Raw genomic sequence first — 144,179 nt, forward strand, 5'->3', positions numbered from 1 at the left:
ACATTTGCCTTCCTTTTTATGATATCAAACAACTTTAGATCTTAATAAGACAGTGCTTTGTGTGCTGGTGCATCACATGTAAGTCATCCATCATCTAATGAAGATTGCTTAAATGGGTAAAATTATTATATTTTAATGCATTATCATATACACAAAATACAAAACTTACCTTACAGAAAACAATTGGCTGTAGACTACATTACACACAAACAAGTTATTTTTTTTCCAAATAAAATATCCAACATGAAATAAGTTAGTGATTTTTTCCCTTTGAGTGCCTTAATCAGTTTATATTTTTGTTTAGTTTTCACAGCATAGTGAGCTATTTTATTCAAAAATAAAATGTATCAACTCTTGTGGTGAAATATTCAGACTACAATACATTTCCACATGTATCATGTGCGATTATCTCAAGTTACTGCGAGTGCGTAACTGTGCTGTTCATCTCGTTCATCCATCAATCTATGCTTGTGAAACACTATTGCTTGACAGACAATATCAAAAATACATTCAAAAGGGTTTGGCTTTGCAGGTTTATCACAGTATTCTCTTTCAGTGAATAATGACTGTAATTGATTGTGTGTCCATGTCTGAGATACATCATCTTCCTCTTTATTCCCTGAGATACTGTATAATCCTTAGCATTCAGTCTTCCCTCAAGAAGTCTTTAGTCCTTTCTTTTCCAGTTCCAGCATGTACTAGCTTTTTTTGCTCTCCCTTCACGTCTTCTGTCTATCAAACATCGTCAAAGATTCCCGTCCGAGAAGGTGACAGAGACAAGTAACGTCCTCCTGTGGATCTACAGTGTCAGACACAGAGAGACAGAGGGAGTGGTTAAGGAAGCATGCATGATGGATATTCAGCTCAAATTAAACTTTTGTTTCAAAAAACATACCTTCTGTTTGGTGAATCTTCATCACTGAAATGATCTCGCAGTAAGCCTCTCTGCTGCTCCTCTTCCTCCTCTCCATTTCTTCTGGTGAATGTGATAACTGAAGAAGAGAGATCAAAGTATACACTGTGTGCTGTGATGGATATACACACGTGGACAAAATTGTTGGTACCCTTCCGTTAAAGAAAGAAAAACCCACAATGGTCACTGAAATGACTTGAAACTGACAAAAGTAATAATAAATACAAATTTACTGAAAATTAACTAATGAAAATCAGATATTGTTTTTGAATTGTGGTTCCACAGAATCATTTTAAAAAACAAACTAATGAAACTGGCCTAGACAAAAATGATGGTACCCCTAGAAAAGATTGAAAATAATGTGACCATAGGGACATGTTAAACTAAGGTGTGTCCTGTAATTAGCATCACAGGTATCTTCAAACTTGTAATCAGTCAGTCTGCCTATTTAAAGGGTGAAAAGTAGTCACTGTGCTGTTTGGTGTCATGGTGTGTACCACACTGAACATGGACCACAGAAAGCTAAGGAGAGAGTTGTCTCGGGAGATTAGAAAGAACATTATAGACCTTCATGTTAAAGGTAAAGGCTATAAGACCATCTCCAAGCAGCTTGACGTTCCTGTGACTACAGCTGCACATATTATTCAGAAGTTTAAGGTCCATGGGACTGTAGCCTACCTCCCTGGACGTGGCCGCAACGGGAAAATTGATGACAAATTGAAGAGACGGATAATACGAATGGTAACCAAAGAGCCCAGAACAACTTCCAAAGAGATTAGAGGTGAACTCCAAGGTCAAGGTACATCAGTGTCCGATCGCACCATCCGTCACTGTTTGAGCCAAAGTGGACTTAATGGAAGACGACCCAGTAGGACACCAAATCATAAAAAAGCGAGACTGGAATTTTCCAAAATGCATATTGACAAGCCACAAAGCTTCTGGGAGAATGTCCTTTGGACAGATGAGACAAAACTGGAGCTTTTTGGCAAGTCACATCAGCTCTATGTTCACAGACGAAGAGATGAAGCATCCAAAGAAAAGAACACTGTACCTAATGTGAAACATGGAGGAGGCTCGGTTATGTTATGGGGCTGCTTTGCTGCATCTGGCACAGGGTGTCTTGAATCTGTGCAGGGTGCAATGAAATCTCAAGACTATCAAGGCATTCTGGAGCAAAATGTGCTGCCCAGTGTCAGAAAGCTTGGTCTCAGTTGCAGGTCATGGGTCTTCCAACAGGATAATGACCCAAAACACAGCTAAAAACACCCAAGAATGGCTAAGAACAAAACATTGGACTATTCTGAAGTGGCCTTCTATGAGCCCTGATCTAAATCCTATTGAACATCTGTGGAAGGAGCTGAAACATGCATTCGGAGAAGGCACCCTTCAAACCTGAGACAGCTGGAGCAGTTTGCTCATGAGGAGTGGGCCAAAATACCTGTCGACAGGTGCAGAAGTCTTATTGAGAGTTACAGAAATCACTTGATTGCAGTGATTGCCTCAAAAAGTTGTGCAACAAAATATTAAGTTAAGGGTACCATCATTTTTGTCCAGGCCAGTTTCATTAGTTTGTTTTTTAAAATGATTCTGTTGAACCATAATTCAAAAACAATATCTGATTTGCATTAGTTCATTTTCAGTACATTTTTATTTATTATTACTTTTGTCAGTTTCAAGTTATTTCAGTGACCATTGTGGGTTTTTCTTTCTTTAACGGAAGGGTACCAACAATTTTGTCCACGTCTGTAAGTGACAGTCTTGCGGTAAACTATCCATAAACAAACAAGCATAAAATATGAAATCAAGCTGTCTACTGAGACCAGTGGTGTAATGTAGTAAGTTCATTTACTCAAGTGCTGTACTTAAGTACAAATTTGACATACTTGTACTTTACTTTGGTATTTCCATTTTATGCTACTTCTAATAAAAAAAACATGTAATATGATATGATGCAGTAGCCGACTATACTACTAATCTACCCAGTAGTATACAATGTATATAACATTGGCTCCACATTGACGAACTACAACATTAAAATGCTTTTACATGTATTCGTTAGGGATTAAACAGAATAATATAACATTCTATAATAGTATAACACTGCAGAATGAGTACTTTTACTTTTGATGCTTTAAGTACATTTTGCTGATAATACTTCTGTAGTTTGACTTAAGTCATATTTAGACCACGGTATTTCAGCTTTTACTTTAGTAAAGAATCTGAGTACTTTTTCCACCACTGACCGAGACCCTGTTGGAAACACCTTATCATGTTAGTTTTAGTAGCTGTGTGCAACATGTTTTTTTCCCCCCGATTATAGTAGTTATACTAGATTATTCTTTAATGCCTACCACTATTCTTGATCTCTGTGACAGGGCTGCTCTGGTTATCCTTCAACTCAGTGTAACCAGCTCTGCTCCGCCCAGTTGCCCCCTGGACAGCATACCGCTCCCTCCAGGCCTGAAACAGGAAACAAAACAAGAGACATAAATTCCCCGACACACTTAACACAAACAAGTAGAAGCAGTGAGCCAACAAATTCGGTGGGGTTTTTTTTGGCTTCTTGTAAGATAAATGATTTGATAGAATAAACATTTCTAACCCATCTTCGATTTTCTCCATCCTCAGCTTTCTGTCTTTTTCTTCTTTCTACAAAAGAGCACAATGTGGTGCATATTGTTTAAAAGCAGTGAGCAGTGAACAATTAATGACTTTTAGATATGCAACAACTTAACGTGAACTGAGGTATAAGAAATAAATAATAAAAGTAAAATAATGAACGAGTGAAGTAACCTGCTTGATCTAATAACTAACAATTAAGTTCACTAGAAACAAGAGATAAAAAACAAGAGATAATTAATCTGCAATAATGTGGCTCATTTTTATAAAACTAATAAAAGAGCCAAACAAATACTGCACTTTGGAGCAGATACATCAGAAATAGTGAGTGATTGAATGTAGAGCTGCAACAATTAATTGATTAATTGTCAACTATTAAATCAATCGCCAACTATTTTGATAATCAATTAATCGGTTTGAGTAATTTTTTGAGAAATAAGTCTAAATTCTCTGATTCCAGCTTCTTAAATGTGAATATTTTCTGGTTTCTTTACTTCTCTATGAGAGTAACCTAAATATCTTTGAGTTATGGACAAAACAAGACATTTGAGGACGTCATCTTGGGCTTTGGGAAACATCGATCAACATTTTTCATCATTTTATAGACACCAAACAACTAATCCATTAATCGAGAAAATAATCTACACATTAATCAACAATAAAAATAATCGTTAGTTGCAGCCCTAATTGAATTTGTGATGAAAGTACCTCTTCTGATGAGTTCCCTGCCTTCATCCACCAGGTCAGAGGTCAAGTGATCATCAGTAATGTATTGATGAAAGCCAAAGAGGTTCAAACAGCGAGAGCCCAGGCTAAAAAAACAGACACAAAATTTCAAATACACTGTTAAACATATATTCTTTATGTGTTACATAAACAAGAAGATGTGTTTCTCCGAGCAGATTCCTTCCCCACAGACGTCCTGGGCAGTGTTGATCTGTTACCCACCAAGCTATATGATATCCATCAGTTGATCACATTGATCATATCAGAGGGGGATTACATGGCCAGAATAGGCGAACTGATACATGAGTGGGATTCCACTTGTACCAAAGAGCCGGACCGTGTGCACATCCAACCCCAAGTGTTTACAGAAGCAGGACAAAAAACTGCATAGAAACGGAGAGGAGTGGTTGTCCACACACTCACTGTCAGTGTCCTTTCCCTTTATAATCCTACACATAATGATGGAATAGTGTCACACATTTGCATAAGACTTTACTCAACATAGGCATGAGACTGCATTAAGTTACACCATTGAGACACACAACTAAATTAAGTTATTTCACCATTTATATTATCATAATGAAGCTATTCTCACTCGGCCAGGGCCTACTGCCGGGCCTCAGAGATACATAAAATGGCTACTATGAGGATTAACATCATTACATATGAATACAGTTGGGCTCATTGGATCCACAAGAGTCTCAGCTTTACACTGATACCCAATTAATGCAATTCCAAGACTGTTATGGACCCCAGTATGCAGAAATATTTGAATACACCATTTTAGAATAGGGGAAAATAACACATTTATACTGCATTAAAAAACAGCATGTTTTTGCCCCAAACTGCATGTGATTATCATAAAGTGGGCATGTCTATTAGAGCGACATCTATTGAACTGCTGAGGTACTGCCAAATGGTTAGATTCAATTAAAAAATATATTTTTTGGTAATATACAAAGCAAGTTATTTTTACATCTAAATGTGCTCAAGAACTCACGTAAATAAAAAAAAGTTACGTTTGAATATCACCACACCGATCACGACACATCATCAGGTAGACAGACAGACGTGTGATTAGCTAGATAACGTTCCCTCGGATCCAGTGACACAAAATGGATCTGTTTTTAAAACGAATAAGTGATGTGGGAGACAACCCTGCGCTAGTAAAAGCTCCAAAGCGTGTGGTGAAGAAATATGACCCTGAATACATTAAATTTAAATTCATAAAGGCAGTGATGGGTGAGGGTAAGCAGGATATTTATTGTGGTCATTACAGCTGACAGTGGCATAACACATATTTACAGCACAGTTTTTTTTTTTCTCCTTTTTTTTGTCATGTTATGTTTTTTTCTCATTTATTTGGGAAGGTTGTCCTCAGATATTTTTTTAACAATCCCTGTCATAATGTAAAAGCATTATAGCTCGACTAATACTGGATTTTTGAGGCTGATATACTGATAATGATATCGGAGAGTTGATAAAATCCGATAACGAAATATAGGTAGTACATTTTTGAAACATAAACACACATCATAAAAAAACATTCTTGATATGGGTCTCTGAGATTTGTCTATTTAAAGAATAATTATCTAAAACTTGGCATTTCTGTAGTGTAAATGGTTACTTATCCACCGATACCAATATATCTGCAATAAGCAAATAATATATAACCAAAACTACACTTGAATGTAGTATTTCTATTAAATTAATGAAAACAATGTTTAGTTGTTAGCAGTTATTGGCTTACCTGTAAAAAGTGGCAAAGCAGAGCAGCAACACGAGCATGGGATAATAGATGTAGAACCCATCAGATATGAAATATAGCACATTCATAGAGCCCATGATCTGACAGAGGGAAAGGAAGAGGGACATTGCATCAGAGACTTTTTACATTTCTACACATATTTTTTGTGATCATACACTTAAATGTGCGTGTGCATTATATGTATTTGTTGTCTGTGTTGGTATGTGCATGTTTGTGTGGGACCCACAGACGTGTAGGACGTCTGTATTCTGTCCTGGTGTGAGATGGCCGAGTCCATGTGAATCAGGCCCAGAAAGTTGAGGCATAAAGGAGGGGTCAGACGACAAAACAACCTGAAAGGAAAATAATATATCAATATCATAATACAGGAGTTTAACACAATGTGAGAAGACCAGACTGAACTCTGCTCCTCTATTGAAAAGGTGCTGTATGATGCTGTTCACTGTAAAAGATGATGATGGAGTTTAGGCTGATGTTTTGACCAAACTACCAACTACGATGCCTCTTACACCTGTTATATGAAATAAATATCTTATATTGTGACTTTTATGAGGAACATACATGCCGCTGAACTGCAGGCTGTAAGCATCAGTCTGATGATGTGGCACAAGGTAATAGTAGTTGAAAACTCGTATCCTGAACACTGTGGAGTAGACGCAGACACACAGGAAGAGGATGCTGACAAAGCACACCATCTGGTGGAGAGAAACAAAACAAGTAGAGAGAGGAGGCAGGTTAGTTGGATGGATTAGATGTTGTTAAGAATATACATGTCAGGCTGTGAAAGCTTAGGTTTGTTGGGTGTGTGCCTCATGTGCCCACCTCAATACAAATGTAGTTGTGTTTTTTTTCAGCCATCTGAACGAAGACAGCGAAGAGGGAGAGGACGGGTCGTGTGCTGAAGAAGGTGCACTCGGACCAGACGACTGCTGCTGAGAGGAGACACAGGAGAACCGCCAGCAGCCTGTAGAAACCCTGCCTGAACACACACTCCCAGTACCACTCTGTGACGCACACACACACACACACACACACACACACACAGAAATCAAACGGACATTTCAGTTATACATATGAGTCTACACAAGACACACACTGCAGGTATTGATTTCCAGAAAAACTGGAAACAACAGTATTTCATACTTTACTTCCATGATGTCTTTTCTGTTTTAATACTAAGTACTAAACATCATGCTTTTCTTAAGTACTTTGGGTTTGTACTTAAGCTGCCAATAACTGACATTTGCACGGTGAAGACCTGAACGCAAGTTATATTCACAGAGCCTTCCCTCTCTGCTAAACAGCCTCGTCCTGTATTAGAAAAGTACGCAGTTGAAACAACCAAAGAGCGAATAGAACAATGGCCAAGCGTCTGGGAGAAGAAAACACGGAATTTGTCAAAAAGATGCCTATTAAGTATGTGTGATTGTTAAAAAAATGTAAAAATACATATTACAGACAAAGAATTTTATTAAAATTCCTAAAGTTCCTAAAAAAACAGGAAAACTCATCTCTGATGCAATATTCACAGGAAATAATCCAAACAAAATTCATCCAAATCGCTCGTTTTACACAAACCTCCTGCAGTTGTCTTCACTATTTGGTTTAATTGTATAGTTTATCAGTTGTTCTGTACTGTTATTGTTATGCATTGAATATAATGTGAAATATCCATAAAATGTCTCAATTAGTCAGGGGTCGTCAGTTCACTCAACAATAGAAAAGGGGTCTAATAAGGAAAACGGTTGGGAAACACTGGTTAAGGGCATTTATCTGGCAAACGTCGTCTACATTGATACTTATAAGAGGGCCAGAATGACTGGAATGAAAAAATAGCAGCATTTAGGATAGCAGGAAACCAATGTTGATGAAAGAAATGACCAGTTGTAGGAAATATATTTTTTTAAAAATCAAAGAAACACTGGCAGGCTATTAAAAGTCCAGTAAAGGACAAAGTTTATCTCTGAAATGTAAATTAGGTCTCACAAAATGGAAATACTCAATCAGATGTACCTTCATTTTGTACATAAATTAAGTAGTTGAGTAACTGTCCTTACTTTCCATCTGTAAATTTAAGATGTTGGTCCTGACTGAACTCACCCACAGTAGGAGTGTAGATGAACCGACGGATCCAGCCGAGTTGGTATTCTGAGGGGAAGCTGTGGACGAAGTGTCGTACCGGGCTGCTCTGACTTTTAGCTACATCTTCTAGATGAAAGGCCTCGTCCATCAAGATAGACCACTGAACTTGAGTCTGACCGTGTCTCTGCACAGCAGAGATCACCTGAAACAAAAGATCAAGTCATTATCCACAAATTCATGTGCTGACATATTTTTGCATTGTTTCCTTTAAACCACCACAGTGCAATGTTAAAAAAAATATATTTACTTTCTTATGAAGATTAGTCAGGGCCCTTTTGGTGGGAAGGCCATTCTGCTCACCAGAAGAGCTTTCCCCGTGTCTTCCCATCTCTTCTCGGTACTCAGTGGGACACTGAAATGAGACGACACGCAGATGAACAGTGTAAAAACTGTAAATGCAACATTTGAAAAGGAAAACTTGGTGGATTTAATCTAATGAACAAATGGCCTCATGTTTCTCACCTTTGTAATAATGGTGTCCACACACTTCCTGAGAGAGTGGTTGTACCTGACAGATTCATGGACACCTGCCACCTCCTGATAATACAAAATATTATCGTTCTTTTTAAAGAGAAAAATTCAGATTTTTATACATGCAAAATCTGTTGAAGGATTCCCTAAACACTTTCAGATGTAGCACAGAATCGTATATAAAATCTCACCTCCATAACATCTGCTAGGTTCTCCTCAGCCGATGCCTTCTCAGTAGCCATTTTTGCTGCCTTGAAGTAGGTCTTGGCCAGCAGGTAACCGTGGGAAGATGAGAGCCAATGAGAACGTGGGATCTCCACCAGGCCGTAGCCTAGCAACAGCACCAGGAGGAAGAGGCCCCAGGTGTTGGCCGCTGTAATGCCGATGGTCTGGAGCTCTCTCCTGCACGTGTTTTACAGATAAATCAATGCACTGACATCAAATCAGCTTAGAAAACAAACACAGAACAACTTCAATCATCTAACGTACCCTGAACTGAGGTACACTGGACCTACCATGTGAATCTCCACTTCGGGTGAGCAGCCACGTAGATGAGCAGAGAGATGAAGATCAGGAGGTAGGTGCCATAATAGATAGCATTTTCAATGAGAGCTGTTTTAATTTTTCCGACTCTGGAGAAAGCTCCCGACCGTGCGTAAGACTGCATGAAGGGCAACAGCAGCCTGTATACACACACACACACACAGAAGACAGAGTCAATATAGTAAAACACTATTGTGTTTATAACAAAAGGTGTAATATATGGCATTTAAAGTCGTGGGTGTGTAAGTGAGTATCCTACCAAGTAAGAAACTGGGAAGTCCAGTATACAACTCTCCAGAACACCGGTAGGATGCCAACTGGGATGTAACTCCATGGCTCCTCGCAAACCTTTGTTATACTGTAACATACATACACACAGGAGAATGGGAGTATACATGTATACACACAGTTTTATTAAGTTGCAAGAACACACTTTGAACTGTAGTGATGTGCATAGCTGTCTACCACAGTGTCTTTTTGGATACTAAGACTTAAAGTCCCAGTGTGTAGGATCTTGTGTTATCTAGCGGTGAGGTGAGGAGATTGCAACCAACTGAAGCCTCTCGAGCGTGCCAAGCGTGTTGGAGAACTACGGTGGCTGACGCGAAAACGCAAATGGCCCTCTCTAGGCCCATTTGGAGCAGAGTCATTGCGTAGAGCGTGCATGTACGTCGGAAGTGAGTTGTGAAGCAAGAGAAAGAGAGTGGCGGCGACGGCAGCGAAAAACGTTATCGACACCGGCTCAAGAAGGAAAAGTTAACAGAGTTTGGTTTGTCCGTTCTGGGCAACTGTAGAAACATGTCGGTGCAACATGTCAGACTCCGTGGAGAGGATCCACTCCCTATGTAGATATAAACGACTTATTCTAAGGTAACAAAAACATAACGATTCTTATTATCAGGTGATTATACACTAAAGATAAGACACACTTCTTAATATTTTATTCAATTTCTGCCAATAGATCCCCCAAAATGTTACATACTGTTCCTTTACAGTCACAAAAGTTAAAATCCTACACTTAGTTTCCAAATTACTGAAACCTAGCATCAATAAAAACTGAGTAGACCCAGTTTAAACTGGGCGCTGTTAATAGAAAGACATGTTGTTGCAGAAATTTCTAAATGTAATTTTTGAATCCTGTGAGCACCATAAATGTAATTTCAATCACCTTCATTGGGTGGGGTGAATGTCTTAAAACTTGAATGATACCAATACCATCTGCATGGCGAGATAACACAAAAGATAAGTGAGAAAACATAAACCAGCCCTTAGAGTCAATATTGTATACTGGTTGTCAGAGGCCTATATCCTTGAAATTGTTAACCAACCCAGTGTGTAAACCAAGATTTTAAATGTTTATGGTCTATTAAGTGTCTATGGTCTACGAGACACTTTTATGACCAGACACTCTGCTGCAGAGGACTTGACCACAACTGAATTATTATAATATAACTGAGCAAATAAGGTCTCATAATCACACATGACCTCAATGTATTTCCAAGTGAGCAAACTGTGGCAATAAATCAAACGTTATCTGGTTTACCTGAAGGGTGGATAAACAGAGGAGTTGTCGTCTGTCTGATTAGTGCGTCGTGCTCGAGTTCCAGGAGTAGGATGATTTGCATTGTCAAGAATGCACTGGTTGTAAATGGTCTAAAAGAGGAGCAGAGTATACACAGTCAGGCAAACACACTGCACGATGAAGCCTATTCATCACATCACAATGGTACAGTGGAGGCAGGGTAAATAAACACACAGGGCTCAACCTCACTCAGACTCAGATTGTCCTCACAAACACAAATTAACTCACATCCTGTTTTTATCCTCAGAATATCCAAACAACTACCGTTACCAAGGAGAAAAGACTTCACATTTCAAAGAGCTGCAGTGGTTTCATACCGTGCTGACGTCGAGCGGCAGAATGAAGACGATGAGGAAGCAGAGGTACCAGGACAGCAGCGTCCCTAACAGGACCATCCGCTGCTGTTTCCGCAGATCTCCATAGCGCTGGAGGAGGTAGAGGGCCAAGAGGAAGACTACTACGACCACAACAGCCAGCGCAGCACCACTCATGGCGATGAATGAAGAGACGGACGTCAGGAACTCATGATGACACACTGGAGGGGGAAAAGAGAAAGAAACAAACTGATTGGATATCAGCTCTTATCTGCTGGATAACAGGGAGAAACAGTATGACCTGAACACTCACTACATGATACAGCGATATGAGTTAAGGAGTTGAGGAGGGAGAGAGCAGGAGGACATGAAAGAACAAATGAGGGAAACATTTAAAATTAAAGACAAGACATTAAACGAGACAGATGTAGAAAAATTAAAGGGTATAAATAAAAAAAATTAAAGGACCATACCAGTGGTTTTGTAGGTTTTATCCCATTTACTACAAATCACATGTATTACATCTAATCATTCTTCAAATAATGTTGTTGTGTTTTAGAAACTTGAATATATTTGTTCTATTGTTGCAGACTTTTCATTAATACCTGTAAAATGTGAAAATCTGTTAGCAGACTTTTATGACGTCATAAGGTAATGTGGTGCAAGCTTTTTAAATTTGCATTTGTGTAATTGTAACTGTGACAACAACTGATGCAAACATGATGTACAGTGTGATGAATGACAAAGCTCAAGCAAGATTGTTATTGTTTTTCATGAGAAGAAATGTATGGATATCAAAGGGTGCCTGGAAACTCAATGGCATGCTATTGAAAATGGTACAAAAAAATATAAATTATAAATAACTTGTAGTTATAAAGAGGTCAACTTTGCAAACACACAGGTATATTCCTTTATAATCAAGTAATTTGACGGTCAAACAGTGTTAGAAAATGACAATAATTCAGTAAAAAACAGAGACAGTAATTATGTAAAGAAAAATTTAAGTAATTCAGTAAAAAACAAAAATGACAGTAATTCTGTAAAAAAAAAATGACAGTAATTCTGTAAAAAAAAATGACAGTAATTCTGTAAAAAAAATGACAGTAATTCTGTAAAAAAAATTACAGTAATTCAGTAAAAAACAGAGACAGTAATTATGTAAAGAAAAATTAAAGTAATTCAGTAAAAAACAAAAATGACAGTAATTCTGTAAAAAAAATGACAGTAATTCAGTTATAAAAAAGAGACAGTAATTCAGTTATACAAATGACAGTAATTCTGTAAAAGAATGACAGTAATTCATTAAAAAACAAAAATGACAGTAATTCTGTAAAACAAAGGACAGTAATTCTGTTTAAAAAAACAACTGTATTTTTGTAAAAACAAATTACAGTAATTCTGTAAAAGTCAAAAATTAGTTATTCTGTAAAAGAAAAGGACAGTAATTAAGTAATTCAGTAAAAAATTACAGTGATTCTGTAAAAAAAAAAAAAAAGAAAGAGAGATGTGGTTCAAAACAGTCCTACAAAAATCAGTTCTTTATTATGGTACTTGTAGGCTTGCTATTACTTGCCAGCCTACTAGCCTACAGCAATATTTTCCATTTTTTTTATAGCAACCATCTAAAATATGATGTAATTTATTGTTACTTCCCAGAGTTGAATTGTGGTGACCTCTAAATATCTGAATGATTTCTGTCCAACCACTGCGGTCATGTTTAATTCTTAGAGAGCAGCAACAAAGCAGCACTAAGCTTAGCCTCTGTGTAAACGGGCTAACGGCGTTCTACAGCGGCTCTGTGCTGTCTCATTGATCCGGATCGTCGGTGAATAGATTCAGTCAGTAGACAACAGACAGTCTGTGATTACTTTCATTACAGGAGCTGCTTCTTACCGTCTGAATGTCTTCTCTCAGGCTGCGGCTTGTAAAGCGGTAAACTCAACGTACTGTCACATTGTGTTCTCCAGACGTGGAGGCTGACAAATGTACACAACCTTTGAAACTACATCACGTAACGCAGCAGCAAGGAGTTCTGGGTAATGTAGGCAAGTAATCTCTCAAACAGGAAACCAGGCACTGGGACACTCACTGGCATAGGTCAGGGGTCAGCAACCTTTACTCTCAAAAGAGACATTTTAGGCAACAACAAAAAAAATCTGTCTGGAGCCGCAAAACATTTGATCATTGTGATGAAGGTAACAGTTTATAGTCTATGTATTTAGTATATAAGTCCAATGCAGTGAGGGCCAAAGAGCAAATGTACTACGGAGTATTAGGGCCACATTGAGGGAAAAAACATCTGAGATTTCCAGAATAAAGTCATAATATAAATATTACGAAAATAAAGTCATAACTTTACAAGAGAAAAAATTAAATAACACGTTAAATTACTACTTTATAATATTATGACTTTATTCTCATAATATTACAACTTTTTTTTCTCTTAAACCTATGATTTTATTCTCATAATATTATGACTTTATTCTCATAATATTACAACTTTTTTTTCTCTTAAACCTATGATTTTATTCTCATAATATTATGACTTTATTCTTGAAATCTCAGATTAATTTTTTTCCTCAATGTGGTCCTAATACTCCATCGTACCGTCCTACCGTAGACCTACAACAATGAAACAATGATAAATAAAAATGAAAATGTAAACAAAAAAACAGTTATTCATTTCCACTAATTTTTTAAACAAATCTACAGGGAGCCACTGGAGAGGGGCTAAAGAGCTGCATGTGGCTCCGGAGCCACAGGTTGCTGACCCCTGGCATAGGGCATAGAGCCACGAAACAAGCATATATTGCAAAATATTGTGACACAGTGACCTTCATTATGTACGTGTACTGTGTATGTGTTGAAACATCTATTTCTGTGAAACTGTTTCCCTGTCTTGTGTGGAATCGTTTATTACTGTTGTTGATGTTGTTTTAATTAAGTGTTTGTAATTGCAGTTGGACGGAGTCCAGGAAAAATGTCCCCAAGGGGACAATAAAAGTATATTATATCTTATCTTATCTTCTGCACTCCAATTCAGAGACAAATATTGCACCTTTTATGCTACTTCACTACATTTATTTGATCATTTAAATTACTTTGCAAATTCAGAATGCTAGGAAATATCAATAAATAACCCATCATGTATTATTATATCAATAAGACTTTATTGATCCCCTAGGTGAAATTCAGTAGGCCTAATATACTGTATATGAAAGTTAGTTAGCCACACATTTACTAGCTGCCATATTAAAGCGATGTACATAATAATGATGCTAATACCTTTTTACTTTTACTTTTATGTAACTTGTAACAGAGTATTCCTGCACTGTGATATTGCTACTATTAAGTAGAAGATCTGAGTACTTCTTATTCTTATAATTTGTATAATTTAAAAAGTTGTACATTTTATTCAAAGCAAGACTTTAAGCCCTCTCAGACAAATTTGGCTAAATAAATCAAAATTGACTCGACTTGATTGTTCCAATCACTGAATTTCACCTTTCTTTCAGCAGGACCATAATGAGTTCACAGACATAAATATTGTGTTATATAGAAAAAGCGTCAGTCTAGATCAGCACATGTGTAGGCCTACTGGAAAACTGGTAACGTTAAATGAGAAGGAATTGTCTGTTTCTAATAAACAGTGAGTGGATATCGTCTGTTGATCGTTGAAAGATTAAGATAAAGTTGAAAGGCATGCATGGTGATACAGCGTTCATCAACAGCCATGAAATGAGGATGAAACTTTTGTGGCATGCAGATTTTATCACATTATGACATTTTATTGCAATGAAACAACATATTGTTTAAGTTTCTCATCTCATTCAGATTCACACATGTTAAATTGTTCACTCAGTCTGTGATTGATGGCTGCAGATGTAAATCCACACAATCCAGTCCTTCAATATGAAACATCCATTGAATTAATGTGTCAACATTTAGCAAGAGAGGCGAGCTGTTTCGCTTACATTTTCACTAAAATAAATCAAAAAAGTTTCAGTGTACTGATGCCAGTGCTGTCACATTTCCTGTCCATGTCCATTGCGTGTTAAAGCAGAGCCAACTTGAAAAGGCTACGTGGACACTCTGCACTCCAAAAGATGCATCTGTTGTGATGGAAAGCTTTGGATTTACCTCGTGGTCAAAAATGCTTTCCAGCCGACAAAGATGGAAAAAGAGCACCAAAGGAAGAAAAACATCTTCAATCCATTATTTCAGTAGTGGAGGAGCATCCACACATATGGGTCGTCAGCGTACAGAGGGCCCAGCACGTTGAAGCACACACCTCGGTGCTCAAGTAAAACGTCCATCTGGCTTATCAGGTCCAGACACAGATGTTCTACAAGATTCAGACAAACAGACCAGTCTTCAGCCGCTCTGGACACACCCAGTGCGTCCAACCAGACTGACCCAAAAATGTCCAGAGATTCTGGCCAGTCCTCTAGAATATTGTCCATCAACTCCATCTGGTTCATAAATCTGTTAAAGCTCAATGTAGATCAGCAGTCCATTCCTAGTGACCGTGTTGCTCATATCACATTCCTCCTCTCTGTCTCTCTGTCGCTTTGCCTCCGTCTTGTTTCTGCAGTGCTGAGTTACAGAACAGATAAAACCTGGCTGCATTGGCAGGTGCTTAGTGAGGCCATCTGTCAGCCTACATTCTCACCTTAACCCCTTAGATCTCTCTCTTCCTCTCTCTCAGATTAGTGTAATAAGCCGTGTGACCATTCAGACCATAATGCCCTAATTATATCCTCAGTATTCTCTTCAATAAACATGTGTGAGTGAGATTTAGTCCCTCATTTATTGTAGAATATATATTGAACCTGTTTTTCTTAGATCATTACTCTGCTTCTGCTCTGTATTAAGCCTGGTCTTAATCTCTGTTGATCACACTTAACACTTCTCACACCTAACACACAGACAGACAGGTACATGACAGACTCATGTTCACACATACTGGGAAATACCCATACTACCATACTGTTTAGAATGTCGGAAAAAGATTTAGTATGTCCCAATGCATAGTATGTCAAGTGCAGTATGCCACAATTACCAGGATGTCCTACTGCATGTGGTTGCATTTTGCAGCAAGCCAGCATGCTTTTCTGGCTATTCTGACCCACAATCCTCTGCACAGATATATGTGCAAGAGGGTCAAAGTTCAAGGCGCAATGTTATGATGAAGTAGTATGTCTCCATTGTATGTATACTGCATGCAACAGTACGTATTTTGTCAGGGAAGCTGCAGTACGTACTAAAAATGTGGGATTTAAAACAAAGCCATAATCTCCGTTTACCTGGCTCTGAACGTAGTGAGAAGCATCCTGTTCATCTGATCCAGCACTGTTTTTGTTGCCACTGACATTTCTTCTGTTAAAATTAACTTATCTGTTATCTGCACTGAATATAGTGATACAGTAGTAGACTAGTGTTTCTTTTATTATTATTGTTTTACAGTTTCCACCACTAGATGGAGGTAATGAATTTGTCCTTAAACATCTTCAGCATCACACACCTCAGCAGGGAAAGAAGAATCAGAGGAAGTTTGGGAAAAGATGAAGCAACACCTTCTTAGCAATAATTAAAAAACAAAAAAATCTAATTTTTGTTTTTTAATCATTCCATATTCCATTCCATCTATAAAAATATAGCTGAAATTAAATTTCTCTCAGGGCCAGGATATAAAAATAGATAAATCTGTTGAATTTTTTTCTTTTTTTTTAAGTACAGCCGCCACATGATCCAACTACCTAAAAACAAATTGCATAACCCAATGACACCACCACACTTAGTGCCAGTATGCTGCTGCTGATTATGATTCTGGTTCTCATCATTATGATTATTATGCTCTGGACTGTGTTTGTATAATATGCGTTCATGCAGTCATGCCTCTATCAAGGCATTAGGGAGAAACAATAATCATACTTGAATACAACAAAAAGTGAATAAAAAAACCCTACTGAGCTCAGATCGGAGACTGAAACTGATCTGTGATACAGTGAGATACTACCCATCTCCCCTTCATGCTATTGTTGTTTGTCTTTTGCTATTGTATGTCTCTTTTTTATTCTATTGTCATTAATCATTTTTATCTTTTATTTACAGATTGATGGGCCTCTTTGTCCAGTTGTTTATGATACAAAGAGGAAGGGTGTCATATTTAAATCTTTGAGAGCCTCAAGCACATCTTTAACAAAGACTCGGTCAGGTTTCTGGTCACTCCCCTTGGCAGCAAGGGGCACAGTTAATTTGGGAAACACAAACCCCGTTTATACCAAGGCCTTGTGCTATCTAAGATTCAATGCAACTACGATGGATTAGAGACAACAAACTGCCATCCAGCCTTCAGCAGTGTCACCACTCTGCAATACAAATGCTGTGGTGCCTTCAAATGGGGTCGTGTTTACCGCGTTCACGAGAAGAGTCCATATGAACGACCCCTCTTGTGGTATTCACGACCTCATAAGTGGAACGTTTCTGAAAACTCAGAGCTCACGAGTTGTGACGTGTTTGTTGACGTTGTCAGAAATAGCGGAGGCCATGGAAGTTATTTTTCAGTACAGTATTGTATTTCTCCGTAATTTTATAATATGTCTGAGGAAAATGTTGATATTCCCAACGGCCTCATGTTTTTCCTTTGTCATTATGCCTTTGCATTTCCTGCATTATGTTACCCACTTGCTAGCTTGCTAAATTGTTAGCCTCTGTGGCTTCTAGACACCGACAGTAACGTTAATATTGCTCTTGCTTAGCAGCGGTGTTCTCACGACTTAACCACTTGAACGCCAAGCATATGTGTACACAACTTCCCATGTTGTAAACACAAGCTCACAAGTTTCATTTGAAGGCACCACTACTTACAGTTAGTAGCAAAGACACAGGTGAACCTGATTAAGGTAATTATTAACACTGCACCTGGTAAGGCAATCAGATAGCAACCCTATTAACATCTAGCACTCTAACAGGTACATACTGTATATCCCAGTAATCTAGAGATATATGTACCTGTTTAATTCAGGTTATTGAAATGAAATGGTTACAAGACTATATTGGACTCCTGATAACCATGAATGATGGAGATGTAGGTCTGATGGTACACTGGAGCATGTACAGTATGTACTCCGACTAGCTGTCCTAGCATGCAACACATACCAAACATTCTCATCCGTGTGTTTGAACCCTTGAGATGATTAACCCTTGATTGTGTCTTTTCAAAGGTGTCTCTCTTTGCTATATCATGGTAAATGGTAAATGAACTTGCATTTATATAGTGCCTTTCTAGTCTTCTGACCGCTCAAAGCGCTTTACACTACATGTCAGCATTTCACACACACATACACTGATGGCAGAGGCTGCCATACAAGGTGCCAACCTGTCCATCAGGATCTAATCTAAATACACTACTTGGGGTTAAGTATCTCGCTCGAGGACACTTCACATCAGTGGTGTGGAATAGAGGAGATTCCTTGCTGGTGAGCAGGGGAAGTTTGTTTTTCCTGTGTGGTAAACTCAGTCTGCTATTGTTACTGTGTCTAGACTTCCTCTGTCTCTTCCGCTGCCTTTACTCGTTCTCTATCTCCTCAGAGTTCAACCCGAGCTGTTCTTATCCATGTGTCTATAGCGTCTCCTCTTCTCCACCGCCATCACTCCCCCTCATTCTCCACATCCAGCCACGACGAGCCACTGGGACGACGTCCAGTGTGGCCTTATTCAGATCAGTGAGAAACGGTGTGTGAACAGCCTCGTCTCCCATCGTGCCCATTGAACAACGGCTACGGTCGCGCTGAGACCCCTGGGTTTGAAGTCTGTAACATTTGATCCATGGGAAACCCTCGTGCACAATGATGCCGGTGAACAAAGTGGCCTCAGTTCTGTGTGTCCCCAGAGTGCCACTGTAGACTGCAGATCTTATAACCTGTCCTGGATACATCACTCCCCTGGGATGGGGCCACTCCCATCTGACACCACTAGGCCCGGTAGAGCAGACTCGGCGAGCTGGAGTTGCACACACTCTGTGATGCTGAGATTGTGGGTACGGCCTGTGTGTATTTGTGTATAAAATGTGCGTGTGTGTGTGTGTATGAGAGAGGGAAAGTTTGTGTCTTTAAAAGCCTATAGTAGGATGCCGATTATCATATACTGTAGTTAAAAGCAGTTGATGAGGTGATGAGATTAAAACCATCAGCTTCATTTTCTTCACTTTCCAGCACAAGAAAAGTGCCTAAACATCTCTCTCCAAATGTGTATGTAATTTGATGAGGGATGGCAGCAACAGGCAATCACTATTTCCTTTTTTGAAAGACGCTGAAACAAACAAAAGTACAGAAGTGTTTTAGTAGTAGTTGTAGTATTATATGTCTGTCATGATCTGTTTCTCCCTTTACAGTCAATCCCATTAGAGCATGTGATACCAATAAAGACACATGGCTCCTATAGCCAACAATGAATGAACAGATCGTCACATCAGGATGGAAAAAACAGAAACCCATTTTGTTCCACATTCCTCCATGTAATCTATTTAACAGAACTGAGACCAGCCTTCTAACTGAAGTATTTGAGGCGCTGCGGTCTCTTTAATTCAGATACTTATGCAAGAGCAGAGAAGTGGTTTGATCCATGGTAGGATGGGTTAAGAAGGAAGATGACGCAGTAAAACTTGTGAGAAACTGTTTTATTTCAGAACAGAAAGACAGAAAAACAAACGTGTCACATGTATAATCTTTATGATCTATAACAAAGGCATCAAGGAGGATATTGCATTGATTTACTTTCATTCCTTGGAGACTAACTTTAACCATAACCACATGCCTAACCCTAACCCTAACTCTGCCATAACCAAAAACCAAGTGTTACATTCCCCTCCGTTTAAGATCCAGGGGATGGAGGGAGTAACAAAATAGATTTGTAAACCCAGGAATGGAGCCGCAAAACATTTGAGCATTGTGATGAAGGTAACACAGTCTATAGTCTAAGTATATAGTATATAAGTCTAATGCAGTGAGGGCCAAAGAGCAAATATACTACGGAGTATTAGGGCCACATTGAGGAAAAAAACATCTGAGATTTACAGAATAAAGTCATAATATTACGAGCATAAAGTCATATCTTTACGAGAAAAAAAGAAAATAGCACGTAAAATTACTACTTTATAATATTATGGCTTTATTCTCGTAATACTGCGACTTTCTTTTCTCGTAAACTTCTGACCTTATTATCATATTACGACTTTTTTTCTCGTAAACCTACGACTTTATTCTCGTAATATTATAATTTTATTCTCATAATATTATGACTTTATTATCGTAATATTATGACTTTATTCTCCCAATATTATGACTTTATTCTCGTAATATTATGACTTTATTCTCGTAATATTATGACTTTATTCTCATAATATTATGACTTTATTCACGAAATATTATGACTTTATTCTCTTAATATTATGACTTTATTCTCCTAATATTCCGACTTTATTCTCGTAATATTCTGACTTTGTTCTTGTAATATTCCGACTTTATTCTCGAAATATTACGACTTTATTCTCGTAATATTACGACTTTATTCTTGTAATATTGTGACTTTATTCTCGAAATATTCTCGAAATATTATGACTTTATTCTCAAAATATTATGACTTTATTCTAGTAATATTACGACTTTTTTCTCGTAATATTACGACTTTATTCTCGTAATATTATGACTTTATTCTTGTAATATTATGACTTTATTCTTGTAATATTATGACTTTATTCTCGAAATCTCAGATCTATTTTTTTTCCCTCGATGTGGCCCCAATACTCTGTCGTATCATAGACCTACAACCATGATACATACAAATTAAAATGTAAACAAAACACAGTTATTCATTTCCATTTTTAAAAATCCACAGGGAGCCACTGGAGAGGAGCTAAAGAGCCTCATGTTGTGGTAACGTCCGTGGCTTAGCTTGACAGTAGAACGGCCCTCACCCGCAGACAACGCTACTGTTACCCCGTTAACCAAGGTAACCAGCCGGCTGTCAATCACTCGCGAATTACGACCAAACTAAGCAGTGCTGATCAAATATGAATCAATATTCTGTTACTGTAATACCTATTTCTCTCCTCAAATGTTTTCAGAAACATCTTGTAGTGTACTGTTTCGCTGTAAAATGAGAAACTTTGTGACCCGGCAGCCATGTTGAGATCTGTTGAGGAAATACCAAGCACCGCCCACCAGCCGGAGCTGATGCAGCATTACGGACCTTGTCTCTGGTACTCTTGCCTGTATCTGTTGTAATAGGTATCAGACATTCTACTCTGATACTATCCTTACCACAAATGAAACAGTCTCTCTGTATATTGAAAGATGTTGTATCTTAGTCTTCTTGATGCGACTGGTTTGGACAGGCTTTCCCTTTTGTCAGATGCTGTTCATTGATGTTAGTCTTACTGGAGTAGTTTGCTCTGCATGATACATGATATGACACTTTAATTTTGAAGGAGAGTATGGCCTTTCTATGTGGAAACAGAGTTTTATGGAAATCATCTTAACTTTTAGTGATGGGAATTCAGGCTGTTTTTAGTGAGCCAGATCATTTGGCTCAGCTCATCAAGAAGAGCCGGCTCTTTCGGCTCCCAAACGGCTCTTTGGTTTACTACTTCTGCGTTTTATGATTCAGCCAAATTTAGCGCAGTTTTGACCTATGATTAGTATGTGTGCACATATATCACTTAAATTATTCAATATAATTATACTAAACCTTATAATTTCCAGAATACCATAATTTTACATGCTGCTTCTTTTCCGACTGTCACTCATCTTGTCTGCTATTCGCGCACCGCACTCCTCTCTCTTTCTCTCCTCCTCTCCCTCCTGCTCTGTACCTGGAGACCGTCAGCGCCCCGCCCCTCCCTGCTTGATGGTATGATCCTTGTCTGTCATCGCTTGATTGGTCGCACGGACGTCAATAACACAACATTCAGTCACAGTCAGTGCATGGAGTGCCTGTGGCGTGGAGAAGATCATCCTATCATTCTGCCTTGAATTAATTTTTTAAGCAAGCCTGGCTCTGTCCAAAGGTAATAGTGATGTGTCGGTCGCGAACGAGCCAGCTCAAAGAGCCAGCTCTTTTAAGTGAACGATAGGAACCGGGTTTTTGAGCTGGCTCGTTTGCGACCGACACATCACTATTACCTTTGGACAGAGCCAGGCTTGCTGTTTCCCCCTGTTTCCAGCCTTAGTGCTGAGCTAAGTTAGCTTCATAATCACCGAGTGTAATGTAATGTCACACAATAAGCAAAGCACAGTACTGATTGCAGGGGGACTTTAACCTTGTGGGAACTAACAGCTTGTCCACAAATGGGAGATGGGTACCCATGATGATTAAAATTTTTGTCCCCACAATGTGATTAACAAAAGTATACACAGTCCAGAGGCGACACATTTTCTTCCCAGCATCCTTGGCAATGTGCCCCATTCACCTGCTTCTCTGTTGTTTCTGTGCGTTTTACTGCAGGATGCATGATTCTCTTTTCCTTTCTTCGATTTACAAGTCCTGCTCTTCAGCTGACCCAATCAGCTGATCCCTTGCTTTGCAAAGGGACAGCAGGACAAAGGAGGCTGTTGTCTGTTGTTGCTTGTTGGGATAGCTGTGCGACGGATGCCATGTGGGTCGCTGCGGTGAGGAACGGTGGGGTGCCAATGATTTAAAGCTTTCCAGATGAACTGAGGTTTAGTGATGGGAGAGCCAGGAACTGGCCTATCAGTGTTGTTGTCACACACACACACACACACACACAATGTTCAGGGATGAATTTGCAATATTATTTCTGGAAATGGTCCGGATTTGTTGGAAATGATTATGAAAGAAATGTTGGCCTGAAGGCTGGGGTGAACCATTAACATATTCAACTTCAGTTATTTCAGACAGACAGACCAATGTCCTCTCACCAGAGAATACAGAAAGAGTGAAGTTTCACGTGATTTTTTTTACCGCATCTTACAAAGAATAAAAAAATATATATATATTCTTTACTCTTTACTGAAGAAATAATAACTGACACTGGTGCAGAATAGAGAGCTGTGATGTCAGTAACTAGCCTGTCCACCAGATGCCCTTGGACTTTGTCACCAATTCTGGTCACCTGACTCCCACATCCACCTGCACACCTGTTCTCATTCCCAGATCATGGTTCAATCATTGATTATTCTGCCGCCAGTGTTTTGACCTGTTGCGTGTCTGGCTTCTCAATTGAACATTTCTAAAATGTTTTTTTCCAACCAGTTCTGGCTCAGTGTCTACATTTGGGTCCTCAATGCCAGTACAAACTGGCAGAACGTGGTCCCAGCAGGTCCAGCAGATTTGAAGGCATTCAGGGCCTCAAATCTGCTGCCAAAACACCTCCAGTATCTGTCAGCTGCTATCTGAATTGGCAGAGAACTTTACCAACCAAAGACTTTACCAGAACTTCATCACTGCAGCGTCCCCCTTCGTCCTCCAGATCATGCTCTGCAATCTCACGTGTCTCACATGCTTACCTGAGACGTCCAAGGCCTATTAAAAGAGGCTGGGTTATGCATCAAGAACTCGTCATATCTTTGGGGTACCACACATGCGCAGTAAAATCTGGTCTCCACTCGCCAAGATTGAGCCAATCGCAACGCACGACCGCAGCTTCAGTTACACTGCGCATGTGTTATACCCAACACCTCAAGACCCATATCCGCCCGTGTCCCAGCCTCCTTCAATAGGCCTTGGAGACGTCCAACCACCTCCCTGAAGCAGCCTAGCAGTTGGCCAACTAGCTCTCTGTCTGTTCCCCTGCTGGCTAGGGTTGGGTCTGGAAGTGTCCAGCCTACACTGGAGCTGGCTAGTCTGCCACCTGGCTCTCCTGCCCCTTCCTCCCTCCTGAGATCTCCTTCTTCTCCACTGTTTCCTCCCCAGCAACATGCCTGAGCTGTCTCCATTGTCCAGGCCTCCCATGTCTTTGGTTCCTCCGTCTTTTCTGCCTGATATCTGATACCTGTGTTTTGACCTGCTGGTTCAGTGAAGTCCTTTTTCTTCCACCAGTTCTGCCTCAGTGTCTGTATTTGAGTCCTCAATCGTATTGCCTAGTACACACATCCGTGACATCACCGCTAACTTCAACCTCAATAATAAACACCTCTCTGACAGTGTCAACAAAACCTTGAACATTATAATCTTCCTAAATGTAGAATTTGTGGCAGATCTGTTGCATTGGATTGCATTCAGTTGTACAGCTGTACGTATAAAGTGGCTAGGGAGTGTACATTTTCTTAATCAATATATGAGCTATTTTTAATTTCATGATTTTCCAGATTTCACCACACCAACAGTATTCTTGCTACATGAGCAGCATCAAATATTACATATTTTATTCTCTAATACAGTTTTTTTTCAATTTCTAACACACTAAAAAGACACATGAAGAACAATTATTGAAACTGACACTCAGAGAGCAAAACCTCTGCTCAAAATTATTCATACATTTTTGTACAGTTTAGAATGAGGTGTTTAATTTTGCAAAAGATCTGAGGTGTTTTGCTACTTGGGTGTGTGGTTGTTTCAATTGTGTATAGTGTTTTGGCAAAATGAACTCTGTTTTCAAAATCGTGCTTAAGCAATCGTAAAAAAACCTCTACTGAGATCATCGTAGATCAAATCCAACTCTAATAGTGAGTTGTCAGATTGGGCCAACATAGATGTCCAACCTCTCTTCAGCTAATGTCCTAACAGCAGTGATGTAGTGGGATTTGCAGCCACTGACAATGATAGCCGGTCTAATGAGCCGGTGACTCAGTCCGAACTCCTCAGACTGAAGTGTTGAGAGAAGCTGTTCAGTGTCTGTGAGTCCTTGGGGATGACGGAGGAAGACCGTAGTATCACAATACATATTCTCTCTCCCTGCAATTCAGACGGTAATTGCCCGTTTGTTCAAAGCTAATGATGGTTATCCAAGCTTCTCGACGATTTCACCGACGACTCAGTGCTGTTCTTTGTTGCTCCATTATATTATGAATAATGATTACAGTCTGGAAGTATTTGCTCTCTGATTGCAAACATCTTGATCTGCAGCATGTGTGCGCGCACTTGTTTGCCAGTTAAACTGCTGGTTTAAATTTAACCCCATTATACATTTTAGACCAAAAACTATTTTTAAATCTGACTTTTTTTTCTTTTTTTTTACTTACTTACTCAGTTTCAGTGTAATTTTGCCAAAATGTGGTTCAATCAGCAGTAGGATGCAGTGGACCGTAGCACTGCATCCACTACTGTTAAATTTTAGGCATTGGGTCTGTAGAGATCAAGGTAGCAAAAAACATTTTTTAAATTATTTTTCCAAAGAGACTGGCACATTTACTAACAATAATCCACAGAGCTTTTGAACACTTTCATTAAGAACTTCCTTATATCAAACCAACTACACAAAGGGAAGGGCAGTCCACAACAATATCTGTGGATTATTGTGAGTAACTGTGCCATTATATAAAAGATATTGCTGCTGAATTGAAATATTTGGCGCTTTGAATGACTCAAACCAAATGCCATAGTTCCACTGATCTGCAGCTCTGATCTCCACATGTCAGCAAATCCTGGATGAAATTCTGGACGAGAGGAAAAATGTTTCATTGCCTTTGTGAGTGAACTTTCCTTACACTCGTGCAAATATTCAGACGCATGCCAGAGTCAGAGGTTACATCATTTTACTGAGGTCACATGAAGCAGGATGTTGTGTGTGTGTGTGTGTGTGTGTGTGTGTGTGTGTGTGTGTGCAGACTGACGGATGAAACGTTTCACAACATGTCTGCCAAACATGGATTCCCTTGGTATGAGTCAGAAAGGATGGCTTCAGCTCTACCTCTTTCATTTACTCTCTCCCCCACTTTTTTCCCACAACATTCACCCACATTCACTCACACACACACACACACACACACACACACACACACATATTTTCGAAATTTTCCGTATACACAACCTCAGCGTTCATCACGTCACACATGCCAAACTGTGAATTCCTGATTTTTGCTGCCAAACTAAACTCCATTTCATCAGCCTGCTTGTGTTTGGATCCTCCTCAGTGGAAGTGTTTTGCTTCCTAACCACTGCGGCTCCTATCTCAAATCTTGAGTAGTCATTACGTTTAAATGGCAGCTAACTGTCTAAATACTGTCAGTTTACCTAAAGAAATCCAGATTTAAAACATGCGTCACTGTTTGTACAGATTGTGTGTTTCAAAGCCAGACGTTGCAGAGCACCAGTTGTACCACTGGCACTTGGTAAACATTTACCCGCTCTGTTTAGCTTAGCCAACTAAAAACTCCTCCGCGTTTCAGAGAAAAAAGACGACCTTTGTCTGGTGTAGATGTTTAATGAACCAAAATGCAGAAAAAGAAGACAGATTGACTGATGAGTGTGTCCGTTGGAGATGTGCCAAAATAAATGGCTAATCCACTTCCATATTTTTCTTTTGATGGACGGAGGACTTTTATTTCTCTGTTGACTCCCTCGCCACAGGAATCTCCAATCAGGCTGAACTGATCAAGCGTGAAAAACCATTTGAAAGGACAGCTGAGGGGGACAGAAGAAAACAAGAAGGTCCTTTCTCTTTTTCCTGCTTAGAAAGCTCATTATTCCTCAAGCTCCCCTCTGTCTGTACCCCCCTCCTCCTCTAAATTACTTCACTTTTTTAGTTCCCGCCTCACCTCCCCACAAGCCCACACTGTGTGAGTGACTAACCCTAGTTTTTCTTCTACTATAGCACCGCCTCCATCCGCTCACTGGCTCTTTTATTCTCTCATCCACCGCCTTTCCTTTCTCCTCCTCCCCTCTCCTCTTTTTCTCCTCTTTCTCTTCATTGCTGGTTGCTCACACCAACCAGCTCACAGCCAAAGAGCTCCTCTGTCCCTCCTCTCACACTGACCGGGCTTTAAACCAGAACTATCCCCCTGAAAAAACTGAGATTACCAGAGGAATTTATTGCACAAGTTTAAAGGTACAGAAACAACTTCTATTTTAGCATTTTACCATTTGACCAGTAGCTGTATATGTGTGTGTGTGTGTGTGTGTTTGTTTGTGTGTGAGACTGTGAATCAGTGTCAATATATAACCACATGTCTGTTGTAGTTACTTGAGCGTATGTTTGAGGAAGTCTGCATGCCTTCATAGTTGTGGGTGTGACACGTGTTCATTTCATTGACAGAGGAGTTCAAGTATTTTATGTTTTATGATGCATTTTTTTTGCATTTTTTATAATGCATTTTTGGGGGGTTGCATAATTATTACTTTATCCACTTTGTATGTGCTGTATATTGTATATTGAGGTTTTGAGTGACAGTTCCTATACAGCGTAGCAAAGCAATGATACACAGCACAACTAAAAAAAAAATGGTAAAGTTACAAACCTGTATTATTTGACTGAGCTAAAAGTGTGACTTTGTCTATCTTTCATCACTTGTTTTTTGTGCTCAAATATCTAACGCTAACTCTCACGATATGTCCTTCCCTTTCCATCAGGACACTCGTAAAGCCAAAGGAGAGGTGTGACAGAGAGGAAGAGGAGCAACAGGTTTCATTCGGCAGCACCTTTAAGGTGTCCTCATCACAGTAGAATTGGAGGTCAAGTTCCTACACGTTAATAACAGATCTGAAGACTCCAACGGCAGCTATGACTCAGAGCAACGGGGAGAACCCGCAGAGGACCCGGAGCGGTCTCCAACAGATCCGGGCCGGGATCCAGTCCCGATCACTGCTGGCCAAGAAGAGAGTGGAGAACATCAGAAAGGATGATGTGAAAGGATTCTTCCTCAGAAATGCCTTTGTGATCTTTACCGTTGCTGCTGTCATTATTGGTAAGTGGGAACGTGAGACACTAGTGCACTCTATTGGTGATTCAGTTGATTTAAAAATGGAGATTATTGGGGAAGACTTTGTTTGGTCTTCTCCTCTCTTTACCCCTCCTCTATTCAAGCATGTAGAAGAAGGCAGCAAGTTTTCTACCTTACCCCCAACCATCCATCAATCTGGTGTGACTAACACCGCTGTAGCAGGACGGAAGAAGGAAAAGAATAGAAACAAACTCACCAGATGAGAGAATAGAGGGACCTCAGATGAACTTAGCAGACAGGCCTTTATCTGACCCCGCAGCTGACCCTTGACCTCTTGCCATTAACCTTTGGATCTGCCTCGGTAGGAAGTGAGCCAGGCCCACCCACTGCTGCACATCTGCAGCACTGATTGAATTACACCATGCCATGACAAACACATTTGACCTGAGGATATTGTTCACTTCAGGCTGCTGGGTCAGCCACCTGGGCCCTGTTGGTGGATTAGTGCTGCAGGGGATGAACTGCTGGTTGAGACAATAGACTTCACTGAGATGGAAGAAAACAATTTCTGCAAAACATTTTCACCAGAAAAATTTGTTGGAAAAATGACAGTCAGCAATTACTAATGCTTATTGTGTTCATCATTGCACGATACATAATGATCATGTACTCACATGCTTTGAACAGTGTAGCTCCACCTCTCCTGCGTCATTATTAAATTCGCACTTTTTATTAAAGTCCACTGTATTTTATTTGTGAAAATGTGAGCAAGCAGGTGTTCAGGTGTTATTTTGGCACTCTGAAACTTAAATGCATTATTATGGTATTGATATCCATTCATAAATATGCTACATTTTGCTGTGATATGATCATATCCAGGGCTGCACAGTGATGCAGTGGTTAGCACTGTCGCCTCACAGCAAGAGGGTCGCAGGTTTGAATCTGGCTTGGGGCCCTTCTGTGTGGAGTTTGCATGTTAATGTGGGTTTTCTCTGGGTTATCCGGTTTCTTCCTACAGTCCAAAGACATGCAGGTTAGGTTAATTGTTGACTCTAAATTGCCCGTAGGTGTAAATGGTTGACTGTCTCTATGTGTCAGCCATGCCATGGTCTAGCGGCCTGTCCAGGGTGTACCCCGCCTTCGCCAAATGTCAGCTGAGGTCCGGCTCCAGCCCCCCCGTGACCCAGAATAGGATAAGCAGTTACAGATAATGGATGGATGTATGATAATATCCAACTACAAGTGTCAAATCTGGGACTCTCTTATGGTCTAGTCGTGTAAATGTTGTGAAATGTCCTGATAAAGTCTTGACTTTTCTTCCACATCTGATCCTCATTGCAGGCATCATCCTGGGATTTTCCCTGCGGCCTTACAAGATGTCTTACCGGCAGGTGAAGTTCTTCTCTTTCCCTGGAGAGCTGCTGATGAGGATGCTTCAGATGCTGGTGCTGCCCCTGCTGGTTTCCAGCCTCATCACAGGTACGAACAACATCAGGCCATTTTTGTGCCATCAGGACATTTCCGACCAGAGTACTATTAATTTAATTAGTTAATTTGACCTCTTGCTCTTCTATTCTTTTGTACGGTCACACAGAAAGACTTGACACAGAGATGGTATTCTTGCTTTTTGAATCTGTTTATTTTCAGTTACTGATAAACAAACTGAAATATTTCTCATGCATGTGAATCTGATAGAAATTATTTACTAATTGCATCAATAATGTTGACAAAATAAATGATGCACACACCCAAGGCTTACACAAAAGCATTCCCTTATGGTTGTAACATCATTATACGGTGAAACGCGTTGGCTATTTTTAGTTCAAATGTACCCCAGATATCTAAAATAAGCACACATAACTTCGACAGTTACAGTTCAAGCCTGTGTGACACTGTTTTGTTCTAAATATATATCAAACAACTTAGTCACCACACACAGCTCTCAACTGCATCTTCTAATACCACACAAACCCTGACGTTTTCTTTTATCTGCACATCTGCAACATGTCTGCTCAGCATGGCTCCACGGCTTCAACCACTGTAGAAATAGCCCCTCCACCAGACAAAACCCCATCGCCTTCAACTACTGTGTCCCCTAACACTGTCTCTACTAGCTTGAAGTGAAGCACAACTTCAGTTTGCACATATGGAAAAAGTAGGCCCACACTCCGACTCTGTTTATATGAGATTTTTGTTACATGTTTTGCAGGTAGCATGTGTTTTCTATGTATAGAGTTCATGCCAGTGATATTACTGTTTGTTTGTTTTGTGGCTCTTCTGACGTACATGTATTTCATGAGTGGCAGAGTGAGCCAGCTGTTTGTTCACTCGACGCTGTTTGTTGGTTTTGGGCCCAGTTGGGGACGGGTTAGGATGACCTCATGAGCCAGATAAAGAGAGATAATATTTTGAACTGGTTTCTATCACATGCTTGACCCATATTGTAATGGTCTTAATCTTGATACAACATTACCAAAGCGATCCCAACTTTATTGTGTTTTCATTGAATAAGCAATTCAGAATCTGTGGGCTGGATTACTTTGTGGTTTCAGAACATCTTGTAACTGCTGCAGCTCACTTGTATTTGGGCCGCTGTTGAAAAAAAAACACAAACATATGACAACTTTTCAGTCCTAATCCAGGTATGTAGTGAGTTCATTCGTCACTGTTGACATGGTTCATAAACCCAGTCAGACACACAGGGATGTTTTCTTCCAGAGGCAAAGTCCTGTTGGTTTGAGCAGAGCCTCCACTTGTTGTGGAAACAAAGGTGTAGATAGAGTCGTGTTAACACGTGACTTTCCAAAAACACTGGTCAGCAGCACTGACTGGCGAAGGTAGGCGGGACATACTGAGACCACATGCCCAGTCCTTGAGCAGCGATTGACAGAGCGAGAGGCCCGTCTCCTGAAGGGATGACAGTGACACGCTGTCCGATAATAACCTGCTTTGTGCTGCTGCAGCGGGGCGTGACATCAGCATCCTCTGACATCATGTCACATGACAGCAACTACAACATGTGGAAACCAACAAAGAGTGCTGTTTTGTAGACAAGTCATCCACCACACGGCTCCTTTCTCATGATGTCTGTGTGTGTGTGCACATGTGCACTTATTAGAAGCAATGTTATCTGATTTAAAGTTGTCATTAGAGTAGAAACAGTCAACTATTATAATACTACAAATAACACACTGTACTTTTACTTAGGTTTGGGTCTAGAAAAGCGCTTTACAAATAAATGTAATTTATTATTATTACAAACTGAATGCAAATGAACTCCTACATGATTTATTGCAGCACTATAAATAATTTTACAACTCTCATGGAGATACTATCAGCCAACTGTTGGAAATTTAGTAGATTGAGTTCAGAGGTCACAGCAACAACAGCAACAACAACTGATGCTGTGAAAAGTAACTGTTTCACCAAAACACACACACATACACACACACATACACATAAACATACACACACACACACACACTGCCACTATAATGAAGGAATTTTGATTTTCAAAACAGTAAAACAGGAGAATCAATAGATTATTAGATTATTAGATTTCCTTTACTCACACAGGAAGAAAGTTACTACATTTTTGAACACCTGCAACCCAGCTGTAGATCTCAAGTTTACGAAAACTCCCACCGTTTTTCAGATTTCTGCTGAAACTATGACCTCAGTTGAAAAGTAATATGAGAGGTCTTAGGTTACTTTAGAGGATAACAGCTTCTCTTGATCTTGAAGAGTGTTTTGACCCACTTTAGCTGCATGTTTATCTGTGGTTCTATCTCCATAGCATACTGTAGGCTGGATTCACCAACTTCCCTGTAAGAAACAATGTCCCACAGCATCAATGTAATTAAGTTTTATTTCTAGAGCAGTGATTGCTTTAAATATGACTTGGACGCGACTTTGAGAGTAACATATTTTAGAGAATAAGAACATGCGGAGCTCACCTCCTATGACTTCTGCAAACGCGAGGCTCCTGTGTAAACTGACTGTCACAGCCCTAAAAGGCTGAATTGTGCCTCTATGTGAAATGGTTTGCCTCTGAATTCTGATCCCTTGTAAAAGTACGGTTGAATTGGGACTCAGAGAGTTTGAGTCCAGAGGGGCCCTGCAAGGTAGAAGGTAGTGGACAGACAGGAAGAGAGAAACAATGATCAAGGATTATGAGAGACTTCAAACAAACCACTCAACTTGTGATTGCCACAAAATCCATATTGTCTTCAAGCATTTCATTACCAGAGCTCGGAGTCCACCACAGAGTCTTAATAAAGCCAAGAAGGGGGCTGAACAGGGAGAGAGGGTTTGGGCAGTAAAAAGAGGAAAAAGAGGATGATTACAGAGGAGGTCGCTGGAAGGGGAGTGTGAATGTAGGCGGGGGAGGGAGTCAATGGGAAGACCAGGACAAGAATGGAGAGGATGATGAAGACGGTGTTTAATACCTGGACAGATTCTTTGTGACTTTGTTAAATACAGGCCGCAACATAAAGGTAGAAAATAAATAATGAAGAAGTTATAAAAACTGTCCAATAAATGTCAACTCATGGATTGAAAATTTTACTTAAAGCTTCAGTCGGCTATTCAGTATAGTATCGTATAAGATTTGAAAAAAATTGAGAGGCTGTAACAAATGAAAATCAATTATTAAGTCTATTCAGCTCCATAGACTGACATGTTGAGATATCATCTGACTGCAGGCCTTCAAGTCTTGCTAGAACTGTGGAGTCAGTCTTTACCCAGCACAGCATAAGTGGATGTTAACTGCCCTCTGGTCAGACCTCTTGCAGTCGCTATGTCCTGCGTTTCAACTTCCCCCCGTGGGCCTATACTTTTGTGTTTGATGAACATTCCCCAGAAACAAAGTCATTCTCCCCGCTCTCCTTCAATCTTCTTTTGAAAGGATGGAATTGGTGAGGCTGCGTCCGTTGTTGCCTGGACAACAGGCTGGGGATCATTGTGTGCGTGCGGGCACTGACTAAGTCAACAAGTTTTCCCAGGGCTGTCAGAAAAGGAATAGGAGGAGAGTGGGAGGAAAAGGGTGGCAGTGAAAGGATTGCAGCAATAAGATCAGCGAGCAAGAAAAGGAGAAGAGGCAGGGAGGCAAAGATGGGGGTTGTGGGAGAGGAGGAAGAGCAGGGGAGGGGTGCTAGGGGGCACCCTGAAACAAGAGGTGGGGATGGAGGGGAAGTAGGGAGAGGAGGAGGAGGTGAAGAATTTGGGGAGAAGAGAATAAGGGAGGGAAGGATGAGGAGGGGACGAAGAGGATCAAAAAGAGTTGGATAAAAGGCTAAGTCCTGGGTATGTTGAGACAAGAGGAGCAGAGAGGGGGCAGTAGGTACACACACGCACACACACGCACACACACACACACACACACACACACACACACACACACACAAACAGTGTCAAAGTGCCACATAACACATACATCTCCCATCACACAAAGCCTGCTTTGCCTTGTACAGCTCTGAATGAAGATAATGGCCATTATAGGACCTGACACTTTGAAAATACAACACCATCGTCATCTCTATTGAGGCAGCTTGTCTGTTTTCAAATCCAGTTCTCTGAATATTGAATACTCATTAAATATTTCTGTTTACCACCGTTTCCCTGAAAAATCTGTTTAATGCTATTAGAACTGCGGGGGACAGTTTTAGACTCCAGCCTCTGTGACGCCGTCAAACTACTCTCTGGCTCGTATAAAACTTTAGTTTTTCTTCACTGAGAACCGGCTTTGTGAAAACTATTTCTCATGCAATCTGAAATGGTTTTGTGGCTTTTTAGCAGGCCTGTAAAATAAAACTCTCCACATATTTTAGGTTGTGTATAATTGCTGCCTTCCTTGCAGGAATGATAAACAGGGAGCAAAGTATTTCTGTGTGATTAGGGCTGTCAGGATATCAGATTTTCACTATACGATTATTGTGGCCAAAAGAATTCACAATAACGATATTATCGCGATACCTATAGAAGAATTGAAAAAAAAAAACTTTGTTTACTGTGTGTTTTTTTCTCTTTTTTGGCAAATGACTTACACAAAAAATACAAGTAGAGTGAGTTGGAGAGAGAGTCTGTAACCAAAAGCGTGACTCAAGAGGCGCTGGATTATTTACACAATATTATATGTGTATTATTAACATGATATCAATATTTCATTTTCTAACATCACGTTTAACGCCAGTACCGGTACAGCATATCACGACACCCCTATTTGTAACTCGATCATCAGCTGTTTCTTCTGAATCATGCTGCAACACATTTTTTCTGTATAAAACAGCGCTGTGTTTGTATTTTCAGTCAGACTGTTATCAAATAATTTCTCCCAGCTGCAGCTATATAATTAAAATATATGATCTGTATATGTTGAATATATAGTATGTAAACAGATTTTGTGTATTAGATCTGCCCCTGGGTGCTGTACAGTAGGTGTTGCTTTCCCACCAGTAAAGGTCAGAGTCAGATTGTGTTTCCTGCTGCTCTTTGTTGTCACAGATAGTTAGTCAGATAATCCAGATGGGTGTATTCCACCTATAATTACAGCATCTTTTCCCAGGCTAACTGTATGCTCATAGGGACACAAGTTAGTGACACATCTATGCAAACTGTAAGGTCACGGAGCAGCATGACTAAAGATGATAGAGATGTTTTTTATCATGTATAGAAAGAAACAATAACAAAGATGCAGTACTTTTTATTAACTTGATTTTTAGATTAATGCAATCTATTTGAAAGTCACTCTCTTGATGCAACTATATGTAGGTAACATTTGATTTTTGGTTATTTTATTTAAGTGCTTGTGACTGAAAGCTAGTTGTGTCTAATTGTGAAGCAAGTGAATGAATGAAACTAGAGAAACTCTTTGGAGGATAAACCCTTTTGTACTGATATAGATTGATTTAGATTACTGTTTCCCAACCTGCGGGTCCCAACCCCTACTAGGGGTCGCCAATGCATCATGGGGGGTCGCCAAGCCTTTTTGATTTTAAGGAGTGTAAGACAACTTTTAACAAAAATATACAGATGGCCTATATCTCAGCATTTCAGTCATTTCTGTGAAGAAAACTAAATGAAATTGTTATTTTTAATGTTTGGATTATTGATTAAGATATAAACAGGATAAGAGCACGGTGAAGACCAAACAACCAAAGATCTAATAGAACAATGGCCAAGCGTCAGGGAGAAGAAAACACTGAATTTGTCAGAAAAGAAGACGCCTGTGAAGTATCTATGATTGTTAAGAATGAAAAAAATACATAATACAGACAGAATTGTATTAAAAGTTGCAACAAATAACAGGATTACACATCTCTGATGCAATATTAACAAGAAATAATCTGCTCAATTCATCCAAATTGTTCATTTTACACAAACTTCCTGCAGTTATTGCAATCACTATTTGGGTTAATTGTACAGTTTGTCAGTTGTTCTGTTCTGAATGTGTCACTTAGTCAGGGGTCTTCTATCCAATGAGAGAAAAGGGGTACCCTTAAGGAAAAAGGTTGAGAACCAATGATTTAGAATGATATGTCCTTTTCAGGTATGGCCGCTCTGGACGGTCGTGCTTCTGGTAAAATGGGTATGAGGGCCGTGATCTACTACACCACCACCACCGTCATCGCTGTGTTCATCGGTATCGTCATGGTGCTCGTCATTCACCCTGGAAAAGGATCAAAGGATGAGTTCACCAATAAGCAGCAGATAGAGCAGATCAGCCCCGCTGATGCCTTCCTGGACCTCATCAGGTACTTACACACTCACACATTTATGCACCTTGAACAACCAAACACACTCACCAGAGCACTCCAGTACACTGATTCTGACCCAAATATTTTATATATCATAAGTCTGTTTTTTAGCAATGTGCATTTGTAATTGGTAAGTAATTACCTAACCAAAATGTACCTCTTTTATTGTGTTTTCTAGAAACATGTTTCCTCCTAACCTTGTGGAGGCGTGCACCAAACAGGTAACTCTCCCACCACATCCTCTCTCTTTCTTCATCCTACAGTTACATGACATGTTTTATTCCTCAATTGTCTCATTTTAGCAGATGTGCCTGAGTGAGTGCACATTTTGCGTTGTTTAAAGCCTCTGCAGTACTTTAATTTCGTATGTTCATATTGCCATTTGCATCCCTGTGGACTTTTAACTATTTACTGGGAATTAAATTCCTCAGCAGTTAAAGGGGACCTATTATGTGCTTTTTCCCTTTCCTTTAGTGAGTTATATAGTTTGTGTGCATGTAAAAGGTTCGCAAAGTTACAAAGCCCAAAGTCCAAGCCAAAGGGAGTTACTCTCCCCCACAGGAACACTGCTCCTGAACTGCCTGAAACGCCTTCATTGAAGTCCGGCCTTTTCTTCCATAACGTAGTTTGGAACGCCTTCAAACAAAGCTAGTTAGAGCGGAGCTGGAGCGAAGTCCAAAGAGTTTGGTTCAGATGACCAATCACAACAGTGTGACCAACAGAGGGAGTCAGGGGGGGCAGTGTTTTTTTAACATTAAAGCATGTAAACATGTTCTATTAGAAACCCAAAATACAGGTATGAACCTGAAAATAAGCATAATAGGTCCTCTTTAAATCTAAAATTGCCATCCATATTAAAAACACATCAGATGCCCAGCTGCCAATGTTTACACCTGACACAGCTGAACCCTTGTCTCTGTGCCACTTTCACTTCCTTATTCCAACACATTTTAGGCAGTTGGGATTGTGACATTTTGTGTACCAGTCGGTAATATAGGAAGTTGAAAGCACAAACAAAATAACTGCATTCTGATTCATTTGTTCACTTTAGTGTAAAGAATTGAAATTTAACATGTTACCCTGCAAAATCTTCGAATGTTGTAGGCACATTTTCTTCATATTCAACAAGCTACATCTACTTGCTATATCTTCCATGACCCTGAATCTCAAATATTACTAAATACGTATTTATAAAAGTGTTATTATAAGAAAATGTTTATATGACCCAGGATTTTTTATTTATTTTATTTAACCCGTCTTTTTTCCAGTTCAAGACGCAGTATGCCAAGCGAGTAGTCCATGTGAAGATGACAGTGAATGACACTATATTCACAGTCAACGGTAGCCAGGAGATAACCAGGGAGGAGATGATCCCAGTGCCGGGATCGGTTAATGGAGTCAACGCTCTCGGCCTGGTGATGTTCTCCATCTGCTTCGGCCTAATCATCAGCAGCATGAAGGAACAGGGGCAGCCACTAAAGGACTTCTTCGACTGTCTCAATGAAGCCATCATGAAGCTGGTCGCCATAATCATGTGGTAAGTACCAAAAGGGATGGAGTTAATGTAGAATGAAGTGTTGGATCTGAACTCACAATAACACTCATCGACCCTCAGGTACGCCCCTATCGGTATCCTGTTCCTGATTGCTGGTAAGATCGTGGAGATGGATGACATCACATCCATGGGTGGCCAGCTGGGGATGTACACAGTGACAGTCATTTGTGGCCTGTCCGTCCATGCCTTCTTTGTCCTGCCGACGCTCTACTTCGTCATCACCAGGAAGAACCCCTTTGTTTTCATCGCTGGGCTGTTGCAGGCACTCATCACTGCCCTGGGAACTTCCTCAAGGTATGTGACTGGGTTAAGTGTTATATAATTTAGAGTCCAACTCAAAATCTCACAGACTGATAAGATAGGTCAATGTAGAATGTATTGTCATTCTCTCATACACAATACTCAGTGTACAGGGGGATGAAATGGCATTGCTTCACTGCTAGAAAAACAGTTAAGACACAAAAAAAAGAAACAGGCACAAAAGATAAGTTAGCTAAGCCATGTGAATGGATGCTAAAACCTAATAGTGGGTGTAGCAGGCCCCTATTGACCCACATCTAGGTGCTTATAGGGACCAATAACATCTGTCTAATAGCCTGACAACAGTCTAATCGGCTGGTAAGTCATAGCTGAGTGGTTTTAGACTTTGGTTTACAGTCAGTCTCCATGAATGCTACGGATGATGAGCATTGAGACGCATGATTCAGCAACTTTAACTTCTAATTTCTAACAGACTGGGTTAATTTTTCCTCTGTCTCTGTTTGTTTCACCCTCTCTCTCTCTCTCCCTCCCTCCCTCTATCCCCTCTCAGTTCCGCCACGTTGCCCATCACTTTTAAATGCCTGGAGGAAAACAACAAGGTGGACAAGCGCGTGACCCGCTTCGTGCTACCTGTCGGCGCCACTATAAACATGGATGGCACAGCTCTATATGAAGCCCTGGCTGCTATCTTTATCGCCCAGGTCAATGATTATGACCTTAACTTTGGACAGATTCTCACCATCAGGTATGTGATAATACTTTAAATGTGAAATGTATAGGATTTGGCAGCATCTAGTGGTGTGGTTGCAGATTGCAACTGAGTAACTCTCCCGCTCACTCCTTCCTTTCCAAGACTGCGGTAATGTGAGTGCAAAAACGTGGTAACACTGTTCGCCTCGCTCAGAGGCCATCCTTACTATAATAACACTACTTTAGGAGCAGTGGAAGTCAGACGGCGGCTGGCAGTACCACGGTTTTGCACTCTGTGGCTCACGTTAACGCAGTTTCACAAGCGTGTCGGAGAACTACGGTGACCTTCAGGTAATGTAAAAACGTGAAAGGCTCTCTTTAGACCCAGCGTTTGGTTTGTCCATTCTGGGCTACTGTAGAAACATGGCGGACTCCGTGAAGAGGACCTGCTCCCTCTGTAGATATGAAGGACTCATTCTAAGCTAACGAAAACACAACGATTCTTAGTTTCAGGTGATTATACACTAATGAAAACAGTTATGAATATTATATTCCATTTGTGCTAATAGATCCCCCTGAAATGTTACATACTGTTCCTTTAAACATTCATCAATAATGTCGTTCATTCAGTAATTTAAAATGACCCAGAAGGATTTGATTCAGTAAACCTCGCCTGCTCCGAGAGATGAATCAGTTTTGGATGAAAAATACTCCGTCAAATATTCTGCTTAACCCAAGTGAAACATCTCCAAGCCTCAAAACCACAGGTTGCAGCTTTATAAGTAACTTTCCACCAGTTGCACAGCATTAATGTTTTTTAGACAATTCAAATTTCTCTCCATCTGCCTTTTTCCCCATCAGCATCACAGCCACAGCAGCCAGTATCGGAGCAGCTGGAATCCCTCAGGCAGGACTGGTCACCATGATTATAGTGCTAACGTCTGTAGGCCTGCCCACTGATGACATCTCACTCATCATTGCAGTTGATTGGTTCCTGTAAGTATTGGCTATATGAAATCTTAGGAAACTATTCACTTAAAATGTGAAAGTCAACAAAAAAAAAAAATGATCTAGATATTTCCTCAAGTAGCGCCAGCTCTCAGTAGGACTACAAACTGGAAAATGTTGGATTTGTGGAGGAAGGAAGAGGGTTAAATCATGAGGAAATATAGTTGTAATGTAATAGTAAAAGTATAGTGTGGTAGGAATTCAATTAGGCTCCGCCCAGGGGGATTTAAGGGGTTACAAGGGATCAACTTAGTGTGCTGTACACTCGTGAGTTGACGGCTTCCAGAGACACTCCCTTCACATTCCTTGTCCATCCATCTGGTTTGTATTGAGTCAGCGTCCAATCCCAGTGCAAAGCCCAACTTCCTCCTATGTACTGGCTGTGTTTCATGTGGTTTGAAAATTGCCTGGAGCAAATAAAAGTATGTTTACCAATGATTCTTTTATGTGCACACATTTATAGACACTCCATGTGGATTTAATTTCCAATGTCTTCAATGAAATTGTTTAATATTCATTGTTGTCTTTAGTGTTTTTATGGCGTCTGTTGTTCTGTCTTGTCTTATCCTGTCTTTTTTGTCTTATATTGTTTAGTCTTGTCTTGTCTTGTTTCATCTTGTCATGTCTTGTCTTCTCTCTGCCTCTTGTCCTCACCTGTCCTCTGTCTTTCCTCAGGGACCGATTGCGCACCGTCACCAACGTCCTTGGAGACTCCATTGGTGCAGGTATAGTGGAACACCTGTCTCGCCACGAGTTCCAGAAGAAGGACCCCGAGGTGGGCAACTCAGTGGTGGAGGAGGCGGACAAGAAGCCGTACCAGCTCATCTGCCAGGAGAACGAGTTTGACAACGAGAGGCCTGCTGACAGCGAGACCAAGATGTAGATTTTTCTCCGAGGTTGCGTACATTCTTAGGAAAACCATTGCGCTGCATTGAACCACGTTCTCAAACGAAGCTCTTCTTAATGTGCAAACCTTCCTCTCACAAATTAAATTGATCTACAGCTAGAATATATTTCAGCCAAGATGAGTTCCACTAATGTGTGAGGTCTAGTGTGGGCTTTCCTGACACACTTGAAATGGTTCACTGTTGCATTGTTTTTCTAAGGGTTTGTGCTATGATGCTTTCCAAGAGTACTATGTGTATTTGCCATAGGGTGGCAGCTGTTTACTATTAAGAATGAACTACTCTAGAGCCTGGTGGCCTGCATGCCATATCAAAACTCCTCTCAGAACTGTGATGACTAATCTCCCCCACTAGAGGTCAGCGTTGCTTTGAGTCTTAACACCACAGCAGATTACAGCCCAAACTTGCACAGACTTTTTCTGACTTTAAAGTTGTTGCTTTTGTTTTGTTTGAGCCGTGTTGTATGTGAAAACTGTAAGTGAAATCTCTCTTGAGATTGATGTGAAAAGTGTTGGATATCATGCACATACACTGGGGTGACAGGGCTGACTTCTTTGGGGGAAAAGGGCTGCTAATTTACAAACTTCTGTACAGACACTAGTGGCTTTATTTTCTATAATTTGGTGTACAGACTTCAACAGAGTGAGTGAATGATGTAATTTACCCTAAGGCACACATACCTTTGTCCCGTAAGCGTCCAAACCAGGAAGTCCTAATTGAAGTTGTCAGAATATCTTGTCTTTCCAGCCTTTATGTTACAAACCAATCATTACAATCACTAAGACTAATGAACCAAAATCCCTCAGCCATGTTTTTATCAGTAAATTTGCTGAGAATTTGAAATGTAATCAAATCAGAATTTTTAAGCTATTATATTTCAACCAAAAAAGCACCAAAAATACTTTCCAAAATTCTGTACAGTTTAATTAAATCATACCCAAACAAATCGCTAACACAATAATACAGTAATGATTTTATTTCTGATAAATTCTCATGGTGATTGGGCCCTCTAACATGGACATGGAACTAAAACTGATTTGATTGAAACATTCACATGTCAGTATGAAATATTAGTTTTTTTGTTAAATTAGTAAAATGATAGTCAGTAGGTTGGATATATAATTTTTCAATTGACTATTCTTAATTCAGCTTACTTTAGATAATACAATCGAATGTTTATTTCATTTGATTTAATATGAATGCCTGTCGTTTATTTTAGCTAGCTTTAGCTAATTCAGTATACAGAACAAATGTAACATAGACGTTGCTTTGTATAGAGGATTCTTCTGAATATACTGTATTTGTATAGAGAAATGTAGATAATTGTGTACATTAATTGTAGATTTAAATTGTAAAAGGTTACTTGAGGATTGCGTATGTAAAGATGTTGTAACCATGCTCTCTCTATCAAACCTAATGACCAAACTAACAATCCCTCTAGTTCCTTGTGCAAATGCACAACTGGCTGATTTGAAGGACCAAATGTTTTCCTTTAAACACTTGAGGAAATGGAATAGTTCCTTTGTTTACAGTTGCTGGTGTTTCTCTTGAAATGACTGTTTCTCTCATGAATTCACATGTGACTGAACAATAGCTGTAGTTTTATCTTGCATGAATTTTTTATGAATAAAAAAGATGAAATCAGTGGTTGAGTATTTATCATTTTATCTGAAAGCTCTGTGAATTCTAAGCTAAGCCTCTAAGATAGATGTGTTGATGGGTAGATGTCTTTAAATGTTTTAAATCCTCATTTGACATCCTCCTGCCTCCATATTCTTCATGTTTACATTCTATTTATAATTTGTCATCCTGATTGTCTATACTGTCATTTTTGGTCTATTCTGTACACCAGAACTCTATTGCCTGTCTGCTGGGGTGGATTAATGCACAGGCTGACCTAGGCTGCAGCCTAGGGGCCTCAATGTTTGCAAGGGCCCCAGATTGGCCAGATTATTTTTAATTATTTAAACATACTTCAGAGAAAAAATAATGTTACCCCTACTGGCCCATAGGAAACATTAAAAAAAACTAAGTAGCTGATGGGGTAGAAGTGGCCCACATCTACCCAATCAGACCTTATGAACCTGGCCCCATAATGTGACCATGTTCATAAGGTCAATTTGGTTTTCAAATAATACGTCACTGCTGGACAGAATAGTGGTAAAATGAAAATATGATCACGAAGCACAAAAATTAAAAGCACAACGTCTGAAAGAACACCATGACCAAGATCTACTAAAGAAAATCCCTAAATTGACTAGATATTTGTCTCAAGTTTTGTGTGTATATGCCAGTGCTCCCCGAGTGTGTACATGTAGGCCGTGTAATATCCCTAGCATGCTTTTACACATGGCACTAAATTACTTTTTTCTGTTAACGTTAAAGCATGATGAGTAAGGGTGGGTGGCCTATACAAAGAGTTGCCTAGGGGCCCCTGACCAGGGATCCCTCCTCTGTTTGTCTTCCTGAGTTTCATCTATTTTTTTCCCATTAAATTATTTTTGGAGAGTTTTTCCTTATCCGAATCAAGGGTGTAAGGACAGAGGGTGTCATATGCTGTACAGATCATAAAGCCTCCTGAGGCAAATTTGTGATATTGGGCTTTATAAATAAAATTGACTTGACTTGAACTAGATTGGACATACCTGTTTGTTCCAGGCATTAGGGAGTAGCTGCCTATGAACTACCCATATTTATACCTAAGAGCTGTCTGAGGGAGGTAATGTACAGAAAGTGAACAGCTTAGCGGCTGTAGGTGGAGGCAGTATCTTGCTCAAGGCAACATTAGTGGTTGTTGGTACTGGAGGGGAGAGCAGTTCTCGGGTTCCTCCACCAACCCTGATTGTTGTTGCTGGAACTGATGCTTCAAACCAGGAAGCCCTATCTACTGTAGGCCTATAGCTTCATTCAGGCTATTGCCTCTCTAACAAACGCAGCACTATTTCTCAGAATACCGATCACCATCATATTCAACAAATGCCGATGCTGACACCTTGAGGTCAAACAGTGATTTGATCTCCCTCAAAACACTTTGCTTTGCACTTCCTGAAAAAATCACTTTAAATCTGGCAAATGTACCAAACTTTTATAAATAGAGATTGTTTTCTATCTATCAGACAAGACATTAACATAAGCTATCATCTCAAGGTACAAATATGTAAGGAAAGATAAGGAATACTGGAAAGACAGAAAGAAACAAAATCCAACACAACATCTGATACAGACAGAATACAAATAGGACAGACCACATAATTCCAGGCCAGGTAGACTAATCACATAGTTTAATAATGGGTCACAGGTTTTGTAAAAACTCTTAAGGAAGCCGTTGAGGGTGCATCTGATTTTTTCCAGCTTGATGTTCTGCATCACATCTTTGATCCATTTGTGTGATGGATGGGTTACATCCTTCCATTTAATTAGAATTGAGCGTCTAGCTAATAGAGAGGAAAAGGCAATGACCTTCTGTAAGTAAGCAGAGAGATTTGAGTCATCTACAAATTGCAATTGTAGGAGACGACATAATATTATAGCCATAGGTCTTGGAAACGGTCAAAAAAGGATGACCAGAAAGGCACAGATTTTCAGTTTTGGGTGAGACCACAGCATGTGTAGATGGACACTGTCTGTTAGGGTCTGTTTGCACCTGTCACATAAAGGGCTTAGGTTTGGCAATATTCTTGCAAGTTTAGTTTTTGAAAATTGTAGCCAAACATATGTCATATTTCACACAATTTATATTTTGATAAGGATAATTATATCAGTAATTAATTTATATTCTGTATGACACAGATTAAAGGTAATAATTATAGTTAGAATAATTATAAATAATAATTATTATAGTTAGGCAAATTAAGGAAAATTATAATATTATAATAATATTACCATATATCAAATAGGGATAAATCATGGAATAATAAAAGGTTAATAAACAAGAAACATTTATGAAACTTCTTAGTAAATGTAAATATACTGTAAGCTACCAGAAAAAGTTTATACTTCTTCTCACTCCTTTTCAAATATGTAAATCAAGGCATCAAGTGTTGACAATTTATTTTTCTTATGCTTTTCATTGTATGTAAATACTACTTGTTTCTGACTGTCCACTTGTTGGTATTTTACAAGAAACTGCAAGAGATCTAAAGTGATTTAATTGATTTTTTTTGGTAATTGCATGGCCTGTTTAATCACCAGAAAACAATAATTAATTTACATATGTGTGTGCAATCTGTTTATTTAGATGTTTTTTAGTAAATGTAAATATACTGTAAGCTACCAGAGAAAGGTAATGCTTCTGCTAATGGAGTTTTATGTTGTGGCGTCTGAAACTTTAATGTATGTGTAAATGCTGCTGTCTTGGTCTCTCTTGCAAAAGAGATTCTTAATCTCATTGAGTGCTACCTGGTTAAATAAAGGTTAAATAAATAAAAAGAAAGTATATGTATATATATATATATACACACATATATATATATAAACATATCAAGTTTATATGTTGCTAATAATACACAACTTTTACTTGCAATAGAGTATTTTTATAGCTGTATTACTACTTTATTTAAGTAAAGGATTGGAGTAGGCTACTTCTTCCACCACAGCACAATAAGGGTGGAAGAAGTGTGTAGTGTATAGCCTATATATTATTAAATAATAATGTGTATAATTAAAATATTAGTTAGTGTATGCAAGAAGAAACTGTAAGAGATCTAAAGTGATTTAATGGATTTTTTTGGTAATTACACGACATGTTTAATCACCAGAAAACAACAATTAATTTACATATGTGTGTGTAATCTGTTTATATAGATATTAGTTAGTTACAATATTTTCTGTTATTTGTGCTATATATATATATATATATATATATATATAAAATTCAAGTTTTATATATATATATATATATAAACATATCAAGTTTATATATATATATATATATATATATACAGCACAAATAACAGAAAATATTGTAATATGCGTGTGTAGTGTATAGCCTATATATTATTAAATAATAATGTGTATCATTAAAATATTAGTTAGTTTATGCAAGAAGAAACTGTAAATGATTTAATTGATTTTTTGGGTAATTGCATGGCCTGTTTAATCACCAGAAAACAATAATTAATTTACATATGTGTGTGTAATCTGTTTATTTAGTAAATGTAAATACACTGTAAGCTTACCAATGCTGTCTTTTAGCACCATCTAGCGCCTCAAACACTAAATGTGTGCATGGCATTTTGTTTGGCGCCGATGGAGGGAGTCATCCTGAGATCTCTGGTCAGTCAGACAGACGGCAGAACTTCCGGTCGGCATTTTGTTCTACGAGCGAGAGAGAGAGAGAGAGAGAGAGAGAGAGAGAGAGAGAGAGAGAGAGAGAGAGAGAGAGAGCGAGCGAGCGAGAGAGAGAGAGAGAGCGAGAGAGAGAGAGGCTCTGGATGATCGCAACAATCGTCATATTTCTCATTTTAACTGTGGTAAATTGTGCTGCGTTCATTTGTTTAATGTCGGCGCAGAACCGACAGAAAAACTCCGACGGAGCGGATGTTTCCTGGTGACTGTACGTCGGGATCATTATCAGCCTCTGGTTGGCGGAAAAAAGACCCGAATATCAGCCCGACACGGATTATTGTTGATTAGCTTAGCACGGCTAGCAGCTAACACACAGCTAGCTGCTGTAGCTGGCTCTGTTAGCCAATCAAGAGCGAGAAGAAAGGAGCTAGAGACGCGGAGCTAAAACATCACCTCCCTTCAGAAACACAAGGTAAATATAACCCCGCAGCTCATCTTTCATGCTGATAACTGTGTGATTATTAACAATACGGTGGATAAACGCTGCTGCTTGTAAAGAGCACCAACGGGCGTCGTTGACGGTTGACCGGGAGCTAACGGAAGCTAAGCTAGGCTAGGCTAGGTGTGTTTTTGCTCCGCCGAGGCGCAACGGCCTCAGACTGGATGTCATCTGTCGAGTCCGGGGATTGGGCCGTCGCTGCTACGGGAATTACACTCCCGTTAGCGGTTCACATCTACTCACACCAGCTAACACATCGTAGTTTTCTGGAGCTCATAAGCGGGAATTGACTTCACATCCTCCAACCCGGAGCAGCGCTTCCTTGTGTTATCCTGACTGGTGAGCGGGTATAAGAAGCTAGTTAGAGGCTAATCAACAACAGTTAGAGCTAGTTAGCATCACTGAGCTAGCCTTAGTAAAACACGACTATTGTTGTTAGCTAAATGTTTAGTGGGTTTAGCTGCTATCGGTAGCTCGACAGATCAGAGGCAGTCCAACTTAGTGCAGGTTTGTTTGTTTGGAAGTAGCAACGCTGCTAACTGGCTATTCTGCTAACGCAAACTAAGATAAACAGTTTAATGAATGCTAACGTGAACTATGACCTATGCTAACTAACCTTAATTGTGTTACTTGACTCCTAACGTTGGTTTGCTGGAGTATTTTGCAGGGCTAATGTTGGTTTTTGGTTGCTATCCTGTTTTGAAATGTTTTGAGTGACTTACAGACTGAGCTCAACTATAGTTACTGTAGCTGCCGGAGTTTGTTAAGACATGTTAATGTTGGTATATATTTTGACTTCTTGAGCACAACAAATGCAGTTTGATAGCTTTCAGCCAGTGCTAACGTGAACTGTGACCTGTGCTATTTGGCTGTTTTGAGTGACTTACAGACTGAGCTCAAGCTCATACTGCCTCCACTATAGTTACTTTAACTTTAGTTTGTTAGATATGTTAATGTTGGTATATGTTTTGACTTCTTGAGCACAACAGATGCAGTTTGATAGCTTTCTCTGCAGTTTGCAGAATGTGTACGGTGGTCTCTGTGCTACTGGAGGAGGATGCAGCCTGTCATTTTGTGTTGTTTGACTCCTAATGTTGGTTTTGCTGGAGTATTTTGGCAGAAGCTAATGTTGGTTTTTGGTTGATATCCTATTTTGAATTGTTTTGAGTGACTTACAGACTGAGCTCAACTATAGTTTCTTTAACTATTGGAGTTTGTTAGACATGTTGGTAATGTTGTAGCTCGACAGATCCAAGGCAGTCCAACTTATTGCAGGTTTGTTTGTTGCATGTAAGCGGGGCTGCTAACTGTCTATTCTGCTAATGTAAACTAAGATAAACAGTTTAATGAATGCCAAGGTGAACTATGACCTATGCTAACTAACGTTAATTGTTTAGGTTGTCATCATTTTTGTGTTATTTGACTCCTAACGTTGGTTTTGCTGGAGTATTTAGCAGAAGCTAATGTTTTGAGTGACTTACAGACTGAGCTCAAGCTACGTTGCCTCCACTATAGTTACTGTAACTATCGGGAGTTTGTTAGACAATGTTCATTTTGGTATATATTTTGACTTCTTGAGCACAACAGGTGCAGTTTGATAGCTTTCAGCCAGTGCTAACGTGAACTGTGACCTGTGCTAACTAACGTTAATTGTGTTATTTGACTCCTAACGTTGTGCGTTGGTTTGCTGGAGTATTTGGCTAGTGTTGGTTTTGGTTTGCTATCCTGTTTTGAAATGTTTTGAGTGACTTACAGACTGAGCTCAAGCTGCCTCAACTACCGTTACTATCGGAAGTTTGTTAGACATGTTAATGTTGGTGGATATAGTTTGACTTCTTGAGCACAACAGATGCAGTTTGATAGTTTTCTCTGCAGTTTGCAGGATTTGTTACGGTGGTCTCTGTGCTACTGTAGGAGGATGCAGCCCCCCACTCACTACTGTCATTTTGTGTTATTTTGCCTCCTAATGTTGGTTTGCTGGAGTGTATTTGGCAGAAGCTAATGTTGGTTTTGGTTGTTTTGAAATGTTTTGAGTGACTTACAGTCTGAGCTCAACTATAGTTACTGTAACTATCAGAGATTGTTAAGACATGTTAATGTTGGTGTATATATTTTTACTTCTTGAGCACAGCAAATGCAGTTTGATAGCTTTTTCTGCAGAAATGCGTACGGTGGCTCTGTGCTACTGGCTGTGAGGATGCAGCCCCCCCCACTCACTCACTACTGCTGCTGCCGCCACCATCACAGAGTGCATCTGTTCCTTTGTGCTGCCTCCTGCCTGTCAGTCTCACAGCTGTCAGCCAAGCCCCTGCGTACAGAGGAAGAGCACATTGGACTGAGCATGCTAACATTTACAGCTAGCTCATGTAATGTTTACAATATCCATCTGTTGATCTTCTGTAACAGTTAGGTCCGTGCAGAAGCTGTTGCACGTAGTCGACCTCGACCATCAGCTTGCACTGGTTGCAACATTGTTGTTTACAGATTTTACGTGGCATCAGTATTAAGCAGAAGTTCCTGTGAAAAATGTTGCATTTCTTTAGAAGTCATGGAAACTGATGAGGTCAACAGTGCTGCATACTGTTGCATTCCAGGTTTGAAGATTGTGCAGCAGTAATGATATGGTCATTGCATGTGTGAGAGTCAATATTGTGATGCTGTCTCTGGCATTATTTTGTTAGTTTTTGGGTTAGTTTCTTAGTTTTAACTACTGTAGACACAAGTTCTTATAAAATAAAATGCAGTTTTTTTGTCACTAAGTCTGATGCAGAGCCATGTTCTCTTTCAACAGATTGAAGGAGTAGGACTTTTTTATCTGAAATGTCAGTGAGTCCACCCGAGACTGCACAGAGTTCTTCAAAAAGGTATTATTATAATGTTTTAAGCCATTTATCATTTCATTGACATGCCATTATTAATAATAGTAATGCCTGTTTACTCTGAATTGAGGAGGCAACTGAGAATGTTAACATGTTTTGAGAGGGTTTGAGACTCTTGTAGCCTAAGCAAGGTCTTTCATTTTGATGGTTGCGTCCGAAATTCCATACTAACATGCTATTTAGTACGCTAAAAACAGTATGTGAGATATTTTAGTATGTCCAAAACTTTAGTATGAAACAAATGGTACACAAATTACATACTATTTCCAGTGAAATATTACAGCACACAACGCTGGACACTACGGTGGCATAAATATCCAAAAATGCAATGCGGTATTGACAACAACGTTCATAACAGACATTGGCGGGCAGCTCTGTAACATCAATAATGCTTCGCTTTAACTGTAAGTAAGTAAGTAAGCTTTCACTTTGCTAGGCGTAATATATATTTTAAATTAATTCAGACTTTGATTTTTACAAACCTTCATTTTGGTCACATGAGATTGGCACTGGTTACCATGGTTACACGTCTCCAACCGGAAAAGGGGGCTCTCAGAAAGTGACGACGTAAATTACTGGTCAGTGCTTCCGAAAAGATACATACTACTGTTTATTCACACAAAAGTATGTTGAACGATAGTAAATCTATTGAGTATGTAGTGCATAGTATGTGATTTCAAATGAAGCCGATGTCTGAGTACGCTCATCATTTTGTGTCACAGAGAGTAAATGTAGATAACAAGAGAGCCCTGCGCTGGCCTTCTATCGGCTTGTTGTAGCAACCAGGTTTATCCATGAAGCGTGGGCTGATGTTCTGAAAATTGCAGCTGGCTTTTCCCTCTGCTTTTCCTTGACCTCCGGTGCAGTCTTATTTGAGAGGTCAAGGACACCTAACTAGCAAAGGGATAAGACAAATTAAGTGCGACATAGGGTCCAAATTTCTGCAGATCCATCATTATAAGCTGAGAGGGAAGAGCCCTATGGTTTGACAGTGAAGGGGAATAGACTTCTATGGTAGTAACACAAAAATTTACATCAGATGACTGCTTATTCAGTTTCACAGTACTCAAGTGTAGAAAATAGAGGAACGTTAGTGTACTACACACATGGTATAGTATCCACTGTATTACCAGGGGCAATCAGAATGTCAGGGCTTATTCACTGGAGTACATTTATCACTTGGGCAGTATATTATTCAAAAATATCTATACTGGTGGCAGTATAATACATGACTATGATCATGCTTTTTTTACCCCCCTTGAAGCCCCTTTCTTTTGTTTATCCTAATAAGCCAAACAGTGATGTTAATATTGTGCATGCAGTCATGTTTACAACTGTTTTACAATATATTTTCCATTCAGAGAATGCATTTCCACTTTTCTGGAAACCACCAAGATGTTTGTATATTGCTTATCTGCTATCAAGGGAAATCTAAGTAATCTGACATGACATTTAAATGACTCATAATAAGCATCAGTCAGTATACTGAGGCTGAGCTGGCTTGTTCTACAAGGTTTAACAAGAATCGCAATCATTCAAATATTTTTTTAATCAGTACATTGGACTCTTTGAGTTCATTGTTGATTTGTCTCTGCTTATAGCACGTACCAGTATAATAACATAGCGTGATCGAGCCGCAGGATAGTCTGTTCTCGAGGGCCTAGATTCAGTTCTCTGTGCGTTTGTATCTGTTGAACATTTTTTGAGTGAGACACCTAACCTGCACTCATGCATGACATTCCTGATCCTGTGTCCTTGTAACCCAAGCAGAGAGCACTAAGGACTCCCCTCTTATGGATCAGTAACATATATAAATAATAATATACTAAATATATGAGTGAAAAGGTTGATATCCATTGCAGTTTTTCTTGATTGACAAGATATTGCCAAGTTTATCTTTATTGACCAGATCTAATAAGACACATTTATGTGTCGCTTACAGATGATGCAGCCGTCACTATTTCTCCCTCACAAAACATAATCTCAGCATCAGGGCAGACACAGCAATATATATAGGCTATACAGCAACTATTTCTTCATTCACTGCATTTGATTCCATGTTTTTGATGTATCTGAATAACTCATTTTATGAATTCACACTTTTTCTCCTCTACTTTCTTTCTCTTTCTCTTTGCTTCTCCTGCCCATCACTCATGCTGTTTTTTTTTGTCTTTCTCTTTCCCCGACTAACCTTCCTCTCTCCTAGGAGTCAGGAGATGTGAGGACGGGTGTCGTCCATCGGCCCCCTGATCTACCTGTGTATCTACACACTCCCCCACCCTCACCTTCAGCATGAATGGGGATATGCCTCATGTTCCCATCACCACTCTCGCTGGGATCGCTAGCCTCACAGACTGTGAGTGACACACAGCTGTGATCCAAACACACTATCACAGATTTTGTTGTGTCTCCTCTTTCAGTGTAAAATGCCAAGCTGAAATATTGAACAGATGTAAATTTGCAATTGTGATAGCATATTCTGTCCCTTGCCTTGTCTTTCTTTTTCTCTCTTCTTTTTTATGACCACATGTCCTGTTTTGCTCATGCTTGTTTCTCACCCTCTCTCTTTTCCCTCATCTTTATTTCTTTACCTCTCCACCTCTGTCCTTTCCATCATCTCTCTTTTCTCATCTCAGTGTTGAACCAGCTGCCCCTCCCTTCCCCTCTCCCGGCCACCACCACTAAGAGCCTCCTATACAATGGGAGGATCGCGGAGGAAGTCACCTGCCTACTGGGCTGTCGGGATGAGAATCTGGCCTCCCAGCTAGCCCATGGCCTCAACCAGGTCTCCACAGAGCACATGTGAGTGTACAAGTGAAAGTGTGTATATGAAAAAATTGTCCAGAAAGATACATTTATATATGTATATACATATATTTATATATGTTTATTGATATACATCCACTGGAATATACATTTAAATCAGTGTATGTCATTACACTGTTGCAAAGATTCTGTGAATCCAATTTTTCCATGAAACAGTTCTGCTCATTGATTTGCCACATTGCCCTTAGTACAACCAAATATATTAAAGGGATAGCTACCTTCTCATAGATTACAGTAGATTATTCAATCTCCCAACCCTGAAGTGTAGGCTACATATCCAGTGTTTCCCACTCAGAGACTTTACTTGGGCAGGCCACCCAAGTATATTTGGCGATCAATTTTAGCATTTTTAATTTTATTATCCGTCCGAGAGAACGATGCCATCCACGATCGATGAACTAGTGGATTAGTGGTGGCACGATGGAGCGGATGGAGAGCTCGGCTCTGCTGGTGCAGCCTAGGGCCTCGCAGCCTCAGCCGTCTGGGCAGGACCCACGGTGGGACTGTGGTGGCATGCCTGACATGCCACTCCAGTCTGCTCAACTGAGACTGGATCCCGGTATGGGCGGCAGACTGCTCCCCTTCGCTCACCCCTTGTTGGACTGACAGGCCAGGCTTGTAGTGACACATTACGCACACACGAGGTTCATTCTATAGCCTGTTTTTAAGAAATCCTGTAAGCCATTGTTTTACTGCTTTTCCTCATTAATGGTGTATTATTTCAACTACCCGCAACCCATCCATTATAACCGCATGCCCGCTGTAACCGCGTGTTAGCCAAAAAACAACACAACACCAGAAAGTTAAGGTATAAAGTAAACAAAAGTCCCACTAGCGACCGTACTGCCCCTAGATTTGAGTACCACTGGTTTATTGACTAATGTGGCTACCAGCAGGGACCACCCAAAAATGTTTCCGGTAGGCTGCCGCCACAAGTAGAATCTAATTCTGTGGTAACCACTGTTATCTATAAAATTAATCATATGTACGGTATGTTTAATGCAATGAATATTTGCATTCATACATGTTTAGATTTTGAACATTATTCAATAACTATTTCTACGTATTACTATTAATTATGCAACCCAATTTTTACTCTCTCACTTTATTTTTACTAGTCTTACCCTCACCATTTTATAATGTGACTGAACTTATTTTTTGCGTGTGTTTTCAGAGAGCTGAAGGACAACCTGGGAAGCGATGAGCCAGAGGGAGATGCACCACTGCTGCTGCAGACCATGCTGGCCAGGAACCCTGGCATCTTCAGGGAGAAAAGTATGGAGATAAATACCTGTTGCACATCATGACCCCCTTTACACCTGGCTTTAAAATGTGTTGTGGGTGATCAGACTGCATCATATAGTGCTTGACCACATGAAAGTACAGGTGTAAATGCACCAACAACGCATTAAAGACGAATTGTTATCTGATCGGCTAAACCACCTCTGGACATAATCAACATTGAATATTCAAAGCTTCAGCCGGGTGGAGGGTGCCCGCCATAACCCGAGAGATCACCGCCACAGATCCAACACTGCTCTGTCTGCGCCCAGTGTCTCCTCTCTTCATCCTTCTGTGTCTGCCTGTGTAAACGTACCTCAAAGTCACGTTTGCGGGCCCTCTTCCCCCTAAACGGTGGCGTTTTGAGGCTGATGTTTCCTCACCTTACGCACCCCCTATCTGGCTGCAAGCCTGTGCGTAGTGCAGCCTCCGGAGGCTTCCTCTCAGCCCTTTCAGACAGAGCGATCAGATCTCAATGTGAACACAGGAGACACATATTAATACCAGGTGTAAATATAATAAGGTTAAAGCATATCTAGATGCAATCTGGATACGAGACGCATTTTAATGCAAGGTGTAAAGGGCCTCTATGACATGAAAGCATACAATCATAAAGACCAGCATCATGTTGATATTTGGAAACAAATATACTGTATTTTCATTTCTGAACAGATGTTATGCAGCAGCCAATGGTACCACCATACAAGATCACCCAAAATTCCTTGCATAGCCCTGCACAGCCTGCAAACTTCCAGCCTGACGCAATGTCTCCCAATCCATCAAGGTGAGTGAAAGATACAAAGATATTGTCTTTTAAGTGATATAATGTTATTTATTTTACGGTTAGGCATGCAAATTGCTTCTACTTGCTTGCTCAATGTCTTTCTCCCTGTTCCCCTCTCCACTTTGTCCAGCCGGTTTGTGGCGCCCCAGTCTGGTTCCAGTAGTCGGTACATGAGCCAGAACAGTCCAGTACCCAGCCCCTACACTCCTCAGAGCCCTGCCCCTGGTTACATCCAGCAGTATCCCCACCAACAACCACCCAGCTATAACCAACACCAACAGATACAACAAGGTGAGAGTGTGTTCATGTACTGTACATGCATTGGGGGGTCTGTGTTGAAAAATTACCTTTTTCCTTGCTTGTGTTTGTGTGTGTGTGCACCTGGCTGTTGCACATGACCTGTATGATTCATTGAAAGACATCAGCCCAATTGCAGACTTACATGTGAGGTTAACATGCTAGCAGCAAAGAATTTGACAATTAGATTGAAGTAAACTTTAAAAGTTTGAAGTTTGATGGTGTCTCCTAAAAGGTGTACATAAACAGCCAAAGATACCCATTTAGTAAGGATTTGTGTGAAGACAAGTTTGCAGGAGAGCTGTGCTTTGATATGATTTCCAGTGTTCATTTTATAAACTGGTGAACTCAAGTTTTGGTTTCTGACATGACAACATCTAGATTTTATTAGCTAAACATAAATTGTAATGGAAAGCAGATTAAAATCTGTCAGGTGGCCAGAGTATAAAACTAAATTCTTGACCTTTGTATTCTAAACACACTCTGCTTCCTGGTGCGTTGTTAGTTGCATGTGATTAGCCGCTATGGTTTTGTGGACAAGATTCTGTTCCTTCCTTGTTAAGCCACTTAACACTTCCTTCAGTTCCTTCAGTCAGTGTGGTATATGTTGGCAGATGTGTAAAAAGAAATTGAAGTGCAGCAAATGTTTGATACACTTGCATGTTTATGTATATTTTAACTTAATTTTTCAGACTTTAAGTTGCATATTAAATGATGAAAATGTATATTATACTGTATATATTTGTTTATAATCCAAGTTTATTTATGTACGACAATTTATTTCCCAGTGAATTTCACTGTTTAAAATTTGATACATTTTTTAAAATGATAAAGATTCTATGTAATGGGCGGGGTTTTGACTGGAAAAGTCATGCCCTCCAAACATGAATAGAATGCGCAATTAATTTTACAACAACTGTGACAATTGTGGCTGCTACAATTAAATGTAATTGGTTGAAATGTTGATGCTTTGCATTTAGAGTGCCTGCTCTGTTGTAGTCAATTATGTACTCCCAGTTCACTGGTAAAATATCTGACCAATAACAGGAGGAACAGGTTTGTGTCAACCATGTAGTGATTTACAAACATCTGCTTCCCAAACAAGTTAGCAGCTAAAAGCCAAAATAAGTTTGCAGTTTACTCACAAAATAATTTTCACTGCACCTGTAAATTTAATTACATTTTCTATGTATAGTAGTTGAAATTTTAGTGATTCACTCACCATTTTTCTGGGTCTCATGAAACCTCTCTGACTCCTGGAAGAACTGAAGCCACACAACATTTTTAATAAAATCCACTGTACACTAAGTGCTTATTTACCTTTTTTTAATCAGCAATTTTTGGACACATCTTAAATTTTTAAGAGATGTTTTTTCTGTCACGATCAACAATGTTAAAATGACACCTTTCTTCTTTTCTCTGGCAGTGTCTGTGGCCAGTCCCATGGTTCCAGGTGGCATACGAAATATCCATGACGCCAAAGTATCAGGGCAGATGGCCAACGCTGCCAACCACCACTCAGACAGACACGGCACTGAGGACTACATGAACATTGTACAACGACTGAGCAATGAGGTACGACTGACAAAGTCTAGAATGAATACATTATGAGTTTACTACACAAGGCAGACATTTATGAACAAACAACTAAGTTGGGTTTTGAATAATCCTATTTTTAAACAGGTGAAATTTCTCTGCATGAGGTTTGAAAGATTTGTCATGTGAGCCCAAAAAAGACATTTTCTACAAACTGCATATAGAGGGCATGTATGTGATGTCATTGTACTTGAAAGCCCCCACTATCACTGCTCAGGTAGTAAACAGGTAACAGTGAGCAGATAAATATCTGTTTTGCAATGGACTGCACAAGCAGATTTAGAAAGAATTCAGGCGCAAGATTTTACAAACTGTCTAAGACTAAAGAGAAGACGAGTATTTCTAAAGTTCTTAGGGGCGGTTATGTAATGTTAACCAACCAGACACAAGGGTTTCTGAAGTTGTGTGTGTTTTAGTTCTGTTTAGGTTTTATTAACTTTATCTTAAATGGGCTCAGAGATTCATTTTCTTTTGATGTTTTCAATTAGCAATTTTCTAAATTGATACTGGTTTTGAGGTGGAATCTTGCTAGTTTTTTGGGGGGATCTTTTGAGGGAAGATGCCTTGGAAATTTAGGGAAACATTGGCATAAACATATAACGCTGCTACAATGTTCCCTCCTCGTGAGGGAAGGGTATTTGGCAACAGTTGGACAGAAACTGGACTTGCCGTCAACTGTTTTAAGATATTTTTGGAGCAAAGTTTTGGTTGAAAGTCCAGTGTAAAGATCATACCCGGTAGCTTACATCTGTTTTGTCTGTGTGTTGTCCAGGAGGGTGACTCCGCCATGAGGAATCCTCCTTTTTCTCTGAGGTCTCCACAGTCTGGCTGCTCCCCAGCAGGGAGTGAAGGAACACCTAAACGTAAGGACACTGGAAGAGGAGAGGAGACACTACAGTGCATGCCTTTTTTTCATTTAGGAGCACTATAAAACTACTTATTACAATTTCACAGCAACAGAATGGTTTGAGGCCATTATCACTCAAAGTGATAAAAGGCCACAGTCTTAGTGGTCGTCTTTGTGTATAGCATTGAACATTATTAGAGTGCACTGTCGGTTGTCACAGTGCTGTCTGGTTTTGTGCGCTTTCTTTTGACATGCCGTCGGAGGATAACTTTCTTTTCTATCTGTCGCTTCCTCACAGCGGGTTCTCGTCCCCCGCTGATTCTGCAGTCACCACCTCCCTATGCGCACTCACCGAGGGACGGAGGACCTGACCAGAAACAGCAGCTCCAGCAAAGGAAGAAAGCCCCAGCGGTGAAAGAGGAGAAGGATATGTACGACATTGTAAGCTCTCCAAACAAGGACTCGACAAAACTCACCCTCAAGCTGTCCAGGGTCAAGTCAAATGAGTCCGATACCCCAGGTAAGGAAGAATTTCGATCAGCTTAATCTTAGCTGGTTCCTCATGTTTTTGTTATGCAGTTTCCTACATCTCCAGTTTCAAACTTTCACAGCTTTTTAATCAAATAGCAGTACTAAAAAGAGGTATGCTGAGCTCACATCTTTGAGAACAAGAAATAAATCCTGTCAGTCAGAACCTTTGGAGGGGAAAGTATCAGCCCTTTTAAATACAACCCTGTAAAAGTATTTTTGTTAATATCTCAGGTGATGGTCTGCCGGGAATGGACGAGAACTCTGACAATATGGAGACAGAACTGGGCTTTCAGCAGGTGCCTGTTCTCCAGCAAAATCTAGGAGCTCGGCTGTCACAACAGCAGCTAGCTGGCGTTGCCGGTGGTCTCCAGCCTCCCAGTTCCCCTTACGACGAAGCAGAGCTGGATGCCCTCGCTGAAATTGAAAGGATAGAACGAGAGGCGGCTAGTGAGAAGTGCTCCAAGGAGGTGCAGGATAAAGGTATGTAGAATATCTCTAAATATGACTGTATGGATAAAAACTGAACAAATGTTTGTAAACTTTAGAGGTTTTACAAGTGTGTTTTATCTCTTTTTCTTTACAGACAAGCCACTGAAGAAGAGAAAACAGGACTCATTTCCCCTGGAGCCAGGCGCGGGGGGACCAGGTGGCCCCACAGGTGCCCCAGGCAGTGGATCCACAGGAGGGGGCAATGCTGGCAAACTGACCCCGCAAGAGGCCACCGCAGCTGGGAACGGTGCCAGCCGCCCTCCCCTCATGGTGAGCATCGACCTCCAGCAGGCAGGCCGAGCTGATGGCCAGCTTGAACCCTGTCTGGCCGCCCCTATTCCAGCCCTTGAGGCCCAACGCTGGCCTGAAGAACCAGCTAGTGGGCAGGCTGCAGTGGAAGGTTCTGACACGGCTTTGCGGTTAAAACCAGATGGACGACCGGAAGTCATCAAGAACAGGGTGGATAAGCATGACAGCAGGAGAGATGGTCGGGAGTCATCAAAGCACCGACATGATGAGAAATCCTCAGACAGACGGGGAGATATGCCAAAGCCATCAAACCGTGGGGAACACGGACGAGACAGGGACCGAGATTCTGACAGAGATAGGAGGCATCGGAGCGAGACCGGTGGGCGAGACCGACGCTCACCTGACTCGCGCTGCCGAAGTGACCGAGATAGGTACCGGGCTTCTTCCACTGGAGAGCCTGGTCGGAGCGGCAATAGGCATGATGGTTCCAAACCGGCTTCATCTGCCTCTGGTGCTAAACTTCCAGATTCTTTCCCTGCTCAGCTCCTGGGAGGGCATAGTGGCGCGCTGAAGAACTTCCAGATCCCTAAGGTGATCTGGGCTGACCTAAAGCAAATATCTACCCACCTACCAATCATTCAACTTTCACTGCCTGCAATCTCACAAATCCAAATCACACCACTGCTCACTCTTGTTTACGTTTTTGTTTTCCCATTTGTAAGCCTTTTGTTTATTCCTGGGATTAAATTATGTTAACACATTAACCCACACCTACCATTGCTGGAAGAGTTGATATTAAGTTGTTAGTCTTCTGTGTAAACAGAAGCAAGTACCTTAAAGAAATGCTCAACTACAATTTCACCGATGCTTCATGTGGGTAAACATCTACTTAAAGCATTCACTGTCAGTAATCTGGCCCGAAAAATGGAAATTTTCTCTTTACTATCAAACTTCCATTTGTTTTATCTTTTCTTACATCTATTAATAAATCAGTGTTCAGAGGTGAAGCCCCCAGCCACATGCCACAACACAGTTACATGCCCCCACCACAGTAAAGTGGTGAAGAGCTAATATTAAAACATGTTAGTTTTTGTGTGTTTGCTTACAAAGAAGCAGGTACAGCTTTACATGTATTGCATACAATAGCTTCTTTTGCTCTACTAGAAGGTATCCGCTGAAACAAGGAACAAACAACCGTAGTTGCACTAGCAGCCACTGTATGGTAGCCATATTTAGCACCCAAGCAAACAAGATTACACTGTCAGTCGTTTAATGTTGCAATCAAAGTTGGTAGCTAATTACCCACACAGCATACCAGCAGTGAATGGCAAGTCTACTGAAAATGCGGCGGTTTACTTGGTTTTTAGTTGAAGTTGCCATTGAAACGATTAAGAGTCGTCCTGGCAGGATTAATTCAGCTATGCAGCCTCTGGAGGATGGAAACGTAGCTCAAACTGATTGGTTACAAGGCTACTGGCATAGGTCATGCATGTCAGTCATTGGTCGTGTTTTGGAGTTATGACTTCCCTGTGCTGGAGTTGTTTGAATTAAATCATATTCTGAGAAATGTATCTACAAATGTAAGATTTTCTACACCTAATTGAGAAAGATTCTAAAAATCAAGAGCAGTGCGCTTATATTAGGTGTGGAAAAGACTACTTGATGAATTGGCTTTTACTTCTTTACTTATGAAGTAAAAATACGTTTGCTAATGATTGCTCACCATTAACTAATTAGGAATAATTGCATATTGTTGTACATCACATTTTTAGTCAGAATCTCATTGTGAAAAATGTTTACGAATGGACACATCCACAACCGAGTGGAGGAGTTGCTGCCTTGGCACTGCAGTGTTGACAATGTACCATGTATTGATCACTACTCCTACTATTTAAGACATGGAGACAATGTTGATAAAATAGTGGATTATTCCTTTATGTCTTTGTTATCATAGCTATACTGGAGTGGAAACTAACACAAAATCACTAATCTCATGTCAATCAGTTTGATCCATTGTTTACATTTTATTTTCTTTCATGATTTTCTTTTCTGTAAACAAAGCTCATGTTTTTATGTCCAAATCCTTTAAATTGTGAATTTTGAACTTCAGGCTTGACAAACTCCGAGAGCTCTCCTGACTCCTTTCTGTTTTTTGTTTCTTTTATTCAGATCAAACGTGATAAAGATGGCAGTGGGTCAAATGAAAGTCAAATGTGGGGACAGCCCAAGGTGAAACTGGAGAGGCTTGGTTTGGTGCAGGACTTTGAGAAGAGGCCCAAGCCTGTGGTGGTTCTGAAAAAGCTCTCTGTCGACCAGATTCAGAGGATCATCCGGCACAGCAAGTCTGGGAAGAACAGGATCTCCTCAGGGAGGTCTGGCAGAGGTAAGAACAAGAAGCTGTTGAACTGCAAGCAGATTTGCTCATTTCATTCAAATGTCTTTGCAGCATTTTTTCACTCTCTTTGTAAATTTTTCTTAAACAATTCACTTTAATAAAAAAACAGAATTACCTTTCTGGTAATAACTCAAAACTGTTACTGTCAAATTTTCAGGTGGTATGGACCCGGCAGTTCTGAAGGAGTTACCCCCAGAGCTGCTGGCAGAGATCGAGTCCACCATGCCCCTGTGTGAAAGAGTAAAAGTGAACAAGAGGAAACGAAGCACTGTTAATGAGAAGCCCAAATACGCTGAGGTCAGCTCGGACGAGGACTATGACGCAAATGGAGAGTGTGAGTCAAATTATTCGATTCTCGTCAGTTCTCGCTGCTAGTCTTTGTATAAGGTTTGGCCATTTGTTTATTGTTTTGAAATATTCATAATATTGGTACCAACCATGTCATACTAGCTTGTTGCGAAGAAGGCTAATTAATGCTCCAAACTTACACTCAATTTTGGCGAGGAAAAACTGGCATTGTCATTTTCAAAGGGGTCCCTTGACCTCTGACCTCAAGATATGTGAATGAAAATGGGTTCTATGGGTAACCACGAGTCTCCCCTTTACATGTCCCCTTTATGATAATCACATGCAGTTTGGGGCAAGTCATAGTCAAGTCAGCACACTGACACACTGACAGCTAGTGTTACCTTTTGGGCTTAGGTTTGCCATGTTATGATTTGAGCATAATTGTTAATGCTAAATGCAGTACCTGTGCGGGTTTCTGGTCATTATTCTTTGTTGTTAATTGATTTCCAGTAATAAATTAATACATACATTTGCATAAAACAAGCATATTTGCCCACTCCCATGTTGTTAAAAGTATTAAATATTTGCCAAATCTCCCTTTAAGGTAATGTTTGAACAGATAAAAAAAATGTGTGATTAATTTGCGATTAAATATTTTAATTGATTGACAGCCCTAATTTAAGTGACAATAAACTGTAAAGGGTTAGTGTTACTTTGGTATAACTTTTTTTTAGATTATAGGGCCTCATTTCTTTATGCCTAATCTGTACAGCTGCAAGGAAGCGGCAGCGCCGAGACAAAGACAGGACCTGGGATATGGAAGAAAGGGAACGCCGGGGTTCAGGGGATCATCGGAAAAGCGGGCAACGGGACAGCAGGCGAGGCTCAGGGAGCCGCTACCGAGACTCCTCCGATGAACATTCGCCGCCACCCAGCATGAGTGAAAGTCAGTATTCGAGTCATCTTGTCACAGCATTTCCACATTTTCTTTTTTGTATTACATTAATTTGAACTGCTTTGTTTGGTCTCCACAGTTAATCCCACATTAGATTGGGAAGTAATGTTCTTATGTATATATACAGAAAACTAAATAAATGACATGACCTCACAGATTAGAAAGCATTAAAGGAAATGCATCCATAAGTTACTTGTCAGTGTTCAGGCCTTTACACGTGTGTTTTTTTTGTGCGATTAATTCACATGTCAATATATTTTTTCAAACTGTTGTTTTTGTCATGAGTACTTAAACACAGAACGTGACTATTACGCGCGAAAACCAACCAATCACATTGTGTGGAACGAGTTGAGTTGCACCTATATTTATGAAACAACAACACCGAGGCTCTGCAGTTTGTACCAGGACGGCAAACTTTATTACTCCTTTCAACCTTGACAAAGGCAGTGCAGACCAGATCCACTCCTTCCGTTCTTACATTTCACATTAAAAGCAGTAGACACATAATATTTGCAGGTGAGTATTTCACATTTGTGTCACGCCCCCGCTGTGTAAAGGACTCTAATCCGACAAATTGAAACCTAGAAAACAGTGATAGTTTCTTAAGATAATGAATTTGTAGAAAGAGTGTATGGTATTTGGCACACACAATAAAAACAAAACAAAAATCAAAGAAATTAAGATGAAATTTCTCTCGTTCAGTTGCCAGAAAGATGAAGATGAAGGAGAAGCAGAAGAAACGGAAAGCATATGAACCCAAGTTGACCCAAGAGGAGTTGATGGACTCGTCAACATTCAAGAGGTTCTTAAACTGCATTGACAACATACTGGAGAATCTGGAGGATGTGGATTTCACTGCCATGGGTAAATATCACTGCTGACTGGCTTTTTGAAAATCCAAATGTAGAAACTTCCCTGTACTTTATTGTGGTTTTGTTTTGTGTTTTCCTGCAGCAGATGATGACGGGATACCTGAAGAATTTCTGCTTGGTAAACACCAGTTGAGTGAGCTGGGCAGCGAGTCCGCCAAGATTAAGGCCATGGGCATCTCCAGCAGGGTACTGTATATATAAAATATTAATATAAAGAAAGCTTGACTGTTGTGGTGCTGTTTCAGATGTGGGTCTAACCAACCGTCTCTGTTGTTATAGATCCCATCAGACAAGCTGGTTAAACTGCTGAACATACTGGAGAAGAATATCCTGGATGGGTCCAGGCTCTCCACCATGATGAGCCATGTGAGCTACCTTCCTCCCTCTTTCTGTGTTAAATATTCTTAACTAATATGAGAATGTTGTGATATACTACAGAAATCCATACAGTATTCATGTAGAAAAATCAAAAGCATCCTACTGGCAGCAAAAATATAAAATCAATTGCTAAAATGCTGCAAAAAAATGCTAGAATGAATGAATTAAAACCCTTCAGCCTCCAGATAAGTTTATTTCTGAAAACACATTTTCATTTCTACGCTCAGGACCACGATGAAGATGAGGAGAAACTTTGGAGAGACCTGATAATGGAGAGAGTCACAAAGTCAGCAGACGCCTGTCTGACAGCTCTTAACATCATGACCTCAATGCACATGCCGAAGGCTGTCTACATAGAAGACGTCATAGAGCGGGTGCTACAATACACCAAGTTCCATCTTCAGAACTCACTGTATCCACAGTACGACCCGGTCTACAGGGTGGACCCTCATGGAGGTGAGGAAAAAGAAAAAAAAGCTTTATTTCATTTGATCATTTGATTTGTATATGTGCCTGGGCTGTTGTGATCTGAGTGAAACTAAATTGATGAGTTTTGTCCAAGAAATAAGCCGAGAGATGGACAAACCTGTCACTAGTTGATCCCTGGCGTCTGGAAATTACAGTGTTACAGTAGTTTTCACTGTTAGCACCATTAGCTGACCAGCTTGTCACCAGCTCAGCCGTTGTCATGTTGAGAGCCGTGCGGAGGCAATAGAAATGCTCCCATTCTCGCATTAGTACCTTAAGATATGCGTTTAGAAAGCTGTTAGTTCTTTTATGATATACAACCCTTATTCAAGGGGACATTAATTTAACAGAGTGCCAAAATATTATGTGATATTTCTTTTTTCATAAACAGAAAAGTGTTTGTTAGTATGTAAAATCATGGTTCACGATCAAAAATCTTTGAAAAGTATTTAACAGGGTTACTCTTGTCCATCTAGGTGGCCTGTTAAGCTCCAAGGCAAAGCGTGCAAAATGCTCCACACACAAGCAACGCGTGATCGTCATGTTGTACAACAAAGTGTGCGACATTGTCAGCAACATCTCTGAGCTCTTAGAGATCCAGCTACTTACAGACACCACCATCCTCCAGGTAAAACCAGTAAAATCATGCGTTATCTGTTTATCAACTCAAAAATTGAATTGCAAACCAGATGATGATTCATGCCATTCTCTCTCTTTTTGTCCAGGTTTCTTCTATGGGAATCACTCCGTTCTTTGTGGAGAATGTCAGTGAGCTGCAGCTGTGTGCCATTAAACTAGTTACAGCTGTAAGTCTGTTTTTTCTCTCAAAAATGTATTGAAATTTATTATTTTTCGAAATCACCTTTTTGGGTCACTTTATACGGAATACTACGTTGCAGTTTTTTAAAGTTAAATGTGTCCTTGTGACTTTTGTGTACATCCCTTAAAATACATGTTTTTACTGTTCTGCAAGACTATGAAAGTAGAGACTAACAACCTTTATTATTTTCTGTCTCCAGGTGTTCTCACGCTATGAGAAGCACCGGCAGTTGATATTGGAAGAGATCTTTACCTCTTTGGCCAGACTGCCCACCAGCAAACGCTCCCTCAGGAATTTCAGGTAATTTGTTTTATACCGAATTGACATTGATTTATGGTCATTAGGTGTTGCAGGGACAAGGCTTCAAATGAGAGGCTTTATAATTTTCCGGCCATCAATGTTGCAAAAAATAATAGTTGAGACAGAGGAGAAGATTTCCCAAATGTAAAAGTGTGTTCCCTAACTCACAAAGTCTGTTATTTTCCTGGGTAATACACATAATAGTAACGCATCATGTGTCCTTTCCTCTGGTGTCCTTAGGCTGAACAGCTCAGACCAGGATGGAGAGCCGTTGTACATCCAAATGGTGACAGCTTTGGTGCTGCAGCTGATCCAGTGTGTGGTCCACCTCCCCAACGACAGGGACATGTTCGACGAGTACGAGAGCAAGGTAGGACAGGACACACAAAATCACCACGCAAGCAAGTATACACTTTATACAAATGCAAACACTTATTCAGATATATAATTTGCTCACGAGTCCTTTTTCTTTTCTTTTTTTTAGGTGGATCAAGACGTGTTGATAACCAACTCGTATGAGACGGCAATGAGAACAGCACAAAACTTCCTCTCAGTCTTCCTCAAAAAGTAATTACCATTTCATTCTGTACTGCTTTAAAATAGGTTATGGACTTATCATTACAAAGTTGTAATTGTACTAAAGCTATCACCTTAAGTATTTATTAACATATGTATAGTGCAGACGCGCGGACATGAGCTGATGTGGAATCGTGGCAAGGAAACGTTTAGATCTTCTCTACTCCGTGCGGCTATCTCCTCACAGCAAACTGAAACTCAGAGCTCCTCAAAATTCTCCTTTTCTTCCGCCCGTCTGCGTAATTAGAAAAATTTGGATATACATGGACAGTCAAAAACCTTCCGCACGGCACCCCAGCAAGGGGGCGTGTCTGATGGTGTGATGTCACTTTTGCTGTGCGGACACTGGCGCCCCTCGCGGATGCGGCAAGCATAAATCACGCTTAAGGCTGCATTCACACCAGATCAGACGTTGTGGTGTGGGAGAGTCACTTTAATGGCCCATTGACTGCGACGATTAACGTCTTTTGTTCCCTCATGGCTGGGTTGTACAGCTCTGTATCGCCGGTCACGTGATTGGCCCCTGCAGCGTGACGTCGAGTTGCGTTTCTCCAAAAAGAAAGCTGAAGGAAAAACTACTTTTTTTTTCTTTTTGAGCATTGCTACCTGTCATGTGCATTACTGCCACAGTTTGTCATACCCTCTGTAGTCAGCAGAAATATGTATCAAACACCACCATCCTCATGGTGTGCATGTTCCTCCATGTGCATGCTGGGTACTGCATGAGAGCCAAACAATTTAAGGACCTACATTTCAAAACATTGCTCTAAGCTTGTCAAGTACTCATACACTTCACTGTGTTTGGTGGATTTAGTCTGCTGGCCTTATACATTTTCATTTGTCTTCATTGCTTTATCTTTGTTCCTGTTATACCCGCTTTTCCTCCTCTGTCACTTTTTTCACCCTTCCCCGTCCTCAGGTGTGGCAGTAAGCAGGGAGAAGAAGATTACCGGCCATTGTTTGAGAACTTTGTCCAGGACCTGCTCTCGACAGTAAACAAACCAGAGTGGCCTGCTGCAGAGCTGCTGCTCAGTCTGCTTGGTAGACTACTGGTTAGTATGACAGAGCTCTTTCTTTAAACTGGAAATGCAACTACTAACCAAGAATAGATGATCCAGACAACTTTACCCTGCTTTATCAAAAAGGAACCCTTTTAACACTGAGACATGGACTTGCAACTCATTGTTTGGAAATTACATCTTCCAGTTGTATACACCGATCAGCCATAACATTATGACCACCTGCCTAATATAGAGTAGGTCCCCCTTTTATTGCCAAAACAGCCCTGACCCGTCGAGGAATGGACTCCACTAGACCTCTGAAGGTATGCTGTGGTATCTGGCACCACGCCGTCAGTAGCAGATCCTTTAAGTCCTGTAAGTTGCGAGGTGGGGCCTCCATGGATCGGAACTTGTTTGTCTGGCAGATCCCACAGTTGCTCGATTGGATTGAGATCTGGAGAATTTGGAGGCCAAGTCAACACCTCCAACTCGTTGCCCTCCACATGATGTAAAAGAAAACGTGATTCATCAGACCAGGCCACCTTCTTCAGTCGCTCCGTGGTCCAGTTCTGATGCTCACGTGCCCATTGTAGACGATTTTGGCGGTGGACACGGGTCAGCACGGGCACCCTGACCGGTCTGCGGCTACGCAGCCCCATACGCAACAAACTGCGATGCACTGTGTCTTCTGACACCTTTCTATCGGAACCAGCATTAACCTTTCCAGCAATTTGAGCTACAGTAGCTCTTCTATTGGATCGGACAACACGGGCCAGCCTTCGCTCCCCACGTCGCTCACATCCTTACACTTGCCCATTTTGTCTGCTTCCAACACATCAACTTCAAGGACAAAATGTTCACTTGCTGCCTAATATATCCCTTCCACTGCCAGGTGCCATTGTAACGAGATAATCAATGTTATTCACTTCCCCTGTCAGTGGTCATAATGTTATGGCTGATCAGTGTATATTCTTTGCATTTTTTAATAATGATGTTGTAGTTTCTAAAGACATGTCTATTGCACTACTTTTAGATTTCTGCCATCAATAGAAATACTTTATGATTTGTGGTAGTCAGGTATTTAAACACTTCAGGATGTACTAAAGTAGAAAGTTATTCATCTTAAATGCACTTATGCAATGATAAGATGGGTTCTTTCTTTTTTTTCTTGTAGCGTGCAAGTAAAAGTCAATCTTTTCTCGCTCTGTCTCTGCTCGCATCAGGTTCACCAGTTCAGTAATAAGCAGACAGAGATGGCTCTGAGAGTAGCATCTCTGGACTACCTGGGCACAGTGGCTGCCCGTCTGAGGAAGGACGCCGTCACCAGCAAGATGGACCAGAGATCAATTGATCGAATCCTAAAAAAGGTAGAAGAACAACTTCACATTGAATGACCTCACTGTCTCTTGAATGTATAAGTTGATGTTTATAGTGACAAAAATAAGTATATATATAAGTAAATACAACAGGTAGAAAATGTCTTTTTGTGATCTCTCTCTCTCTCTCTCTCTCTCTGTCTATATAGTCTCAAGGAACGGATGAGACCCAGCAGCTGCAGAAGGCTCTACTGGACTACTTGGAAGACAACGCTGAGACGGACGCCTCACTGGTGGTGGGTTTACATTAGACTGGCTTTGCAAGTGGTGACTTTAAACACTGCGGAGCTTTAGATAGATTAAATCTGTGTGCATGTTCTGAGTGATGTCACGTTGGCTTGTATTTTATTACTTTAAATGAGCCACATATGGAAGCACCTTTCTATAGGCAACTGCCATATGTAAGCACAACTAAAAATTTAATTTGTTAGCCATAAATTCATGCTGTTATCTGCTCAAACTACTCAACTCCACCTTTTTCTTTAGAATTAAATGGCTGCATTAAAGGCACACATGCTGGTTTAAATTAATCACTAACTATTTGTTAATGGAATTATCAATATTGATTTCTTACTCTAAATAAATAATTATATTCTTTGAATCAGATAAGTCTGATACTGAGACCTTCCTTCTCCTCTAGTTTGCTAGAAAGTTCTATGTTGCCCAGTGGTTCCGGGACGCCACCACAGAGGCTGAGAAGTCCATGCGGAACCAGAACCCGAAGGATGACGACTCGTCGGATGGACCACAACATGCCAAGGAGATGGAGACCACGGGTGAAATTCTGCAGCGTGCTGAGAAGCGCAAGAAGTTCCTGCGCAACATCATCAAGACAACGCCGGCTCATTTTGCCACACTGAAGTACGGCTTTGTGAATATCTCAGTGATTCGCTCTATATCACTCATATTACAAACTTATTTGACCTATTTCTCTGTGTCTTTTTTGTTGTCACAGCCACCTGCAAGTTACAGTCTCACTGTCCGTTGTATGACTGTATAATCCTATAACATTCTTCCTCTTTGCCCTTCTCTCCAGAATGAACTCTGACACTGTGGACTACGAGGACTCCTGTCTGATTGTGCGTTATTTGGCCTCCATGAGGCCGTTCGCCCAGAGCTTTGATATTTATTTAACACAGGTAAGATTTTAATATTCATTCTATAACAAGGCTCGAGCTTCAGGACATCCCGTTGTCTTGGGGCCGAGAAAAATAGGATCGGGGAGGATGAAAATAAAATTTGGGATTAGAGTTGAAAGAAAAGTACTCGTTAGAATGAACAGAGATGAAAATGACTGAACGTTGCGTGTAGCGCACCGTTATTATTAGACCGCCTTGACAACATAAACACACGTGCACACACTGTTAGTGCCTGATCCGTCCCGCACTGACACACACACACAGCACATACCACTGCCCTCTGTCCTCACGGCAGTAAACTTGCTAGAATTAACGTTACCAGTTAGCTAACGTTAGACTGTTAATGCTCGCTAAACAGTCAGTAGCCAACGTTTGCATTTTCAGTGAGTGAGCTGATGATAACGTTACATTAACTATTAGGAGTCAAAACTCTGCAACAGCTCAAATCATGTTACTAATCTTAACCACCTATTTACTTACTTAAGTCCTCTTCATCTCCTCTGGGTAATAAGGCTGCAATGAGATCTCTCCATCATATTTTGTCCTTGACAGGAGCGTCTTGTCCAGCAGCTCCTCCAACTTGAAGACGCGCAGCTGACATCAATTTTGATGTTTAATTTATGTTAAAGGATACTTTGAATGATTTACTAAAGATAATGTAGAAAAACAAGGATTTAAAATTCGGGACGGCTTAGGGACCGTTCCGGGAGGATGGTGAAAAAAGTTAGTTAAGAGCCCTGTCATAAGTATCTTTGTCTTTTTAATGAATCACAGCAGCTACCTGAAATCATCTATAAGTTGCCCACACAGTATAAACTGTTGAAATGAAAAATGATCAGTTTGTGTCAACAGGCTAGTGCATTTATTTATTTATTTTTTGTATAGATCTTGCGAGTCCTCGGGGAAAGTGCCATTGCTGTAAGGACTAAAGCCATGAAATGTCTGTCTGAGGTTGTGGCTGTGGACCCCAGCATACTGGCAAGGGTATGTTAGAATCTGTGTTTGCAAAGACAACTTGTCATGCCTGAACTCCATATTAATATCACATACTGTACCCTGATGTAGTCTCTCTTCACTTCTGTTCTTGTCACATTCTTTCTCTGTCAAAACGTACTTTCTTAATCTGTCCTATGCTATTCTGTTGTGTATGCAAGTTATCTTGTCTTTTTTTCCCATGCTATACTGTATACTGACACACTCCTCTCCTCTTCTGCAGTCCGACATGCAGCGTGGCGTCCACGGTCGTTTGATGGACAACTCTACCAGTGTGAGAGAGGCAGCTGTAGAGCTGCTGGGCAAGTTTGTGCTCAGCAGACCCCAACTCACTGAGCAGTACTACGACATGCTCATAGAGAGGATACTGGTAAGCTGCCCAATCAGACTCAAAGTAGACACATTATGGTGTTGTGAGGTCTTAACAATCCCTATATGAACTGTACATGGTAGATGTCCACTTTTCTGTGTCAATTGATGAGCCTTGTTTGAAGTGATGTTATGGTATGATGTGTCATCAAATGTTGATTTATAGGTATGTCAGTTCAGTGGTCTCCATCAACCACACACCCCCCACCAACCTGCACAGTTGTATACATGTTGTTTCCATGCATTTTAGGTCCGTTGTCTCATGCTATTTACAACATGCAACACCCCGTTTATTTATTTATCAGAATGGAAACATTTTCAGGTCATTGTCATTGTCTATTGGTAAATACATACCCTGCTGTTTCTTCATACTGGCAAATACATGACATATTGTGTTGAAATTGTCTTTGCACTCCAATATTGTATTGTGATCTTAACCATCATACTGTGCACTGGCAGTTAATCGTTATGGCCGAAGCCACCTGGCATCTCCATTGTTAATTTATGATAAGAGCCTCCTACATAGCAAGCTTTTTGATGAGGTATCTTTGAGTTGTGGCCCATTTGTTGTACACCTTTTAAGATTGTCACCTGTGGAAAAACAACTTTTCTCCCTGGTACCCATAATATGTTTTAGACTTTAAAACCTAGTGCAAAACTAGTATGGAAATGGAGCTGCTGTAGCAAGGACCTGTTTGATACATCTGCAAATGGGAGGAGCCGCAGAGGTCTGCAGGCCCTTGCTGAGTCGATTCTGGCCGGGCCATTTTTGATTTGGCCACACATAGGCCACTGTATGCAATATTGTTATATTGATTATTATACATACACATACATTTATTCACCGGCATTTACACACATTTTATTCACGTGCATTACACGAAACAGTAGTCTTAGTTGCGTGTGTTTTTGCGTGCATCAGAGAGAGCTTATTGTGATTGGTGTCGGGTTTGGGCTGGGTCCGGGCTAGGGCTGGATTTTTTTCTAATGAGTGGGGTCACTTCTTCTCTACTAGGGCAGGAAGGCCATTTTTTCTGGTCACTGAGTTTACATGGGAAAGCACTGCAGGGATTGAGTTTGAAGAACTTTTGCTTAAAAAGGTTCATTTTGGATGTTTCAAGTTTGCTTTTGCATCATGCATATAATTAAATAAGGAGCCAGTTTAATAGCAGCATGCAGTGTAGGATTATCACAGATCATTGTGATAGCCATGGTAATATAAGCTATCGATATTGAAATGCAGTCCCAAACACAAGCTTTGTACTCATTCTTTTTACTCAGCATCTGGGAAGTGAACACATTGAAATTGTTGTGCCTGTTGTCATGGAAATGCTCAGGAGGGTTCATGAAAAGTTCACTCTTCATTACAGTCTTGTACTGCCACCTATTGGCAGAAACATGCTATCGCACCCCATGCAGATGTTTCTTTTGTATATGATGAAAACGAGTTGTTTTTGATGTCATGCTTGCAGAATGTTGCAAATCCTTTATGAATTTGATTTGTTTTGGTGCACAGGACACTGGTATCAGCGTAAGAAAACGGGTGATCAAGATCCTCAGAGACATCTGTCTGGAGCAGCCAACCTTCAGTAAGGTTACTGAGATGTGTGTGAGGATGATCCGCAGGGTCAATGATGAGGAGGGTATCAAGGTATGGATCAACTGCACCTTTGTTGCTTAACAATTTTAGTACTTCCATTATTTTATCATTATTCTATTTACTTATCCTGCCTCTTTTTAGATAAATCTCTTGGTATTGTGATATATACATCATAGTTCATAGTATAAATCCAAACTAATGGCACGTGAACTTGTGCTTTTTATAGAAACTGGTGAATGAGACATTCCAGAAGTTGTGGTTTACTCCGACTCCAGCCCACGACAAAGAGACCATGACCAGAAAGATCCTCAACATCACTGATGTGGTAAGTTTAACTGCCTGACCATTTGTTGTATCCAGTAATGAAAATAGTAAATCTCAACAATAAGGAAAACTCTTTCATCAACCTTCACCCTGAATCATTTTTTTGTCCAATTGTGAAATTTGGCCAGTCTTTTTAATTCTCATGTCTGATTTCTACCTCAGGTTGCAGCGTGTCGAGACACCGGCTACGACTGGTTTGAGCAGCTTCTTCAGAATGTAAGGATTTGTTTTTAAGTCGGGGTTCACCTGGTGGGGATTTTATAATTTTTTAAAACTCTTTTAAATTTACATTGTCTCTCTTGCTCTAGCTTTTCAAGACTGAAGAGGATGCAACGTATAAGCCAGCCAAAAAGGCCTGTGTAGCGCTAGTTGACAATCTGGTAGAGCACATCCTCAAATACGAGGAGTCTCTTTCAGGTATGCAAGTTTATCATTTGACATCAACTTAATCCCTGCCATAATGCAACTGTTGATTTTTTTTTTTTCTTCTTTTAAACACCATTTATACCTCTAGTTTAATAAATCAATGCTCTATACTAAGTTTGATTTTAATCAGAATTCATTTATTTCCTCTTTCCTCTGTAGAGAACAAAGGTGTAAACTCAACACGGCTAGTGGCGTGTATCACCACCTTGTTCTTATTCAGCAAGATCAGGGCCCAGCTCATGGTCAAACACGCCATGACCATGCAACCCTACCTGACCACAAAGTGTAACGTAAGTTGTGCATACTAAATCCATTTTGTTATTGCATAATTATCAAGAATCCACAGGTTGGATTGAGCAGTGAAAACACAATTTTGCGATGATTTCTCTGATAGGTGAATTTAAGGACCACCAATTTAGTCATTATTGGTGCCTGTTCTATCAGAGCTTCCCCAGTAATTACTGTTCTACTGTTTCTCCTGCAGACTGCCAATGACTTCATGGTCATCTGTAACGTGGCGAAGATCTTGGAGCTCGTGGTACCTCTGATGGAGCACCCCAGTGAAACTTTCCTTGCCACCATCGAAGAGGACCTCATGAAGCTCATCATCAAATACGGCATGACGGTGGGTGGATGTGGCTTTTTACAAAATGCATATCGGGTGCACCATTGTAGAACCAGGTTTGCTCTGTAAAATGTAAATGTAATCAGTCTTGTTGTAGAGATGATGTGATGGTCCTCCTTCCTTTTCTCTAGGTGGTCCAGCACTGTGTGAGCTGTCTGGGAGCGGTTGTCAACAAAGTCACGCACAACTATAAGTTTGTCTGGGCCTGCTTCAACAAATTCTATGGTGAGTTATACAGTTACTATCTTTAATCTTGTATGCACAGCACATTGAAAGACAAGGAAATAGGCTCTGAAATTAACTTTTTTCACTGCCTGCCACTACGACTCAGAAATTGAATCTGCCACTTTTGAAATCTATGCACTTAATGAAAAAATATCATTTTAGATCTGATTCATTCAATGTTCGATATATTTTACACAAAAAACATTATATGCACGGTAAATTACATTGTTAGAATTACACCGCAGCTTCCGGGGTAGCCCTATTTTTCGGGGGAGGAGGGGACTGTACACAGTACTGAACTGTTCTTTGTTATTGTCATCTATAGTGGTTAGTTGCATAAAAACACACAATTCAAATGACTATGATTATTTAAATATTTGCTTTGATTAAAAAAATCTTGGTATGCTGTTAGGAAGTTAAACAGGTCATAATTCCCTCCCTAATTTCTATTTTATATTACTGTGAAAACATCTCCTTCAAACAACTTTATTTATTCAAGTTTCTCATCAAAAACTTAATTTTACGAGATTACATTTGAACACATCATGATAACGTTGTTCTTTACCTTCGCCAAATAGTGACAAACTGAAAAATGATACAGCGTGCGTATGTGTCATTGTGCATGCGTAACTGTCGGAAAGCATCAATAAGAGGAATCGAGAGTCACGAAGGCATGAGATGCCAAGGTATCGGACAACTAAGAACCCGTTCTAAACGGGAACCAGTTCTCTATTCCCATCTCTAGCATTTTCCCTGTCTGCCAGAGTGGCGTATGGCCTGATGATTTTACCCGCCACTTCCAACAATTTACTCGCATTTGGCGGGTTATAATTTCAGACCCTGCAAGGAAATATAACTGAGTTGACTATAGTTCGACCTAGCCGCCACTGCAAAAAAAATAATATGACACACCAATAATCTAGGTCTCCTTAGAAATAACGTTAACTCATCTTTTTTTTCAGGTGCACTTAACAAGCTGAAGGTTCAGCATCAAGAGGATCCCAACATCACGACGTTGGTATCAAACAAGCCTTTCCTGCTGCGATCGCTCTTCACTGTGGGTGCCCTGGCCCGGCACTTTGATTTCGATCTGGAGGAGTTCAAGGGCACCAACAAGGTAGGATTGCAGTCGATGTTTCATAATATTTAAACTTTGAAATTAGGGCTGTCAAAGTTTACGCGTTAACGCAAATCCGTTTTAACACCACTAATTTCTTTAACACAATCAATCTTCTGGAGGTTGTAGCGGGCTCAGTTTTAAAGCTAGAGTGAAGATACTTGCATCATATGAAACTAGAAAACCTAAGGAATCCTATAGGAATGTTATACTAGCTTGTCTGGAAGGAGGTTAAATAACGCTCCAAACTTGCGCTAAATTTTGTCGAGGAAAAACAGGCATGGCCATTTTCAAAGGGGTCTCTTGACCTCCGACCTCAAGATATGTGAATGATAATGGGTTCTATGAGTACCCTCGAGTCTCCCCTTTACAGACATGCCCACTTTATGTTAATCACATGCAGTTTGGGGCAAGTCATAGTCAAGTCAGCACACTGACACACTGACAGCTTTTGTTGCCTGTTGGACTTGAGTTTGCCATGTTATGATTTGAGCATATGTTGTTATGCTAAATGCAGTACCTGTGAGGGTTTCTGGACAATATTTGTCATGGTTTTGTGTTGTGTTGTTAAATATATGAATACATTTGCATAAAGCAAGCATGTTTGCCCACTCCCATGTTGATAAGAGTATTAAATATTTGAGAAATCTCCCTTTAAGGTACATTTTGAACAAATAAAAATGGGTTTGATTTGCAATTAATTGCGTTAATCATGGACAATCGTGATTAATCATGATTAAATCATTTAATCGATTGACAGCCCTTTGAAGTTAAAGCTGTGTAAAGATATGGATTGCAACTGTAAGTCCAGTTATTATTTTTAGGCACAGAAAGAAACAACAACCACTGCTAGTGAAAGTGTTGTAAGTAAAGTAAAGTTAGAGAAATGGCTTCGATGTGAAACCAAAGCCATTCCTATACTGTCTTTTTAATAACAAATAATTAAATGTACGCTATCTAACAACTATGTATCTGTGTGTGTTGTGTACAGGTTGTTATCAAGGAGAAAGTTCTCGAGCTGCTGATATACTTCACCAAACATGAGGACGAGGAGGTCAAGTCCAAAGCCATCATCGGCTTAGGCAAGAACACCATTTTGAAATATTATTAGGTTTGACAAAGATAAAGGTCACCATATTTATTGTGTGCAAAATATGAGTGTTTAGACAGCATGGGATGTTGTTACAGAGTCTCTGACTTACAGTGTTGACTTGCAGGACAGCAGTAGTAAGTCCAGAGATTTGCTAGAAGCAGATTTTCTCGCCCCAGCAGGTGGAGATGAGGTCGATAGAGATGCATTGTTTACTTTTTCTGACATTTCTTTGCTGTTTGTTATTCTCTTCCCTCAGGCTTCCTTGTGATCATGCATCCCAGCCAGATGTTTATGCCTGAGGTGAAGACCTTGTACAACGGCATCCTGGCTGACAGTGCCTCCTCCATCAACCTTAAAATCCAGATCCTCAAAAACCTCCAGACGTACCTTCAGGAGGAGGACACGCGGATGCAGGAAGCAGACAGAGAATGTAAGTGCTTGTTGCTGTAGTTTAACACCTTTTTGCTTCAGCGCTCCAGCGTTACATCCTCTGACGGAATACAGATTTTGTTGGTGGCACTATCAACAATGCACATGTGATTAATGAGTTGTTTATTTTGACATTTTGCCTGGAAAAGTTGGTGCAACATCATATTTTGTGTCCTTGCAGGGAAGAAACTGTCCAAACAGGAGGATCTGAAGGAGATGGGAGACATCTCTTCAGGGATGAGCAGCTCCATCATGCAGCTCTATCTAAAGCAGGTGTTGGAGGCGTTCTTCCACACCCAGTCCAGTGTACGGCACTTTGCTCTCAACGTCATAGCTCTCACACTCAATCAGGGTCTCATCCATCCTGTACAGGTAAGAGCAAGAACTAGATATGGGCGATATTTCAATATCATATAAATATAAAACAGTTAATTTTTCTGTTTGGTCATCCTGTCAAAATTTTTATTCTGATTCTTTGGTATGTGAAAATGTTTGTGTGTAAGCATCTTAAAGCCTAATAATAACTCCTAATGGATGAGCAAGATCTATTATTTAATGTGCTAGTTAAACACTCATTTACTTCAGAACAGAAATATGACCATATGCATGTGAGCGTCACATCTTTTTCTTCCCGTCTGTGCAGTGTGTACCCTACCTCATTGCAATGGGAACAGACCCAGAGCCCAGCATGAGGAACAAATCGGACCAACAGCTGGTGGAGATTGACAAGAAGTACACGGGATTCATCCATGTGAGTCGGTGTTCAGTGTTTTCAAGTTTAAAAATGATGGCTCGTCTTGTTACTCGATGACTTAAGCTAGTTGAGCCTTTTGTACCTGGATGAGGAATTCCAACTTAGCCTTTCAATGCTCCCCTAATAACCTTCAGTACAGAATGATCAACAGACAGCAACATCTTAGCACTGTTGGTAAAAAAAATAACTGAGATCTGAGAGTGTATCCATGTCAGGATCCCCGTGGATCCTTAAAAAAATGTCTTAAATTTAGTTTTTGATATTCAAGGCCTTAAAATGTCTGGAATTATAGGATGGGAGGCTTTAAATCTGGGTCTGGGTCTGCAGGGCTGTATAGAGAGGCGGCCGCTCAGACCACGGCCTTGCTTCCCCTCCCCCTGTTGCTGTGTCAATGCTCTGGGCGGGATTTCCCCTAGGCGTGTGCGGCTGTTGTCCCTTGTCACCTGTTTGTGTCTGCCGACCTCTTCAGAGGCCCGAGAGCGGGGTCCGGGCAGGTCGGAGGCTGCTGCTGTGCTGCAGGCGCCGCCTTTCAACCAAGCCCCTTAGTCTGGGGCTTGGTTGAATGGTATTATTTATTCCTTTTAGAGTTATTAAAAAGGTCTTAAATTGCATTAAACTTGTACTTAAAAATGTGCACATACCCTGATCCATGCCAATATATAATAAAGGCAAAAACAGTTGCAGATCATTTCAATCAGTCATGTTCCATAGCTGTTTTACTGCATGAAATAGTTTGTGATATAACTCTTTTCTGTCACTAATGGCCAGTAGACCAACACTAGGAAGGTGCATGTTAAATGCATTACAGCCAGGTTCTACATACAATATGTTTTCCTTTCACATTGTAAATGGAACTTCTGTAGTGCTGAAGGAATACTGTAACACTAATTTTAGTCTCATTATTTTATTGGCCCATTCTCATGGCAGCAGCTGTCTCAACAGTTGCCTGAAATGCTAAGTTTGTAACACTTTTCTTTCAACATATTCTTCCGCAGATGAAGGCAGTCGCTGGGATGAAGATGTCATACAACTTGCAGCAGGCCATCGAGTCATCTCGGAGGACCATCATTAGAGGTTACAGACAGGAAGAGACGATCTCGGCACTGTGCTCCCACCTCTTCACTATGATCCGGGGGAACCGGCAGCACCGGAGGGCTTTCCTCATCTCACTGCTGAACCTCTTCGATGACAGTTCTGTGAGTAAACCTGCACAAGTTTTGGCACTGTTCAGTGTAAAGTGGTATTTCCTCATTAACATGCCAAGTGAAAATCTACTTAGTGCTTTTTACACATTTGCCAGCAATGTGTCTTGGCAAGAAATGTAATAAAATGAGCAAGTGTTAATTACGGCTGTTATACAGACCATCCCACTGATTTGAAGGCAGTACCTTTTATAATGTAAGCTAAGATAATAAGGTGTTAAATCCCATTATTTTACTGTCTTGCAAATTTACTAAGACAACTTGGGATTTTTAGGTGAAGAAGTACTGGTATCATATGAAACTAGAAAACCCAAGAAATCCATTGGTACCAAACATGTCATACTAGCTTGTCGCGAAGGAGGCTAAATAACGCTCCTAACTTGCGCTAAAGTTTGATGAGGAAAAACTGGCATGGCCATTTCCAAAGGGGTCCCTTAACCTCTGACCTCAAGATATGTGAGGTTCAATGGGTACCCACGAGTCTCCCCTTTACAGACATGCCCACTTTATGATAATCACATGCACTTTGGGGTAAGTCATAGTCAAGTCAGCACACTGACACAGTGACGGCTGTTGTTGCCTGTTGGGCTGCAGTTTGCCATGTTATGATTTGAACATATTTTTATGCTAAATGCAGTACCTGTGAGGGTTTCTGGACTATATTTATCATTGTTTTGTTTTAATTGATTTCCAATAATAAATATATACATACATTAGCATAAAGCAAGCATATTTGTCCACTCCCATGTTGATAAGAATATGAAATACTTGACAAATCTCCCTTTAAGATACATTTTGAACAGATAAAAAATGTGTGATTAATTGCGATTAACTTTGTAAAATCATGCGATTAATCGCGATTCAATATTTTAATCGATTAACAGCCCTAATGAATAGTTAAAATTCTAATAAGCGAACACTGCAATGTGAGTTGGTACCAGGCACTGACTCTCAATCATGCTTTTCTTCTCTTTTCTTTCTCTCTGCAGAGGACGGAAGTAAACATGCTGCTGTTTGTAGCAGACAACCTCGCCTGTTTCCCTTACCAGTGCCAGGAGGAGCCTCTCTTCATTATGCACCACATAGACATCACCCTGTCTGTTTCTGGCAGCAACTTGTTGCAAACCTTCAAAGAGGTAGGATAGCATTTTTGAAAGTAGCTTCCATATATTGGGGGTAAGTATCCCCTCCAATGAGGCTGAAGAAATCTTGAAAAGCATTTTTTTTAATTATAAGTATTTATATGGAGTTTTATTAATTTCTCCAATCCAGCTTCTGCTAAAGGAGCCGAGGCGTAAGGAGAAGAAGGTAAAGGTAAAGGAGTGGAAGAACACGTCAGATGGGGAGGATGAAGAGGAAAGGATGAACTGCGATTCTCACAGTAGCGGTGAGGAACAGAACAGTGAGAATGACGATGTGGTACGGCGGCCTAAAAAGGTCAGAAAACCTGTTGCAGCCGCGGAGAGCTCAGAGTCTGAATCTGATCTGGACGATTTGGATTTGGAGGATGTGGAAAAAGTCATGAGGCTCCTCCCAGACAATCCCACAGGTCTCTTGGACTTTGCTAATGCTGTTCAGGGCATCCTGTTGCTGCTGGTGCTCAAACAGCATCTCAAGAACCAGTATGGATTCTCTGACGGGTAAGATATACATAATCTTTATTTCTATACAGCCTTTATCTAAATAACTATATCTACATTTTGAAGTGCTGATTAGTTTGTTGTTGATTAGTTCCAAACCTTCAGCCACATTGGGAATTCCATGACCTCTGTAACTCATCATTTGTTTGTCCTCCAACAGCAAAATTCAGAAGTACTCTCCAACAGAGTCAGCAAAGGTGTACGACAAGGCAGTGAACAGAAAAAGCAACGCTCCCTTCCACCCACGACAAACCATCGACTTCATCGCCAACAACATTGCTCGCGCCACTCTGTCAAACGATATCAAGAAGCGGATTGTCAGACAGTACCTAGATGTAAGTAATGAAGCTATATCAGACTTTCCATGCCATTGCTTTATGTAGGCCGACATCGCCGATTGCCAGTTACTTACATCAGCATTTAAATACAAAGTGATTTCTAATTATCTGAAGAAAGTTATCAATACACAGTAAAATGTGCCAAAAGTTATTTAGCATTCAAGGAAGTCCAGTATTCATGTTAAATGATGTTTTGAACTATAACTAGGCCCTCATGACGGACACCATTCTCTAACCCTGACCTAACTGACCTTTACGCTGCCTGCCTTTATCTCAAGGCTGGGCAATATGGTTTATAAATACTATCTCGATATTTTTAGGCTATGCAGTGGTATACAATATACAGTATATCTCTGTTTTCATATTTTCTCTAAAATAGCATAACTCTTTGATTTAAAGCTGGGTGAGGCAGTTTATTTTTGGCGTTATTGCCAGAAATAACCTTTCAGCATAGAAGGCTAAACTATAAGAGAGATGGAGAGAAAATGATGCTTTCCCCGAGCTACTGCTGTAGCCACCGTAGCTGGTCTGTCTGTCTTTTTATGGGTTGCTTTGCAGTGTAGGCAGTTTGTTTCCAATGCTGGAATAGCAACTTTTCCTGCAGGATGTTCCCACGCTGAATCAGGCTTTCACTGAAGGGGCGTGAACGCAAATCTGCATCTCTAGAACAGCCAATAGGAACGTCCTCTCTCTGAAATGACCTGTGATTGGCCAAAGTCTCTCGATTTTTTAAAATCCTGAAAACAGAGCCATGAGGAGGTGCAGAAGTTTAATTATCTCTCGGAACACTTTAATTAAATTAAATATGCTGAAAGGTTATTATGGAATTTTTGCCAAATGATGCCAAAAATATACTGCCTAATGCCGCTTTAACCCTTTGATGGTCCGATTGGTCTTTGGAAATGTATTCTTTATTATGAAGTTTAAATAATTATTCACACAAATTCAATTTTTCTCTGAATTACAGTTTGTAGGTGGTAGTTTTTTTTTTAATTCATCATTCATTTTAATTATTACTTAATATTTTTTTTCGTTTTTTATTTATTCATTATTTATTATTGACAGACTGGAAGGTCACTTTTATTTCGAAGCCAGTTCTTACACGCTCTTACCGTAATGCCTAGTATATACACATACCGCAAAACAACGTGGGGGCTAGTTTGACCGTCTTTTTTTAAATGGAGACTGGCATCTTCCATTACCGTTACCAACCTCAACACGTTTAAACTCGCTTTGGCGCTTCCCTTTTTTCGCTCTCTCAAGTCTTTCTCTCTGCTTCCCTCCAGATACAAAAACACACGCCCCTCACAGCCATGCTCATACGCCACACACACTCGCCCAGGAGTGTTGAATTGAATTGAGAGACGCGAGTCACAATTTGTACTTGATGTTTGCAATATAGTCATTTACTTCCTCCCACATAGAACAAGCCACAACACATAGAGTATTATCAATATATATCACCCACCCCAATTTCATCTCCTACCTTCACCCAAGCAAAGAGCATATACTCTGTGGGTTGACCAGGCCTTATCTACATTGTATCTGTTAGGGCTAAAATGCTGTGGCTGGCCCCACTGGATCAATTTTCCCTTCAAATCATTCAATACCCATTAGTTTGTAATGGTTACCTCAACACTGTAGTTCTCGGAGGTCGATGTTTAACTGCTGTGGAATGTGAAATTTGTGTCTCATAGTTAGTTTCTTGCCTTTTCACTCCACACAGTTCAAGGTTCTGATGGAACATCTGGACCCAGACGAGGAGGATGAAGAGGGAGAAGCGTCTGCCAGCGCTAACATCAGAAACAAAGCCATAAGCGCCCTACTGGGAGGCACCGGCCCCATGTCAGGACCCAGTCCGCGCACTCAGGCAGGACCAGAGACGGATGACGACTATAGTGATGGCGACGAAAGGACCCCAGGGGTGAGAGAAATGGATACACACAGACGCTATCTGTAAAATACAATATAAAAGTGTGGGGGAAAATAGTGCAACATTTTTCCTTCTGTCCTCCCTGCAGTCCTCTCGAAGGTCAAGGCGAACAGGTGACTCCATGAGTGACGCAGTGGACGCTATGGATGTGATCGCCCTTTCCTGCCCCAAATACAAGGACCGGCCGCAAATTGCTCGAGTCATCCAGAAGACCGCCAACGGATATAGCATCCACTGGATGGCCGGCTCCTACTCGGGGCCCTGGGCGGAGGCCAAGAAACGCGATGGCCGCAAACTGGTGCCTTGGGTGGACACTATTAAGGAGTCGGACATCATTTACAAGAAGATTGCCTTGACCAGCAACCACAAACTGAGCAACAAAGTAGTACAGACTTTACGCTCACTGTATGCAGCGCGGGAAGGAGGGGCTAGCTAATGGCTCCCGTGTGTTTTTGTTTTTTTTTCTTTTCTTTCTTTTTCGTTTTTTTTGGTCCCCCTTCTCCATTTCTACTTTATCAAAATCCTCCTCTTCCCTGCTCCTACTCCTCCTCCTCAACCTGCCACCTCCAACAACAGCCAAACTTCACTGGATTCCTACCCTCCTCCTCTCCTTCCTCATTTTTGTAAGAAAACACAAGAGGGCAAGAATATTTGACACTACATACTTTTACATGAGTTATTCTTGCAAAAATGACACAAAACATAAGACTTATTATATTAGAGGGACTGCTCACGTTTTGTTTGTGTAAGTGCAGAGGATAGAATCCAGAAGGCATTAAAGGAATAATTCACCCTAATTATCCCTTAAAAAGGCTATCAGAAAAGAGACCTGGAGGGAAATGTTTTGTCAACATTGTTGTGGGAGCTCCTTCGCTGTTGTGCAGCAGATTCTAGTCGCTCATTTCTACTCCCACTGTATCATAGTTTAACACGACAAAAACCTAAAATGTTTATATCTCTGAAGACAAAAAGCTGTAAAAAAAGAATAAAACCTTAAGTGAATGTTGGAAATTAGTCTTTTTGATGTTCTTATTAAAGTGTTTTTGGAGTTTATTATACTACTAGCACCCTGATGGTTTTTTTCCTTTTAGCTTTTAGATATTTGAAGGAAAAAGAAGAAAAAAGAAAAAAATAAGAATTTTTATTTTTGTTCAATTTTATTTGTCCATGCTGTACAATGGCAGAGTCCTCTGAACATAATTTATTCTATTTCGAACTACGCATGCAGTATATGTGGCCTATTGCAGGAGGATATTTTGTAAATGTAGATTTTGTTGTATTAGGTCACCCTAGTAATAAGAGGAAAGGATATTCATACCCTTTTGGTGGAACAAATACTGCAATAAATTTTCTACTTCTCTTTGTCACTTGTCTGCTCAAAGTGTTAATCTGATCTTTTCATTTTATAAATGAAGAAAAGTCTCTGCTTAAACACAGACAGGCCTGAAAGGACTAAGAGGGTTGATAATCATTTACATATTGAGGGAGAGAGCCTTCAAATGATGCCAGATGACCCTTATTAACATATCTGTACATAGATTACAAAACAAACAAAACCAGAAGTATGGTCATAATTTGTAGTTTTAATTGTTTCTATAGTATTTGAATGTTTTATATATTATTAAATATATATATATTATATATATTTAATAATATGTAAAAAAAAAATCAAATATATATATATTTTTATTATTATTATTATTATTAATAATAATAATAATAATAATATATATTTTTTTAAACAAATTGTGCCCTTGGGAGAATCAGGCTACACCACACCACTATAGAAGACCTTACATCCGTAACTGCCCATATCACTATGTTGTTTCATTGGATATTTTTATACTAGCTGCATCTAGTGCATAAAACAGTATGATCACTTTGTGACAAATCTGCCAGACTTATTCATGGGTAGTGCTTTGCTAGAGGATTTACTCAAAACAGTTTTGAATATCCTATTTGTGCAGCAAAGTGTTATTATCCTATTTTCCTCAGATAGTTTTTTTTTAGATCACATTCAAAATAACAAATACGAGTTACTAGATTTTACATGCTAAACAACAGAAGTGAAACATCAAACTGCCCTTCCTCCAGATGTTCTTTTATAATGATAATAAAGTGTGTGGGTGTGACGCTGTGGATTATTCGTAGAGCGCGTTACAAAGCCTTCTTGGACCAACTGGCTCTCCGTACTGTGGTGACGTCAGCGTCATCTCATGGAAGAAGAAAAAAATCAAAATATGAACGTTAGTCAACTAGTGATGGGAATTCCAGCTCTTTTTAGTGAGCCAGATCATTTGGCTCAGCTCACCAATAAGAGCCGGCTCTTTCGGCTCCCAAACGGCTCTTCGTTTTACCACTTCTGCCTTTTATAATTCAGCCAAATTTAGCGCTGTTTTGACCTTTGATTAGCATGTGTGCGCATATATCACTTAAATTATTCAATATAATTATACGAAACCTTATAATTTCCAGAATACCGTAATTTTACATGCTGCTTCTTTTCCGACTGTCACTCATCTTGTCTGCTATTCGCACACCGCACTCCTCTCTCTCTTTCTCTCCTCCTCTCCCTCCTGCTCTGTACCTGTAGACCATCAGCGCGCCGAGCTGGGTGGTATGATCCTTGTCTGTCATCACCTGATTGGTCGCACGGACATCATTAACACAACATTCAGTCACAGTCAGTGCATGGAGTGCCCGTGGCGTGGAGAAGATCATCCTATCATACTGCCTTGAATTAATTAAAGAAAAAGAAAAAAACGGCTCACGGACGGGAGCCGGCTCTTATGGTTCACTTAAAAGAGCCGGCTGTTTGTACCGGCTCGTTCGTGACCGACACATCACTATTCGTCATCTCAACGGTTTTGGCGGCGTTTGTGAAAATTTGTGACCCGGATGTTCGATTCATTCTGTCAACTTTAACTTTCCAAACAGCAAAACAATGGAGCGGTACGTCTTGATATGTTATATATAATCACTTAAAGTCATTTATGTATCACTGGAAACTATGAGCAAACAACAGTCTAAGTAATAGTTTTGGTAGCTTTGCCTCAGATGTCGTCTTTATTGTGTCTCTACTTCAGTTAGCTAACGTTACCGCTCATTTAGGCGACGTTACAGACCGTAATAATAATAACTACTAACTAACGTTACGTTAGCTGCACTTCATGACTACGAGTATTAGATTTAGATAGAAAACCACTAACTCTGCTTGTTCAGTAATGTCTAGTTAACTCAGGTCACTGAACGAGTAGCTAGTGAGCTACTTAGCTAGCTTAGCTAGCTTAGCTATCGCACAACGTCCACTGATACGTCATAATATTATGACTTTATTCAATTCATTCATTGTCATTCTGCCAGGCAGAAAGAAAGTGTGTTTCCCAGGATCAGTGCAATACAAATAATACATAAGAAATAGCTGACACACAGTAAACTGTCAGACTTTACGTCAACGTCAGTTATCTGTGGCTATTATCTACCATTACTGGCATTCATTTACTAAATGTAGCCAACATCATCGCCTTGATTATGTAGTTGACTCTGTGAAACAGTAGAATAACGCTAACATCTGCTCCCAGTAGACCACTTACACACCAGAAAACTGACAATAACCTGATATTTACAGGTGGAATTTCATTCATTCATTCATTCATTCATTCATTCATTCATTCATTTATTCATTCATTCATTCTCACTGTGCGATATCATTTCCCACTTGTGCAATTTTGTTAATAGTCTGTTTATTGTCAATACTGTATATACTGCTCCTATTTTTATACTTCCTTCTATTTAAATGCTTCATATTTTGTTACACTTTGTTTAGCTCTTTTTTACTGTTAGCTGATGCATCTTGTTTTCTGCACTATCCCCTTTGCTGCTGTACACTGCAAATGTCCCCACTGTGGGACTAATAAAGGAATATCTTACCTTATATTATCTTTTTTTTTTAGTTGACTTTGTGAAACAGTAGAATATGAAGAAATTAGGAAAAAAAATCTTTACAAAAATTAAATGTAAACTCCAAGATTTTGATTCCCTCTCTGACCAAAATAAAATACAACATCTACTTGGAGAAAATAGTGTCATCGCCATAGAAGCTGCAGGATATGTCAGTGCATGTCACAGCCAAAGAGACAACCACAACAACACATAATAGATTTAACTCACACTCTGCCTTTTATTAACTCCTCTAATTCATGTTTTTTTTTACATTTATCCTTTGATATTGCAATATATTGTTATTAATTGTTTTTTATTTGTTTGTTTGTTTTATTGACACAACAAACATTAATTACTTCTTTATTGTTTTCTTTCATTTACATGCATGTTCTTTTTAAATATCTATTAATTGTAATTTGCTTAATGAATTGTAAATATGTATATATATATGTTTTTTTTTATTTTGTTCTTTTTTCATTTTAATTTATTACTGAATTGACGCTTTGGAAATATTGTTCACCTGTCAGTCATGCTGATAAAGCAAATTGAATTGAATTGAAAATTGAATAACGCTAACATCTGTTTCTTTTTTTTGTAATAATTTGTGTCCAGTGGAAGGAGGAGTCGAGCAGCAAGCAGCAGACTATCAGAGCTGCCTATGCGAGTGCAAGACAGCAATAGGATGAGCATGGTGTATACAACTCCCAAGAGGTTGGTTTGAAGTAACTTTTAAAAAACAAGAAATTCATACATTTTTAGTTGTATAGTCAGCAAAGATACTGCTTTCCTGTACAATGTACAGACTCCGCTCTTGGTATAACCTGATGTCTGTTAACTTGTCTGAAACTTTGTTTAATGTGCTGCTGCCTGTCTTGGCCAGAACCCTCTTGTAAAGGAGATTTCCAATCTCCTGATTAAATACATTTTAAAAGAAAGATGAAGAATGAATTAGTGGCAGCTTGTTCAAATGTGAGTGAGCATGTGGAATACATCCATTTGTTCACAGTTTTGTTTCTTTACAGTAAACAGCCTTCCTTTGGAAAGCTCAACATACCCAAGCCGCAGTCTGGGACCTCTGAAAGGCGGACCAGCTTCTTTGGAGCCCGGTATGTGAATATATAACAAAATTTCAGAAATGTACAAAGTTGCTTTACAATGTACTGTAATGTACATGTAAGGACTGAGAACATACAGTATATATACATCAATAAAATCATAGATTGTACCAGTACAATTACAGTAGTAGTAAGATGAAATAAGGTAAGTGGTGAAAATGTTTAGTCTTTACCTTACACAGTGTAGAAGGAAAACGCTGTACCTAAATATCCGGTAAATATCACCTCAAAGAGAGCAATACCTCTGTGAAAACCTCAGCTGACTGAGCCTTAAGTTACTTACTAAATTTAAACCTGAGTAAATTTGGTCAAATGTACTGAAATGAGTAAATTGGAGGAGAATTAATTATCCTACTCAAGGTGGTTCAGTCTGTTTATTCCCAGTAATACATTTCTACAATGCAATTATATAGATGCAAATGAAATTAAACTTATTTTCCTTGTCAATTAAAAAAATGTTATTTAATATTGTCTTGGTGTATTAATAATTTGTCTGCAGGACTGCCAGCATGCCTCGCAACAGCACCATGTCAGGGTTTGGAGCATCTGAGAAGATCAAAGACACCAGACCTCTGCATGATAAATCCTACGTTCAGCAATGTATCAGACAGCTGCATGAGGTAAAAACACTTTATTTCTCAGTCCATGTGATGTGTATACACACAAATAGGTTAGTTTGTTTTAACATTGCTACACCCTTTATGTTCAATACATTAAATCCACTGTGTGGAATATGAAAATGACTTTGGTGCCCCTCAGTGGTTGTATCAAAAAAAGTAACTTTAGCAGCCCGCAACATACATCTCATTTTATTTTATTGAACTGCTGAGCATATTGCAGCACGCCTGATGGACACATTTATTACATAAATGTCTGAAGGGCTCTAGCACCTTTGGTTCTACAGTGATAGTCTCACTACTATATAGGCATAATATCAATATTGGCTGATATCAATTTGTATTTTATTCATTTATTTGTATTTCTACATTCATACTGATTAAATATAATTTTTGCTGACGATAACTGACTGAGTGTGAAATGGAATTGTAGCTTAATCTTTCTTACACCTGCATTTGCAACAAAAAAAAATAGTGTAGGTGTTGGTCAGTTTGAGTGGGAATCCATACTGTAGTTCTGTCCAGCCTAATATTCTCTCTTATGTCTTTCTAGTTCTTGACAGAGCACGGTTACCCAGGCACTTTGTCATCCAAGACCCTCCAGTCTCCCTCTACCAAGGAGTTTGTGAAGATATTTGAGTTTGTCTACCGTCAGCTAGACCCGACATTTGAGATGCCAAACTCAAAAGTTGAGGAGGAGGTTCCAGCTATCCTAAAAGCCCTGAGGTAAAATGTTGTCTTTTAGTATTAACAAGTATTGTATATATTGATATTTCTTTGTTTAATTTAGTACCCCGACACTCTTAAGTGCATATTTTCATCATAGGAAGCATTTGGTGGCCTAGCTATGTATATTCAGAAGGCACTTTAGTACCACTGGAATTTAAGGATTAGGCTCGATGAAAAAAATAATACAAAGAACAATGGAGAGAACATCTTAAAAAAGGCTACAGCATATAACAAAATCATAGCTAAAGAAGTGTCTACATGCAAGTACCTTACCATTTGTTGCGAGCCTTGACGTTGGCTCCTCTTCTTCAGTGTAAGAAACATGGCTGACTGTCTTTATTTCTCTCCCTATTTCTGGTTTAAGGTACCCATTTGTTCTCTCCAAGTCTTCAATGTATTCTGTTGGAGCTCCCCACACCTGGCCTCAGGCACTTGGTGCTCTCATGTGGCTAATTGATCAAGTCAAGGTGAGAAGCAAACAAGACATTTTAATAGGAATTACAGTGAACTGTTACCGTCTAAAACCAGGTTCATTTGCATAGGATGCAGAATAAACTAAACCAATCTCATTTTTGTTTAATGAAACTAGTTAAAAACCAGTGTTGTGTTTATTCTGTGTGTCAGATCAACTGGTGTTTGAGCAAGCAGGACCTTCTGTTCAGTGACTTCGGTGAAGACACTGATGTGATCGAGGAAGGGGCTGAGTATAACAAGGTACTCCGAAACAGCACCATGAGGCATAAACACTCCACTACTAATAATGCTAGAGATATGTCGAGAGGATGTACTGTATATCTGTTGCTGGAATCACAACACAAGACCTCCTAACTGATCCTGTCTTTCACTTTTCACTGTTCAGCTCCTCCTTGACTACACAGCTGAGGCATACTCCATGTTCATGCAGGGTGAAGACACATTTGAGGATCTGGATGAAATGCTTCTCAATAAACTGAGTAAGCACAGCATCTCTCTGATGGAACGAGTTGTTTTTTAAGAATGAATTGTTTTCTATGTATATTCGAGCATAATGTTGATTCAGTTGTTATTTTAAAGTTAAAATTTGAGTCCCAGTAACAAATTTTGATATCGCAAAACCAACAAGAAGTGTGTGTCTTCACAGAGAAGCTTTACAACGTCGACGAAGCCCTGCTGGCCGAGATGGAGGAGAAGAACAGAATACTCAACGAGGAGGTTGAACGACTGGAGAAGGACAGCCAGACGGTCAGAAGACGTTTATTTTGACACATTCCCGTGTGCACAGATTAGATTATGATTTTAAAATCTTTATATTTCTCTTACCGTTTCTTATACGCAGTAAGGGCAATTGTACTGCATTAATTTAAGTAGAAAACCTGAGCATCGTCAACTAAAAAGTACTGCACAAAAGGAAAGGATAATTGTGACTATTGAAAGGTGCAAAGGTTTTAAAGCTCTAGGCAAAATACTTTGGGGTTGTAATAGGTTGTGCGCTTAATTTCTAGTTCTGTCCGTAATATGAAACATCTTCTGTTTCCTTCTCCTGGACAGGACCGCCTAATGACCAAGAGGATTGAGAGGGTGCAGCGGCAGGCAGACCTCAAGAAACTCCAGAGTTATAAAAGCAACCTGGACATCTTTGAAGCCAACCTGCAGAACCGAACTTCAGAACTGAGCGATGAGCTGGAGACCACTGGTAAATATAACCGTGTCAGTCAGCTAGTTCTTTGGCAGGATGCGCTGGATCCTGTGGGCATCTGATGATGTCTGGATCTCAGTATTAAGTCACCATGAAGATGTGCTAATTACTACTATTCATTAAGTCAGTGGTTCCCAACGCTTGGGGGTGCCAAAGATCACAGGGGGTGTGCCAGGATTTGTCTGCTCTGAGGATGTCAAAATTAGATTTGCTCAGGTATAAGGGGGGGGGGGGGGAAGGGGCGGGGCTCAGCTTTTCTAAGATACAAGTAGGGGGTATTTCAAGAAAAAATAGTCTGGGAACCACTGCATTAAGTAACTGGAATTACACATTTCCAAATTTCTTTTATGTGCCGGTGCACACTCAGCCCCAGCATAATAGGGATTCTACATATGGGTTAGCTGGACTTGTGTCTTGGCTGAGATCCTGTCTCAGTTTGAGTCCCTGTTAAAAAAAAGTTAACATTCCTGTTTTTAATTAATAAGCCACAAGAGACCATACTTTACACTGTTTTTAAAACTGCTAACAGTGAAGACTGCAAATGTCTCTTGATATCAACCAGTAATCATTCAGTGCAAAGAAAGCTCCCACTAAGCAACATAGTTCTTCTGTAGTAACTACACAGTATTCAAGTTAGTGCTGACAGATAAATCGTATTTTCATCGTCATCGCAAAAGACTGCCTGAAATGTGATTAATAAGAAAAAATATTTTTATTTAGGGATGGTTAGCAAAACCAGGTATTAAACGGGCCCCTGGGCTGAAGACTGTAGTATTTATTATCACGCTGCAGCCTCTCCCTGCTCTGTGTCGGGGCTGAGCTCCTCATAACACACACACACACACGGAGTGAAGTTAGCAAACAGCAGATCAGAGAGGCCGCGGTGGAGACAGAGAAGTGAGACAGGGGAAGTGAAGATAATTCAAGTTGACGACAACTACGTCCGTTACTGCAAGTAAGTGCAATAAAACCATCACACACTAAATAAGCTAAAACAAAAGCTGTCTGTGTGTAGTCTGTTTAGCTTAGTTTGCCACGTATCTTAAAATTTGTCGAATTCTTGTAAACTTAGCAGCCGACTGACTCAAAGCAGCCCCTCCTCCCTATACCAACAGTACCTGCAGCAGTGAATCACATCAGCAGAGGGAGGAGGACAGAGGACAGGATGAATGACTGATGTCTGTGTTCTTCATTCTCTAAACTTCCCAGTATTTTGATGTCAGGAATATTATTTATTTTATTAACATTTTAGATTTGTTTCCAGTGAGATAAATAATGAGTTTATATGGTGAATTTGCTGTTGTAAACATTACTGTTGCTGCTCTAGAAACAACATTTAACCTAGTTATATTTGAAATATTCAATTCTAATCCGAATCTGAATTTAAAGACAACCAGGCTGACATAGGAAATGTATAGCTAAAATGCACACTTCAATATTTGTTTATTTATCGCAAGTCATATCGTCATCGCAATATTAAACCCGTGGGGTTGACCCGAATGCTTCGAAGCTTCGACCATTGCCATTGTAATCGACCTTCAAATCAGTATTTGAATAATAAAGTATAAATTCCAAAGCAGACCATTAAGTAAGGAATAATCCCACAACGTTATTCATTATTCATATTCAACATTGATTATTATTAGTTATTCTCAGACAGATATCACTGTTTGCTTCGAAGCCCAAAAAAACGGTATTAGGGAACATCCCTAGTTACCCGGGTATTTATAATCTGTTTTGTGGTCATAAGTGGGTTTATTGGATCTTCTACAATAGCGTTGAATGTTTCTTTCCAATCAGAATTGAGGATTGGATCTGTCTTCATACACACTGTGTTTTTTCCTCTTTGCAGGCAGTCATCTGGTGTCTCTAAAACATGAGCAAAATGAACTGCAACACCTCCTGCAGAACCAGAAGTTTACTCCAGCTGATGTCGAGAGGATCAACAGAGAGAAGAATGAACTCCAACAGACCATCTCCTGTCTCAGCAAGTCTCTTGAAGACGCTGAACAGCACAAGTGGAATGAGGAGATCGCTCTGGCCAAAGTGAAAGAGAAGGTACTGTATGTACATCTACTGTAGTGTGTATGCAGAAATAGTACAAATTTTTGTAAAGTTGGTGTATGCGACGTATGACTCAGCTTCTTCTGAATAGTTGTTTTTTGCTACCCAGTTGTAGTCAGTATAGATTGATAATAGCAGATGTTTTTCATCTAGTGGCACATATTTTGACCTTTGATTTAACTTGTTTCCTTGTCCCTCCTGTGTCTGTCCTCTCCTGTTATTTCCCTCAATTCTAGGCGGAGCTGAAGGTGGCAGAGTATCAGAAGCTGGCACGTAAACTGAAGCTGATACCACTGTCTGCAGAGAACGCCTGTGGTCATGATTTTGAGATCAGGTCGTTTGAATTTGGACCCGGCAACACGGTTCAGCATAATACACAGATAAAGGTATTTCCAGCTAATGGTCCTGTTTACACTAACATTTGAATCAGTGTAAGAGCAGTCTTTTTATAGTTTGATGGATCTTAATTCAAGTTGGTATGAATACGATTTCCAGTTATTTGTAGCTTTTGATATTTTATATTATATTTAAATGTTTACTCCGTTGTAGGCTGTAGGAAGTTAGATTTTTTTTCATTGTGTGTGCTGATAGGTTTTTGTTCTGATCCATGCTGTGTGTTGTAGATGGTCCTTAGAAAGCTGCTCAGTGATGTGGAGGAGGAGAACAGTCGATTAGCCAACATGAAACTCAGTATGGAGGAGTCTAAAGAACAGGTAACAAAATCCTTATTTTGCTCTAAGGGTGGAAACCGAAATTAGTTTTCTTTTTTACTTTACTCCCTTGATACTTTGCCTCAGGGACCGTCTGTTTTCCGGCTGGATACCTGTGTTGCGTGCACATTGAAATCATGACAAGAAAAGGAAAGCAATTTTCTCTGAATAAAAAAACGAATGCGCACGGGAAAGCAACTGTGGTTGAAGCTGCCCTCGCCAAATGGATTGATAATGCCTCATCACGTAACACATTATTATCAAAGTGCATCTTTTTTTAATCACATTTGTCATTTTTAAATGTGTCTGTGTGTCTTTAAGGTGAATTCTAACATGGTGGACAAGTCCAATGACCTGAAGCAGTTGAAAGAGCAGATTCGCAAGCTGGATGAACGGTTGGATTCTGACATGCAGGTATAGTCCACATAGTTCAGTCTGCTTTATGTTGGTAGATATGGTATACTACATTCACCAGTTGGTCCACATCAAGCAGAGCTAACCAAATTCAAACAACATCTGTTTGTGTCTGTTCAGCGCTGAATTATTTGTCCTCTAAGCTGAAAAACAGGAATGAGTAAACATTTTAACATGTTGGTGACATACAGAAAATGCACAGTTGCGTCGTACACGTACTAACACTCGTTTCCTGTGTGTTTGTGTCTGTATAGGAGCAGGCCCATGAGGAACAGGGCTGGGCAGCAGAGATGGAGTCAATGGAGGGCCATCGTGCACTTCTTGAGAAGAAGGTTAATTGTGGTTACGACGACGCCGTGCAACAACTGAAGGCAGCGCAACAACAGTGAGTTATATTTGTCTTAAGGAATACTTCATCCTGCTGGAGCCTCTTGCCACCACAAAACAAAGCACTGTTGGTTCTGTTTACTGTTTCATCTTGATACCTTTGCCTCATTTATTCTCATTTCCATTAAAATGGGGGTTGATGTGTGAGCTTTAACATCTTCGCGGTTTCTGTTCCTATCTGATGAGTTTTTTGTTTTAGAATAAAAACACTTGTGGTCGTCTCGTCTTCAGGTACCACCTGGTGCTGCAGGAGACCAATGAGGAGAGACGAATAGTAGCCAACAACCTCGTCTCTGTATTTACCACAGCTGCTAACCACTTGTCAGTCACAGAGGTAAGTTTCTTACAACTCTACATCTGTTCCCTGTACGGCAAGGAAGACTCCATATCCCAGGCGTACTTCACTGTGTTTTAGTGAGCAAACAAACTAATGTATCAAAATAACTAAATCTAGTTTCTTTTCTCCCAGTGCAAAACATCACAAGCACATGGTTTTATATCAAAAACCTTATACGTATATATAAGTATCCATGCAGAAAAGATTTGATTGTATGAAGTACACAAAGGAATTATAGCAAAACAATAGTGTTTCAACTTAATTTCAAGTCAATGCTATTAATATAAAAATATATAATATAAATCTGTATAGGCCTAATATAAATTATATAATTAATAATATAATCAGCTATCAATGCACACTTAATTCTAACATCCATGGACAATCATGCACCTTACTGCCAAAGCAATAGCCACCTGCCTTGCACGAATGAAACTACACTGTAGCATATTAATATAATGAAACAGTGTATGTTCGTGGCCGTATGTGTAGGCCTACATCAAGTAAACACAAGCTGGCATGTCTGTATTCCCTACAGCAAAGACGTCACAGGCATCCGTCCAAGGATTGGTACGTGATGTCACCGTCGTACGGACGTGCTTCTGCCGGCTACACATACACGTCCGTGTACGGCGGTGGCGTCACTTCTGCAACAGTGTGTGATCCTCAGCTGTTTTATTTCAGACCACAGCAGAAAGCTCCGCTGCACTTGAGCTTCAGAAATGCTTGGGGAAATATAGCTTGTGTCGATGCTACCTCAATACTTGATCAATAAAAGATCTAAGCTACTCAAAGCTGTTTGATTCAGAAAACAGCGGCGCTACTGAGAAATGTAGTTAAACTAGTAACACCGCTACTTGTAGTGCCGCTACTGCCCAACACTGCCTAATGCAATATAATAACTCTTCATCTAGACATAGTTTACATATTGTTCTGATAGCATCATTATTCATGTGTCATCTGTATTTATATTATTGTTATGCATTAATATAACCCATTGTCTCCTGTGGTTGTTGTACAACAGAAGTGCCTGGAGGATCTGCACAGGAGAGTGCAGCGTCTCTGCGCTAAGACCGTGGAGGAGGATGAAGCTGATCTGCAGAAGCTGAGGGAAACTTTGAAGAGCTTCAAGTCCAAGGCTAACGTTGTGTAAAATAAGGTGAAAGGATATAGAGGCCTTCAAGTCTGCAGGGGGCAGATAATATCAGAGACTATGGAAGTGTGAGGGAGTTCTCCCTGTCGTTTGTGCTTTTAGCTTGTTTCCACCTGTGATTCAATTAGTTCTGAACAAGTTTTGGAAATGTATCATATGACTTATAACCTTAGATTAACAAGAAATGTTGCAGTCAGTTTTATTTGTATTAATGATTCAGTTTTAATTCCAACAGCAGAGTGTTTTTGCCAGCACATTAACATTTTAAATACAAAGTGATTGCATTGAGATGGAGGTTCTGAAGTCTTAACGCATGTCTTTTTAGTTATCTGGTTTAAACTACTTTATACTTTCCTTTGTGTTTGTTTTTTGATTAATAAATATAAATTACTTTAAAACCCTCCAATTTTCCAGAAATTGAATATATAATATTAATAAGTATGTTTTCTATAGTGTATAATCCCCTGATAATAGGAATTGTCGTGTAAGGAGCGGGTCCTCTTCACGGAGTCTGCCATATTGCACCGCCATGTTTCAACAGAAGCCCAGAACGGACAAACCAAACCTTTCCTGCTCGGACCGGAGTCGATAACGTTACTCGCTCTTGTTGCCACCATTCTCTCTCTCTCTTGCTTCACCACCCACTTCCCACATACACACACACAGTCTACACACTGGCTCTACTCCAACTTGCTCTAAAGAGGGCCATTCGCGCACCTCACAGCTAGATACCACCAGATCCTACACACTGGACCTTTAATCAATTATTGTAATACATACCAGAAAAAGGGAAAAATTGTGTCTAAAGGTTTAATCAATCAATTGTTTGTAAAGTTCCTTTTTTGCTGATTCAAAATACATCAGTCCTTCCTCACAGTGGTCTTACTGTACCTTATCAAATAGCTGTGTTGTACTGAAGCCACTAGAAGGCAGCACACACCTCTGGTTGCTAAAACTCAAGTGTTCAGGTTCCTTTATATTCACATTTTCCTCTGGGAACTATTCTCCAAAGTTCTGAACTGTTGGTTAATGTTTCAGTTTCCTTAGTAGCTACTTGGTTTACTAAAGTATTCAAACATTAACAACACTCAATTCAATGGTGTTTAGTTGTTTTGGTAGGCTGAATCTCTTGTGTGCCCTCTTGATTGCAATGGGAGTCTACAGCAGCCAATACCACCAATTGTCATTAAAGGTTAGTGAAAGAAATGCAAGTATTAACTAACTGTGACTGGAACAAATACAGCCAATCAGGCCTTACATGACTTACATGACTACAAACCCAATAATCTGAATTTATGAATCTGACTTCAGTTAGATATTTGTTCAAGGCAAACAATGGTTACCAATGAAATAGCAGGCATAGTTTCCATTTGTGTTGGTCTCATTTATCCCATTTTTTACTGAACACATTAGAGCATTTAAGTTCCACATGTCAGCCAAAACCCATAAAACTGACTGCTCATTAGTAAATGAAGCGTTTATTTTAGGAGTTTTCTGTACTTCTGGCAGGAGCATTTATTGCAATTCATTTGGCCGAGGCAACATTGGCAGCGAGGAGCCATATCTCTCCACAATGCTTTCTCCATGTCATGGTCAACAGCGCTCATTGTACCTGTTTCCAATGAACTGCATGCTTGGCCTGCAGGATTAGTGTATTTTTTACATCTATATCCAGTCCAGAGATTCAATCCAGATATCCTGAGGCAATCTGTACACAATTCAAACCACAATTTTATTTACTTTAGGTTTTCAAAGAAAATATTTTCTTTTTGTGTCCTATAATATCAGCCTTGATCCAGCGTTTGGAAACTGTCTTATGAAGCTTTAGGCTTCACAGCCTTTTTCACAGGGTAGCAGCTAGAAGAGAACTAACTCTCGAGAGATTGTTACGGTTAGGATAGGTCATCGGGCAGCTAGTCTTGCGAGAGTTTTTGCAAGGTTTTCCAGATCTCAGATCAGATTTCGCAATTTGCGGGCTTCCTTCTAGACACAACCTTTTCACAGGATCTTTTTCAAATGAAGATATCTGTTTTCTGATTCAGCTGCTCTTGTTTGACACCGTGGTGTTGATTTATGAGTTCACAGAAGTGCATCTTTTTCCAATTCACTCCTTCCTCTTTAAAGGGAGAATCCGCCAAGCAACCTAACGCTGATAAAACTGTCCAGCAACTTTCAACAATCTACCTATCCTTTCTGGGTTCATATATCTTTTTTTTAATTTTTTTTTTATTATAGTTCCTTTTGAAAAATGGCAAAGTGTACATGACTTGATTCATTAACATGGAGATATAATTTTGCGGCATCAACATGTTAAGTTCAGACCTTCAGTAGGCGTTACATGTGTCCTAAAAGTCTTAACTTGAAGTTAAGAGTTTGAATCAAATTGCTTTGATTCATCACTTAACAGCCTTAGTTTTTCTCAGCTGGTAGTTTGTTTGTTGTTCCTTCCACCTGTTGAAGTGTTGTGGGAAATATAGTAGGAAGTAACTCCAAATTAGAAACAAATGAAGTAGAATAATGACGTTTATACAACAGAATGGTAAAATACAACAGCGGTAAACTATTATGATAATCGATCAATTGTTTTTTTCAAGCAAAAAATGCCAAACATTCACACAGTTTTTCAAATGTGAGAATTTGCTGCTTTTTTCTGTTTAAAATCTTGTTACAGACATTTTCTACACTATTTGACTATTAAGTCATTATTTGAGAAAATAATCAGCAGATAAATCAGTGAAACTGAAAATAATCATTGCAATCCTGAAATGCTTTATCGCAAAAAACAACTCAACATCCTAGACTTGTATCTACCAATGGAGTATTTTCTGAATTTCAAAAGTGTTGCAATCAAGGCGGAAGTTTCATCTTGGGGTTTTTGGGCGATGTCCTGACCCTAAAACTCCACATCGTGTCAATACAGTAAAGTGGAAGAAGTTTTTACAAGGGGTGCGTTTGAAAACCGTCAGTGCTGCGAGCGTGAGAGAAATGTTTTGGCAGATGTGATGAGGAGAGATGAGGTGATTGTGAGGGGCTCCATGGAGAGAGGGAATGAAATATGTGATGGATAACTTCCACCACTAGCAGAGGCAACCCTTGTGTGTGTGTGTGTGTAGTGGAGAGGAGAGGAGGGGGTGTGCAGGAAGTTAAAGGAAAGGTGAAAGGCTGGTGCCGTGTGTTACAACAGAGACTTAATTCAACTAAACAGGACAGACCTTGGTGTGTTTATCAGATCCCATATGGACAGGTGGCATCCATAAATGCCATTTAAAAAGACTTAAGAGTGTGTGTGTGTGTGTGTCTTTGCATGTGTGAGAAAATGAATGTCATGATTTGTGTATCCTCGTACCCCCAGAGGCCTGTACATGGTGGCCTGAACGTGACTCCTCGTGCAGGAATTTGCGTGCGTATTTCTGCACAAACCTGTGTTTGTATTTGTGTTTTTGCCTGTTTCCATGCTTCTTTACATGTTATGTGTCTTGAGTGTGTGTGTGTGTTGTCCCGCGTTGCCTGTGGCCCTCAGCCTGCTCGGACCTATTTTATCGTGGATCATTGCTTTCAAAGACATGCACCATGAATTCTTAATACACTGTATGCTCCTGCTCTCACACAGGGGGAAGTCAATGTGACCTGGCCGAGGGCAAAGGCCTACCTCCTCAGGGACTGTGTGTGTGTGAGTGGTTCTCACGGGGGCCTCTAATAGAAGGGAGATGTAAGGAGGAGGGGATGTGGATGTGTGGTGTGCACATGAGACAGAGACAGGGGGGAAAAAAAAGATGAAAAACAAAGTCAAATTCAAAGGTTATCTTCCTCCCTGCTCCGTGACCTGGACAAGGTGTGTGTTGTTGCTTCACCGTGTATACCACAAGGCTTTCAGCAGCTAATCTGTCATACCTGAGACAGCCAGACACAGTAGAGCGGCGAGGTGTTAATGTGGAGTCTTATTAGGGGTTAATCTCACCCATCCGCCACGAGAATAATCTGTTGTACAGATGTGGGAAATGGGGGCAGCAGAGAGAAAGGGGAAGAGAAAGAGAGAAAGCGAGCTCTGTCTTATAATAATTCCATCCTCTCTACTATTTTCTCCCAGCTTCCTGTCAATACACCATTGTGTAGCTGAAATCTGTCTTCTTTAGACCTACATTATGACTTTCTCTGGCATTTTGATTTCTGTTCCAGCAGCTAATTGTCTCCAGATTTAGAAGACAAATCAACTTCTGCTATAGCTGTGGCACAAACACGCACAGAAACGACGTAACTAACAAGATTCAGATTTGGAAAAATGTTATTGTAAGATGATTGTTGACATCTCGACTTCAGCCATTAATAACAATAACACAGCAGTTTACAGAAATAATAATGCGTTCTTTTGTGGCTGATATGGTGTAGTATGTGCAACATTTGCTCTTCGCAAATTGCTTGTTTGAGCTGATGTGTAATGCGTTGCCGATGTTGAAGAAAATTGTGTGCAGGTTTCCCAGCGGCAGGCTTGGTTGGGGTTTATTCTTCAGTGTGCTGGAGAAACGTCTGCCTGTCTGCATGAATTAAAGATGAGTACAGACAGATAGAAATGTTGTAGATCAGACAGATTTGTATGCAAAATATGCAAATATGTAATACGGGACGCATCAGATACGCAACTTAACTTAGTCATAATCATTTAGGCTCAAAATTGTTACAGCAGAGTGTGCATATTGAAGGAGATATCTTTCTTTTCCATACTGATCATCTGATTGTATTGTGCAGTTGACCTGCAGCTGGATGGGCGTGTTGGCTTTTCCACCACATTTGGTTTCTTGACTGAAATCTTTGATTGTGCATCAAGGCAATTATATCATTTGTCTGTGGTTTTCACAGACAAAAAACTCATTCATCCTTAAAAGGGGCATTCCACTGATTTTACTCATGACGATCAGTTTAGTCATCATTGGGTCGATTACTCAGCCCGTGACCACAGTTGCATGTCCTATGTTGCTCTGGAGGAGCTTTGTCAAATCTGAGAAAATGACCCTGATGATGTCATAGTTATAAACTGGGGTGTGAAGTTTGAAAGATGTGGGTGTTTACGAGGCTGAGGGCTGCCCAAAGTGGGGCCCACAGGCCAAATTGGCCCACCATAAGGTTTGATTTGGCCCGCCAGATGTAAGCATTTTATTTATTTATTTTTTAATTAAAAGACCCACAGATCATCAGCGATCCCGACCGACTTTACTGTCTTTCAGAGGCTGCAGCTAGCTCGTTTAGAGCTAGATTGAAAATACTGGTATCATGCGAAACTACAAAAACCTAAGGAATCCATCGGTACCAAACCATGTCACCATGTCAACCCTGTTAGCTTGTCAGGAAGGAGGCTAAAAAGCGCTCCAAAGTTAGGCTAAATTTCGGTGTGGGAAAAACTGGCATGGCAATTTTCAAAGGGGTCCCTTGACCTGAGAACCATGAAAATGGGTTCTATGGGTACCCACGAGTATCCTCTTTACAGACATGCCCACTTTATGATAATCACATGCAGTTTGGAGCAAAAACATGCAGTTTTTTGAATGCAGTACAAATGTTTTATATTTGCCTATTCTAAAAATTGTGTATTTTAGTATTTCTGCATACTTGGGTCCCTAAACAGTCTTTACGATTGATCAATCAGATTGCATTATGGGAATTGTCAGATCCCGGTCTCTGCTACTTCAATTTTGATTATTCTTTTTCTCAACCTGTCTCTTGTGAGTCCTTCAAATGTATAAAAGTGCAACACTGAAGTACCCCTTTAAGAAATGTAATATTCAAACAGTCCTCAGCTTGCTCTACAGCAATGATGAAACGTCATAAATGCAGCTGGTCAGTGATGTGAGTGGAGAACGAGTCACAGAGAAGCTCCTGAATAAAGCAGGGCAGAGTATCCGAGCAGCGTAAAGTGTCTACTTCTTTCATCACACGTGTGCGTGCGACAGCTTTTTCCGCCGGGCTCGTCCACAGCTCCTGATGCATGTGTGAGGCCAGCGGTTCCTTCTTGTTATGGCTCCTTTGATCACAGTGTGCTGTGTTGACATTACGGCAGTGTCCTGTGTGACTTGTGTGTTCAGCCTCAGTGTGAAGTGCTGTAATCAGGGTATCTTTTGTTGAATAATAGATTCAATGAGTGACCGGTTTACACACAGCGGGGTTTTCCGTTTCAGCTCGCTCATAATTCAGCTGCAAGGCATGAAAAAGGACAGTTTCTTAAATGTTATTCTTTTGTGTCAGAACAATTTATCTACGGAATCCACAGTACGGAAGATCCACCACAGATCTAGCCAGAAAACAAGACAGGAAGTATGTCTCACTGTGATGCCACAGTCATGTAGAGATCCACAAAAAATGAAGGAAAAACAGCTGGCAACCTACTTGGACTTTACAGATGGAGCTTTTCTGGGGATTAGAGCATGTTTTGTGGTTCATGCAGCTCATTTCAATACAGAGACAAATTAGTGCACGGACATGTTTCTAACTTTATTGTCCCCAAATGATGATGTTTGCAGCCATGTGAAGCAGAGAAAGCACAAAGGCTTGAACACAAAACATAATAACATAGGAAAACATATGGTATCAATATCTAAAACGCATTAACTCTCCTATTCATTGTTAATGTAGAAACTTTTAAACAGCGGTGAGTGGGTTTTCTGCTCTACTTATAGGCTACTAAAAAACAAGCTTTTAGAAGTTGTTTTTAAAGGGGTAGTCCAGCGTTTTAGTAGTACACTTCTATAAAATGGATGGACATGTGAGAGACAGATAAAAAAAAGAAATAGCCGCTGAGTCTGAGATGTCCTGACTTTTAGTCCCTCGTATGGGTCAAACTCTACAATCACCGGATCCTACACTTCCCATAATGCAACTCGGTAACATCTTCTCTTCGGCTGGCTGTTTACCCCTGTTTCCAGTCTTTATGCTGAGCTAAGCTAACCAGCTGCTGTAGTTTCATATTTACCGTTGTTGTGTTCCCGGTGCTGTTGTCCCTTTTCTCTGGCTTGGGGACTTGCTACCTCGGATTTTGGGTTGTCTTGTTTGTATGTCTTTATGTTAATACATGCCATGGATTAGATTGTTTTAAAGGTGTCTTCTGTGGTTGATTTGGGTCAGTGGTGGAGTGTTGTTTGCCCCATAGGGCTGCTCATAGGTGGGGCGTAACAAAGTACAGAACTTTAAAGTGGTATCTATCCTCTCATTGAACTCTCAGTAAAGGCCTTTGCCCGCCAAGTCCGTATTTTTCATTGTACGTTTAAAAATAAATACAACCTCACTTTGTGTCAATCACGTTTACATACCGACTCTGAAACTTTCATCCTTCATTAAAGTTTTCGGAGCAGGTCTGATTTTCTGCATGTTTGACCACTCATAGCCGGCGTCTGTGCAAACGTCATCATCCAAAATGGCATGATAAACATTCACTTTACGATAAAGAAATAAAAGAATACAGAGATGCAGGATTTAAGGCTTGGTTGCAAAACAAAGGACGTACAAAAGATTAGACAGTAGTAGTGATTGTGCTCTATAGGCAGCTGAACAATAACTTCTCATAACGTCAATAATTCATTAGCCTCGTAGCGTTATCCATTACATGGCACTCACAAAATGAATTCAGTTTTGTCCTGTGAATTTTCGCAACTAATAGAATAATTACGCATTGGACTCAGTGGGCAAGGTTTCTTTGCCTCACGTTTTTTTACCGGATGATGCATTAAAAAACGCATAATTTCCAAAAATGCCAAACTATTGCTTTAAAATATATTACAATCATGGTTCTCTGGTTTGTAGATTTGAAACACTTTTATGTAACTGCTGAAGTTTTGGCAAGTCTTAAAAAAATTAAGCTATTAGGTTAAATGTCTTTTTGGAGAGTGTAGGACAAATGAATGAAAAGGGGCTGCATGAGTTAAAGTTATTAGCGGTGTGTTTGGCCTGTGGAGGGATTTAGTGTTTCCATCCAGAGTGGAGAGGAGTTGTTTTTTTAGACCGGCGTTACTGTTGTTCTGTGTACCTCAAAGGTTAGAGAATGGCAGAAACATTACAGAGGTCAATGTTTTATTTCCTGTACTGGTAATCTCTGTTAAAAATGGATCCACTTCACAGTGGCGTAGGGCACTATCCACCATATGGCATAACTTAAATGAATCAAAGGGCAAATAAACACGGCATGTTATTATCCACTTTCTGCTAGATAAAAAGTAGCCTTAAAACGGTTAGACATCAGTCACTGTGTGTCTCTCTGTGTGTGTGTCCATATGTAAATGATGTGTCTGTGTTATGTGTCTGCATGGTTACGATCTAGCTCTGGATTTCTGTCAGACGATGTGTGTGTTACAGGGCAGCTGAGCACGAGATATCACATTTCCATCAGTTGTGCCTCTGCTCTCTCAGGCTTGGATGGGGGTTATGAAGGCACTACGAGGGGTCATAAGAAGGTCACTCTAGACTATGAGAGGTTATAGAGGGGTTATAAAGGGGCTGTGAGTCAGAGGTTTGAACTGTTTGCTCCCTGCTTTTGCTCTGTGAGTCATTTTCTGGCTTAGTAGGATCCATTTCAGGGTCCATTCACCTCAGGGGGGAAACAGATGTCTGTTAGAGGATCAGAGGCTTGTAAATACTTGTGTAGGTATTTTTGGGATCTTAAACACTTTGGTTTGGGTTTGATCAGGAGATAATAACTGCAACATTTGGTGGCAATCTGTTTTTTTTCCACCAAATTCACGTTCCAAATGGCCTACTGAGGTGTTAACTTGTTTCTTATGTGATGTGTTTTTCCATTGAATCTATGCATTTCTTCAGTTTCCATTACCCTTGTGGATCAGTGGGCTGATCTGGATGTGTAATCACAATGTTGTGAGTCTGAATATGCCTCATGCTCTTTGTGCACATGTCACTTTGAAGCCCTCCTCCTCCTCTGCAACATCTCTCCTATTTCTTTCCTCTGCATACTATTGAGTAAAGCAGAAACAATGTGGACATTGAAGCCCAAATATTTAGATTTCACTGAGGTGTAAATCTGTTTTCTAGCTCGAAACAATCCCTATCTTTCTGTTTTCATGCTGTGAAGAAGACAAAGACGAGGAAACACTTGTGCAACGCTGCAGTTATCGCAGGGGAATGCTTGCTTACATTGTTGGGAAGCCCATATTATTTCAGTGCCCTGATGAGCTGTAGATTTATGTATACACACATGGTTCCATTGTAGGCCGATGTCAATTTTTTGGCACGCTGCAGTGTTGTTTTTTCCATTTGGCATGAGTTTAGAGTATGGATGTGGTTTGTGTTAGATGATACAGTACTGTGTCTGTTTGTATTTGTGTGTTTTTATCTGTGTGTAGCCTATGTTATATTGTCAGTTACTAAAGCCAACCTGCGTGATATATTCATCAGATTTATGACTGTTTGAGGCAAACACACACGCACAGTGCTGCATCTCCTTTTCAGATAAAGACCGGAGACGGAAAGTCAGTTTAGAAAGAAGTTTATGAAACTTTTATTTAGCAGCAATGATTAATTAAACACAGGAAACAAAACATAAACAATGCTACAATTACAATGTCGTTATGATGAGGAAATACAGAAAATACAGTGATTTAAAAGTAAGCCTTAATCTCACCTCAGGAAATAAAACATAAAACAAGATCAAGGTCCTTTAAATACACAGCATACATGGACAACAGAACAAAAGCAGGTGATTTGTTTTTCCTTTTTTAGGTTCTGCCTGTGTACATACAGTATATGGTACATGTGTCTTGTTACATTTAGCTATGGCACCTATAATTATGAAACCATTTCACAGGATTCCTTATAATACCTTATATTTATTAGGTTGTATTTGATCGCAGGACAAAAAATCCATTGAATAATGAAGATGTCTCATTTATAGGCTATAATTTGAGAAGTTTCATAATTTCAGTATTTATGATTGTAGCTTTAGCCACCCCATTTTAATATCTCTGGCATATTGGCATGGCTACTGTTAATAAAATGAAATTAAATACCTTTTATAAAAACTCAGAAAAGGTATGTAGCTGTTTTCTACATTACAACACATGCTGCTACATTATTTACATTATGTCAATGTCACAGCTTGAAATTTCAGTTGACAGCTAACAATGGTTAGAAGCCTCAACTGATATTTAACTGACATGTTAGAGTATGCTAGGCAGCTATATCTTATATGAAAATGCTCATACTAAAGAAACAATGAATAAAGTGATGAGAAAAAGAATGCTCCCCTGAAAATGGCTAACCAAAGTCAGGTTTACTTTGTGTTAAAGTTTGTTTTTAACTCTCAAACATGGCGGCTGGCTCTGTGAAGAGAGGACTCGCTTTCTATGTAGATTTAAACGGCTCATTCTAAGGTAATGGAAACACGATTCTAATTTTTTTGTGATTATATACTAAGGACAACATACTTATTAATATTATATTCCATTTCTGCCAATAGATCCCCCTAATTGTTACACACTGGTCCTTTAAAATTTGGTGAAATTTAACTGGGATTCTTTATTAATCCCATATACGATTCAGTGGTGGATGTTTGCTTTCACAGTGGTTGAACCCAAATTGACCACTCTAACCTCTGTCACTTATTCAAGGTAGGATGCTCTACTAAAGCCCAAATCATTTTCAATTAAATAATTCTTTTCTTTTCTTCTTCTTTAATGCTGCACCGAAAACTAGACTGTTTTTCCTAGAGTATCCTTTTAAAGACATTTCAGTAACTTCTGATGTCTTATTTACGAGGCATAACTGCATTTACAGAGGGTTAAGGGTTCCTTTGCATACCACTGAGGTGTTTATGGAGGAAGTGAGAGGTTCCTCCCTTTAACACCAGGGAATATACAGACAGACACACACACACACGCACAAACATGCATGTGGATTAACACGCACAAACACAAGGCGCAGCAGACAGCAAGCCAAGTCCTGAGCGTACTCACAGGGGGTAAAACTGAACAAGAAAACAGAAGGACGGAGGGCTGGAGACATTAATGGATGAAGCTAAAGGACATCAAAACGCAGGGGGATGTGAGGAAGAGGGGAGGGGAGGAAGGTAGTGAAAGATCCGAGGATGATAGAGGGATAGTGAGGAACAAGAAAGGGATGACGGGAGGTCTGCTGTTTCCTCATGAGGGGAGAATGAATAGTGAGTTAGTGGTCTGGTTTGCCTCCTGGGGTCTTACACACACACACACACACACACACACACACACACACACACCCCACTAGTGTGTTTATAAAAGGAGATTAGAGCAGTTCTACTCTGTACCTCAGCGTAGCAGAGGTGCTTCAGAGCCATATGTGTAAACGATGAGAGGAATGTGCATTGATGTATTGACAATGCATGCTATGTACATTTAGTGATATTTATAACCTTTTTAACCCCAGAGGGAACAGCTGTAGTATGTTATGTCATGTTGCTCCCAAATGCATGCTTAATTATGTTAAGTGACACAGGGTCCCTTATGGATGGAGCAAATAACAAGATTGATGGTTTGATTATTGCTGCAAAAAAATATTATGGCTGTTACAGCTGTTTAAAGTTTGCGTTTGATGTTGTTTATCATCATTGCTGTTTTTAGGGATTTAGTAGTTTTTTTTGACCCAACCACAGCAGCAGATAAACAAATGAACGTAGCCAGGAACCATGCTCAATCTATATACAGATCATATGTCTTTCTGTCCTAAATCTTCTTCATGTTCCAGGAAAACATTCATTTAAAACACAGCTTTTAGTATTTAGATGTTGCTTTTACTGTAAAAGTCGTCATTAATACTGAAAAAGACAGTACATTATAAACAGACAAATTCAGTTAAATGACTTATAATGAAGCTTTCACAGTTTTACTGTGTTTTTTGTTTGGTATTTTTCAGTTAAATTGAATGGGATTCAATGTACAATCAGCAACAACTGCATGTTAATCTTACAGAAATAATTAGTCTGTTGTTGAATGTTAATTCAGCAGAAATGGGCTGTTGTAATTCACAATTTCAACCGGTAAAGCCAACAGTTCTAAACTGTAAAATGTACAGGTTGTTCTGTAAAGTTGTTTCTGGCAACCACAGCTGCCAGTTTTTTTTCCGTAAAAACAACGGGATTTTTTTTACAGTGTACATTGAAATAGGTACTATATACTTGGAAATAGCAGTTGATCATTTTTTGGAGGATATGATACAAAGTGTTGTGGTTTTCTGATACCTATAAACATGTTTGGTGGTTAATTCAGCAGTAACAGTTTGTCATAATCTGCCCATGCTTCATGTTTTTTTCCTGTGTTTTATTCACATCATTCATGTTTCCTGTTTCATTTTGTTACTCACCTTTCCTCTCGTTTCAGATCACTTCACTTCCTGTCTTTGTGTGTTTTCCCGCCAGTTTTTGATTGTCTGCCCCGCCCTGATTAGTCTCACCTGTCCCTCGTTAGCCCTGCACTCACCAGACCTCCTGCTCACCTGTTCCCACTTCCCCAATCACTCATTCACTATTTATACTAACACAGTTCCTTTGATCTTTTCCCGTTCGTCTTCGTTGCATCTTTTATTTGGAGTTTTGTTGTTTCCCTGTGGCCTGCCTGCTATTTCCTACCTGCATTTGGGACTCCATGCCTGTAAGTCATTTCAAACAAGCCATTGAATTGTTCCTGCTGCCTCCTAATCTGAGATTGCGACCAACTGAAGCTTCTCCTGCGTGCCAAGTGTGTTGGAGAGCTACGGTGACCAACGCAAAAACGCAAATGTCCTTCTCTTGCGGCAGTTGTTGTAAGAGTATAGCGAAGGTCAATTGAAGCAGAGCCAGTGCGCAGAGTGTGTTTATGGGAAGTGAGTAGTGAAGCAAGACAGAGAGAGGCGGCGACAAGAGCGAGTAATATTATCAACTCCGGCCCAAGCAAGAAAAGTTAACAGAGTTCGGTTTGTTTGGTGATTATACACTAAAGAAAACAAACTTATTAATATTATATTCCATTTCTGCCAATAGATCCCCCTAATTACTACACACTGGTCCTTTTAAAGTTTATTTTATGAAGTAAACTCAAGTAAAGTTCAAGTATATTTCCCAAGTATACTTTATGTAGTAAGTTATCAATGTACTAGTAGTATATTTATACAGTAAGTGTACTACTTCAATACTTCTTGGGACTAAATTGGCCCACTTAGTTTATAAAAATGTATAACTTCTAATACATCCTCAGCCAAGGCCTTTACAAATGCTGTTCATGTTTATACAGTGGTTCAGGAGAGCTTCTTATTACATCTATATAACAAGATAAAAATATAAGATGATAAAATAGGAATGATAAGAAATAGAATAAATAAAGTAGTAATATTGCATCTGTGTTCTCTGCATCATTGCATTGTAAGTGATACAATATTTTCCTTCATTTAAATTGCATTGCAGAAGCTTGAGGAAAATATGTTCCAGGTAATGCCGGAGCTTTGCGTGAAGAAGCTGAAAGCCACAAGCCCAAGTGTCCCTATGCGGTCAAAGCTGGATCTGGAGGTCAGTGGCGATTTGTAATGGTATTTTTCTTAGGCTCTGCATTAATAACTGATTAGGGCCCGAGCACAACTCCTCCTTGCAACGTCTGATGGTTATTAAAATGCATATGCATGTCAGGCGGCCTCCAATATTGCTACATTTATCAACAAGTTTAGAGCTGACCCTGACCATTACCACTGAAAACCTGAAGCTCTTGACAGCCAGGTTAACAGTTATAAGTTGTCTCAGACAAAACATTGCTAATACATTTGACAAGTAGAAATGTCTCAACGCCGTACATGCAATCTGTTATTCTATAGTTACAAGCAAGTATGTAAGCCTCTGTATTAGAGAGAACCACAGTTTTGAACTAGATCTATCTCGCAATGTTAACATACCTGAAAAATGATTTGTGTATCCATCTCTTGATTCTGATCCACTACAATTAAATGGGTTCTTCCTTGGCCCATACTACACCCTTCCACCAAGTTTCATGAAAATCAGACTGGTAGTTTTTCCGTGATCCTGCTGACAACATACTGAAGACATGACCTCCGTGGCCGAAGTAATAAGTATTTCACTGACGTAAATCCTAGCAGGTCAAATATAACTTTCAAAGTGCTTGTGTGTCATCGGTGGTGTCATTCAGGATCACACCCTTTTCAAGCAGTCCGTCACATCATCTCAGCAGTTTCCTCTTTGCTTGATCTAGTGTGTCACATCGGAGCGGACAGCTTCCACACCAGCAGGGCTACTGTCCAATCTGCCTGAGAGCTGTTTCTCATCATTACACTCTGACAACAACTCAGACAGAAGTGGACGGAAAATCGCGTCATCAGCCAGCCTGTCAAAATCTTCGGCCTTGCCTATTCGGAGCGAGGGCATTCATTCAGAAAAGGGTTTACACACACGTAGTCCCAAGAGCCCTTCCGGCAAGAACAGAAAGGGATACAAGTTGAAAAGTATTTGAAACAACTTCTATTTTTACATCACATAGAAGTTCCACATTGCAACATTTGGCTTTTAAAAGAGGTTAAAATGGCAAATTTATATAATAAAACTTATTTAAACTGGCCCTCTGCCACAACACTCAAACACACTTTCTTATATGAATACGCACACAATGATGTACCACAGGTGTGAGGCTGAGACAGAGCATTGTAACGCACATTCTCAGGTTGCACCTGAATATTTAACCGTCTGAGCGGACACCTCTCACACACCAACACCCAGGTGATCGCGTTACATTCACACCTCTTGACATTTTCTTCTGCAGCTACAAAAGCCGTGTCAAAATATTGCGCTCACAAAAGGCCTGTTTGTGTCTGAGTTTGGTCAGACTCACTCAAGTTAACTGAAGTTCAAATGACTCATGTCACGTATATTAAAAATATCAAGTGCTTGCATCATATACGTGTCAGCTGCAGATACTCCTGTTCTTTTGTTATATTTCACCACGATCACCGTCTCCTGCACACAAAATATTAAAACCTCTTCAAAATTCAAAACATTTTCCAGAGAAGCTGACATTTTAGAAATAAAGCATCAGACCGTTGATGTTATAGCGTTTAACGATGGTGTCGATGGTGTTCTCTCTTTCCATCTCGCTGGCCACTGAGTGTATATTCCATGTGCAGTTCACTATAGTGATGACTGATAACACGTGTCTGTGTGTGTGTGGTAGTAGCGATGAGTGCCTTCGGCTGGTGGTCCAGACCGGAGGTTTGGCGATAGGCCAGTTGACGGCGATCAGTGCGGTGCGGTTAGAGCTCCATGTTAATCCCCTCTGCTTCTGCTTTGTGTTGCAGCCAGTCCTCTGACAGCACAGCAGTGTCGGCTCACAGCCTGTTTCTAGCATGAATCACTAAAATACTAGTGTTTTCTTTAGACTTTTTACTACTTTAATATAGCAGATCTTTGGCGCCTAACCTCCCTTCTCCTTTTGTATTTCTGTTCATGACCTTCAGGCTTCTGAGAATTTCAGATTAAAAGACTCACAAAAGACAAACTACTTTTATCAATTATGAATATGAGAAGATAACAGATCTCGGAGCCTCTTTTGATCTTAAAAACAGGGTGAGACAGCATCAGCATTGTGCTGTCGTCATACGTCTTGAATTGGTAGCTGCATTGTTTTCATCTGTGATGCCTCCTCTTCTGCGGTTGTCTTTACAATTGACTCGTCATATAGCCTGAGTCACGCTGACAGATTCCAGAGCGGTGGCACAAAGAGCTTCTTGTGGTTTGACATCTCTCATGGAGACCCGCGACATGTCTGGTATAACCGTGATTACACTTAGGTTATCATTTGTATCTTTTCTCACGCCAGCTGGCACAATGGTGGCGGGCAAGGCTCTGCCCACAATTGCTTCCTCTTGTAAACAAGCTGGTCACTGAGTTGAATTGAATGATGAGAATTTGAGCTACCGTGGAGATTTTCTTATAAAGTAAATCTTGAAACCATCATGCTGTCTCAAGATTGGTTTGGAAATCATGGGAGAAATTAAATTCTCATGCCCTTTTTACCCCAATAACTACTATAAAAGGCCTTCGACTGCACAGCTGCTCAATAGCAGTTGCACAATAAAAGTCTCCATATGGAAAATGCATTTAGAAAATTCAACAGAATCTTGTTTTTCCAGAAACAGTGCTCTGGTTACACTGGATAACCCACAGACATACTTTCTTTTCTACAAATATAAAAACTTAATATTGAGGTGTATGTATTTTCCAGAACAACCAGGATATTGCTTCTGGAAATAGGTCTGGATTTCTTTTGTAATTTCAAGCGTAGTGAGCAACATTCTGTTCACCTCCATTGTACTGAGATGAAATCTCATATCTGGAACTGTTGCATGGATATAGACACCACCACCATATTTAGTATTATAGGTGAACCAGCCCTTTGAAGTTCTTACTGTAACATGAATGTGTCAACACGTACAGTTGTGCCAGTATTTAGCACCTGTTGGGAACACCACTTCCTTAACCGCTAACACTTGGGTTGTATTACACTCCGGTGGAACTTTATCCTTCATTACAAGCTCCTCTGACACCGTTAACAAAAGAGCAGGCGACTCATCTGACTAATGACACTATCCTCTGACTGTCAGGTAGCCCTAATGGTTTCCTCTGGTGTCCACAACTAAAGCTGATGAACTTGTTGTGTTTATTTTCAACAGTGGGGCCAATAACGGTTTGGCACTGACATGGTTAACTCAGGAATATGTTTAATTGGTCCCATAATAGCCGTTAGACTAAAGTCTACGTTTGGCCAAGCTGCACTGTGGGTGTTATGTTTTTAAAAATGTTTATGCAATAGGTTTTTGACTCTAATCCTTCAGTACAACTGGAGCATCTGTGGCTTGGAAACTAAATGAATGAGGAGGAGAAATAGAAGTAATGGCTGTGGAATGTGTTGACTCACTCTATGTTTACTGCATTTCTAAGTGAGGAAGTTCAAAAGAAAATTCAACCTGGCACTCAATTTAATTTAAAGAGCATTAATAGCATCAAACAACTATTTGCTATGTAAAGATATAGAGGAGTAATGTCTACCTGAGCAGAGAATGAAGTCACTCTCCCTCTGTGTCTGTTGTAATCAGAGCTTCTCTGTGCTTTGTTGAACGTTCTGCTCTCATATGGCGGTTACAGCTGATAACGTCGTCCCAACCGATGGCGACGTTGCAGAAGCGTAGCACCCACCCTCGGGTTCCACCCAGGTTTACGCTTTTAGCTCTGTCAGCAATGCCGTTGTTCTCATATTGTTGGCGCTGATAGCACCGTTAGCTGCGAGCCACCACCATGTTGAGGCACTAGATATGCTCTGAATTCTGTATTGAGCACCTTTAAGATCATTTTCGTTTTATGAAAATATTGATATTGCGGGTAACCGGGTTCATACCAAAGTTACTGGCTGCAGATTTTTACTATCATAATGTTGCTATGGTGCCATGTGTTCAACATCCAATAGAACAAAATTCCAAGAACAGGGACATAAACATCTTCATGATTTCAAGTTTCCTATTGCCGGCAGAGTAGAACTGTAAAGCTAAGCAAACAGTGAAACCCCAGCTGTCAAACTGTATTAATCACTGGCTCTGAGCTTGACTGGTGTATCAGCTCTGGTTGCAAAATGTCTCACAGAGAATCACAGAATCGTTTATAGAGATAATGAGTTGCATAAGAAAATAAGAGAGACTTGGCTAGCCCAGTTTAGTTGTTGAACCAGGCTGCACTGACTCACAGCTCCGGAGACAGGCAGAGGAAGGGCTGTGAAATGTGAGAGAGCAGGGGATGGATCAGATATCGACCACACACATTAGTTAAGCAAGACACATCATCTCTTCTCATGTTCTCCAGCTCCTACATCATTGTCTTCTCTGGATGTTCGCCACCTTTTAATCATACTGTCTTTTCATTGTCCTCCCTCTCTCTGCCAACATACACCTTAGCTCTTATGGCTCAGTCTTCCATGTTGTTTTCTTTATGTTGTAACACCCATCTTTCATCCATCTAGCCTCAATCCCTCACTGTCCGTCTCACCTTCCTTTTATTCTTACTATAGGTATTATACTTTACTGTAGGTACGGATACTCTTCTGTGTTAAATGCCTGTTCCTGTCATTTGATAAGATCAGATTCTATTCATCCATTATTACAAAGGTAAATCCCTAATGCGCCATTGCTCTCTTGTTCCTCTCCCTCTTTTACACTAAAAGTGACAGAAATAGAGTGATTAATTTCTGTTACTTTACTCGTTATTGATCAATGTCAAGTTTATGTAAAACCGTATGGTGTAATTTTTGGAAACTGAGTTTTTTTCTGCGTGTCGGAGGATCGTTTCCACCCTATCAAAAAAAAAAGAAAACGCCCACTCAGCGAACCGCTCTACTCTTGACTTTGTGCAGACATTCGCCTGTTTTTGACTGACATTTTGGGCGGAAATAACAAAAATTGTGTGCTGTAAACGTCAGCTGGGTCTTGTGAATGATGAATGGTTGACAGTTGATTATCAGATCAACACTGTTTCAAATAAAATGGCAATCAGGTTTATCAAATCAATTGACAATTTATCACTATTTTTTTCAATTCACATACATTTTCATCACTTCCATCATTAAGTCATACGCATTTCCATCACTTTCCTTTTCTTCAATTCTTTTTTGTTACTCCCACCCTTGAGGCCACTTTCCTTAAATGATAAATGGCAATTTTATATTGTAAATGATGAATGTAAGATGGGGGAAATGAAACATGAAACATGACTCTGTTTTCATCATATCACTAATATTTTAAATTAATCAAATCAATTGTTAATTTATCACTCTATTTTTCAATTCACATGCATTTTCATCACCTCCATTTTTACCAATTAATTTGTGTTACTTCCACAACTCATAACTATTATGCTGACTATGTTACAGTATATATTATAGACTAATTTCCTTCGGGACAATGAACTCCATCTTATCTTAATAGCATGTCTTGTTGTCTGCTAAACTCATCCACAATGGGCTGAAACACTAAATCTTGTGTGTTCGTTATAACATACAGAATACACTACACAGTGTAGAATACATTTATTAATAATTAAATGACACAATTTAAAAGTGAATACCGTATAAAAATAAAGCTGTAGTTATGTTTCTAAAGTGAGGAAATCTTGTTTTACTAACACAGCAATTCATCTGAGAGGAGGACATGAAATTAGCAGTGAATAAACAACTATTCTTCTAATCATGAGAACTAATGTTTTGATATAGCTTCTCTCACTTTGTTAATTAAAAACAAAAACAGGCAACAATGCAGTCAAATGACACTAAAGTTGTAGAACATTGTAAACGCCAAGATACTGAGGAAGGTTTTCCTGTGAAGAAAAACTTTAAAGGTACCCTGTGGAGTTTTCGACCACTAGTAGTGCTATAGAGCAATATTTTTAACAGGGGGTCCCCGGTAACAAGCAACGTAGCAATGCAAAGGCAAAGAAGAATTTATTTTTTATTTATTTAACCAGGAAGTCACTTGAGATTAAAATCGTTTTCGAGGGAGACCTGACCAAGATAGCAGGCCATTACAATGTTAGAAAAATTATAAAATAGTTCAAGAAGAAGACTGCAAGCTTGTGAACATGAATGTAAACAATGCACGATTTAAAATACATCTTTTCAAAAATCGGCTTTGCAAATGTTTTACGAGGAAGAAAATGTATTAAACTCTTTTGTTAGACCTCAAGGATACACAACATAGTGAGAAACACTGAATGCACACATAACTTTGTTTACAAGACAACTCCACAGGGCGCCTAAAAGATCATTTTGCAACGTAAACCACCCGGTATTTTACTGCTTTTATATGGAAATAAACCATAAACTTCTTTGACTTAAACCTTTGGCACACTCTGAGACATCACATTACAATAATAAATAACATGTATTCCTTTTATAAAAACAAAATAAATATCAATAAGTTAATAAATTCAAGATTTCATAAATACATTTCATACGTGTATAACTTCTTCGATGTAACATACTGTATGTGCTATACAGTAGACAGAAAGAGTCTCATCCATTGAGCCGGACTGATTTCAGTCCTTTAGGTTGAGTATCCATGGAGACGTTTAAAATCTCATAAACATATTAGCGATATAAGTTGTAAACTGTAAAGGAAATTGTGGATATTTTAATGGAGGAAGAAGAGGATCATTGCTTTGGGGTAAAAACTGTAGCAACGCCACCTCCTCTCCTTACCTATTCCTTTACCGGTGGACTCAAGTCACGCGTGGCCGCATACAACGTCTGAAATTTTCCTCACAGTGAGATAAATCGGAAGAAAAAACACTCAACATTATACTTCAAAGTGTGAGTGAATGTAAAACTACACAAAGCCACCTCACACTCCTACACACAACCACATCTCCTGGCAGAGTGCTTCCTCACGGTGTGGTAGACGAGGTTGTCGTCCAGAAATGAGAGGTCATCGTCAAACGCTATTGGCCGACAGCAAGCCTGAGGGGGCGTGTCTTTGGGAGGAAGCCTCCTGTTATGAGCGAGGTTGTAAAGGATTTTGTCGTAGTTGGTCTCGGACTTCCTGCAGGGTCCGGAGCAGTACCTGAATATCATTTCCTCGCTGGAGCGGTAGCCCAGACCGAGGTCCGTCACATTGAGGATGATCTGTTTGAGCACACAGCCCTGTCCTCCTCCTCTAGCTCTTCCTCTTCCTCCTCCGCTCCGCTGGCTCGCCCCTTTCTTCCTCTCCCTTCTGTGTCGAGTCTGGCTGCTCAGGTCTTCTTTGGAGGGGGAGGAGGTGGTGGAGGAGGTAGATGAGGACAAGGTGGATGAGGAGGAACGACGTATTCTACTGATGGTCACTTTGATGAAGTCCACCACATCTTCAAACTCGTTTGGTGGGGGCTCCTCCATGGCGTCTGAAACACATCAAGAGAAAATGGCTCTCTTACAAGGGCGTATCATATTGGACAGCACATATTGTTTCACTCTAACTCATCACTCACTCTGGCTATTGAACAGATGGTGTTGTGTCAGAAGCTACACATGCAAAAGCGGAAATAGTACACATGGGTGTGTGTGTGTTTTTTTGCAGAAGAATTCCATTTGAACTGATTCATCCACGTTACAAATAGATACCATTCTTATTTATGTACCAGACTGTTGTAGACATATTTGAGTGGACTAGTAGCATTAAAGCTGCAGTGGGTAGAAATGGAACAAATATGATTAAAAAAAAGTTATTTTTATAAAACTATATCCTGACAGTAGTGCATGACAGGTAATCTGAAAAAAAATGTGTGTGCCTCTGTGTCCTCCGGTGCTCCTAATGGCATCTGCAAGATTTCACAGACCGGAGGAAAACAACCAGTCATAGCCAAGCTGGAGTCTGCCGTCCAGTTGCCATCTATGAGAGCCAGCTGTCAATCACTCGCGAACTCCAATGAAACGGTCAAACTAGGCAGCACTGATCAAATATGAATCAATATTCTGTTACTATAATGCCTATTTTCTCGCCTCAAATGTTTTTACAAACATCTTGTAGTGTACTGTTTAGCTGTAAAATGAGAACGTTTGTGACCCGGCAGCCATGTTGACATCTGTTGAGGAAATACCAAGCAACGCCCACCAGCCGGAGCACAGCCAATAGGAACCCTCTCTCTCTGAAATGACCTGTGATTGGTCAAAGTCTTCCATCAAGGGCTAGATTTTTTAAATCCTGAAAACAGAGCCATGAGGAGGAGCAGAAGTCTATAGTTTTCTCTCAGAGCACTTGAGTTACAATATGCTGAAAGGTTATTATGGAATTTTTGCCCAATGATGCCAAAAACTTGCTGCCTACTGAAGCTTTAAAGATACAGATGCCACTAAGTAGCCTCGTGGCACATACTAGAGCTAAAATATGGGATTTACAGAAAATGAATTAACAATTATTGGCAAAAATCCAAACATTCATTGGTTCCAACTTCTCAGTTAAGACTTGCTGTTTTACTTTGTCCTTTGTGGTTAATAAATTGAGTATGATGAGGTTTTTGACTGACAAAACGAGTCATCTGAAGATGTCACCTTGGGCTTTCGGAAATTGAAACATGTATTTTTACATTTACATTATTAAAATTTTATAAACTAAAGAACCATTCGAAAATATATTTGATTAATTGATAAAAAATACTTGTTAGTTGCCAACCTACATACCATCATTTAATTCTGTCCAAAACAAACAAGCATGTTGTGGGTGTTTTAGCCTATAAGCTGTGAGAAAGGTATGAAGAAAGTAATAACATCAAAATCCAACATAGCTCTGAGTGAGGCAGGCCCATAAGAAGAAGCCAAGATGAAACCATTGCAAATGTTTCAATAACTGGATCTTGCACTCTGAAATCCTTCTGAATAAGTTGTTTAGTATCAACTTCAGTCAAAACATTGTGTTTTTTTCTGAAGTGAAAATAAGTCAATAGAAAGGCCGGATCCACGTGTGTTTTCTATTTGACACAGATAGCAATGATGCTATTTGTCAAAACTCAGCAAGCCTGCTGAGTGCAATGACTTGTTGGCACTTTGGGCACTCCATAAAAAAACCCCACAGTTCTCTTATTAGATTGTGTATGAATGTGAAATTGATATATGTTTGGAAAATTTGAATGTTATTAGTGTAACACAAATATGATGTTGTATATAGTATGTATGTGATATAAATGTAATGTACTTGATTTCTGACCCCAGGAAGACTAGCTGGTGCCATTGGTATCATCTAATGGGGATTCTTTTTAAATTGATAAATAAATAAATAAACTTCGGTCTAAACATTGTGTTTTTTTCTGAACTGAAAATAAGCCAATGGAAAAGGCCAGATGTTTTAAATTTAGCAATTAATTCGGTGAAAATCTTGAAGTATGTTTTCCATTTGACACAGATAACAATGCTGTTATTTGTCACAGACTCATCAAGCCTGCAGAGTGCAATGACTTTTTGGCACTTTGGGCACTCCATAAAAAAACCCACAGTTTTCTTACATGTTCCTCCTCCAGCCAGCGTCTCTTCCCAGTCCTCTGTATCCGCCTCAGAGCGACTGATGTCCGGGGAGGAGACAGACAGGCGGACCTGAACCTGAACCGGAGGGAGCTCCAGAGGACTCTCCCCGAATCGTCCTCTCCTCTCGGCGGACTCGGACTCGGACTGCGGTCGTCTGCTCCGGAGCAGCCGGCTGCCGTGCACGGAGCTCAGCAGGACCAAACAAGTGGTCAGGCTATCCCATAACTTCATTGTCCAGCTCGGTCCGACAGAAGGACATGGCGCGATGCAAAATCAACAGGTATCATCTGGCGATTAACAGCATGGTGAAAGAAGAAGAGGAGTGTTTTATTGCATGCGCAGCTTACTGTAAACTGCACGCTATCACTCACATGCCAGCTGGCAAACGCGCTGCACCGTGGAGCAACATCCAAGGAGCAAGAAACCACAAATGCAGAAGCGCAAAAATGCAGACTTTCCCTCTGAAGTTGTTTTGCAAATCCAACAAAAAATACTCCCAGTTTGCAGGTTTTCATTCAGTATGCACAGCTCCACTGACTCCTGCTCATCACCCTCTCACCATCAATCCTGACTGAGCCTTGAGGAGGAGAAGGAGAGGTCTAACAGGAGGCATTGGTGACGTCTGATGGTCCATCCTCTGCCTCTTCCTGTCTCCACCCATGTAGACTACACAGAGGGGATGGAGACCAAACTCATGGTTGAAGTCCAGGTCCAGAGTTGGTGAGGGCAGAGGAGTGATGTTATTCACATCTTCATATCCACTCAGACATATGCAACAGCCCTTTTTCTTTGTCCCAAGAATTATCAAAGAAGTTGGATGCAGGTCATTCATTTATCACTCTATTTTTCTATTTTTCAAGTCCCATGCATTTTCATCACCACCATTTTTATCAATTCATTTTTGTTACTTCCACAAGTCATAACTATTATGATGACTGTCACAGTATTTTCTATTTCTTAATAGCTGATACTGTATGTGTCTAAGACAAATTTCCTTTTGGACAATGAACTCCATCTTATCTTAATAGCATGTCTTGTTGTCTGCTACACTCATTCACATAGGGCTGACGCACTAAATATTGTGTGTTCGTGATAACATACAGAATACACTACACAGTGTAGAATACATTTATTAATAATTAAATGACACAATTTAAAAGTGAATACCGTATACAAATAAAGCTGTAGTTATGTTTCTAAAGTGAGGAAATCTTGTTTTACTAACACAGCACCCATGTAGACTACACAGAGGGATGGAGTCCAAACTCTTGGTTGAAGTTACAGGTCCAGCGTTGGTGAGGGCAGAGAGGAGTGACGTTATGAAAGAGGCTCAGTCTGTGTACTGAGATGGCTGAGAGGGAAGGAGAGAGGAGTTTCACACTTTCCACTAACAATACTCCTGATTCCACATCCTGCTTTTATAGTGTTTGGTTGATATTGGATGAGAAACGTGTTTCTAATCAGACAGTCAAAACAGACTGAGTACATTGTGTTGCTACTTATAACCACAGAGCGCTTGAAATCTCGTTGTTTTGCAGTTGATGAGCAGCAGACTACATTTAACATCAAGGGGAGTCTGAGCTGATATCCATTACAGCAATTTGGTGTTTGAATGGGAATTTTGCCATGCAGTAGAAAATGTTATTTTGGTTTGGTTTTGTATAATCTGAGATTTAAAGTGTGAAAGTGTCATTTTATTAGATTTCTTTGGCAAAACTTTTAAGCAACATTTTAAGAACCACTGACTCAAAAGGAAAAAGAACATTTTAAAGACACGTTAAAGCTGCAGTGGGTATATGGAGCAAACATGATTAAAAAAAGGTTTATAAAACGGTCGCTATATCATGACAGTAGTGCATGAGACAGGTTATCTGAAAAATGTCATGTGCCTCTGTGTCCTCCGGTGTCCTCTGGTGCTCCTAATGGCATCTGCAAGACTTCACAGACCAGAGGTAAACAACCAGTCAGAGCTGATCTGGAGTCTGCCGTCCAGTGGCCATTTATGAGAGCCAGCTGTCAATCACTTACAAACTCCAATGAAACGGTCAAACTAGGCAGGGCTGATCAAATATGAATCAAAATTCTGTTACTGTAATGCCTATTTCTCACCTCAAATGTTTTCAGAAACATCTTGTAGTGTACTGTTTAGCTGTAAAATGAGCAAGTTTGTGACCCGGCAGCCATGTTGAGATCTGTTGAGGAAATACCAAGCACCGCCCACCAGCCGGAGCACAGCCAATAGGAACGCTCTCTCGGAAATGACCTTTGATTGGCCAAAGTCTCCCGTTATAGGTTAGATTTTTTTAAAGCCTGAAAACAAAGCCATGAGGAGGTGCAGAAGTATAGTTATCTCTCAGAACACTTGAATTACAATATGCTGAAAGGTTATTATGAAATTCTTGCCCAATGATGCCAAAAACATTGTGCCTGCTGCAGGTTTAAATAGTGTTGAAATCAGTGGAATTGGCTCATACATTCTTTAAAGATTTTCAAATGTTTGCTGATATAATGTTGCAGAGACACGCAACAAACTGTACATGGATCAGCTTCTTGCACATGTGTTTTGTTAGTGATCCTGTTAAACAAATTAAATAACTGCCTTTGGGAGCCCGGGCTGTAAACCAGCCATAGTGGGTGTCAATAGGAAACTCAGAACTTCACTTTGAATGAAGCTGCAGATTAAATCACATTGTGGCCTCAGCCCAACAACAGCTTCCTCCATTCTTCACTGAAAGAATGTCAATGAGACTATAAAGTAAATTCCTTCTTATGTATTCATTGTGTCAAATTACATTATTATTCATCTCTGTCTCTATAGTTTTATTAGAGGACACAACAACGCAAATATGTGTGTGTGTGGGTGTGTGTGTGTTTAATGATTGAAACCAGAGCAAAAATGAGTGGAAGTGATCTGAGGAGTTTATGAGCCTTTTCTGGTGTAAAACTGGAACTGGTTCTCACAAAGATATAGGCCCAATCCCAATGTCCACACTCACAGACTTTGAGGCGCGTTCCCACAAAGTCCGGGGGGGGGCTAGGGATGTCCCACTGTCATATTGTCAAGTCCTTGAGGGCTCCCTCGCAGACGTTTTGAGCCGTTTCTGAACACTTTCTGTAAGTCCACAATTCAGCAGATTTTGCCTGAGGGAATCATTCATAATTCATAGCGTTGTGACATTAAACACAGGGTTACTAGGGGAAACAAAAAGGACGGCAAACAGGTGTTCAGCCAGGCATATTTAAATTTACACCGAAACATTAACATTAAGGATTTAAGATGGTACATAAAAAACACATGAAATCAGATTAATGCAAGCATTAGACTAAATTACACAGCTGGTTTATTCATCAACAGTTTCTTGTAATTTTACTGAATGAAGTTTGACAAAAATAAGTAAATAGATTTTTTGACAGTTGACTCTAGTCTCATAAAGGAGAGCCTGGAAGACATCGAAATAGGCAGGAAAAATGTAAAATAGAAACCCACAATTTGTGTCGTAAAGGTAACATGACATGTCGCTGCAATGTGCTGTCCCATTCGTACCAACCATTTACCAGGTGACGTCAGTCAAGTCCCTGTTCATGTTCAAGGCTTAAGGCCTTAGGGGGGACATTGGGATTGGGACATAATTACTATTGCATATACTCATACACACACACACGCGCACAGCCGTCCGAGGAGAAGGGATCGCTCTTTGAATGGACTTTCCTTTGGTTTCTTTCCATGTCCATCAGGTTGTTCTAAGGTTCTTGGGGAGTTGTTGCTGATCTGGGTCTGTAAGGCCTATTGAAACACATTCAGCTATAATCTCCTCTTAAATACGTTAAATGATGTCATGTTTGATGGACGAAATATTGTTCTTATTTCTTGAATTACATGTTGGTCATCGAAAGAAAATAATTAAAATAAAAACACCTGAACATTTTTTTCAGCGTCATTTTGCAGGTTTACTACGAGTCTGTAGTGGTACTGTGGTACTGTGAAGTGGTTAAGGAGCTTAAGGCAAGGAAGGTTTATTTAGTGTCACAGCACCTTTCAAACAGCAGCAATTTGATTTTTTATGACAAAGAAATGCATTAGAACATTTGAAAACGCAATGAAGAGAAAGCTCTTAATATAATATAATATAATAGTCAAAATGATGACTTGACCCCTCGGGCCCTGCAGGTCAAAGAGTGGAAAAGGGGATATGTCTGCAGAGAATACAAAGGGTAAAAGGGGAGAGAAAGAAAGGCAAACAGATGGAGGGTAAGAAAAGAGAGAAAACTCAAGAGAGAGGAACAGAAACATTGTTGAGGGATTTTGCTTCCTTCACACGCCGTATCTATCTCTATAAACAAGGCCCAACGTGTCAAGTGTTCTCCTTCCAAGAGCAGTTAGAAGTTGTTTATTTCACGTTAGTCGTCGCCACAGTGAGACTAACTGCACTCACACAGCTGTAATGTTTTACGACTCTTTGTTCAGGGTAAGCAGAACAAATAGTATATATCTATGATAATGTTTACCACATGATCATATGTGATTCAGAGTCCAGATGGAACAAGGTCCAGTTCAGTTATATGGAGATGATCAAGATGACTTCAGTTCAAGTGTTTAGATGCAGAATCGCTGCAAACAAATCCTTCACTTTCACTCTTCTTCTACAGTGATTATTACGGGTTAAATGCACCACTGTTTCTGGTACACCCACACTTTCTTCCAGCAAAATCGTTGCAGGAAGAAGAGAAATGATTGCTCTCTAGCAGAACTAAATAAAGTTGTCTCCTCTAAGGTAGTTTACCTTGACAAGGTTGATGTGAAATATATACTGTATAGCCACATGCATGTGTACAGCATATGTAAATAATCCATGCAGCCTTGAAGTGTAGTGTTTCATGGTGAATCATGTTTGTGTCAGTGCATGTTAGCCACATTGTATTGTAATCACTTGAGTACACCGAACATGCAAAAACCATCTGAGCATCCAGATATGCTGTAACTGTAAAGTCATGCAGAATAACAGTTGTGTTTTCAGAAGTAAGAGTTCTAATCAGTCAGAAGAGGCTTCTCTTTCCCCTGAACCGCTCTCTTAACTGAATGGAAATACCTCATCCTCAAGCAATTACAGCCTTGCAAGCAGCAAATACACCAAACAGATGTCCTTTCCCCTTCTTGCAAGGCATGAGGGCTAATCGGGGGCCGATCTGCAATTGAATCTGTCAGCCATTTTTGGGGCTCAGTTTGACTCACAATGTAACGGGGCTAATTGCACAGGTCATTTCACCCGTCATTATCGACCAACATGAACCTGCAGCCCCAGTTATGGGAGGGGTGGAGTTGACAGCTGGGTTAGACGTCTGATTTGGGACGCTGCTGCCGGTGTAGTAATTAGCAGAAAAAAGAATATCCTGACTCTCCACGCTGACAAGGAGAATGGGTGATAATGTGTCCTGTAGTCCTGTTTTCTACATTTACACATTTTAATCTCATACTTAGAGGGAGGAGAGAATCTGAGCTGGTTTTTAACTGAGCTATAGAAGCATGGATGGCAATGTTGGTCCGTCGGTCCAAACTGTGATATCTCAACAACTATTGGATGGTTTGCCATTAAATTTTGTACAGAAACTCATGGTCCCCAGAGGATGAATCCTAGCAACTTTGGTGAAAACCTGACTTTTTCTCTAGCGCCACCAGCAGGTCAAAGTTTTCACTTTGTGAACATCATCAATTATGATTCCCAGAGGATGAATCCTAATGACTTTGGTGATCCCGACTTTTCATGTAGTGCCATCATTAGTTTGACGTTCGTGTTTTTGAATGATATGTCTCAACAACTATTAGATCAATTGCCATGAATTTTGGTACTCATATGCATGTCCCCCTTTGGCGATTCCTTAACTTTTCATCTAGTGCCATCATCAGGTCAAAATTACAATTCCTCCAATATGACTAAACTGCAAAATGACATTCTAGTCAGCCTCAGCTTTTTGTGTTTTGTGCTAATTAGCAAATGTTAGCATGTTAACATGCCAAACCAAGGTGGTAAACATATACTAGCTAAACATCAGCACGTTAGCATTGTCATTATGAGTGTGTTAGCATGCCGATATGACAGCATTTAGTTCAAAGCAATGCTGTGCCTAAATACAGCCTCAGAGAGCCATTAGCATAGCTGTCGACCACGGCAGGACTAAAGGGGGGCATTGGTTCCCCCCTGTTCGAAGAAACCGCAGCAAAAGTGACCTCTTGGATGACCCCATGGTAGATAAGACATGATAAAGTGCCCTCTGGGTGACTTTCCAGTGGATAAAATGTGATGCAGTGCCCTCTAGGGTGCCCTTAAAATGGAGAAAAACATGATGCAGTGCCATATAGGCTGCTCTAAAACTTTCTGTGCACTGGTGCCCCACGGCATGCAGCTGGTGCCCTTTTTATTCTTTGTGCTCGCTGCCTCTCAGACAGCCTGAGTCCGCCACTGCTGTAGACCTTTAGTCTTGTTTTAATCATGCCAGGTAGATGTACAATATCAGACAGCTTGTGAATTTCCCCAGCAACTGCTAGTGTGATGGCTCAGGGGAAGGAGAAACTGATCACCTTTAAGCCCTCAAAGTCCCCTTTAGCCATGGTGGGCTCTTTGGATTCACTGAAAGATGTGGACGTGCATCAAATTAATATTTAGAATGGGATGTTACCATTAAGAAAATAACCAAAAATGATTGCCCATGATTTCCTTTGTCATGTTACTCGTAAGAGATAAACTTTTTTACAGGAAGTAAACTGTAAGTAAGTAAGTAAGTAAGTAAGAAGTTCCTTTGCTGATGATTTTGTTGCTATTCATGGATTAGGGTGGTGGATGGATGATTGTGGGGAGCCACATTGGTGCTTAGAAAGTAATCCACACCATGTGTACTCTGGTGCTGCTGGAGCCTCGGGGGGTGAGAGCGATCAGGCTCCGGGAGCTGAGAGAGTGGAAGCCGTCTGCTGGGCTGGACCACTGGGAGTTGGCTCTGAGATGTTAAGATGAGGTCAAACAGACCATTTACTCCATGATGTTTGTCTCCAGTTTTGTAATGAGTGTGACATTTCTGCCCGCTAGGTGGCTGTGTCAAATGTCTGATTTCAGGGGGAAGAACATTACATTCACTGATTTCTAATGCAGATTACAAACCTCCAGATGTGCAGACTGCTCAAACACATGTGCATGTAGGACTCAAATGCTGCCACTAGTGGACACTATTTACCACAGCTGTTATCAATGTGTTACACATTTACAGCATTTAGCAGCACTTCAGTAGTGCTCACACCAGAGTAACATTTTCTGATACCTCTTGTTTAAATACAACGACTTACAGACGTGAAATGAATGCAGCACTATGATTATTTTTATTCATTGTTATGATTATTATACCTTTGCGATGTGGTGTGAAATATGTCTTCAATGTGTTAATATGTAAAACAGATTTTTCTAAAGTTTTTGTGGTTGGGGTGTGACAGCACGTGCGAAAGGACAAAACTGCTGATGTAAATAACGACTAAAATCAATTTATCTTGATATGTGTAATGATCTGTGTAGTGTGGTGAGAAAGAACAAATTAGTTCTCCAAATATCCAACAAATCATGTCACATGCCTCTGACTACAGGCAGTTGTTCTTCTCATTGAGAGAAACAATTTTCTAAACCACCAGTCTGGTTTATTTACTTGTTTTTAATTTAATTAAAAAGCAACAAATAATGTATTTACTTGGACGAGGCTAACATGAAAGCTTCCCTCTTGGTTTGAGTCAGTGTGTTTCCTAGAAATAGAGATAGATGGACTGGTTGTTAGTGTGTCAATGTTATGTGTAAATATATTATTTGGTTTGGGTTATGGCTGCACCTGCCAGTGCTTCGGTTTCTCTTTCTGTGACTGTTCCTCCTCAGTCTCTCCGTCGTGTCCTGTGTGTTTGTGTTTGTCCAGGAGATGGAACCAGTGAGTTCCCCATTCATGCAACACAGTGACCATCATCTCGGACACCGCTCATGATTTCACTAAATATTTGTGTGTTAGTCTTTGGTCACGATCAGCCTCAGTTGTTACGTTATCGAGATCCCTGAAATGATCCCTGAAATGATCCCTGAAATGTGAATGTAAATGGGTTCTATGGGTACCCACGAGTCTCCCCTTTACAGACATGCCCACTTTATGATAATCACATGCAGTTTGGGGCAAGTAATATTCAAGTCAGCACACTGACACACTGACAGCTGTTGTTGTCTGTTGGGCTGCAGTTTGCCATGTTATGATTTGAGCATATTGTTTATGCTGAGGGTTTCTGGACAATATTTGTCATTGTTTTGTATTGTTAATTGATTTCCAATAAGAAATATTTACATACATTTGCAAGCTGCCCACTACCATGTTGATAAGAGTATTAAATACTTATATGTACTTAATGGTACATTTTGAAGAGATAAAAAATGTGTGATTAATTTGCAATTAATCATGGACAATCATTTGATTAATCACCATTAAATATTTGAATCGATTGACAGCCCTAGTCTTACAAGTTTTATTCTGTTTCTATTTTAGATTTGTGCACATATTAGGCTATAATATTGCCTTGGATTTTTACATTGCAACCTTCAGTTGTTTTGTTGCTTTTGTTGATAATGTTTTACTCGCTGTTCACTATAACTTGACACTTAACACAGTGTAGAGTTTCTCTAAAACAGTGATAATATTTCACTTATTGTATCTCACTTTGGCCTCTGCAGAGGTGGAACTGCTCCGGCTGTTTGTGTAATATATTTTGTGATCAGTTGATAATAGCAAGAAACTGGAATAACCACATCACATTTTGACTCTGTGACCCAGAGAGTATACTGTATGACAAATACAAGTAACACATGTGAAGGTGGAGGAGGATGAAGTCAAGTTGAATAGAAATGAAGACATTGCATCATGCAATAAGATTAATATAATGTTTTATTTGTTCTGAAGGTCTTTGATTGGTGGTGTGATTGTTTTTCTTTGCTTTTCTTATCTTTGGTAAACTGATAGCTGCATATCATGAAGGTGGACAACACCAGCACACATTTATAAGTATTATATTAGTTGATTATTTGTCTATAACACAGAGATAAGAACATTTTAAGTGTTTATTGATGTATTTGTCAACGATTATAACTTCTCCTATGAAGACATTACATATGCTTACATATTTGTATGTTATATTAATATCATGTCATTGCATAGTCATTCTATTTATACATCAGCAGTGTCGTTGACAAATACATTAATAAACAGTTAAAAATATCCTTATCGCAGCTTACAAGTACATTATAGTGTGTGTATATAATATCTATATACTTCTTATAAACACATCTTGCACGATAACTCACTGCAATCAGTTTGTGTGTGAGAGAGAGGCATTGTAAAGTACTATATAAATGCAGCAATTTACAATTGCAATTAAAACATGGTGGTCATATATAAGAGCTGTCATGTCATATCATAAATAACCTCACTCATGGGGATGAAATCATGTCCTGTGATCTATGTCTTAGTTAGATATTCACCTTCAATCAGTCTTGGCCTAATATCACCATTAACCTTTACAATACACGCTGTCAGAGGGGGTTTGATGAATGGGTGGAATGAACTGTGTTACTGTACCGAAGGAGTCATTATAAGAATGATGATTAATATATAATACAATGAACATGTAAAACTACTTGGGGTTGATTGATTCATTTTTTATTTTGGGTATTAAAAAAACAGACATGAAACCATGAAACCTTAGTCAATGTGGAGCTGTTAAGACACTACATAATTTTACATACACTCATCATCACATCTGTAACATCAATCTAGTTTCAATAAATTACAATTGCAATGTAAAATGCTATAAAATATAAAACAAACATCAAGCTACTAAACACAAGTCAATATAACCTCACATGTTCTAAACTCCTACACAAACTTGACAACATAAACATTTCAATGCGCCCCTGTTTCCTGCAATGTTTGTTAATGCATTGGCTGACAGGAAGTAAACTCGGACCAAAGCTGTTGCCCTAGCAACAGAATGGCAATGAAAAGGTCTACATCTACTCTGACTTTGATGCACACTGGGACATCTTTCCATAAGTCCATGCCAGTATATAACAGTGAGTTCCTTGCTGTGCTTTTCACCCTGTTCTTACAATGCTAATTGGTATTGCATTTTACATCGTTGGAAAGCCTGTTTATTTACCTTCACAATGATGGGATCATGCATTTGTGGGGAGCGCCCAAGAAGAATTGGCAAAATGCTCTGCCAATGGTTAACAGTGTATTCTCGTGTTGGTATTGACTCTTGTTTTGAGTTGTTTGGTGGATTGGATGATTGAACTCTCTATCAGTAACAAGTAACAAACAAGACGTATTGGCAATTTTACACTTTTCATTTAATACACTGTCAAGAGCCTGAGTATCGGTGGAAGATCCATACGCAGCCACAACAGCCTGGCACCTCCTCCTCATGCAGGTCACCAACCTGGTCACATGTTGCTGTGGGATGGCGTTCCATTCCTCAACCAGGATTCATTGCAGGTCAGCCAGCATGGTTGTGTTGGTCACTCTAACACGTACAGCACGCCCAAGCTGATCCCACAAGTGTTGAATTGTGTTGAGGTCTGGACTCTTGGCAGGCCGTTCCATTCTCTCTCCTCCCACATTGTGGAGTTAGTCTGTGATAACCCCGGCTCTGTGGGATCGCCACTGGCTGCAGAATCTCATCCCGATATCTCCCTGCATTGAGATGGCCTTTAATGATGACAAGCTTTGTTTTGCCAGTGAGGGAGATGCCGCCCCACACCATGACACTGCCCCCAACAAAAGCCGTTACTTGATTGGTGCAACAATCAGCATAGTAGGAGAATACACTGTTTAGCATTGGCAGAGAATTTGGGCGCTACCCACATAATCAGCTGTGCTGCTCATCCCACAAATGATCCTTACAAGTTGTGAAGGTAAATAAACAGGCTTTCCAACGATGTCAAATACAATGCCAATTAGCATTGTAACAACAGAGAAATATTCCACCAAACACAAATTTCCAAACTTTTTTTCCCGGGTTTACCATCTCTATAAGTACGGGGCCAGTCCCTCAGGGTAACATCAGGCCCTAAAGATTTATCTTAAATTTCTTCTTGGAGAGGCTTTCAGTAGCCGACAGTGTGAGTCAGGGCAAAACATGTTGGATCAAAACTAGATTCAAGGATTTTCAAATTATTCTGTGCAAATTGATGGCTTGAGTAATTACTAGGTTCTACATACTCTTTTTGTATGGAGTTAGAATATGCCCGGCTCAGAAAATCAAGTCTAAGTAGATGAGTAGATGGCAAAGTGAAAATGAAAATGGCTTCACAAATCAGCCTGTTTCCTCCTGGGTGCTGGTTAGATTTTTTCTCCTGTGGTACCTATAATATAATATAATATAATATAATATAATATAATATAATAAAACAAATCAGAAACAAAGTTTAAAATATCTCCAGGTGAAAAGTTTGGGACAATTTACCAGCTACAGCATTGCTCCACGCTGATTTGTGCAGGACATGCAATGAATAAAAGTGCATTTTCAAAACCTCCCTAATAAACTTTGACTTACAAAATGTGCTTTATCAGTGTTAATGGTGCCTGGTACTGTGTGTCCATTGTCCCCAGTCCTCTCCTTCTTTCTTTGGCCCTCCTTGATAAGAAAAGTGCCTCTGAAGTGATTTGGCTGAGCTCTCCTGCAAACACTGCTTTCTCTCTCTCGCTCACACACACGCACATTGTGTTGTGAGTTTACATTTACACACACACTCACGGACACACACTCCTCTCGTTCAAACTTCACTTCTTTGTGTCAGAGTGAGACCACACTAAATAACACATAACCAGCTGGGCAGCTGTAGTCACATATTAATGAGTAGCCTACAGCTATTGCTTTTGGGGACATTAATTAATGGATTCATTGCTTTGCCCCTTGGTCATTGTTGTACACATACACACACACACACACACACACACACACACCCCACTAGTGTGTTTACAAAGGAGATTAGAGCAGTTCCACTCTGTACCTCAGCGTAGCAGAGGTGCTTCAGAGCCATATGTGTAAACGATGAGAGGAATGTACACTGATGTATTGACAATGCATGCTATGTACATTTAGTGATATTTATAACCTTTTTAACCCCAGAGGGAACAGCTGTAGTATGTTATGTCATGTTGCTCCCAAATGCATGCTTTTTTATGTTAAGTGACACAGGGTCCCTTATGGATGGATGAGCAAATAACAAGATTAATGGTTTAATTATTGCTGCAAAAAAATATTATGGCTGTTACAGCTGTTTAAAGTTTGTGTTTGATGTTGTTTATCATCATTGCTGTTTTTAGGGATTTAGTAGGTTTTGACCGAAACACAGCAGCAGATAAACAAATGAACGTAGCCAGAAACCATGAGGCTCAATCTGCGTACAGATCATATGTCTTTCTGCCTCAAATCTTCTTCATGTTCCAGGAAAACACTCATTTAAAGGGACTGTTTGTAACTTTTTACACGTATAAATCTACCGGGTTGGGATCCCATGCACACTCGCATATGCGCGCTCGCGTGTGGCTACGCTGTTCAGACTGCTCCTCTGCTTGCCTTCACTTGCCAACACAACGCGCGCGTTCTCGCTCTTTCGCTCCACCTCACGTTCATGTGCGCACACACCACACTGTAGAAGAGTTAGTAGCTCTGAGAATATCTAGTGAATGTACAGTGGATGTTTGTGAAGAAATAAATGCTGCAGCTCCTCCAGACCAACAGAGGTTTTCCGTGTCTTGTGAAGTGACGGGGCTCCGCAGCGAGAAACGTTGTCGTCTCCGACCGGGTACCAGTCTTCCCTGTTCCCTCCGGGCGCAGTCGGAGACGATAATGTTTCTCGCTGCGGAGCCCCGCTGCTTCAGCCTCCGCCGAGGCAGGAAAAGCCAACACTAGGATCAGCAGTGATTCATGGAGAGACCTCCGTCTGGTCGACTAACATTACTGCCAAGCAGCTGAAATATAGAGTGATATTGTGGTTTTAGCTGACGTGTGTCGCCTCACTGTTTTGAGCGATGCTCGTTCATGTCTATGTAGAGCAAGCGTGAACCCGACGCTGACTTTCGTTGACTTAACAGCCACAGGTGTCGCTGTTAACAAGCATATCTGAAAGTTACAAATAGTCCCTTTAAAGCACAGCTATACACATTGAGTGCTCACTCTTGACCTTGGAAAGAGCAGTTGATCATTTTTTTGGAGGATATGATACAAAATGTTGTGGTTTTCTGATACCTATGAACATGTTTTGTGGTTAATTTAGCAGTAACAGTTTGTCATAATCCGCCCTGGCTTCATGTTTTTTCCTTTGTTTTATTCATATCATTCATGTTTCCTGTTTCATTTTGTTACTCACACACAGTATACAGTGTGTGTTGAGCGGCTCCTCTTGTGCTTCTGCGTCAAGACGTGCTCTCCATCTGTGTGTCCAGTGCGCGTCGGTGGATTAGAGGCTCGTTATCCTCTTAGAGCTCTAAATGGCTCCACGTTCCTGCACTCCTCTCTCCATCTCATCTGCTGTTTGAGACGCGCACCGGAGGAGCGTCACACGGAAGCGAGATTCATGCGTAAAAGGAACGATGATCGTGTCCACCATTCAGTTGTTTTAGTCTTTGCGCATTACGCGCGAATTGTCGGGACGATACATCAATCTCCATGTCCATGTCCATCGTCAGTGTCCGTCTGTCTGTCCGGTAATGTGTCCAACCCACTGATCTTTTGCAGACTGTAATCTCATCAGTGTCAAACCGGAGCTGCCCTTTCCTCTCGGGTACTTTCTGGCGTTTGCGCCCAAATCTGGATAAAAGAAACGATTTTTTATCAGAGAAAAACTTTTATTCGTTACATTTACAGTTACAGGCGCGTTTGAATGTTGCGATAAAATGAACATTTGACTGTTTTAAACTCCCGAACCAGAAGAAGACATGGAGTCTACATGTAAAGAAAGGAGTCTTTTATACTTACTTCTGTTTGCAATATGCACAGCCAGCGTTTGCTTTTGTGCAAGAAGATCAAATGCTCGGAGATCTGGTGAGTTTATACCTGACCTTTTTTTTTTTTTTTACCACATTTGACAATAATAATAACAATAATGACTTTATATTGAAACATTGTGGATGAGGGCAGCGTTAGTGTGGGCTCATCTTTCTATTTGTTTGATTACACCAGCATCATCATAAAGCCAGCTTTAAACTTTGTCACGTCACATTTGAATTATTACATGAAATATGAATATTTTAGCATTGATTCACAACAATCTAAATGACCATTTGAAACTTTTAAAGCCCTTTAAATTCTAGTTTGATGGCAATAAAGGCTGGAAAACATGAACTTTGGTCGTTGGAAAACACACCATCATCATATAATCTCCATTATATTTCTCAGACAGCATATAAATGATTATTCTACAATCACTTAGACTATAAAAAAGGTCCCCACCCCTCCTTCTCTCTCTGTAAGGTGCTTTTTAGTCACTGAGCAGCAGCACAAAACTGCATTTTAACCTTTGAGCTACAAATTGTTCATAATAACTGTAATTTCAGCACTTTAAATCCTGATAAGTTTAAGGCAGGACTTTCATGTCTAAGAGGAAAAGGACTTAACTTGGCGAAAATGGTGTTTTCTTTCTCAAACCATTGTTTGTGTTGATAAAAAACTGTCCACATGTTTTATGAATTTTACACATTTGTCAAAGAAAGAAAGACAGAAGAGAAAATATTCATCTTCAGACCAACAGCAAACTTGCCAAAGTGGGCAGAAAATCCCTGGATGTTGATTTCGTCATCTCCACAGTGTCTCTACCTTTCTTTGATATTCTGTCACCCTGAACGCTTTTTCCATCCCAGTTTCTTCCCCTTTCCTCCTCTTTCCCATCACTTCCTTTTTCTCTCGCTGTCAGTCTCTCTGACTGTCTGTCGTATTTCTCCCTCACTCTTTCGGACCCACAGGCTATAGCAGGCTGACTATTACATCTATCTGTCAGCACAGAAAAACTCACCACAGTTGGGACTGCCATACAGAGGACGGCTGTAGTTCTGTCTTCATGACTTCCAGTGACATTTGTACTTGTTGTTTTTTTTTTCATTCTGAGGGGTTGGGGGGATGTCAACAGGGCTCGATGTCCAGATGAATCACATCAGCCTTAACACAACAAAGCTGGTAGTACAGGAAAGAGTTAAGACTGAATGACGTCTCTCCCCAAGGTGGTCTTACTTTTTCAGCATTTTGACAGCTTTCTCCCCAGTTAGAGTAAGCTGTTGAATTATTTATAGAATCCTTCTTTATTTCTTACACTTACTGCAATATAGACCTATTGACTTGTTATGGAAATTGTGCATTTTAAATGAAATCCTTTCTATTATGTCACTCATAACAGACAATATTGTTTGGTGAAAGACAATGAAAATATAACCAATATAAGAAACAAGAGATGACATTTCACAGTTTATCCCTTCATATTCAGTGTCTTATATCACTCCCTAAGCCATGCTGAAGGGCAGCACAGCAGCATGTGTCTCAGTGGTCATCCACTTTGGGATGACTCAGACCTGGAAAGAGCAGCGCTTCTACACGACTGACTCTGAAAGTGGAGATATCGAATCAGAGGAGCAGGTGGTTTGCTCTGAAAGAGGACGGTCTGATTATTGTTGATCAAGTGAGAGCAAGTATTATGAGAGCGCCTTTTTGATTTTTGGCCCGAGTGGTGTAAAAGTGTCCGGGGTATTGAAATTCCAGCATAAATGAAGCTTAAAGCAGCAGTGGGTAGAATTGGAGCAAATATGATTAAAAAAGTATTTTTTTTATAAAAGGGTCACTATATCCTGACAGTAGTGCGTGAGACAGGTCATCTGGAAAAAATCATGTGCCTCTGTGTCCTCTGGTGCTCCTAATGGCATCTGCAAGACTTCACAGACCGGAGTAAAAGAACCAATCAGAGCCAAGCTGGAGACAGCCGTCCAGCTGCCGTCTATGAATCACTCGCAAACTCCGATCAAACGGTCAAACTAGGCAGCGCTGATCAAATATGAATCAATATTCTGTTACTGTAATGCCTATTTCTCACCTCAAATGTTTTCAGAATCATCTTGTAGTGTACTGTTTAGCTGTAAAATGAAAAGGTTTGTGACCCGGCAGCCATGTTGATACCAGTTGAGGAAATACCAAGCACCGCCTACCAGCCGGAGCACAGCCGATAGGAACGCTCTCTCTCTGAAATGACCTGTGATTGGTCAAAGTCTCTCGTCACGGGATCGATTTTTTAAAGCCTGAAAACAGAGCCATGAGGAGGTACAGAAGTCTAGTTTTCTCTCAGAACACTTGAACTACAATATGCTGAAAGGTTATTGTGGAATATTCGCCCAATCATGCCAAAAACATTCAGCCCACTGCAGGTTTAATGCCTGAAACAGCTTGAAAGATCTTATGGACACGGCATAACACATGAAAAAAGGCTCCATATTTACATGTTTCAAACTGACAAACACCCTAGGAATGAGAACGGGCTGGACTGTTCAGGCTGGGCTGTTCATATACATCAGTCTACATGGCAGCCAATAATTAATAAGAAATTGCTGTAGAGAAATGTCATAAATATGTTTGAGGTAACGTCTCCATTACATGGTTTGTCCACCAGAAAGGACTGACTGACTGAGCTGATCTTGGTTGCAAAATCAGCCAATATGTAATTAATGGATTTTTAAAAATCTCAAATATTGAAATTTTGATATCGGTATTAGCCTAAAAAATCTAGTATTAGTCGAGTAATTATTTTTTTACGATATTTCAAACTTGTTTTATACCACGGCCCTGTAGTGGTTGTGTCTAGAAAGTAACCTACAACTGCGAAATCTAGCAAAAACGCAAGATTCGCTGCCAAACGACCTATTCTAACCATAACCATTCAAGGTCAATGCCTAACCTTAATCATCTCTCGAGTTTCCCAACTTCTGATGTCTGCTCCGCCCTGATTAGTTTCACCCGTCCCTCGTCAGCCCTGCTCTCAGTAGACCTCCTGCTCACCTGTTCTCCCCATTAGTCAGTCACCATTTATACTAGCCCAGTTCCTTTGTTCCTTGTCAGTTCCTGCTACCTGTTTACCCGTTAGCTGCCTGTCTGTGGACTCACTGCCTGTGGTTGGCTTGTCCTCCTCTGTGTTTGGGTCCTTCCCCTGCTTCCTGCCTGCTTTCCTAACTGTGACAGATTTAGAGTCATGAGTCATTTCAAAGGAGACATCACAGAACTGTGGAGTGGGCGATCATGGCATTTTGCTAATTGTGTTGGCCTATGTGTGTTCATTGATATGTTCTGCAAAAGATGCAGCAGCTGTTGCTTAATTCTTAAAATTGCATGAAAGTGTGCCGTTTCCTGGCCTCCTGTGGCCTTTTTTTGACCAGTGGTCTCAAACGTACATTACAGAAGTTTGCACCTGGCCTGACCTTGGAAATCTGGCCTCACCTGTCTCATGTAGCCTATGTATGAAGTGAAGTTTCAAGGTCTTAACGCACAAGTGGAGGACACTCAGCCACAGTACTAATGGCAGCTGATGTCGCAACTGTATTCAGTAAAAAAAAGGTTGAGCTGTTGATGTACTGATGGGTCTTTTTTCTGACCCTCACTCATGGTCACAAGCTCTTGATGGTGAGTATCGCTGAGACACCATAGACTGTATATAAGACGTGGACATTGTCACCGTGACATCACCCATTGGTTTGTCGACTGCTGTTTTGCAGCCTCCAGTTCGGCATTTTGGCTGTTGACATCTTGGTTTTTGGCTGTCACCATCTTGTTTTTTTGCAACCAGAAGTGACACGAGAGAATGGAGCTAAGTACAACCAAACGCTAAATAAGACATTTTTAGGCGACCACAAAAGTTACAGTTAACTTTCATGAAATGAAAACACTCTGTGAAAGGGTTAAAGTTGTAAGACAAAAACACGGACAACTCTTAGACCTGTCAATCACAACGCCCTAAATCATACCCTGCTTTATGGTCTATTAGACTCTAGATTGGATCATAATAAAACTAAATGAACGTCATGCTGTATTGAAGAAGACTTTTAACTAGCGCCTGCGACCACAAACTCATGTTTACAATGTTTACTGAGCTAATAAATCAAGTGAGAAGTAGGGCCATTTTCTCATAGACTTCTACACAATCAGACTTCTTTTTGCAACCAGAGGAGTCGCCCCTTGCTGGTTGTTAGAAAGAATGCAAGTTTAAGGCACTTCCTCATTGGCTTCAGTTCTCAGACCCAGAGGTAGCCCACTGTGAGACACCAGCTTTGGATGCACTCAATACTTCTGAATGGCAATTTACCAATTGATTTGGAAGGTTGTTATCACAATATCTTAACATCACACTTGAAGACAAATCCTTCTTTTTCCAGTTCTTAAAAAAAATCTTAATTTCGTCTGCCTGAGGAGACACAGGATCAATACAGAATCCAGTCTTACCTGCCATAAAAAATCCACCAGTTTCAGGGCTGTATGTCAAGATTTTCAGGATTCATATTTTTCACTCTCGTCCCTCTCTGAGTAATACATTTTTTACTCAGACCTACCTTATACATTAAACACCAACTGTATGTTGATGGACATACAAATTGTGATTTAAGAAGTCCCCTCTCTATCTGCTCTAATTCTGAGAGTTCAGCTTGCCTGTACCTTCGCCCAGCCGCACCCCTGGGGAGATATGGATGATCGGAGAATTCAGCTGACATATTGAATTACCCGCTCGGATGGAGGAGAAGGGTTCAAAATAAGCAGAAGAGATGTCGAGAGGATTCAGGACAGGAGAGAGGTCGGCATAGGATGTAGAAGAAGGGAATCACAAGGAATAAAGAGATAAAAAAGGAAAGTGGAAAAGAGCAGCGTTGTAGCTACATGAGATTTCAATTTACAGAGGTCGGTCCTGCTATATTAACATTTTGTTTAATCCCCATGTCGATGTATACCAGAGAATTCTGTCCTTTGCCACTCAGACCAGATATGGCCATATGAGAATCTATTCTTAAATCACACATAAATAAAGGCTTAAATAAAATCCATTTATAATACATATTGTTATGCAGCATTAAGGAGCTTCTTTATGGTCTTGAGGTAGCAATCCTCTACCCTTTGCAAACGTTATGACATAAAGTGCATGACTATTGGGCTATAAGGGTCCTTGTGTGCTCATCTTTACTCCAGTAAAGCCAGGTCATGAATATACAGTAGGGGTATTGATGATCTTTACCTCCAGAGCTCTCTCTTTCTTCTATAAGAGGCTTTTCAGGCCGTAGTTGGACACTGGAGGTGCAATCACAATCTCTTGAAGTGTCACAGAAGCACCTAGGATTTAATAACTCAGAGCATGAAAATAATGACATTTGAAGTCAGTCAGTTGATATTAGAGGCCAGCTCATCTTGCTACAGGTTATGCTATTTTAAATGGTGGTTAAATGGTCACTTTTCACCCTTCAAATAGACTCTAAGGTGAAGGTTAAGTTGTGTTCATATTATCATTGGCTATTTGGAAAGATATTGCAAACACACTTGCTTTTGTTCAAACCTCATGGAACTATTGACAAAGCATTTATATATAATCGGCAGGCAATTTTCCTCCTTGCTTATTCTGAAAACAACTCAAATTAGTTTTCAATATTTTATATAAAAAAATCTTCACAAGAATGAAGTTGTAGGATTGAAGTTGTAAAGGTGTGTTCAAAAATTATTTTTATCTTTACCTCCATTAAAAATAGAGAAAAAAAAAACAACGCTGCTCACCTGGTATCAGACTTAGCTGAGGTGTTGGAGCTATAAACTATCAAACCTAATGAAAAAGCACCCGCACACTCAAATCAATGCAAACATATTTTCAATAACTTCTGTGAATGCAGCAGTTCAAAAGGTTGAAGGAACATCACTTGATTAGTCTTAATGCAGAACATTGTGTCAATCAATTGAACTTGTCTTGCTAAACAATGCAACACATCCACTCCAGGAGTATTGGAACCACTGGGTCATGAGGAAGAGGATTTCAATATGAGTGTTTTGCTATGAATTAACTATAATACATGCTCTATGTTTGATGATGTTTTCATAGCATTTATCTCTATTGTTGCATATTCAATCTTGTTTTATATATTGTGTGTGTTGTATATTCAATGTGCTTTGTGTTTATTGACTGTCTCAGGTACTGGCTGTGGTTGAATAGTCAAAAAATGACATCCCAATATCTTTTCCTAACTACTTTCAAAATAGAATCACACCAATGTACAATTAAACAGCGACGGTGGATGTTATTGATGGCCGAATGGTAAGTCGCTTTAAATGTTGCTGCCGCAAGGAATTGTGGGACGGCATTTTCTGCTTTCCTTTCGTAAGTGTATCCTATGCTGAAGGAGATAATAAAGGAAGCATTGAAGCAACTTTCCTTAGCATTTAGAGAATTCAGCCAGCTCTCATCACGGCTGCTACTTAGATACTTCAGATTCATTTTATTTTGTTTGGAACCTTCCTAAGCAAAAAAGACTATTCGACCGCAGCCGAATGTCTCAGGACTACAATTCTCTTGATATTTAGCCACACAAGTTCAACTGATTGACATAATTGCATCTGTATTAAAGTTAATAAGTGATGTTCCTTGAACCATTTGTGCTGCTGCATTCACTTGCTACTTATTTTCCATTGACACTTTTTTTTTGCCGGATGTCAGCGTTTGAATCCGCTGCACAAGGCACCCTTTTGCGGCGAATGGAGACGCACCGGGCTGTCCATTAACTACAATGTAAACCCATCCATGGCAGCAGTAAACACTCTGGGAAAGTGCTGTGGTGATGAATTATAAAGAGCGAAAGAGACACACCAGGTGGGAGGGAGGGAGGTGGATGGGTCCAACAAACACAAGACTTTCATCCACGAGGCCGCTGTTTGTGTCCGGTGTGTTACGTTTCACTTTCACTTCACAAGCAGCTGTTTGTTCGTGTCCTGTGTTCACAACATTAAGTCTCATTTTCACTGTACAAATGTAGTAATTTTAAGCTCAACCATGTAGTTTTTTCCTGAACCTATCTAAGTGTTTTTGTTTAATTCACAACATTAAGCATGTGACTACTGCGACCAAAAAGTGACTCCAAGGGGTCTGACAAAGCATTTTATGTATATGACGAGTTGGGATGAGAACGTGTTGGACATTTTTGCTCAGTTTTGGGTTCCACCACCACCTACGGGAAATATCTGGCTTCACTGTGCTCACCAGCTATAGACGCTAACTTTGTCAGTCTGCTGTTTGGTGCTAAGAAATGAGAGTAGTGAGAGTGAACAAAAGTTGCGGGCCAGAAAACCGAAACAGAGCTAAAAGACGCTAAAACACTGCAGAGTAGGGTGGTAGTTCTCTGTGGGTTCGTCGTCATCACGAGCCACACTTTTCACTTTTGAGCCACTGTTAATATAAAAACATCAATTAGAACAGCTTTATTCAGTTAAATAAGGCTTACATGTTATGCTGATCTAAAGATTGTAAGATGCTGAGGTGCTAAAGAATCTCTGTATTGTACACATTGGTTACAAGCTGCCATGTCTCTGGTTCAATAATCCATCACAGCTAATAATTCAAACAGTTTATAGCTGCCTATAGTCACAGTCTCACGGTGTTTTCTGTTCCCCTCACTGATTATGTCTCTCTGTGTGTGTTTCTATAAACCAGATCGTCTGAGTCCTCCATTAGACATCCAGCTGGAGACAGTCAACTGCACTGCCTTTAGTGTACGATGGAAGATGCCCCGGCGACATGTTAGCACCATCACTGGATACAAGGTATTCACAGAATGTGACTTGTACGTGAAATAATCACACAGATTTAGCAATAACGTTATGTATTTTCATTTCAATTTCAGATGAGAAAATATTTGGGATAAAAGCAGTTCTAAGTCACCAACAGGATCTTTTCATGACATACAATATGTAGCTCATGGGTCTTCTTATATTTTCCATTTCTTCCATTATGTTACATATTGTTCATGATAATCTTATGGTGAGATGCTCCATACAGTTTATATCAGGCTTTGCCAGCAGCTGTCTCTGTGTGATGCTTTCTTGCTCGGCAGCACCCACAAATTTAATGTAAATCTGAGGCAACACCAGCCATATGGACACAGGAAAACAGTTCAAAACCAAGAGTAAAAGAAAACATTTGGCTTTACAAACAGCAGAATAAAAAACGCCCCTACATTTTCCTTTTCCAAAATGCATCAAAAGGTTTTCAACCCGGTGAACATAAAAAAACAACTTCTCAGATTTGTCGCAAATCATATTTCCTCTCTTTTTTTCCTGTACAAATGTCCTCTGCAAGCTGTTGATGTGGTTGGCCTCCACCTTTTTGTTTTGCTTTTAAAGTGCCTGTCAAATCCACTGTCCAGCAAGACGGCCTTGAGGCTAGATTGATATTTCTAAATTTCTGGTGTTTTGATGGAACCCCTTCACTGCCGAATTTATGCTTTTTAAGGGGCAATATAGCTCTGAAGGATGTGGTCACAAATCTTTATGTTAGTGTCTTGTCAATAGAGAAAAGGCACTCTAGATGTTGTGTACTTGTTGTTGCATAAAGTGGACTGAACACTGAATGGAAAAAGAAGTCTTACTTTTCTTTTTTTACTCATTACATAACGTTTAAGTGCTCATACTTTGTGTTTGTCTTCTTGTATGTTTAATTTATTAAATATTTTTTGAATGAGATATAATGCCTTACGAGAACCAAGTTTCCTTCCTTCCTTCCTTCCTTCCTTCCTTCTTTCCTTCCTTCCTCTCTTGTGTTTGTTTTGAGTCAACCATTATCAAAGTGTGGATCAGTATGACTGTTTGTGTGTGCTCTGCTTTTGACCATATGTCTGCCCTAAGAGGATTAGTCAGCTTCCTAGCTTCCCCACGACTCACAGATAAACATGTGCGTTCATTTGGCCAATCACTTTGGAAGTTCATAAGTAATCTTGCTTCCTTGTAGTATTTCCTCCCAATTACAGTATGCTGTGTTTACATTGTCACAGCCATGACCTGATAATAGAAGAGCTGAAAGGTTAAACAAATATATGGTTCTTTAATCCAACACAGGAAACATGAGATTTATGAATGCCTGCCCAAACCAACACTGTCAAAATAGGTTTGATTTTTAATGAAACACCAAGAATCTGAGACTTTTTATGGTAAATATTTGTTTGTATGTGTCTTTCTCTTTGACTGTGTGTGTGTATGTGTGTTTCAGGTCTTCTACACAGAGATGAGGAATGGCCTTCCAATGGGTACAGCATCTTTAATGGAGGTGCCTCTCAGCTTGGACATGCTGACCACTGTGAGTACACTGACTTTCAACTGGGCTGTTTCATTGTAGAAATCAGTGGTGAACATGCTTCGACTATTTCCATTATAATAATCACCACCCAATTTTGATCTGTCTCTAACTTCCAATGTTGACAATGTGGGAAATCTCAGCTGTGGTAGTCAACAAAATCTTTGCAGTGCTGCTTTATCAGAAAAAAAAACATGCCTTAAAAGCATTACCCTGAAAAAAAGAAAACAAAAACAAACATCAACAAAATATTAAGATATGGCTGGCAATTTTCTACATTTTTCATGGTCAACAAATCCCATACAAAGACCAAAACTAACTACGGGTTATGTGTGAAAGCAACCTTAGCAACCTGTTTCGCTAGCAACAGGAGTGAATGGAGAGAAGAAAAAAAAGCATAACAAACTATATAATTGATGACGATTTTCTCCATTAGTTGTTCATATATCACGTCTAGTTAACAATACAAGCCAAAGTTCTACCAAAGTTTAGTATCACTTTAACTGTGATTAGAGGTTACTGGAGACCCAGAACTTTATCCAGCGATATCTCTGTCAATATTACTGCAAATGAAAAAAAGAAATGCACCGATGCATCATGAAGGCAAGGGGGTGAAGTTTGACCCTGAAGTAACCATGCCTTTTTCAGGTTAAAAGCTTTCAAAAAGTACCCTTAAAAATGTCTGTGATCTTCTGACATCTGATCTTATCAGCTTGAACAAACCTTGGAAATCATCAGAGTCATGAAATCAGTTTTCTGCAACTTTTAGGAATATGGCTGCCACGGCCATCAGGGGCCAAATTTGCAGTGCCTCGATATCTATATCATTTCATAACATATAAACCTTCTGTGCCAAATGTGTTGCTTTTATCGCAAAATGCATAATTGTATGAATATTTCAGTTTAGCTGCCCTACTAAACAGTGAATTGATCCTATCAAGGATTGTCTGTGTACAGCCAAAGCCTGATGCATTGTATTCCTTTGTTCCATTGTTGTCCAAAAACTATTAAACACATCAATGAGTCACACAATTGCACTGAGTAACATGTTGCTTCATTATGGTGAACATGGGCACTGTAGGCGCTTTAAAGTTGATCCCGTATGCACTGTCCTGCTGACTTAATACTAGAGCACCAAATGTGTATTAATTCGCGCCTAAAAATAGTCCTGTACAAATGCCCTATTTATTTCTGTTTTAATAATGTATGTTAAAAACTACAGTGCCCGGTTGTTTTAGGAAATTATTTATGTTTTTTTTATGTTTTCGTAATTTTATAATGGAGGAAAATGTTGATATTCCCAACAGCCTCATTTTTTTCCTCTGTCATTATGCCTTTACATTTCCTGCATTATTTTACCCGCCTAATAGCTTGCTAAATTGTTAGCCTCTGTTGATTCTTTCGCAGAGTGCAAAAATTGTGACTTCTGTTGTTCCTAAAGTAGTGTTATTATTGTAAGGATGGCCTCTGAGCGAGATGAGCGGCGTTACCACGGATTTGCACTCGGGAGCTCGAGTTACCACAGTCTTGAAAAGGGAGGAGTGAGCGGAGGGGATATCATTTGGTTGCAACCTGCACCACTAGATGCCGCCAAATCCTACAAACTGTCCCTTTAAGATTTATATCTTGAACAAATGGACTCGGGAGAGACTGTTGCGTTTGATCTTTTCATGGGATTTGTAGACAATAAGAAACATATAATATCTGGAACCTTTAATATTTGGTGTCAATGACCATTAAATCCATCATCATCACATCTCACAAGATTTTAGAAAATCCTTTCTCACTTTCTATAAAAAATGTAAAACTACATTAACTAACAGTATGCTGACTGTTAGTATATTTTGGATCTGCACTTAAAGTTATGATGTCTGTGCTGTGATACATTCAAACATTTATGGATAACTCTGCTCTTATTTTCTCAAAAGGGGCAATTTGACGGACAAGCAAGCTTTGTGAGTATCATGCCACTGCTTTCGTAGCACTCTTGACATTTATAGTTCTTTAATTTCCACTCAGAAATAATCCCTAATCAGCAATTTAGTCTTCTTCCACAATCTTTCCTTCTTTTTCTTATTGCTTCCTGTCTTTTCTCTCCATTTTCTCTCTCTCTAACCATCCTTGCTGACATGCTCTTGCTTATTTTTCCATATCTGTCTACATCTCTTCTAGGATGTGGACATCGGTAACCTTAAGGTGAACAGTAAGTACAGAGTCACCGTTGGAGCGTATGGCTGGGCAGGAGAGGGCAGACCCAGCATGCCCAGAGACATCGGCACTGCTTCACATGGTAAGAATATGTGAGTAGTGGGAACACATTTTACAGCTGATGCTTTGATTTATACCGTGGTATTGTTAATATCTTCCACTGAATTAAATTTCCCACTGTGCCATTAGACATGTGCATGCCCCCGTCGCCCCCCACTCAGCCTGTTGTCATGGCTGTATCTGACACGGAGCTGGCGTTGTCATGGCAGCAAGGAGAGAGCGAGGGAAGCGCACCTGTCCTTCACTTCCTGGTGGCTTACATCAGGTCAGTCTCAAGAAAACGTTTAATTAAGCTTCACGTTTATGAAACGGGCCTTTTGCGACCTCACAGCTGTTGATACTCAGACACACATTTCCAGGTATATACATTTGCACATGCAGGACACATGCATATGAACACCATCATACAGACACTAACCAGGTGAAGAGCAGCCTGAAGTGGCCATGTCATAGAGGGAAGAACAGGCCTGAGTGAAAAGCCTTGTTTCATCACAAAGGGAAAAGGCTGACTGGTTTTATCTTCCTGTTCATTCTCTTAATTAATAAGCCGTCTATCTTGGACAAGGAGGACAATTCAGACAGCTTTTTCCCAGAACACTGCTCCCACGTATCTTTTATAACCACACAGACCACTTGATGGGTCAATTATTATGTTTGTTGTGGGGCCAAGCATTTATGAAGCACAAATTATAGTCAACATGCCAAGGTTTCTAAAGATACCACTTTGAAAAAACAAAAACAAGCAGTTTGAGTTTCAGATGTAATGGTGCACCCATTTAAATAATGGTAAGTACGTTTGAGATTCTGGGAAATACACTTATTCGCTTTCTTGCAGAGTTAGATGAGAAACAACTAGTTAGCGTAGCTTAGCATAAAGACTGGAAGCAGGGGGAAACAGCTAGCCTGGCTCTGTTTGAAGGTTCGGAAAATCGCCTACCAGCACCTCAAAGCTCACTAATTAACACTTTGTACCTTGTTTGTTTAATCTGCACACAAACTGAAACATAAAAACAAGAAGTTGTGATTTCATGGTGAGTTATGTACGGGAACTATATCTTGACCAGA

General features: G+C 40.0%; 6 protein-coding genes and 2 long non-coding RNA genes across 14 annotated transcripts in view; 5 read left to right on the forward strand and 3 right to left on the reverse strand.

Moving 5' to 3' along the window:
• Nucleotides 1–237: 237 nt before the first annotated feature.
• LOC119493464 (G-protein coupled receptor-associated protein LMBRD2B-like) lies at nucleotides 238–11,286 on the reverse strand. Its single transcript, XM_037778762.1, has 17 exons — nucleotides 11,082–11,286; nucleotides 10,726–10,835; nucleotides 9,442–9,540; nucleotides 9,155–9,322; nucleotides 8,831–9,041; nucleotides 8,631–8,705; nucleotides 8,416–8,520; nucleotides 8,127–8,310; nucleotides 6,849–7,030; nucleotides 6,588–6,721; nucleotides 6,253–6,358; nucleotides 6,009–6,106; nucleotides 4,241–4,344; nucleotides 3,516–3,562; nucleotides 3,265–3,373; nucleotides 896–992; nucleotides 238–799 (listed from the first exon to the last, which is right to left on the reverse strand). The coding sequence occupies exons 1-17, from the start codon at nucleotides 11,253–11,255 to the stop codon at nucleotides 736–738; spliced, it is 2,067 nt and encodes a 688-aa protein (XP_037634690.1). The 5' UTR covers nucleotides 11,256–11,286; the 3' UTR covers nucleotides 238–735.
• LOC119493465 lies at nucleotides 9,080–11,545 on the forward strand. The gene is made up of 2 exons (XR_005207969.1): nucleotides 9,080–9,216; nucleotides 11,012–11,545. It is a non-coding gene; the product is annotated as an uncharacterized LOC119493465 (long non-coding RNA).
• A 9,190-nt stretch (nucleotides 11,546–20,735) lies between these two features.
• Nucleotides 20,736–41,733, forward strand: slc1a3a (solute carrier family 1 member 3a). Of its 4 annotated transcripts, XM_037777087.1 has the most exons (12): nucleotides 20,736–21,089; nucleotides 26,607–26,687; nucleotides 26,971–27,084; nucleotides 27,606–27,940; nucleotides 29,258–29,395; nucleotides 35,463–35,667; nucleotides 35,849–35,891; nucleotides 36,939–37,207; nucleotides 37,286–37,519; nucleotides 38,037–38,231; nucleotides 39,038–39,172; nucleotides 39,860–41,733. In XM_037777087.1, exons 4-12 carry the CDS (start codon nucleotides 27,757–27,759, stop codon nucleotides 40,065–40,067), a joined length of 1,611 nt encoding a protein of 536 aa, XP_037633015.1. In that variant the 5' UTR covers nucleotides 20,736–21,089; nucleotides 26,607–26,687; nucleotides 26,971–27,084; nucleotides 27,606–27,756; the 3' UTR covers nucleotides 40,068–41,733. The 4 variants fall into 4 exon arrangements, with proteins under 4 accessions (XP_037633015.1, XP_037633017.1, XP_037633016.1 ...); XM_037777089.1 differs by lacking the exons at nucleotides 26,607–26,687; nucleotides 26,971–27,084 and adding an exon at nucleotides 21,205–21,339; XM_037777088.1 differs by lacking the exons at nucleotides 26,607–26,687; nucleotides 26,971–27,084.
• A 1,620-nt stretch (nucleotides 41,734–43,353) lies between these two features.
• On the reverse strand, nucleotides 43,354–46,234 carry LOC119492566. The gene is made up of 3 exons (XR_005207810.1): nucleotides 46,118–46,234; nucleotides 45,267–45,405; nucleotides 43,354–43,551 (listed from the first exon to the last, which is right to left on the reverse strand). It is a non-coding gene; the product is annotated as an uncharacterized LOC119492566 (long non-coding RNA).
• nipbla (NIPBL cohesin loading factor a) lies at nucleotides 45,444–82,656 on the forward strand. 3 transcript variants are annotated; one of them, XM_037777084.1, is made up of 49 exons: nucleotides 45,444–45,847; nucleotides 48,666–48,738; nucleotides 50,960–51,109; nucleotides 51,390–51,555; nucleotides 52,754–52,854; nucleotides 53,533–53,644; nucleotides 53,775–53,935; nucleotides 55,368–55,516; nucleotides 56,310–56,400; nucleotides 56,683–56,904; nucleotides 57,147–57,395; nucleotides 57,499–58,244; nucleotides 59,823–60,036; nucleotides 60,206–60,382; nucleotides 61,109–61,282; nucleotides 61,994–62,155; nucleotides 62,246–62,349; nucleotides 62,443–62,529; nucleotides 62,769–62,997; nucleotides 63,486–63,637; nucleotides 63,735–63,815; nucleotides 64,029–64,129; nucleotides 64,370–64,499; nucleotides 64,614–64,696; nucleotides 65,625–65,757; nucleotides 66,930–67,073; nucleotides 67,232–67,318; nucleotides 67,723–67,943; nucleotides 68,119–68,221; nucleotides 69,107–69,205; nucleotides 69,438–69,584; nucleotides 71,100–71,234; nucleotides 71,410–71,508; nucleotides 71,670–71,723; nucleotides 71,816–71,924; nucleotides 72,093–72,223; nucleotides 72,418–72,558; nucleotides 72,690–72,783; nucleotides 73,746–73,900; nucleotides 74,892–74,982; nucleotides 75,250–75,423; nucleotides 75,604–75,794; nucleotides 76,066–76,173; nucleotides 77,172–77,372; nucleotides 78,368–78,514; nucleotides 78,651–79,018; nucleotides 79,179–79,353; nucleotides 81,083–81,280; nucleotides 81,378–82,656. In XM_037777084.1, exons 3-49 carry the CDS (start codon nucleotides 51,046–51,048, stop codon nucleotides 81,723–81,725), a joined length of 7,608 nt encoding a protein of 2,535 aa, XP_037633012.1. In that variant the 5' UTR covers nucleotides 45,444–45,847; nucleotides 48,666–48,738; nucleotides 50,960–51,045; the 3' UTR covers nucleotides 81,726–82,656. The 3 variants fall into 3 exon arrangements, with proteins under 3 accessions (XP_037633012.1, XP_037633013.1, XP_037633011.1); XM_037777085.1 differs by having other exon boundaries at nucleotides 45,445–45,847; nucleotides 57,499–57,674; XM_037777083.1 differs by lacking the exon at nucleotides 45,444–45,847 and adding an exon at nucleotides 45,936–46,213 and having other exon boundaries at nucleotides 81,378–81,725.
• Nucleotides 82,657–84,040: 1,384 nt separating this feature from the next.
• ndc80 (NDC80 kinetochore complex component) lies at nucleotides 84,041–94,664 on the forward strand. The gene is made up of 17 exons (XM_037779146.1): nucleotides 84,041–84,241; nucleotides 85,844–85,942; nucleotides 86,254–86,337; nucleotides 86,846–86,966; nucleotides 87,517–87,689; nucleotides 88,057–88,159; nucleotides 88,317–88,406; nucleotides 88,552–88,645; nucleotides 88,813–88,913; nucleotides 89,220–89,364; nucleotides 91,220–91,425; nucleotides 91,668–91,817; nucleotides 92,055–92,144; nucleotides 92,463–92,555; nucleotides 92,810–92,940; nucleotides 93,174–93,276; nucleotides 94,304–94,664. The coding sequence occupies exons 1-17, from the start codon at nucleotides 84,234–84,236 to the stop codon at nucleotides 94,430–94,432; spliced, it is 1,920 nt and encodes a 639-aa protein (XP_037635074.1). The 5' UTR covers nucleotides 84,041–84,233; the 3' UTR covers nucleotides 94,433–94,664.
• Nucleotides 94,665–113,456: 18,792 nt separating this feature from the next.
• Nucleotides 113,457–118,604, reverse strand: LOC119493666 (glial cell line-derived neurotrophic factor-like). Its single transcript, XM_037779161.1, has 2 exons — nucleotides 117,432–118,604; nucleotides 113,457–115,337 (listed from the first exon to the last, which is right to left on the reverse strand). Exons 1-2 carry the CDS (start codon nucleotides 117,679–117,681, stop codon nucleotides 114,811–114,813), a joined length of 777 nt encoding a protein of 258 aa, XP_037635089.1. The 5' UTR covers nucleotides 117,682–118,604; the 3' UTR covers nucleotides 113,457–114,810.
• Nucleotides 118,605–131,004: 12,400 nt separating this feature from the next.
• The window catches only part of LOC119493665 (pikachurin), a 32,723-nt gene continuing 19,548 nt past the window's right edge, over nucleotides 131,005–144,179 (forward strand). For both annotated transcript variants that reach the window (XM_037779159.1, XM_037779160.1), the window contains exons 1-6: nucleotides 131,005–131,557; nucleotides 139,212–139,321; nucleotides 140,763–140,849; nucleotides 142,775–142,801; nucleotides 143,019–143,136; nucleotides 143,244–143,379. In XM_037779159.1, coding sequence (XP_037635087.1) covers nucleotides 131,452–131,557; nucleotides 139,212–139,321; nucleotides 140,763–140,849; nucleotides 142,775–142,801; nucleotides 143,019–143,136; nucleotides 143,244–143,379 — 584 coding nt within the window. In that variant the 5' untranslated portion in view covers nucleotides 131,005–131,451. The remainder of the gene's footprint in view (nucleotides 131,558–139,211; nucleotides 139,322–140,762; nucleotides 140,850–142,774; nucleotides 142,802–143,018; nucleotides 143,137–143,243; nucleotides 143,380–144,179) is intronic.

The sequence above is a fragment of the Sebastes umbrosus genome, chromosome 8 (genome assembly GCF_015220745.1).
Source record: "Sebastes umbrosus isolate fSebUmb1 chromosome 8, fSebUmb1.pri, whole genome shotgun sequence".
NCBI lineage: Eukaryota > Metazoa > Chordata > Actinopteri > Perciformes > Sebastidae > Sebastes > Sebastes umbrosus.

Excerpts from the sequence above, each read along its gene's own strand:
- nipbla (XM_037777084.1), top strand. The coding sequence starts at position 51,046 with ATGAATGGGGATATGCCTCATGTTCCCATCACCACTCTCGCTGGGATC. Across the intron at positions 67,944-68,118 it reads GCTCATTTTGCCACACTGAA|AATGAACTCTGACACTGTGG; the intron begins GTACGGCTTTGT and ends CCTTCTCTCCAG. Across the intron at positions 69,585-71,099 it reads TGCTCATAGAGAGGATACTG|GACACTGGTATCAGCGTAAG; the intron begins GTAAGCTGCCCA and ends TTTGGTGCACAG.
- LOC119493666 (XM_037779161.1), bottom strand. The coding sequence starts at position 117,681 with ATGAAGTTATGGGATAGCCTGACCACTTGTTTGGTCCTGCTGAGCTCC. Across the intron at positions 115,338-117,431 it reads GCTGGCTGGAGGAGGAACAT|ACGCCATGGAGGAGCCCCCA; the intron begins GTAAGAAAACTG and ends GATGTGTTTCAG.
- LOC119493464 (XM_037778762.1), bottom strand. The coding sequence starts at position 11,255 with ATGAGTGGTGCTGCGCTGGCTGTTGTGGTCGTAGTAGTCTTCCTCTTG. Across the intron at positions 6,722-6,848 it reads ACAACTACATTTGTATTGAG|ATGGTGTGCTTTGTCAGCAT; the intron begins GTGGGCACATGA and ends TCTCTCCACCAG. Across the intron at positions 6,359-6,587 it reads AGCCTGCAGTTCAGCGGCAT|GTTGTTTTGTCGTCTGACCC; the intron begins GTATGTTCCTCA and ends TTTTCCTTTCAG.
- slc1a3a (XM_037777089.1), top strand. The coding sequence starts at position 27,757 with ATGACTCAGAGCAACGGGGAGAACCCGCAGAGGACCCGGAGCGGTCTC. Across the intron at positions 29,396-35,462 it reads GGTTTCCAGCCTCATCACAG|GTATGGCCGCTCTGGACGGT; the intron begins GTACGAACAACA and ends TGTCCTTTTCAG. Across the intron at positions 35,892-36,938 it reads TGGAGGCGTGCACCAAACAG|TTCAAGACGCAGTATGCCAA; the intron begins GTAACTCTCCCA and ends TCTTTTTTCCAG.
- ndc80 (XM_037779146.1), top strand. Across the intron at positions 86,338-86,845 it reads ACCAGCTTCTTTGGAGCCCG|GACTGCCAGCATGCCTCGCA; the intron begins GTATGTGAATAT and ends ATTTGTCTGCAG. Across the intron at positions 92,145-92,462 it reads TGGAGGAGTCTAAAGAACAG|GTGAATTCTAACATGGTGGA; the intron begins GTAACAAAATCC and ends TGTGTCTTTAAG.